At 41.7% G+C, this 144,179-nt stretch overlaps 1 protein-coding gene and 1 long non-coding RNA gene across 2 annotated transcripts; one reads left to right on the top strand and one right to left on the bottom strand.

Annotated features, from left to right (window-relative positions):
• Window positions 1-25,205: 25,205 nt before the first annotated feature.
• Window positions 25,206-30,903, bottom strand: LOC146288704 (uncharacterized). The gene is made up of 3 exons (XR_014755250.1): window positions 30,629-30,903; window positions 30,318-30,406; window positions 25,206-25,743 (listed from the first exon to the last, which is right to left on the bottom strand). It is a non-coding gene; the product is annotated as an uncharacterized LOC146288704 (long non-coding RNA).
• A 20,254-nt stretch (window positions 30,904-51,157) lies between these two features.
• On the top strand, window positions 51,158-128,806 carry tmem132e (transmembrane protein 132E). Its single transcript, XM_084698776.1, has 9 exons — window positions 51,158-51,176; window positions 58,984-59,932; window positions 95,307-95,447; window positions 99,461-99,653; window positions 104,343-104,486; window positions 108,991-109,196; window positions 111,603-111,882; window positions 120,714-120,908; window positions 124,982-128,806. The coding sequence occupies exons 1-9, from the start codon at window positions 51,158-51,160 to the stop codon at window positions 126,029-126,031; spliced, it is 3,177 nt and encodes a 1,058-aa protein (XP_084554902.1). The 3' UTR covers window positions 126,032-128,806.
• Window positions 128,807-144,179: the final 15,373 nt, after the last annotated feature.

Here is a 144,179-nt window from a genome sequence, read left to right as displayed (position 1 = left end):
CTTTATGTATTCATCTATTTATGCACACTCAATCTTTGACAAGGAAACACATATTTTGGGCTGAACGTCATGTCCTATACAAAATGGATGACCCTTTCAACTATGGCTATTTATAGTTTAACCTTAATGCAAGGGAGGTGGGGTTGGGAGGTCATATCAGCCGATGCTATGAGCTAGCACAAGCAAGATTCACGCAATCAGTGAAGGTACGAAAACTGGTTGTTTTTGCAGGAGCAAGTTTAATAACCTAAAATAGATTTTACGGGGGGCTATGAAGAAGACACCCGCTGCTCTCTGCGTAACAGAGGCCATGAGGTCAGGTGTAAAACAGAGCTTGAGGCAGCTGTTTGATACATCATCAGAGCAGAAAAGGGGACAGGGCCATGGTTCATTCAGAGTTTGATCTATCAAACACAGAAATAAAGGGGGAGGGGGGATTCCACCCATCCAGGATGCTGTTATGAATATTGAGTGGTATTGACATACAATGACACATGAATGGTAACAGTCCTGGCTGATGATGATTAAACATGTTTTCTTTACAATGCAGATGGGCTAAAGTTCATGGCACATTTAGGAGTTTTCAAAGTTAATTGAATGATATGAAGGAGAAGGACATCGGAAGATGATGGAAGCTCAGTAGGTGTCCACAGATCCCAGGGTAATCTGGATCCCAGGGTTATCACAGGATTAAAGTTGATTCCTGTTGAAGAGAATTCATGAGACATAATGGCTCTAATCTTCGAATAGGCCTGTTAGGCCAACGGTGTTCAGGCACTGTACAGATGACTGTACAATGATCAAAAGAACCTGCCGCCAAGAGCGTTCCTAGAGAATTTGTGTGTGTCACGCCAGCAGGAATACATCTAGTTTACCACTTTGTTAAGCCTGCAGAACCCAAGCATCAGTCATTTGACGAGGAACTGGCAAATTTGTTTTTAAGGGAATCAAAGAAGATGAGGCCACAAGCAAGCTGAATGTTCCCTCGCCCTTTGCAGTCAGACTCCGGAGCTTTGAAATGGAAAAGTCTGTCTCCAGCTCCCTCTCTTTCTCAATTCAATTTAATATGAATCCTTTCGTGGTATGGTAGGAAATATAGCACATAGCCAAAGCAAACACAGCTTACAAATCAAAACATCTCAACCATCGAAATGGACTTGAAACGCACCGTCTGTGCATCTGTCTGTCCAGCTCTGTCTGTCTTTCTCTGCTCTCTTTCTTCTCCCTCCCCCTTTACCCCTGTCCCTCCTTCCCTCCTCACACTTATCTTTGGTCCAAGAAGTTCCTTTGTTTACCGCTTTTGAATTCCCTTTTGTGCCCACCCGTCTTTCATGCTCATCGTCATAGATCCACATCAATTATTCCAGACAAGTCATTGTTTACAGTGGCCAGACATCAACAAAACATTATTCAGACTCACTGAAGCGTGTCGCAGTGCATTTTATGATTCTCAAATGAACCCCCCCCCCCCAAATAGAAGTGTTCCTCCCCCGGCAATGGTTTATTGCCTTTGTATGAAGAACTGTCCTTCATTCTTCCTCAACTGTCAACCACTTGAAATGCTTCTTCGCCAGTGGTTGTCAAGAGCCTCAGACAAATGCAATGAGAATATTAGCTTGCAGTATATATGCTTGTTGTGTTCAGAGAATTACCCAATGTAGAGGAATGGCTCCTGTAGTTGGAAATTGGTTGGTTTTAGTTACATAAGCGAAATATGTGAAGCTAAATACGTGGATCAAGACTTTTGAATTAGTCCAGTGAATATTCAGTACAGTCGTGGCCATACATTTTGGCAATGACAAATGTTGTGTTTTGCAAAGTTTGCTGGTTCAGTGTTTGAGGAAAATGTTTTCACGTTTCACATGTTTCTATAGAATACAATAAGGCACATTTCTTATTTTTTAAAGCTTTTTTGGGGTGTTAAATATATGTTAAATATGTGCAAATAGTCCACTCTTTTACAGCATCAATCTGCTCTTAAAATCCAATCAGATTGATAGAGTGATTTCACCTGGCTAGAACTAATTCACACTTTCCCCTGTGCTGATCATATGACTTACTGAAATTATGTTCCTTGTCATTTTATGCCAAGGCCCAGCAAGCTTCGCAAACACAAAAGGTATGTTGCTCCCAATACTTTTGGCCACGACTGTACATCTTAAACCCCGGTGGGTAGCAGTGAGCAAATGCCACTGCATTGTAACCAAAATTACACCAAATTACTTGGCACCTGAAAACAATTGCTCAACAATTATGCCCTTATTGTGTCTATTCAAATTTTTTGGGGGAGTTGTCTTCCTAACAAAATTAGGGAAGTTGTACTTGTGGTACCAATTAAGGGCTGAGCCATATGCAATCTAATTGCCAGATGCTCGCTCAGGACCCCACAGGGAACCTCTGGGGGGTGGGGGTGGTTTGGGAAGGGGTGGGGGAGAATATGGGCCATCCAGAGAACACTCTTGCAATTTTAAACAGTACATGCCCAGTCTAGGAATATGAAACAGCGCAAGTAGGTAATTTACTCTATTTAATCCACTTCCATCGCCATATCTCAGATTAGATCAAAGGAAAAAGTTCGGCATGTGTCTCCAGGATTGTAGTTTAAGTACGGTGTTGCAGAAGATGCCAAGCATGGACTTTGTATTGTTGGAGTACGAGTATGAATGCATGAGACACACACAGCGTTGCAGTGGTAATGAACATCAATGTGGATACCAAGGATTTAATGGGTCACCTCATGGCACTGGTCATAATGTATAGTCTGGATGGGTGAGGTGTGCCCAAGCAAAAAATAAGCACCACCAAGTAAATGCCCGTTGGGTTAATGGATTGTGATAATACAGACCTTTAAATTATGTTCAATTGATTAGTAACATATATTTTTGCTCTGTGAAACATTGATCCATCTCTCTCTCTCTCTCTCTCTCTCTCTCTCTCTCTCTCTCTCTCTCTCTCTTTATTATAATTATAACTTTTCTCTCTGGCCAAAAGTTTACACCTTGGCAAGGAAAATATCCAACAATATATTTTATGTTGGAGGTTGTCAAACCGTTTTCCCATCTTTGGTGGAATCTCACAACCTTCAGAACCTCTTAGAATTGTAGCAAGCAGCCCCCAGCCCACTTACTCCATGGTGTCAAAGTGGCAAGGTCTGCCGGAATGAGACGTTTTCAAAGATTGACCTTGATTCTGATTGATTTGGGTTGACAACAACAAGCCCCTTTCGATAATGAAAAGCCTTCCTTCCCACAAGTCAATTTTCACAAGAATATAAGAATTGAAGCTGCTGTAAAATGCAGTTAGCAAAAGTCTTCTGCATAATGACAGTCAACTGAAGTTTGCTTCCAGTGTGTTCCAACAGGAATTTGGGGGTTGCACTGGTGGCTGTGAGCTTTTTTTAAACAATTCCATACTGCTTATTGTCTATACAAATTGAATTTGTTGTTGCGACAATGCAAATGGCTCTTCCTCTGAAGCCTTTAGACAGACTGTGAAGCAGCTGGAGATAAACAAAGAGGGGGTCACCTTCAAGCCACAGACACTTTGAAATCTTTCGTCATACCCTCTGTTGATCTCTCTCATGTGGAAATATGCTAACTAAAGTGAACAAGATTGTAACTAGCCTCTCTTTAGCTCTCTGTAATGATTCAGAGGAAATTTCACTTACCCACCTTTTCATAGGCACAATTTGAATTCAAGCCATGCCTTACAAAAACGTCACCCATAATAGCTTTGTTTTGACAGGTTTCAGTGGATTTATTTTTTCATTTCTTCGTTTCATGTGCATTCCTCAGTGGTTGGTTGGGTGTATGTGATAGGATGAGGAAGAAAGTGGAAAGTTTTCAACAAAAGTTTATTTTGTGTCTTTAGCCTAGCATTGACTCCAGACTGTATAATAGAGTTGGTGCCGTGGGTGAGTGATCTTTACTTTATCTGCTTACAGTAAACAAGTGCAGGACTTTGTAGAAGCACAGATGTCCACTCAGAGACACAGGGAGGGAGTGTCTTCTAAATCAATAAAGTCCTGCCATGATAAAAGGGTAACTCTATCATCAATATTGTATGCAGGCTCTTCCCGACCGTGTCAACACTCACCCCATGGAGAATGAACCAGTCTGATATCTTTCACAAGCCCCCTCATAATATATGTTCCCATAATACTCCCCTTGCCTCTCCTTGGTGCAGATAACGGCTTTCAGGAATTTAATATGCTGGTCTATTCAGTGTCTGAACAGGAAGGATGAAATGTGTGACATTAAAATACACACGGGATAATCCCAGATCAGCATCACTTATTTTTCCCACAGACTTTTTAGGTGCGAGCTCCTCTAACTGACAGCAGGCGTCAGCGTGACACACATCCACAAGCTGAATGGGCTCCACCATTATCCACCATTACTCTGTCTAACCCTAACCCTCTGCTCAGTCTACCCCATGCCCCTTGCTCTCCCAACCTTCACACACGCGCACACAAACTCAGACATATGCACACACAATATGAAGATTGTAAAGGGACATTATAGCCATGCTGAATGTACAGTCGTGGTCATAAATTTTGGCGATGACGAATGTTGTGTTTTACAAAGTTTGCTGGTGTTTGTGTTTTACAAAGCAGTCCCCCCAGGATTTCGCAGGCCTTTTTTGTGATAGTTGCGGGCTTAAATTCCTGATTTTGCGGGAGCTTTTCCAAAAAGTTGCGATAAAAGTTGGGGTGTGTTTTAGGTGTTTGTTGCGATTAAATTGCGGGAGCAAGTAAAAGTTGCGATAAAAAGATGCAAATTTCCCCCTTTGTAATTTTAATTGAGTTATTGGTTGAAAAATAAGTAATTAACAAACATTCATTAAAGAATAAACCATTGAAAAATGGTCCCCTAAATAACCTTACCAACATGCCAATTTTCATCATATTGAAATTTTTAATCCTTATCCAACCAGGATTTACATTCGCATTGAAGGGAGGAATCTCCCTTTTTTTAACAAAAAAGATGGATATCTCTATCTGTCTGCAATACCGCTCTCGGCCTCTACGCAACTTCGGCGCTCTCACGCTTGCCAGGCATAGACAGTAGAATAAAGCACACGCAGCGATTAACTGATTGGGAAACCCTGCATACAGGACTGTTAACGGTGTGTTTTTCGCCGGGAAGTCTCTCAAAATCTGGCACCTTATTGAACGAAATTAAAAAGAGTGAAAGACATCACAGACACCAGAATGAACGCGTTCACAGTATTGTGAATCAGGCAGTATTACAGAATGTCAGTTCACGTTCACCAACATTATGAACGAGTTCATGAACTTTCGTTCAATGAACGCGTTCTGGCGCAACACTGGATTTAACCCCTACTGGAAAGAGTTGTGGGAGATGACGATGATTGGTCAAAGTTGCGGGAAAATTGCGGTGATTGGTAAAAATTGCGACGTCGCACTGAATTCGCTGGGAATCGTTGAAGTGCCTTGCCCAAGGACACAACATAATTTTGCACAGCCAGGAATCGAACGGAACTGCTGCTAACTGCTCAGCCACTTGACTCCAATCATGTTTCACATGATTCTACAGAATACAATAAGGCACATTTCATATTCTTTCAAGCTTTTTGGGGGCGAAATTTTCAATATATGCAAATAGTCCCCTCTTTTACAGCAGTCAATCTGCTCTTAAAATCCAATCAGAATGATAGAGTGATTTCACCTGGCTATAACTAGTTCAGACTTTCCCCTGTGCTGATGATATGACTTACTGAAATGATGTTACTTGTCATTTTATGCCAAGGCCCAGCAAGCTTTGCAACCACAAAATGTATGTCGCTCCCAATACTTTTGGACATGGCTGTAGGCCAGCCATTGTTTGCCGCCCGCCACCCTTTTTACATTTCTAATTAAGTCTAATTACAGTGACGTTGAGGCTAGTGAATGCAGAGCAATTACAAAATCCTTGGTCCTTGATTTCGATGTCATACTTAGAAATCAGTGCATTAGCCTGTGGTGAAACAGTATGTATAATGTCAGTTAGTATAACTTTGTCAGTGAGGGAGTCGGGCTAGTAATTAGAAGGTTGCCGGATCGATTCCCCGCCGTGCCAAAATGACGTTGTGTCCTTGGGCAAGGCACTCCCTACTTGCCTCGGGGGGAATGTCCCTGTACTTACTGTAAGTTGCTTTGGATAAGAGTGTCTGCTAAATGACTAAATGTAAAATGTAAATGTAGCCTAATCATACAGGGGGGGTCACAAACTTTTGAAAACAGGGGTTTTGTATAATCAATATAACCTCGTTACTTTTAAACGGTTACTCACGCTGATAAATGGAGCTGATTTCTCTTATGTATCTCTCTGGCACATGTAGCCTAACCTGATGCATACTGTACGGGCAAACAATTGAACCCTCGTTGTGGATAACTCTCAAAATGGCGCATACCGTTTTTTCGGAAATAAAGCTGCAGCTTGTACCCCGATTTTACATTTTTCTTGTGGTTGTACGGCTTATATTTTGAAGCGGCTTATAGCCCGGTTTTAGAACAAGAAAGTGGCTTTGTCCCAAGATCTCTACAGACTGTGTAGCTAATTTAATGCTCAACACTTTAACGGGGGCTTATTACTTTAAAGAGGAATAATTTCTACTGTGTCAGTTACACTATCAGGGCTTGGAAATACAGTGACTTGCAAATGGCTAGTAGAACATAACATTTCATAATTATTTCAGTAAATCAAACAACTGCAAGACCCAGTGAAATGTTATATACAGCTAACAAACTAACGCTATCATCGCTAACGACATTGGCTAATTCAACTTCGGTAGTGTAACCGAGCTCTTTTTTGATTTGTTTTAGATATAATTGTTGTGTGGTTGTGTGGAATAAGACGCTGACGCGGTCTCTTTTCACAACTTCTATTTTCCTACTGCTCCTCTTGACATCGCCATTCGAACAGTTGCTCTTGAGAAAATGAGCTCGGCTACTTAGCCGGCTGTTCTCAAATCGATCTCAGTACTTTGATTGGATACATCACAGTGACCTAGCCTCAACACTGTCTCAAGTCGGACAAGAGTCTAACCAGAATTCATTGCTTCGAGTCAACTGGCTGCAGCCGGCTGAGGCGCTGCATGAAGTTGAACACACCTCATACTCTTGGTACCCAGAATGCCCCGCGGCAAGCTGAAAAGCTACAAAGTTAAGGACATTAGCTTAGTTAGACAAGCATTGTTTGGAGTTCTATTGTTGTGTTTGTTCTGTTTTGATATGTGTAATGCTATGGTCTGTAGTTTAGATAATTTGAGTGTTCACCCTGATTGGGAATGTTGGCTAGTTAGATCGGTTTCCAATTGGACGTGTCTCGAGGCTGAAACACATGTGAGCATCGTTCCGCACATCACTAGCCGACGCGACGGTATCGTTATTCCCGATTTAAGTAAGGCATATATTCCAGTGTAGTCTGGCTGTCAGACATATTTAGTCCCACCCTCAACAAAAACAATTTTTTGGGAAAGTTGGGTCTGGAAAACCTCGGTTGGGGAAAAACCAGAGAATGTCTAAAATAGGGAGAACTGCCACTCGAGAAACTTCCAGGTTCTGAACTGGTTGCAGTTCCACTTAAGTTCCATATGAGGGCACTAACGGTCGAGTGCAGAATGAATGGAGGTCTATGGAGCTATACCCCTCAAAATCCACTTTTCTCAGGATATAATTTTTTGTCCAGTAATATGAATTCTGAATTTGAAAGGAGAGGCAAAAAAAATACACACCGCTGAGTGTTAGATTTTTTTACAGTAGCCTTTCTGTTCTAAAAAGCCTTTGAAAATGTCATTGACGTCATACACATCGTATGACCCGAGCTACTGCTTTACGGCAAGCTCTGGTTACTTACATTTACATTTACATTTATTCATTTAGCAGACGCTTTTATCCAAAGCGACTTCCAAGAGAGAGCTTTACAAAAGAGCATAGGTCACTGATCATAACAACGAGATAGTCCCAAACATTGCAAGCCAAAACATGAAGCATACATTGTGAAAAAGCTAAACAAGTGCCAAAAGGGAAGACCCATAAGAGCATGTAGTTATACAAGTTACAAATTAAAACAACATGAACCACAAAAGTGCAGGACTGTACCTGTAAAAGAACAATCAACAGTAAAATATTACACAGCAAGTACAAGACTTAACTTCGTTATATCTAACCTACAATAGCAACAAGTCACTCAATAAGAGTCATAGTGATCCTGGAGGAAACTAACAAGTCCAGCCAAGCATTCTTAAGTGCCGTTGTACTTCCACTGTTATCATGAGGCATCGACAACACAGCTGACAGGTTAAGCTCTCCCTGTCAATACACATGCTAGAAAGAGTTTTGGCTTGCTAATGTTGCTAATGCTCTGACATTCTGATTCTGCTTCGGATCATCAAGCAAGAGCTCTGGTCGTATCAGTCCTTCACTAACCAATCAGCATTTGTTAGCAGAATGCTAGCGTGTTATGGGCAACAACGACTTACCCTGTAAGAAATCGAAAGGACACAAGTACTCGTTCATTCAACTTTTGACCTGTAATCCATGTTGAACATGCAAAAACTACAATCAAATCTGAGATTTCTCAACGACAATCAGCAAAAGAGACAAATTTAGCTGTTTAGCTCCATAGACTCCCATTCATTTTGCACTCAACCGCGATCACTCCCAGTGGAACTCTGGTGGAACTGCAACAAAATTCGGTAAAATGGGGCTTAATAGGGAGTGGCAAGGCTCTCCTTAAATAGGCACTGGAAAAACTACATCCGAACAGGAGCTGTCGGATCACTCAAATTGTCAGGGCGGGCTTTATACGACAATGGACAGATGATCAACAGTAATGTAATCAACCACGTCACAAAAGAGCGCTTGAGTTTAATTTGTTTTCAATAAACATGGCTACCGCTGGAGAGCTGAGATGTTATGATTCTGCCATCAGGTCTGTTTTAGAAGACATTTGTCGATCTAAAATATGTTTGTGCCGTCCTTCCTAAGGGACAACGTCAGGCTAATTCCAGTGCGGCCTAATCTCCGATTCACAAACATGAAGCTCCCATTCTGGTGGGGTGCGCTTATAGAACATGCGGCTTGTTTTCCGAAAAATATGGTATATCCATAGATCTATCACAGTTTGGAGAATGTAGTATGTAATAAAACTGAGATGACTATCCTACAAAGAGGGATGGTGGGCTGGGGTCCTGACAGGAGAGATGTGTTGCATCACCATGCTTTGTTCTCTTGCTTCTCCCTACTTTAAGTACAACTAATCTTAAGGCAGCAAATAGGGGCCTGAAGTGGGCACACACAAATGACACTGGCATGGTCATGCGCGCAGGAACACACAGACCCACCGAAACATGCACGCATTCACATCGATGACATATTTGTCTTTGACTCTGTCTCTCTCTTTCTTTTTCACTGTCTCTCTCACTCACACACTCAGGGCTCACAAATGAACAGCTGTCACAATGTACAATCATTAGTCAGCAGTTACAAATTAAGAGCTTTTCACTGAGGTCATTGGCTCCAGCTGTTACTTCTGCTTCTTCTGTGACAGGCTACTTGTGAGGGTGGAATATGGCACCATGTCAAACTTGATTAGAGAGACTAATCACATCTCTCATCGGCCAAACGTTTGATATCACAAACTAAAAACCTTAAGATTGAGTAACATTGTTAGCACTGACTGGCGACCAGTGATGAGGGCTTGGTTAATGCTGGCGTAAACGCATTGACTGATCCCATTCACTTTGTACAGCATGTCGATTTCTATAAGTCCGAATCATTATGACACGTTTGTTTGAAAATGGGGGAGAGGGGTGCATTTTCTCATGCATTGTCAAATTATTACAGTTATTGCAAAGTGTTCATTTTATCAAGATCAAGAAATTGATTGACTCAGATTTTCTTCTTTTGAATTGATTAGTATGATCGTTTTTTATATCAGCTTTTAAAGCTTGGCGAGTGCACATGCCGAAAATCTCGGTGTCAGCAAAGAGCAACAGTCAAGGATCTTCGTGTACTACTTAGTCTTCAGGAATAAGTACAGTAGGGAAACCCAACATGGGAAAACATTAGCTCTCAGGAGCCAGAGTCTTGTCATGTGAGATAAGTGCACAAGCGAAGAGAATATTGCATGTAAATCACTTTAGGCTCATCACAACATTTGTTCCCTTGACTTATTTATTTATATTTCCCATAAAAGTACATGAAAGGTAAGCCCCCCCCATAACATCCCTGCACTATGCCACTACCACATACAGTATACAGATAACCAGTCAGGGGGGAAACAGAAGTTGAAAACAAGGTCTTGGAAGTTGTTACAACTACCAACCATTTTGGGACTGCAACCAGCCTCGCTACAAGGCAACAATACATCTTGTAAAAAAAGCATTGATTTCGACTCTCTTCCCGACGACTGAACCACTAACTTGATAAGAACGTCTCGTGCCAGGTGGCTCTCTTAAACGTAATTTGAATAGAGGCGGGGTGTCTCTCCTCCCCTGTTGTCCTGCAGTCTCGAGTTATCATGTTCCATCGGGTGGCTGCGACTTCATCATTAACGTGACAGCTTTATTGCAGCCATCTCTGCCATTACTCTCTCTGCCAATGTTTCTGCTGAAAGGGAATGATATTAAGGCCCTCAATCCCTGTGATGCCATTACCTGCAGAGTGTTTACTCCTAGGCACCTCACGCTGCCTCAGGGCTTCCACACTGGTGTCCTCGCTGGCACTTCTGAATACTGCATGGGGGCCATTAGAAGGCCAGGGGCTGCATCCCCTCCACCCCTCGACCTTAATATGTCACAGGTCTATTTTAAGGACCTACTATAGTAAATCTGTGTTGGTCTATCTATTCTATTCTTGTTTTTTTTTTTTTTTAAAGGGGCGATTAATTGCAGAACTAAATTTACCATGTCAGAGTTGAATAATGACAGTTCAGTGGGTAAAATTGACATACAGTGAACCTCAATTGGCACCTCTTTCCTATGTAAATGTCACAATTTAAAAATGTAGCTGTGAAACAGTAGTTATTGAAAAATCCCCCCACTGTGACGTCCCTACGGGGCTCCACCTTTATTGGCTCTTGTCTGTACCTTTGTCACGCCCCCAAATTTGCTGTGCCCTGCTCTATGTGCTTCCACTAGTGATGGGAAGTTCAGATCATTTTATTGATTCGGTTCTTTGAATCTCGTTCAGTAAAATGAACAAATCTTTTTTCGAGGGGGGGGGGGGGGGAGGCTATACGTCCACTGCAAACACGTATCATATTCTCATGTAGGTTAGTGCATGATATGTGGACCAGTAGATACTATTTCAAAAGACATTCCTGCATTAAAATAATGTATCATGACAGTTTGTATGATTTGGTCATTTATTATCACACTAGCATTTAATTATCACGGCAAACAATTACACTGCACTAAAGTGTAAATGTAAAGTGAAAATAACAAAACCAGTCAGTATGATGACTTGAGCGAATATCATTCACATCCTACTAAAACAGCGGCCACACAAAAGGGAATTAAGAAACTGTTTCCTCTACAAAAAAATACAATGCGGGTCACGTGAAAGAAGGATTCAAAGACTCGTAGAAAGACCGAGTCGGGAAATGAACGAATCGTTCTTTTTCTTCTAGCTACAGAGCCTGTGCAGGTCATGTGAAAAATGATCCAAAGACTCGTAGAAAAACCGAGTCGGGAAATGAACGAATCGTTCGTTTCCTCTAGCTACAGAGCCTATGCAGGTCACGTGAAAAATGATCCAAAGACTCGTAGAAAGACCGAGTCGGGAAATGAACGAATCGTTCTTTTCCTCCAGCTACCAGTACAGAGCCTATGCAGGTCACGTGAAAAATGATCCAAAGACTCGTAGAAAAACCGAGTCGGGAAATGAACGAATCGTTCGTTTCCTCTAGCTACAGAGCCTATGCAGGTCACGTGAAAAATGATCCAAAGACTCGTAGAAAGACCGAGTCGGGAAATGAACGAATCATTCTTTTCCTCCAGCTACCAGTACAGAGCCTATGCAGGTCACGTGAAAAATGATCCTATAGGTGCGTTCGACATGACTCGACTTCATGCGGCACTGCAGCCAGCTGCAGGCGGCTGACTTGAATCGGTGAATTCTGGTTATTTTTCTGACTTTTTGTCCGACTTAAGATGGCACCGAGGATACATCACTGTGACATCGCCATCAAAGTACCGTGAGAACGATACGAGAACTGCCGGCTGTGTAGCCGTGCGCATTTTCTCAAGAGCAACTGCCTGGGTTCAAGTGACGACACAGGTATTTCATGATTGGCCAGACTCACACACGACAAATTTGACGCGTGTTTTGTAGTATTCGGACACCTTCAGTTTCGCCAACGCTCAAAAAAGTTTAATTGAATTAAAAATGTGTTGAAGAAAGGGTTTTAGTCAGCCTCTTCAGTAACGGAAAGACTAAGTTTAATTATAAATAAAGTAAATTAAGAAAAACAGCGCTTGATAGGCCATGACTGACATCAACGCAGCAAACCACGAGAAGCTGGAATGTCCGACTTCACTGAGCCGTTTTCAACTCTTCCCCAACTGCAAGCGGCTACTCTTGCCGGTCGTTTCATGCTGCCGCAGTCCATGTCGAACGCACCTAAAGACTCGTAGAAAGACCGAGTCAGGAAATGAACGAATCGTTGGTTTCTTCTAGCTACCAGTACAGAGCCTATGCAGGTCACGTGAAAAATGATCCAAAGACTCGTAAATGAACTAATCATTTCTGTTTACTTGGACAAGCCTATGCAACAGTCCCGATGCGCGGCCACGAGAAAATGAACGAATTGTTCTTTGAGAGGACTCGTTCCTCCCGAGTCCTTGTAAGGATTTGTTCAAAATGAACGAATCGTTCACGAACGACACATCACCAGCTTCCACAGAATTACAAAGAAGTACGTTTCTAGCATATTGAAAATGGACTACGGGAATAAATAGTGTTCCAGACTGTACAGTACAATGCTGACACTTTTCGAAGTCTTCCTAAGGAACCAAACACTCAATGGGCTGGGTCATGTTTATCTACATGAGAAGATCTGTGCAGTTCGACCCTCAATTACACATTTGCTTGAACCATTTCATCGAGGACAGTCAGCTAAGCTAACAGCTAAGCCGCTGTTGCTGAGGTGCTGTTCCAACCGTATGCTCATCACAAACGCAAGCTGTAAGTATGATTTTGTCGCTAACAGTTAGCCTATTAGCAATGCTAACGTGTCCTGTATCTAGCATAGGTAGAATGCTAAATACGTGTCTAAACACATCAACAAAGCTACCTTACTTAGCAAATGACTAGCTAGACTAGCTGTACTCGGCATTAGAGGGGAAGCTTCCGAAAAAATGTCCAGAAAACGAATACAGTCCTATTGCTAATGCCTGTCTAGAAGATCTATTTGAAAGAACTGGAGAAAGGCAAGTGCTAGATACAGGATACGTTAGCATTGTTAATAACTGTACCGACAAAATCATCCTACAGCTTTGCGGTTGTGATGAACATAACTAAGGTTGGAACGCCCCTCTTCTCAGCAACAGCTTCAAAGCAAATCCTGCTTTACATTGTCCCAGGTTTTCAAAACCGTCCTTGGTGAAATGGTTAGAATAAATGTGTAATTGAGGGTCGAACTGCACAGGGATCTTCTATGCCACACCAACGGTATAGACCAGCGTCGGAAATACGAGGGCAAAGGGCAAAACTGCCCCCAATAAATATAATTTTGCCCCTGATATCACTAGGAGAGGGGCAAAAAAAATGCCCCTCTAAAAATAAATCCTCTAATAATAACGATAATTTAATTAACTTTGTGACCTGGTCAAGTTGCTATGCTTTTGAAAAATGAAATGAAAAAATGGAGCGCTTCTTAATCAGACCTGTGAGTGACTGCGAGTGTGAGGAGAACTGATGAAGCAGTAAACACAGTCTCCATCACCAGCTCAGGTTCCAAAGATGAAATTCACTTGCAGTGACCATCGAAAAATGGAAGCTAGATTGTTTTGGAGTGGACCCGATTTTTTGCGAAGCCAGTCGAACTTGTGGACAACGAGTTGCCAAAGTTGTTGTCAATCCGGCACAGGCGAGTTTTTCTGCTGAATCAAATTGAGCGAAAACATTAAGTGGCCTTTCGTCACCAGCGACCAAGCAACACGCCATCGGCTACGGTGATAATTAGTAGTAATTATTTGTTAATTATTTAGTTCGCTTTAGCTAATTTAACGTTAGTAAGCTAACGTTAGCCAGCTCTGATAGTGCGTAAGTCACAAAGGCTTGCTTGCAAGTTAAGGCCGATTTATACTTCTGCGTTTTTACGCACACGCACACAAGGAACGCCCCCTCCGTCAAAAAATGGCCTCTGCGTGTCCACGCAGAGCCCTCGCAGAGCTCTGAGTGCGCCTTCTGATTTTCCTGACTGTCCGTCTGTCCGTGCGTCTTTTTACGGATACCCCTTGGCTATGATTGGTCCGTATTAAGAACCGTTTGCGTCAGGGGTGGGGGCGGGGTTGCCGTGACCAACAAGAGAACAGAATCCTTTGACCGCCATTGTTGTAAGTTTTTACAACTCTTATTTCAGCTAAACAGTACATGTAAATCAGCATCTGAATTAAAATGTGACGAGAAATGGGCAGTGTAGTTGCTGAAAATGTGCTTATTTTATTGATGAAATGGTTCATTTGTTCATCTGCTCCGACCTTTCGATAACCTAGCTAGCATCGCAGTGCAGCGTCATCTACTGTTCTGGCGGTGAATTGTTTTCAACACGCAGAGCCAACGGAGTAGTATAAATTCAACCAGTCCGTCCGACTCCGTGCGTGCGTCTGTCCGTTAAGGGAGACGCAGAAGTATAAATCGGCCTTTAGCCTAGCTAACTTGGCTAACGTTAGACAGAGTGCAGTCAGTCAATGATTTTCTCCCCATCCTCATAAGTAACTGTCATCTTGTAGTTGACAACCAATCCTCTATTTGGGGAAAGTTGAGTGTGCAGTTGAAAAAAAGTTAAAAAATGAATGTAATAATAACAATTAATAACCACAGAGAAATAAGATAAAATTGAATATGATGGTCTGATTTATGTTTTCTGTAAAAAGAAATCGAAGAAAACAATTTGAATCTGTAGACTACTGCTTACAGTAATAGTAATATTATTGCCATTTGATTAAAATTGCTCATACTGTAAGCCTAAATAAGCACATTTATAATCTTGAACAAAGGTTAAATGTCTTATTACATTTAGTAGACGCTCTTATCCAGAGCGACTTACAGTAAGTACAGGGACATTCCCCTGAGGCAAGTAGGGTGAAATGCCTTGCCCAAGGACACAACATCATTTTTCACGGCCGGGAATTGAATTGGCAACCTTCTGATTACTAACCCAATTCCTTAAACCGCTCAGCCACCAGACTCCCTCTGGATAAAAGCGTCTGCTAAATGACTAAATGTTGTTTCAAAAAGTGCCCCCAATTAAAAAAAAATGCCCCTGGATTTCAGTCAGTGGGGGCAAAAATTGCCCTCTAAAAAATATGTAAATTTCCTACCCTGGTATAGACAAACATCAGCCATGCCTGTTGAGTCAATGTTAGCTAGACTAACTAATCTGCTTTTTGTTAACGCTGATTTGCAAGGAATGCAAGACCAGCTAGATAGCGAAAACACCTAGACTGTCGGCTTGTAAACTAGTTTAGCTTGCTAACAGGCATAGGTATAATCTGTGATGATTTAGTTTATTGGCAATGCGGCTAACACGTTATTTAATGTTCCTGACTGTTTCATTCGAATAAATAACCCGTGTGACATGTAAATTGACAATTCACGTTGCATGTTTGTCCAGATCTTTGTCAGAATATTTGTTATACACTCTATTCGGAGACCTTAAGGAACATTGTGAAACACCCCAAAAACCCAGTCAATCACCCCTTTAATCTCCATTTTGATTTTTTTTTTGTGGATTTATGGAAGGATCCTATGTACTTATTTGCCACATAGCTTGATTTGATGAGTTTTGAAGTGTATCCCCCTTCATGGTGCAAGAATGCACAGCATGAAAGGACAAAGGAAAATAACAACCAACTACTGAAAATAAATAATGATAGTTACCAGCAGAAGCTGCTGGGATCCCCCCTCCCTTTTTGCGTATTTGTGTACACAGTTGCACAAATGTGTGTGTGCGAGTGGGAACACCCCTTTCATATGAGGTCATTTTTGTTTCGTTTTAGTGTGTATGTGTGCGTATTGCCATATGATAGCAATAGGGTAAAAACCTCCATTAGACCAAGGCAGGAACATGGAGGTCCAATCTTGTATTGATTACCAGGGTATTGATAGCCAGCACCACTACACTCTGAAACTCAATCCACTGACTCCAGCTATTAGGCTTTCTTTCTCTGTATTCAGTCCTCCCCACTCTCTGGTCCCGCTCATTGCTGGCCCTGCTTTCTCTGCATAATTCAGCATGTGGGCCTCCATGCCTTCCAGCTAATTTACTTTTATGTATTTTCAGTCATTTTTTATGATGCATCCGGATGCCGCCTCATGGTCGTGGCCTTAAGATGTCTCCCAGCCTTTGTGTCTCTGCCTTTGTTGACCATTTCTCATGAGAAAGACAACACATAAATGGGAATTAAGGATATTTGATTTGGTCTTGAGGGAATGTGGTGATTTCGGAGTTAGTGTTTGTCTGCAGGAACCTTGTTTGTCTCATAATTGAAGATGAGAGTCTTGTTGGTAAGCCTTTGTAAACTGAAGTGAAGATTTCAGTAAAGCTATAATATAATGCTAACCATTAGTTATTCTGGGTGAGGTAAAGTTATATAATTAGGTGGACAAGCACATGCCTGACTAAAAACGTTCAAGATGCTATGTAAGCCAGACTTGTAGATTCCAACTCTTTTTAGGAAGAGAAAAGGTTTATCTAGTACCAAGTATTATAGCATGTCTGTAACAAGCCCAGAACATTCCTTTGAATTCTTAAACTTATTTACCAAGAAAATGTCTTACTTTCAGACATAAGACACACACACACCAAGGTTATTATAGTTTTGAATTTTTCACTAGTTTTTATTTTTATTTCGTTTTGACTTTTTGTTTTCAATTTCCGTTTAGTTTTAATTAGTTTTTAAATCGGGTTTGCTAGTTTAGTTAAGTTTTTATTTTTTGAAAATGCTTAGTTTTAATTTAGTTTTCATTAGTTTCAGTATTAGTTTTAGTCTTTACCGCAGAACGTAACAGACCATCTTAATGTCTGTGAAGCCATTTAACATCACACAAATGGTTGTGGTCACTTTGAACCCAAGACTGCTTTTTACTGGTGGGCTGATTTTGAGTAATTAAACTTTTAAATTGCAGCTAAAGTTGTGTTTCCTGGTCATTTCCTGCTATGGTTATCGAGTTGCTATGCTAGCTGATTAGCTAGCTATGGACACTTAATAACCTTAATCAATATAAATGGAAGAGTTCAATTTGCATGAAATAATTGCTAGTTTTCTAGCAGATGTTATAGTCTCCTCTATTTAACTCCTAAAATTATAATGGGAAAAGGTAAAAACCCTCAGGGTGCCTGTGCAACTTTGTATGAAAGTGTTCATATTCACAGGTGCATAATCACATATATTAACGCGAGTTCATCACAAGCTAGCAGCTGCAAACTGTATGTAGCTACCTAACCTATGTGTGTGTAAAAAATGCTGATAGGATTAGGAATAACAACCAGTAGTCAATGTGCAAGCTGAATGGTGATTTAAGATACTGTATTGGGTTTACATATTTGTAAATCTGACTCTGAAAGAGTCAGTGCCTAACCAGCCACGAACAGCCTGTTACTGTTCGAAGTAATCTCAAATAGGACTCTGTGGCTTTCTCCCGATTTTTGCCGGCGTGATACCAGGCGAGGGGCGTGTACTAAAAGTGGTACAGCGGAAGGTAGACTGGCTATGTATGAAATAAATTGACACCTATGAAATCCATTGACAAAGACGAAAACTAAAGACATTTTCTCTATAATTTTATTTTAGTTTTAGTTAGTTTTGTAAAGACACAATACAGTTTCAGTTAGTTATCGTTTTTATAAAGGCTTGTTTTTATTCTTATTTCAGTTAACGAAAAAAAAAAAAAAGGTTTCGTTAACCATAATAACCTTGACACACACCTTTACAGAAACATAGGGCCAAGCGGAATATTCTCCACAAACAAATCCCAGAATACCTGACCTCCAGAGAGCTCCCATGTTTGTGTGAGTAATAGCTCAGTAGAACAGAAATACAGCCTGATATTTAAAACTGCTGTCAAGCATATTACTTTTCAGGCAAGAATCTATGTTTTTGTGGGTACTTTCCCTCCCCCAAGCCACTCTGGCAATCAGGTGCAGGTGCTTGGCTGGTTCTCTCATCACGCTTCTTTCCTGTGAGAACCATGTCACAGACGCGGGGCGAAGGCAAAACAGATTGGATTTTCCAAGTAGAATTACATTCCCAATTGAAGAGGCAGATGACACTAATATCACACTTGGCTAGGTACTTCTTAAGCACTTGCAAAGATGGACAAAGAGAGAGATCTTGTGGGAGAGGCAGCCAATCTGTTAGCATCGTTCTCCGTTTACGGCCATCTCCCTGGCCGTAGATGGAGAACTCGCCAACTCACTCACCCGCTCATTTGCTTACTCACCTGCTTACTCACTCACACACTGTCTCTTTCTATCTCTTTCTGGTCCTCCCTTGGTCTCTGGCCCCAATCCTTTTGGCTATTCGACACAGAAGAGAATGATCAGATCAGGGTTAGGTTTACTGCTCGCAATAGGAAGGGACTTAGATCTGTTTGTTTTGTTTGTTTTTTCTTCCTTCCTTAATCCATCACTCCATCTGTCTGTGATGTGCAAATGCAGAGCTCTATGCCTTTGAGGGTTCTAAGGCCCCCCCCTCCTTAGAACCCGGGGGGTGGTAACACTCCTCCCGTTTCTTTTTTAGCCCCCTAATTAATGTATTTATGTATTGATAATTAATAATGTATCAAGGATATTGCAGTATAAGTTTTTGTCTGGGTGTCAAACCCTAGGATACTTTGATCGAAATTTAGCGTGTGCAACTTTGACTGGTGGTTAGGTTACTGAAGCATGTAATCATATTAAGCTGGACCATTATGAACGTGTCAAGTGGGTTCCCAACAACACCTTGGCTTATTAGTTTGTGTCATCTTTACTTGGCTTCATCAAGATAATGAATGACAGAGACTCTTAGTTGGTCGAGGGGTGACGTCTTTCAAGGGCCAGGCTAAAGTATTGAAGCGGGTGGGTTGGGGGGGGGGGGGGTCAGTGTGCATGTAGACTCTCAACTAGCAATATTTATCAAATATACCACCTCTGCTTGACTGATATGCAGAGTACTTGCTGGTGCTCATTGCCAACCTCGATACAAAAAAACGAATATTCAAATAAAGATGTCTTACTCTTAATGTATTTTTACTGTATTCTTTTATTTATAAACCCTATCCCACCTTTCCCATGCATTCCATGCAAATTGGTGAAGTAAACAAACAGGTGGCTACCAAGTCTGGCAGCTAATAGCCTACGACAACTGCAAATGTGGACTTCTTGTTGACCTCGACCTACGGTCTCGGTTAACAAACGTTTTAACAAATCTCTGCTTGGGTGTTTGTAGATCTGTCAAAGTCCATTTTTGTTTTTTTATACAATACAACAACACGTAGGAAAATCCCAAATCAAACACAATGAATCTGGAGCAGCCGCCATGTTGTCAACATCTCCAAGGCAACCGCTTGCTAGGTCCGCAAACGTTTTTGCGGACTTCTTAGAACGTCTCTGGACCAATAAGAACACCGTATTGGTCCAATTATAATACTACTGTATAAGAAACCTTTTTTACCACCTGAAGCATAATCACTCGTTGGAACATGCAGAAAGTGTGAGTTTGCGCCATGGTATTGATAGTTAGGCTATTGATAAAACCAACTATTGATATAACCCAGATCTGGGGTCTATTGTCTTAATTATTGTTATCGAATGTAAATATAAATATCTATATCGATAATTTTTTACCCATATCGCCCAGCCCTACTAGGCACACTGGCTTTTCACTATATACTTTTTTTTTTTTTTCATTTTTAATTTTTCTTGACATTACCCATCAAGATTTCTTTTTTTTGACAGTCACCATAATGCATGTCGTTGATAAGTCAACACATAACCGGCAAACTGCTATGTGCTTGTTGCGATCACCCCGACCGTGACCTGAACACCTGATTCTACAATTTTATGTTATTTCCTTTTATCATTGCAAAAAATTATTGCTGTCTAGATAACAACAAAAAAAAGAAATGGATCGCAGGCCGGATCAAGCTATCTTAAGGGCCGCATAGCCCAGAGGCCGGACACTCCCCTCCCCTGGGCTAGAAAATCAGCCTTGGTCCCATTCAACTGTGACTACCTTACATTCCCAGATTGCTTGGTTTCACACATCAATGATCAAGGATCTTGGAATCAGACAGAAAATGGCTGGAACGCCACCTGCCATTTTGTCAACATTGGGTGAAAACACTTTGGCCCGACCACAGACAATTCACAAAATGCAGGAGTGCAAAATGTTCCATGTGTATCAGTATTCATTGTGACATAACATCAGTGCCTACCACCCAGTCAGAGCTGGAAGGTACAGTACTCCACTAAAAAGCCCTGTGACCTGAATGCCTGAGAAACAACATGCTTTTACAGCGACTCAGCGTATCTTTTTCAGAGTGGAACTGGACCATTGTATGGATTACACAGATTTAACTACCCTGAGAGAGAGGGAGAGACATAAGTATGTCACCAACTCCTCTTACCCAGATAATACCACAATGGCCAGAGGATGGAGTTGTGGGGGGAGGGGGGGGCATGTGCAGATCAACCCCAGTCTTTCAAGGTCACTGTGAACTCTGCAGTTATGATTGGTGCCATCTTCTTCGTCGGGAACACTAGTCGTTCACCTCCACCCTCTACTCCACCCCCCCCCCCCATCCCCCCAACCTTATTATAAATTCACCAGGATTTGATTTCCATACCCCAGAGCATACAGGGTTTCCAAAAGCTCCGGCCAACAAAGCATCTTCTCCACAGGTCCCTGAGTGCCCCAGTCAGCTTGTCTGAAATTGGACTCGCATGAGGGACCCAGGGTATAAATTAAACATGAATTAAACATTTTGGATCCTGCTTTACCAAGAAAAAAAAAAAAATTGAGAGGGAGGGAGGGGCTAGATGGTGTCATAATGGCCAATGTGAAATGTTTTGGTGTAACATTTGTTGGCAGGGGTAGTTTTCTTGGCACTTAAGACATTATCACCTCAGAGATTAGTCGTGAGACTTTGACAGGCTTTCTATGCTGAATTTTTCAAACCAACTGCCAAAAGTTAAGAAAAGAATAAGGAAACTTTTAAAAAGGAACCAGATACCAATGCAGGGACCCCAGATATCCCCCTCACCTATACTTCAGAAGATGGGATTTGAACGGGGTGCGATCAAAAAAAACCCTCTACCTTCACACTTTGTCATCGTTTTGAGACAGCCTGTGGCAGTAGAGTCCCGTTTGTCACCAGAACTCTTCCTTTTTCATTTCCTCTGCCACCACCCCTTTTGACAAGCCCCTTTTGAGTAGTTGTCATAGTTCCTCGTGCAGTGCATCACTGGGATCTCTCCATTGATCCCCATATCAGTGCAGGCAATGAAAAAGAGAACCAGTCAGACAGAGAAACAGGCAGGCAATCAGGAGGCGTAGTGGAGAGCCTTATCCCATGAACAGATTAGCTAGTTCAGGTTGAACTGAGAGAGAGGGAGAGGATGTTGAGCTGGCAACATGGAGTAGGGTGCCTCGTAGGTTGAGTGGTGCAGGTGCCAATTACCACTCTTTGCCCGGCCTGGTTCCGTAGGGCTTGTAAGTGTTGGGAGCTGGAAACGGAGATGAGAGGGAGAGAATTGGAAGGAACACCTCTTCCGAAGCCACCTTCGACCTCCTAACAGAGCTTTGCGGTGCAATCAATGCAGGTACACATTCAAAGCGTGCCACTCAAAGGAATCTTCCTAAATAAATAAATAAAATTCCCTTTTTTCATGGTCTTGCGTTTGATGGAGGTCTCTATCCATCACTTTCATTCATTTTCACCTTCAGCAAAGAACCAGCGGCAAACAACTTTTGTCACCATCTTGAATGCAAGTTTTTTGTATTTAGCCTGATTTCTAGACTTTATTTGACTGATTGTACAAACTGCCACAACATGCAAGGTTTTTGGTTTTGTCGTGTATCAGGCTTATTAATATGGACCTGGAACATAGCTCTTTGTTATAAATGTCTAGACTAGTTTGACAACAGGCTTTGTCATGGAACTAATGGCACAACATGAGTAAGAGAGAGAGAGGAAATAAAAAATGGAGGGCATCAATTCATTATTGAATATAATTAAGGGAGACACAATTTAACAAAGTCATAACCACATATAATCAAGGACTGATTACGCTTTCATTTAAATTTGTATGGAATGCTGCTGTTTCGCAGGGACAGGGCTGTCTTGTGTTTACTACAGTTAACATTGTCTTGTTTTTGACATTCAAAATGTTTGGATACTTGACATTAAAATGATCAAAAGCAGCAGACTCAATATTTTAGGCCCTACAAAGAATTTTCTTCAGGCACTCAAATACAGTGGACACAGGGCATTCATTGGTAAAGGAAGTCAAATTCTTCGGTGATGGAAATTTTACGAGTGCCCAAAGTGGATAAGGATCATCCCACTCGAGTGTGATATGGACTGACTTGCTGTTAACCTCGGTCTCTACCTTGGTGTTGAATGAAGCAGGTGTGTCCATCCATGGCTGACCGGATGGCTGTTAGCATCACTCCAGGGTTCAGGGAGGGGTGCTGTTTCCAGGTCACGATCGTTGCAGAGCACAAAGTTATTTAGTTCGTCGAATGCAAAGATTTAGAAACTGACATTCTGATGATGGTGAGTTGGTGACATGGCTCATGTTATCTGTATCCTATCTAGGCTAGAGGCGTCTGTATGTGAGGTAAGCCGGGGGTTCACCTTCCCATCACGGAGATCGGTTTGTTTGTTTGCCATCATCTCACTGGTGTTTTTGCTCTTTAGAAATACTTGTCATACAACACTGCTTCATGGTTAAGTTACAGTTCTATTTCAACTGTGGTTTGGTGGCCATAAATTAATGAAGGAGTTTAAGGTTTACTTAGTTTTGCACTGGCCCTTGTTGACTCAAACATGTTTTTTTTTGTATCCAGTCCATTTTGAAACAGAAACTAATTTGTAGCACACAGTCCAGCACGAAATCCGGGTGAGGTCAATCCTCATGGGAACCTCTGTTCTGCAGTGAGGCAGTTCCTAATCACATGTTCACCAGCTGTCTGCCGGCCGCTGTCCGACAGAGGGGGCGCGAGGCAGGTGCAGCAGCCTCACACTCATAAGCACCCATAGCTCCCCCCTCCCTCACCCCGGCTAATCTAGTCCTTTTTGTGAGTGATTAGCAATATCCCGGTCACTCCATCCTGGGGGAATGAAGGGGTGTGGCTAGTGGTGGAGGGGCGGAGAGCAAGGACAATGCAGCCTCACTAAGTATGCTGTCTAATTTCATTAGTTTCACATGCTAGCGCCGCAGCATGTGTGTGTGAGAGTGAATCCAGGCATGGTGGGCTACAGATAGGATGGGGGGGGGGGCTGCTAGAGGAGGCGTGTGGTCGATTTATAAGTAGATATAGCTTAGACAGGTGCATCACTGCACCGCTCGATAAAAACATATCAGGGTCGTCTGTTTACGAAAATAACGTGGAGGTTTTTCGAGGGGTTCAAATGAGATTTATTTGACAGCAGGAAGTGACACACATGCTATTTGTGGGTTCATACTGTGTGCTTCTGAGTGTATACTTTTAATTGTGTGTCTTTACAAGGTGTCAAGAGTAAGGCAAACAAAAGAACACCCTAAATCCATCCAACAAACAAAAACAAGAGCAAGAAAGACAGCGTTAAAGAGAATGAGTTTGAAAGAGAGACAAGGGACAGCATATGGGAGTGAGGTTGATAGGACAATGGAGATGGAGAGAGCGCTGCTTGGATGGAGACAGAGAGGGGGTTAAAGAGAGATGAGGTGAGAGCACCAGGATGAAGAGAGGGATTGATGGAGACTTAGTGGGTGTTAAGAGTTTTATTGTTTCAACCGTAGCCCATATCATCCCTTTATCTCATATTTCACCGGTGCAATATGTTGATGCAATAAACAGTTGGGCCCTCTCAACACACGGATCTCCAAAGTAGTTGATGTGGGAGGTAGCTTTTGGCCACTGACACATTGAGATGCTATTTGTCTTTTTGTATAGGTTAGTGGACAAAGAACAATAACATTGGCACTGACTTCAGTACAAGACTCCCTCCTCCTTGAACACTACAAACAAACCACACCCATGCTTGTGACGCCACACCAATTAATAATTCATACATGCCATAGCCTATAGTATGCGCAAATAATTGCTCAATGTATACTGTATGCCCTACCCTTTTTGTTATGAAAAATCAATTGTTGTTTTCTCGTTTTCCTCCCCTGCTCTGCTGGGCTACCGACTGCAGGTAAGCCCATATTCATCAGTGGAGTTATTGATGCTAATCTGTCTCCTAGTAGTCTGCTGTTTGTGGTTCACTCAATGTTGTTCAAACTTTTGCACAAATAACTTTTTTGCAAAACCAAGTATGCTTTGCGGACATTTAGAAGGTTCTTGTGGTTTTCACCTTGTTTTTGTGTGTGCGCTTGTCCTTTCGTAACTCATGCATGCGTGTCTGTGTAACACCTCTGTGTGTGTGTGCCCTTCTGCCCTGTGTCCACAACACGAGTGCCGGTGTGCATCCCCAACGATGGCATGATTCGCTGTAATCCCATGCGACCGGCAAAGCCTAATGCGATTTATAGAACGGTGATTGATCGGTGTGAGGCTGCAGCAGGTGTCAACTGAGGGTTGATTGAAGCATGAATGATTGCTGCTCTGATCACATTTATGACTCTGCCCCCTCCCCTGACCGACATCTCCCCCCCACTACCACCCCTTGCCCTCCCGGTTTTTACCCTAGCAATTAGCACTTTAAATGGTCTGTCAATTAACAGACCACCATTTTCCCCAAAAATCGTCCGAGCACACTTATGATTCCACAGTATGTATTGAAGTGTTCCGGAACAAAATGTAATTCCCAGTGGCCCTGACATAACATCCGCGAAACTTTACCCAAAAGATACGTGATGATGTTCGACTGATGAACGATTTAATGGAGTGAGTAAACCTGTCTAATTCCCGTTCCCTGTCAGGCAATAGGCACAATACCTCAAAAAATGAGCATCTTCCGCCTTTTTCTCTCTTTCCCCTCATCAGCGAGAGCTGGCATTTGTGAGTTTAATGTTGTCTCATCACATTAGCTTTTGCAATTTAGGCATGCAGGCCACAGCTCTCTGTCACCATTGTTTGGAAACATAATGGCTTTACCACTACTGACTGCAGGTCCTTATTTGTATGACAGTCGGTTGAAGATGAGGAGGGGGACTATCCACTCAAGGCTTTAGCCTCCCAACAGCTTCAGTCATCCAGTTGACAGGTGGCTAAAACCGTCATCTAAGCCTGATTTCCTTGCTGATAAGTGGCAGCTGGCGTGCGTCCTCCCGTAGTCTACCTTCTCAGCCTTTGTGCTTCTGGGACTTCTCGGTCCTGCAGGCAGAGGAAATGGCTTAAGCGTGGCGGTCCCTGTGGATAGCCGGCCAAGAAAGAGAGCCTGTTTAAATTCTCCACAGATTTGTATTTTTCGCGGATTTAGTTTTTTCCCCCCCTCACAACCACTTTCATAACATCACACTAATAAGATGTTTGGTAAAGAAAGTCTGCCTTGGTACGAGATGACAGTGGCCGTTTGCTATCTGTTAAATCAAGTTCATTATCTTTATGGATGGATTTGACAGGGCAGTAGGATTTTCAGCATGCACGTCAAAGTATTCCTGTTTTGGTGATACGTACTAAATATAACTTCAGCGATATGTCTGATGATCCTATACTTGAAGATGACAGACAAAAGCCCAGATAACTCCACAGGTCAATGAGAAAGCTGTCACCGGACCACTGATTCAATGTCACTAACTCAAAGAATTCCCTTTAGAAAAATCTAGAGCTGCTAACTCATTTAGGCAGTGATGAAGCGTTGGTACTGGTCTAATATTAGGCAAAATCTTCTCTACATGGAGCTTCCTTTTTGCCCCAGATCAATCATCAGGGACTTCATTACCCTGCTGCCACTCTACAGAGACAGCACCCTGCCTTTGGTACATCCTCCTTTACCACACTGCACACACACGTGTGCATACAGATGCACATACACACCCTCACACACAAGCCTTTTCTGTGTTTCTGTGCCCGTGTCCTTGAGTTTTGGTAGATACTAGCCATTTATCGGTGGAAGGCATCAGACATTTATTATAACCCTTGACAGTAAGGACCAGGGGGTATGGAGGCCGGGTGAACACAGCACGCACTCAATTCAGGCGTCAATGTCTTTGGGTCATGGGAAGGGCTAGGTGGGGCGGTGGGGGGATCACTGGGGTAAAGAGTGAATGGAAGAGAAATAGACTGAAGCTAGAAAAAGTAAGTGATCGAGTAGAGGAGGTAATAGCAAGTGTTTGGGGTCGAGAGAGGGGATGTCACCTCAGGAAATAAATGCAGAGAAAATACATTTGCTGCACACCAAATGTGTCATCCTTTTACACGCCTTGTTAGCATTGATTGAATAGTCAGCATCTCAATGTAAAGTGGGTTTGAGCAGTCTGCGAGTTCAGTGTTTCCGCTGTGTTGATTTTTCCGTGGCGGCCCGCCTTGGCTAAATTTTTGCCGCCACGGTATCAGAAATAGGGCTGTACAACATTTTAGGCCATCTATCAGCAGTGATGTTAGAAAGCGTATCGGAGAATAGCACGGACACGCGCTTCACAGTGCAGTTGAGATTGCTTGTGTGCGTCCTGGAGAACTGTAGAGCTAAGTCGTATAATTTGTTGTCAATTAATTTAAGCCTGTTATTGTATTAGTCTATAGTTCTTGCTAATTTAAATTAAGTTAACTGGTGATTTTCGTTGTTTGTATTTCAGGTGCATTATTATGCTGAAGTAGTTTTAATTAATAAATAATTGTTATAATGTTATTATTAGCTACAGAATGCTTAGCCTATCAAGATCAAATGAAGCAGACAGTGTACTTGCTTCCGAGAGGCCCCTCAATCGATAGGCTAGGCTACTGACCATTTACAATAAGTTGTTACGTCAATTTACGGATGACGGATTGGCAGCATTTATGCCATTAAGAACATACTTTATGACTGTAAGGTGTCATTAAGTAGCCTAACTTTATTTATTTAGAGGAAACAGGACAATGTTTTTAGCTATTAGACTATTACATTAAACTGCTCCGAAATATAGGGTAAGGGTTAGCACTTTGTTGGCACAAACCTGCCTCCACTGCTTAAAAAAAATCCAAGAGGTTACACTGGAAACTAGAGAGGGTAAAATTTCTGGGGAAATTGTAAGGTGTGCTCGCTTGCGTCGGATGCAGGTACGTCCGTCCCCTGAAGTTTTTCCCATCTACTGTAGTGACATTTTCAAGTATTTAGCCTACTCAAGAACCCCCTTTGAACAGGCGAGACGGCAGACATTTTTCATAGGGGTGGCCATATGGGGCAAGGGAAAATCTTGGGGTGGCACACAACAATTCAAACATATAGCCTAAAAATTATTTTGAAAAGCGCCTGCCTCAAAAACGCCTGGACAAAAACGCATGCGTGGCGGTCTGGATGTTGTGGCCGCTCATTGTTGGCTAACCCTAAGCCAAAAAAGATCAAAAATCAATTTTCTGTCAAAATTTAGATTTTTTATGTTTTGTCAAGGCTAACTAACACCCTAAACGTAATTGTAATGTAGCCTACAAAACGTATATGATTACTTATAAAAACCAGTTAATTTCAACGGTTTTTGGACAAGAGTTTCAAGCCATGTCAAATCACATGGTAAGTTTGTCGGCTCTTTTGAGTGCTGCAGCAGCCCCAAACAACTGATCAATGAAGTCAGGCTGTTAAACTTAAAAATAACTTGCTGAGAAGTTATTAATGCAAACAGATTGACTGTTTGAAACAGTCGAGTTGAGTGTTGGTGTCAGGGTTGCCAGGTCTGTGTGACAAAACCAGCCCAAAGGCCAATAAAACCAGCCCAAAAACCAACCCAATATCAGAACTCAAAATATGCCCCTGCCAAACCATATACACTGCTTTTAAAGTCCAACAGCATTGCTATCATTGCCAAGTCTATTGTAATATCCACAAAGTAACACCAACTGTTTAGTATGCCAGCATTAAAACCAGTTTTCAGGATATTTGCTCAGGAGACCGAGAGCATTAGGCACGTGTGCACACGCACAGTGCCTGTGTATGTGGGCGTGCCCCATGTCCATGTGTCTATGTGCTGATCTGGAGTCAGTTTGGTAGGATTTGGGCATAAATAAATTATTTCATTTAAACTATAGATTTTTATTCAAAGATATTGTTGTTATTTGCATGCAAAATAGGTCTACCCGAACCAGCGGACAAAAAATTCAACCCGCGGCAACACTTCAAAAGTAGCCCAATTCCGCGGGAAAATAAAATTAAAAAGTGTATTGAATATTTGTACTTAGCCTACTAACCCTAACCCTTCTATGTACTGTTAGGCCAGGGGTGGGGAACGTCCGACATCATTTGGTCCGGCCCGCCATGGCACTGCAGGAACCATATTATTAGGTGCATTATTTGTTGGCAGCAGCACTATTTTAATATGTGGAAGAGGACCGTGGAGGCGTGCAATGTTGCGTACCTATGTACCAAAAAAATTTGCTTGTGCACTATGCGCGCTCGCATTAAGTGTGGAATTTATTTCTAGCAAATCAAACCCAGAATACGTTGTTGGTTTGGCCTAAGCCCCGAATGTTTACAACGTCTGGCTCCACGCCTGATTAATGGGCCGGACGTTCCCCACCCCTGGGCTATAGACTGCACTCTCATCTGGCCCAGTGCAACTTCTTGTGAGGGGAGGGGTGACACAGGGGTGTCAGGATCCGAGTGTGGAGATACATGACAGGATACGTGGATTTCTATGACGAAATGTTTCAATCATAGACTGTGGTTTCTATAGGCTAAAAGGTGTTTTTAAATTATCTTTGAGGTTGATTTGTCCTACAATGAAGTTGAAATCCCGTTTTCCATTAATGAAAAGAAAAAAAAGAAAATTCTGGATGACGGACAATATGCGACTTGTGATGGGGTGGCCCAGTGGGGGGGCAGCAATCCCCCCCCCCCCTGACGGCGCCATTGCCTTTGAAACAAGTGAACCCCCTTCGAAACAAGCTACTGTAACAACATTGTCACCAGCAGTATTTCAGATGGAATCGCGATTCAAACAGTAACGTCTGCTAACTGAAAATATCCCCCCCAAAACATAAATAGAAATAGTTTGACATAAATTTCGGGGGAAATGAACGGTGGTCGACATGTGCAAACGCGCTGCAAATTAAGAAAACACATGCAAATAGACAAAACACAAGCAAATTAAGAAAACATTAGTGGTGGGCATAGATTTTTTTTTTTTGATTAATGTCACTGTAATCTTGGAATTAATCTAGATTAAAATGGCTCATTTGAATTCCACCGAAGGCATTCATACATCAGTGTTTGGCCCGGCATCTTCCGCATTAGCTCAGGGATGCTTTGCGTTTAGGTGGTATTTGAGACTGGATAAACTCATACAGTAAACTAATCCCACACTAAGGTGCAAACAACCTTACGGTGAGTGTCCACTACAGCGGAGCGGAGCGTCGGCTTCCAATTCATTTTCAATGAAACCGCCCGCTCCTCTGTAGTGGACACGCACCGTTACAGTGCGTTCACTCTGCAGCGTTTTTTAACACTCTGCACCGCTGGCCTTCCCACGGTGCACCACGCTCGGGGGCGTGCTAAAAAGGTTAATACAGAGTTGTATTCAATAAGGTCACTGTTGTAGTTTGTGTAAAACGGTGTCATGGACAAGTGTGCAGACTTGGGTTCATGTATTTACAATAGCGATCATTATTTATATATAGGTGCTTCTGTCTCAATCAAAATACTGATTTTAAACGGCATGATGCAAGGAATCAGATACGCTGACTAGATGTTGCATGATCTTGTCAACTAGGCTATAGGCTACTGTACTGTACAGCACTCTGTGCAATCAGAAATAGACTACCTGCAGTTTCGAAAACGTGTTCCATTTGGTTTCCTGGTGTGTGTGTGTTTGGTTGCCACGGCAATGGAGCAGCTCTCCCCGCTAACGAGCTGGGCAGAGAGAATAGCACATTTAGTTAGCATCCACACCTCAAACAAGTTAACCGAGACGCAAAACTATACTTCCAATCCAAAAATAGGGATATTTTCCGAGACCCAAGACTCTGCCAAAGCCAGAGATGTCCTTTATATGTCTGTGCGGTCAGAAATACGACTCTACCGGCAGTTTTTAAATCGTCTTCCTTTCGAAATTCTCTGATGAATTTTACCCACCTCTCCATTGAAGTTTGTGAGAGAATTTGAAAGGCTGCTCTCGCTTCAAGGCTCATAACTGAAAATATGTAAATGTCAGCTCTTTAGTAGTTACATTGGCTGAAAGAGGACACGTTTTCCTACATTTTAAGATATATATTGTTTCTGTAAGTTAAACTGTATGAACGTCAGAGGAATTTGTTTGACAATTTAGTTGAATATTAGAAAAAGAGCGTGCCACTCTGCTGGCTGCTCAATCATAAAATCAAGAAGGAGCTACATTTTTTACGTATTTAAAACTGTCACGATCAAAATATGCTGAATATTTGAAAAATGCCTAACAGCATTCTCACAATAAATATGTGTGAGAACAATGGTTGTTCTCGCCGAAGGCGTGAGCACACCCAATTAATACTTTCCGTTGAATAGATTTGCTTTTTTCTTTACAGCACACACTTTCCACAACATAATGTACTTTGTGGCTGACACACTGACATTGTAAGAGACAGAGCACGTTTGCGTGAGAGAGACTAAGAATAAAACTAGAGAGGGTACAATTTCTGGGGAAATTGTAGGATGTGCTTGTTTGCATCGGTTGCAGGTGGGTCCGTTTTCCCTTCTAGTGATATTTTCAAGCATTTAGCCTACTCATATTGCATAATTCATTAAGAACACCATTTGAAACAAGTGAACACCCTTTGAAACAAGCTACTGCAACAACGTTGTCACTGGCAGTATTTTAGATTGAATTGCGATTCAAACAGTACCATCTGCTAACTGAAAATAAGCACCCCAAAACGTAAATAAGTTTGATATTAATTTAGGGGGACATGGCTAATTCAAAAGCAGTTTGCTAGAGGCAAGCTAGCTGCTGTTGCTAGCCACACTTCACCGATTGTTTGAAAGCGCCGGAAATGAGTGTTTATTTTACATAATAATAGCTGTGGCATTGAAGACAGTACTGTAGCCTACTACTACACACTGCCAGTGGGCGAGCCGAGTCTGTGACTCTGAGGCTTACGTCAAAACAAGACGCGGTCTCACTCAAATGCCAAGTTTTACACAAATCACAAAAATATGCTGACCCGCTGGCTGTCTTTGCAATCACCATATCTTTAAAACACTGCTCTCCATTTTGATGTAGAATTGACCCTGGTACGAAATCAAGAAAATACTCATCAGATGCAGATCGACAACAGCTGCCGCAATTGTCCATGGAGGCTGACGGGGTTCTCACGTAGCAAACAAATCAAAGTTTTTACAGCAACCTACATTAAAATCTCACCACCTGGCTGTCTTCACAATAGTCATATTGTCATAACATTTCCCTCTTTCTGTTTTTTTTGTGTAAAATTTAACTATAAAATTACGAAAATACTACTATGACGCTTTCTAGCATGGCTGCCGCCTAAAAGACTAGGTGGTCTCACGGGCAACACGCACTCGTTCAATTTACAAAGACTTTCACAACATAAATACAAAATCCGAGATTTCAGTTCCACTCAAACTTGCTTTCTCAACAAAGTCCAATGGTTGGGAATTTTTGGGGGTGGTATTTTTCATTCATTATCCAAGCTCCAACTTGCGTGCTAGAACGTCTCTATCACCTTGTATCCATGCGTCGTTGCTAACGTGTGCTGACGTAGTGACGTAGGTTAGTGAGTAGCCTTCGTTGACAGAATGCACTTTTTTGTAACCTCCTAAACTGTGCAACGGAATGTAAAACCGAATAGAAGCAATGTGACCAAGACGAATATTTTGACACCGACTTAGGGGCGCAAAAATAAACAATAATAAAAATAATAAATATATTTGGGAGATAACAATGGTTTATGCTCACCGAAGGCAAGCACACCCCAAATAGTCCACGTTATGTTTTGCTTTGAAGTCATTAGCATTAGTAGATTTTGGAACAAGTCAGGAGCAGTTTGCTGACGCAAACTATTGACAAGCTCTTTTTCAGGAGACAGCAAATTATTATTATATTTCCAACTTTCAAATGAATTTTATACAATACATAAAGTAAATTGTCTGTCCTTTGAAATCATAGTCCCGTCATCAGTCAAACTGCTCAAATACTCCATTCCTCTCTGTTCCAAATAGTACCATTGACCACCTCACGTTAAGGAACCCTTGCCTTCCCTATCATGATACAGACAAGAAATGAGAGCATAGGTCATGACCCACATTCATACTACCTTTCGTTCACACAAGTATGTTTCACTGGCCCAGGAATGGATTTTTATGAGGGTTACATTTGATGTCATGTCCTCAACTTTATCTTTAGTGGTGTCATAGTAGGCATAGCGTGGCCTCAATGCGCAGTGCAAGCACTAAATGTGTAGCCATCCAGTGAAGCTAACTGCTGGTTGAGCATTGGAGGTGAAGTTGTGATAAATGGCTTTGTTGTCAATGTGTGTTTGTGTGTTCTTGCGTGTGTCTGAACCCATGCACGCATCGGAGTGTGCAACCATGCATGGGTTTGCATGTGCATAGGTTTGCTGGGCACAGGCGTGTTTGACAGGCGTGTTTGAATTGACAGTCTTCCCTATCCTCCATCATGGGTCCTGGGCGTACATATTCCACAGTGTCCCCACAGACCCCTCTTCCATCCCCATCTAGTGTCTTGTCCTTCCCTGTGGAGCTGTGTTTGTGCGTGTATGTGTATGGGTAATAGTGCGGGGTGGGGTGTGGAGGGGTGCTTTTGTGGTGGCCCCAGTGACCTGACAAACAGCAGCTGTGACAGGGCCGGTGACGCGGCTGTCACTAGCTGTGACTGACGACAGACATGCAAGAGCACTTCCTGTCATAGGACATCTGGAAGGGGTTGAGGAGAAGGCCCAGAGAGAGGGAGCATACGTCTGTCTTCCACAGAGAGAGGGAGGGATGGCGGGAGGGAGTAATAGGCGGGTGCATTGATGTCTGGCCTAGTCGCAGCATGTAGCGACGAGTGACTCACCGGCGTGTCTTGGAGGTACAGTAGGCTGGTCTGCATACACACTACCCCCACACACACTGAAACGTCTGTAGCGCATGCATACACTAGCAGGCATCGGTTCAGGTGGGCGTTCAAACTGGCAGACTAGCTTTTTCTGCTGCTGTTGTTGCTTGAGTGTTCTTGTTTTCCAGAAACCACCCAATATGAAAGAATACAATCAATGTATGGATCTCAATCTTGCATGATTGTTCAAGTAAATCCTTGTATATTTTTTGTGGCAATTTTGTCAGATACTAGAGCTCTGATTCCAAGGATTCCGCAAAGGTTAACTGATGGTATTTTGATTGTATCGTAAGATGTCTTTTATATATGTATTTTTCTCTTGCTTTATCGGGATAGAGACAGTGTAGGGTGACAGGAAATGTAGGAAGAGAGAGAGGGGACGACATGCAGGAAATGGCCCAAGTTGGATTTAAACCCGGGCCTCTGCGGTAATGCCTCAGCCTACGTGGTATGCGCTCTTAAACGGTGAGCCACTGTGGCGCCCCCAAAAATGTTGTTCTTTTCATGAACCTGTGAGCTGACAGCACCCACCAAGCACTATACTTATTTCTTGTGGTAACAAATTCTCAGTAGAAGGGAAGATTTAAGCTCTTAAAAAATAATACTGTAATTTAAATCATAGTGTAATTATAGGTTTAGGGCATATTTCTTTGTAATTCTTGTGAGAACCTTAGACATTTTCATGGTCCAATCAGTGGCTCATTATGCAAGCACATGGTCAAAAATAGACAATTATGTATTCTGGACCACTTTTTGGACAAAATGCTGAGTACTTCTTTCCGCTACTTTTAAAATAAATAAAACTTTTGAAGTTAAAGAGTCAAATTTTAAAAATGTGAAAACTCAATTGATTTGAAACACTGTACACCACACTGGCATGGAATTCATCCAGTAGAACATTCAAACAGTATACTCCCATCACTTAACTGAAGGAAGGTTATCATTACGCAAGTCATGCTCTCCTGGGTGCCATCTTTTTTTCTCTCATCCACCTTTCTTTCTTTTCTCTATCCCCTCTATGCACTTTGACTTGCCTCACCACCTGCAGACCCAACTCTCACAGTATCTTTTATTAGCAAAGGAGTAATCAAAAATACAACTCTCCCAGGCACCTTACACAGCTAGAACAACAACACTATAGTCTCGCTCCACACATCCTTTGGGGCAATGATCTCCTCCCCATCATGTCACTAGGCTTAGACTGCCGAAGCACAATAACACCAAAGATGAAATAAAAACTGCAGAATTTCCAGTCCTACTTTCAAGGAGACCCAATGTCTTTCATTTGTACCCAGGAGGGGGAACCTTCATTTAGCATGCTATCGTATCTAAGATACGCTAGATGCTGTATCTGCCTCACGCAATGGGTGTTGTGTAAGACTGTGAGCTTATGCAGCTTACAAGTTCATGTACACGCTCTACTCTTGAGTTTAGATACAGTCAATATAAATTACTTTTGTTCAATTAATGGTGTAGTCATTGCTTGTATTTTATTTAAGCTTGCCGTTGCAGAGCTGTCTCTTCCATTCTTTATCTGCAGTTTATATCTATGACCATAATAACTTCCACTGTAAGGAGTTTGTTTTTTACTGCAACATTGATAAAACACAATTATGCCAGCTCAATTGAAAAAAAAAACTACAGTATTAACATGGTAATGTTTGGATTTTATATTCCCCACTTGTCTCCTTTGTATCAGAATGATACGGCATTTACAGAAAAGCAGACTACAGACTAGCTTTTATGTTCTGAATATGACAGCATTTGATTATTTCTGACTTAAATTATATGCAATGATAGAGTTGAGATGAAAAATAGTAAATTCAAGCATGCAATGGAATATTGGATAACACCCACAATTGGGATTTTTCTTAACCAAAAGTCAGGATTCTCCAGTAATAAAGTGATATTAATGATAGTTGCTCTTGTACTGCAGACAGCAGCTGTCAAAGGATTAGCAGTAACCATTGTAAGACCACTGTAACTCTTAGATGGATATTGCTGACAGTAAAAGTCTATTTGCAACCCAAAACAAACCATGGATAATTCATTTTAAATACAGGGAGTCAGGTGGCTGAGTGGCTAGGGAATTGGGCTAGTAATCTGAAGGTTGCCCGTTCGATTCCCGGCCGTGCAAAATTATGTTGTGTCCTTGGGCAAGGCACTTCACCCTACTTGCTTTGGGGGAATGTCCCTGTACTTACTTTAAGTCGCTCTGGATAAGAGCGTCTGCTAAATGACTACATGTAAATGTAAATGCTTAAAGGGAGTGTTTTCAAGACATAGCTTGACAACTTCCAATTCTTACAAGCCATTTACCCACCACCATACACTGATTTGTTGGTAGTGGTAAAAGAAAAATGACCGCCCCCGTAAAAAAAAAGAAATAATTGTAGAGCTGCACGCAGCACATTGATTCGCTCAGCCTTAAACAGGCTCTGCCCAAGTGGAAAAAGCTGCCGAAAAGCCTCTTCCTCTTCCGCTACGTAGCCAAGATGGCATCCGTTTAGGGCGAGTAGTGTCAGAGCCTGTTTAAGGAGAGCCTTGCCACTCCCTATTAAGCCCCATTGTACCGAATTTGGTTGCAGTTCCACCAGAGTTCCACTGGGAGTGATCGCGAGCGAGTGCATGTTGAATGGGAGTCTATGGAGCTAAACGGCTAAATTTGTCTCTTTTGCCTGATTGTCGTCGAGAAATCACCGATTTGATTGTAGTTTTGCATATTCAACATGGATTATAGGTCGAAAGTTGAATGAACGAGTACTTATGTCCTTTTGATTTCTTACAGGGTGAGTCGTTGTTGCCTATAACACGCTAGCATTCTGCTAATGAATGCTGATTGGTTAGTGAAGGACTGATACGACCAGAGCTCTTGCTTGATGGCATCCGAAGCGGAATCAGAATGTCAGAGCATTAGCAACATTAGCAACAACATTAGCAAGCCAAAACTCTTTCTAGCATGTGTATTGACAGGAAGAGCCTAACCTGTCAGCTGTGTTGTTGATGCCCTGAGAGAAAAAAGTAAGTGACCAGAGCTTGCCGTAAAGCAGTAGCTCTGGTCATACGATGTGTATGACGTCAATTACATTTTCAAAAGCTTTTTAGAACAGAAAGGCGACTTTAAAAAAATCTAACAGCCAGCAGTGTGTATTTTTTTGCCTCCCCTTTCGAATTCAGAATTCAAATTACTAGACAAAAAATTATATCCTGAGAAAAGTGGATTTTGAGGGGTATAGCTCCATACACCTCCATTCATTCTGCACTCGCTCGTTAGCGCCCTCACATGGAACTTCAACCAGTTCAGAACCCGGAAGTTTCCCGAGAGTGGCAGTTCTCTCTATATTAGACATTCTCTGGTAGTGTCCATCGTTGTACACTGTTTTTTTGGACCGTTTGCAGTGTGCCATCCGGGTACTTTCAGTGCACTGAATTCTGCCGGTTTTGTGAGTGAAGCGCCCGAAGCACTGAAAGTCAGTGCTTGAAGTGCGCGGTAGTAGACACAGCTAGTGTCTTCACTTTCTTCGCAACGACTTCCTCCTTCACAATCAAAGTCCCCCTTTTCTAATACAACCTGCCTAACATTAGGTTTAACCCTGTAAGACCCAAATATAAAAACAATGTCTAAAACACAAGTCAGATGATGTTGAAGGAGTCCTCTGATGCAGATAATGAAGGATTAATTAAAAAACTGTGTTTGTACTAGTGCTGTCAAACAATTAAAATATTAAATTGCATTAATGTCATAGTTAACTCGCGATGAATCGCACATTTTTATCTATTCTAAATGTCCCTTGATTTATTTTTGACCAATTATTTTTTCTCATTTTAATGCTCTTATTAACATGGAGAAGTGGATCGGATTGCTTGGTGCAAATACTTACTATGTTGCCAGGCTTGCTGTCAGGCTGTAGCCTACTGCGTCTGGATCCTGTTACAAATATATATTATGAGTGCTATATAACTGACTTTTATTGTGTTAATTGTTGTGTGGTTTGAGTTGTATATTCTCATGTGATGCCTTCTTGCTGCATACAAATTGCCCTTCTGGAGCAAAGAATAAACTGATCTGAAATGACTTCTCATCCATTATGGGCTAAATATAAATTTCCATACGATTTACATGATACCTCAGGCCTTCTGGAGTAGAGTGACACAGTCTCCTCATCATCAGCTGCAGAAGCCCCTTCCCATACTGCAGAAGTTCCTTCCCCTTGTCATATTGAATAGACTTTGTATTGACAGGATGTGCCAAGCCATGTGCTTTTAATGAATAATACCCACTGGATCTTCGTCTGGTGGCAGAAGTGTAACTGTGTCGCTGTTTTAAACCAAGGAAGGCCTGTGATGGAAAGGATTCAGGGTGGGACAGCTACTGACCACCTGCAAAAACTGCCCTCTTCATACAAGGTACTTTCAGGCCTTGTGTGTCCAGCGACAGAGTTACTCTCCTACCACCAGACTGTAGCAGAATATGTAGCAGGCATCTTGTAAGTAATTTCTACATACCATTTACAAACTGTTAAGGCACTGACCAGCCTGCAAAATGTTTTTATATTTCATCTTGACTTGTTGCCAGGATTTTTTTTGTCCAGTCATGTTTGTTCTGTATGAACATTAATTGTAGAAATATATTTAGAATCAGACACCGCTTATAGAGATTTGTGCATATGGTTGTAAAACATATTCTTACATTGTGAATAAGGATTTGAAATCAGGCCTAGTCTTTAGGGTAAATTTCCCAAGGAAAATTAATTCCTTCTGCTCACTTTTAAGGCAAGGATAAATAATAATACATTTGATTTACAAAGTGCTTTACATGGTAGGCTACTCAAATACACTTTACAGTAAACCAGCACATTTAGCACATAAACACAGATACAGCAATACAACCAATACATAAACAAGCATATTAAAAGCAATTACAGTGTACAACTTTCTTAGTAAGTAGATATTTTTCAATCATTACGCTTTCAGTCGGTCCGCGGTTGTCTGCCAGGCTTTTCTCTCTGTTTAGTAACAGCAGCCGTATTTCCTTTTTTACATTTTATATGCTTCACTATGCTTCAATTTCCGTAATTAGTTGCTGTTTAGCGGGTGAAAAATATGCTGGACGCGTCTTCTCCATTTCTGCATCAGTCAATCTGTGATCGATACCATGGTCTATTTAAGAAAGCTGTGAAGGTGCACTTATCCCAACTATGTACATCTGGATTGACATAGCTTCACCTTCTCATCCTGGTTTGGCAAATGTGCAACCAAATATAAGCCGCAATGAACGGATCACACTAACTCCAGCTGGGCTTTTTCAGTTATCCTGGATTTCTTTATTCTACTTTTGTGCAATAGCCCCCTGGTGTGGTGTTGTACTTTTTCTAACGTCAGTAGTTATTGTAACAGCATGTGAAAAAACGACAACGTTTGCTAGGCCAAAAAGAACGTCAATCGCGCGATAATTTTTTTTTTACATAATATTGCAACGTTGGGCCTAGTTGGACCATAATTTCAGCATTTGCTCTCAAACTGTCAGAACAAAACAACTAATGATTAATTTGGAGTGTGGATTTCTTACATAGCACTATAACAGCACATTTCATTAATAATCACCCAACAGTCATTTTGATTAATCAGAATTTATAAAAATAAAATAAGAACTGGATTAATATTATACAAAACAGAAGGAAAACTGCAAGTGTCCATTGTTCACTTGCAATGTTAGTCCCAAAAGCAGTTCCTTTCCTCTGGAAAGCAGAGACGGAGATTTCACTTTCTACAGAGCGTATTAGAATATCCTTTATGCAGTGTTTGCAGCGTCCTCTCGTTGTGTCACTGGGAAATGTGCGACCATGTCCCTGCGCACATCCGTCCCTCTAACTGGGACCCCATTTGGTGGAGCCCCATTAGGAAGGTCTCTGAGCTGTCACTATTATCAACGTCAAAGGGTTCCCACTGGCTGAAGATGGCCTGCTTCTCCTTGGTGTGTTGACAGCTGTGTTTGTCAGGATGAGAGAGGAAGTTAGTTGCGCCTGAAACAGTCTCCTGTTCAACATATTTTTCTTGGGAATATTGAGAGTTTTGCAGTCCCATTTGTAGAGGAGCCAGGCGTTGATCACAGCAATGATAGTGTGCCAGAAGATGTATCTGTACCAGCGGCACAATTTCATAGGGAACTTGTATTTGTCTGCAAATGAGACTGTTGACTATATTTCACTGCTAACATAGAAATAACATTGATTTACAATTATTCAAATTTGGTCTAAACTGAAAATTATAACAAATAGCCCATTTGTAAAGTGTGAATCATCAAGTACATTATATTTCATAAGTATTTATCCTGTATCTGAACATTTGAGAAGTGTTGTGTCTCCATGTAGTGTGCACATGCAATTTTTTTTCACCCAACGTTGTAAAATTACAACAAAGACAAAACAAGCTGGCCAGACCTATATACCCACATTTAGGGCCCTATTTTGACAATCTGAAACGCAAGTATCAAAACGCAAAGCGCAAGTAACTTTGTGGGCGTGACTCCAGCTTGGTTGTTATTTTGCTGGCGGGATAAATGACTGCGCCTGGTGCAAATCTAAAAAGGGTTGGTCTGAAGTAGCTACATTACTAATGGGTGTGGTTTGGGCAGAACGTGCAATAAACCAATCAGAGCGTCATCTCACATTCCCTTTAAGAGCAGTGCTTGTTCCATGGCGAATTGCTATTATAACGGCGGATTTGCCAGGCGCACGTCAGCGGTTCACAGCCGAGGAGACCAACGTTCTCGTCAGGGCTGTGAAAGATAGAGAAGTGACATTGTATGGGAAAGGCAAAGCAGTTTTTCTCATTGCAACAAGTTGCCCACTCATGCTGCTCATTCAAATTATTATTCATATTTTTACATACATTTTATTTTTAAAATGTTTATTCTAAAATGGTTTAGTTCTTAAAATTAGTTTAATTAGTGTACTTTTGTACTTAATTTATACCCGTATATGTTTATTGTTTGCACCTTCCTGCCACAGTAAATTGCGTATTTGTGTAACATTGGCTACATGGCGAATAAACTGAATTCTGGTTCTGATGGGCAAGTGAGATAGCCTGACGTTGTCATACTCATAATTCTAGTCAGAATATGAGTCTGAAAACTCCCTGTTGGGCTATGACTATGGGGCGTGTTTCAACCGAACTCGTAAAACAAATGCCTCTTTGCTCAATTGGATAGACCTACAACCAATCAGACCAACGTAATATGTTGTTTGTTGAAAACGAATTCAACCCAAGGGCTCTTTCGTGACGTTGTTGATTACGTTACTGTTGATTATCTGTCAATCATCGTATAAAGCCGGCCCTGGCAATTTTATTGGTCCGCCCAGATCCTGGTTTTATATAGTTGTTCCCAATACGAGACCCTCCAGACCCAACTTCCCGACCAAATATTTTTTTTGTGGGCGGGGCGAAGTTGGGCTGGCAGCCAGGCTACATGGGAGAAGAAACCTAGCCAAATTAGCTTCGGTTAAACAGTCATGGGAGGAAATTGCCACAGTTGTTACAAATCAAGTTCACATACATAGAAATTTCTCATGAAAATCTTTTTATAATCATTGAAGAAATGTAACACGCTATTAATCAAAACAATGTAACGTAGCTTTGCAGAAAGAAGACCCTGGCCTGGCCAGCAGTGCGCACGGACCAAGCTTGCGCCCTTAAAATAGCATCTGAGTAATGCGCCATTGACTTTAGACTTTTGGTCAATAGTGGAATTGTTTTTCAGAAGCTGCAAGATAGCACCAGGGAAAGTTTGCGCCGGAACACGCCTCCTTTTTCGCTGAACCGCCCACGGGAGTCCAAGGTCATTTCGACGTGCGTCTGTGTAGGGAAAAGTCGGCTTTGCGTCGAGTGCAAACTAGGAATGACACTTGCGTCGTTGACTAAGTCATTTGCTGGGTGCAAGGTAGGGCCCTTAGTAGCCTATCCAATGGCATTTCAAGGCAAGACAATAAGACCCATTGGCTATGTAAATGTGATCTTTCAAAAAAAACAAGTATACATGGATTACAGGGATAAATGAGTAAATGAGCATTTTACAACCTCTTTCATCTGCACACCTGGCAGCGTGAACGTAGCAGTTTTTTTGAGCTGTAAATATCAGAATGGAATGCTTGGAAGGTTGGGTAACTGGATTTGATTAGACAACGTTGAAAGGAACAATTGAGACCAAATGCTTTGATACATTTGGTCTCAACAATCTTTTCTGAAGATTGACTAGTACACGATCAATCTTTAGAAGGGGGGATGGGATATTTCAAACAGCCTGAAAGATGCATTCACAGTTTACCGGAAAAAAATTAAGAAAATAAATCCTGTGCACAATGCAATGCCTGAGTTAGCCTTAGTATTATTTATTTAGTTCATAGATGTAAAGGGAATAAAACATTCCAAATTAAGTGACAGGCTAGTTGTATTAGAGGCAACCTACTTGATTTATCAAATGCAACTTTCGTTTTACACATAATACACTACTGCTCTTGCGTAACCTGCCATCAACACTTGGAACTGGAGTACCAATGTTACAGTAGACTAATAGCCTACATAAAACCACAATAGACATGCTCAAACATATGATATTATCCACTGTAGGCCCAATAAAATGCGTGTCATGTTGTTCTGAAAGTTGTTAAATTGAAAAGGCTAAGCATGTAATATAAAGTAAACATAGAATATCCTAATAGCCTTCTTGGATTGTGTCCTGACAATAAATGTAGAACATTACATGTTTTGCCAGTGTAACTGGATCTAATTACACCATTGAAAGGTTATGATGTTGCTGTGTGTTTATACTTTTGACTGGGGACAACAACACGATCAGTCAGAGTATAAAATCTTGATAATTTCGGGCTACTATAGACCAACTGCAGTCTCACCCGCAATGTGTGTGACATCCTTTAGCCAATAAATTACATTTTGCTGAATGATTGAATGAATAGACATCAAATGTTGTCATGAAATAATCACAGACTAACAACACTGAAATTAATTACAGATTGACGAAGGCAAGTTCATTTTCTGACCTTGCCTTTAGCTCCATGCAAGAAGCGCCATCTATCGATCATTACGTGTCAGTAACAATGTCCCTGTCCGAAGACTCTGTCATTGACCCCTAACGGCGCTAGGGTAGTAGGGAAACTTGCTTGGCGCTTCTAGTGCTAGCTGGTAGCTCATCCAATAACCAAGGGTCTCCTCCCTTAGCTTGACAGAGCACTCTTAACCAACTGGCTGTTTGGAAACCATGAAATCATGGTCAAAGAGGAGTGGTCAAATTCGCTGTAGCTTGTCGGAAGATTGAAAGGTGACACTGCAGATTAATTAGCTGGGATATAACATGCTTTCGGCCAGTGATTTGGTTTATTCACAGCCATATATATTCGGATAATAGCAGTTGCCCCAAAAATTTGCATTATCCGAATAAAACTAGATTCAAGTTGATCCCATCATGTAAATGCAGTAAGTGCCACACCGAACACGAGGTAAAGCCATCACAGAGGGAGAGGATGTGGGCAGCTGTCAGTCAATTTAACAACGAGACAGAAAGAGAGAGACACACACTTGCCCCAAAATGGAACAGTGTTTTTTTATCATGCAAAACTCTAGTAAGACCCAGAGGAGCTGTGTGTGTCTGTGCGACTGAGTAAGCCCGACCCACCGAGCTGAGTGAGGAGCTCAAGGGCCAGTTAAATGTTGTGTGGAGCATTATCCCTTTAGGAGTCAGATCCTGAATCAATTTAATAAAGTTTGTAACACCTGTAAAATAATTTTGGGAATGAGAACACCTGACCATTCTAACATTTGGGGTACAACGTTCAGAAATCAGACATTGATTCCTAAAGGGCGTCCTAATGTATGCAGACTGTACTGTGCGTAATGTTGCTATACATCAAATGGGTTAGCAATGACACGAACACCATGTTTGATTATACACTGCAGGATTAATATTTCATCACATACCTTGGAGGTACACCTTTAGTGAACATCACTGCCCAGAGGTATGGAACGAAGAAAGTCTGTACATACATTACTAGCCCTCTTCAAACACTTTTCTGAAAAGACAGGCCAGATAGAGTTTGAACAAACACAATATACGCCTCTACTATACAAACACTCGACAAACATCCTAACAAAATCACCTCGGAGCCCTTTGATGCTGTTGGCATGAATTATTGACGACGCGCCACCCTCCCTCTTCCTGGCTCTACCCAAGTTGCATATTAGGATCAGTGAAACTTCTCCCTAATTACAACAAGCAGGCTAGCTTTTGTTCCCTGGCTGTTTGCAGAGGCTGGGAATGTGAAGACCTTTACACAGGCATCACATAGAGGCAGGGACAGAGTGGATGAGACACCTACAGATGTTCTGCAACTTCCTGTCTATACCCTCATGAATATAGTTGTATGCTGTGTTAATATCACTTCCAGAAGGACAGAAATATTTGGTGATGCCTGCTTTTTTGCTCCCTAGTTTGAGTGAACAGGCTTTTTTTCCCCATCCCACAGGAACAAAATAGGATGTACAAGTTTCACAGCTTTGTTTGATAGAATTGCAGTCTGTAACTTTCTCTGTCACATAGATGGAGGGTAGCCACTATTCTCATGATTGTACTCATCTTGCTATTTTCATTGTCCATGATTGGACACGATTGTGCAGACCTGATCACTTTAGCCAAATGCTTTATGACAGCTCCAGTGCAACCCAGGTAATATGGTTATGTCCATATACTTAAAATGTACTAAGTATACTTGAAGTTGTTCCACTTTAGCACATAAAAGTACACTTAATACACTTTAAATTGTGCTTTAGTACTGAGATAGGGTGCTTTAGATCTGGTTTTCGTCGGAATTCTGCGCTCTCAAATTACGTTTGGGCCTGCTAATATCCCACTGCAAGTGAATGCAGCACTAGACGACTCCAACCACCCTCCCCACTGCGCCGAGATCGAGGTGAAATCAGTTTTATATTAGAGATTCAACAAACATTCATATTCGTACCTCCGTTCAGGCTCCTTGTCATATTTAGGGACCGGGGTAAAAGAGTAGTGAACCTGAATGCCGAAAAACCTAGCAGACATTTGAATACACAATTTTCAGTGTTTCTTCTATATCTTTGTCAAAATCGACCATACAAACTTCAAACGTGTTGCACATTCTTCTACTATTAGCTGACCAAGTTGTCCAACCTTCGGTTTGGTGATAGTTTATTATTGAGTAACCAATAGACAATAAATCAGTGAAAACACTTTTGAAACAATTTCTCAGTGTTTACTCAATATCTTTGATTTAAGGCTTAATGTGCCATAATAATGTCGCCCTAAGTTTTTGAGTTAAAATGTCTTAATTTGGGGGCATTCCAAATAAACATTGATTAATATGACTGCAATTAAATCAGAAGATACTTCTGCCACGGGGGTGCCACCCCTCAAAATCTCCTGCCACCCTCTTGCCACCCCATGAATATTTTTCTAGATCCGCCCCTGGACAGCTTGGATACCTTTCTAACTAGACAACATTCCCAATCAGGGTGAACACTCAAATGATCTAAACTGTAGACCATAGCATTACACATATCAAAACAAAACAAACACAACAATAAAACTCCTAACAATGCTTATTTAACTAAGCTAATGCCCTTAACTTAGTAGCTTTTCAGTTTGCCACAGGGCATTCAGTGTACCAGGAGCAGCACGAGTATATGCGATCTTACAGCATTGTGTAACACACTTTGGTTGTGGATAGTATCTCCAGAAATTAAGCCAAGTCACTCATTAAGTGGCGGAATCCATTGTTATGTCTACAAAATTATTTTAGTATAAGTTTTGCTAGCTTGCAAATCATGAGGATAGCCTATTGTAGCAGACCTTTCAATGTGACAATGGACAAGGGTCCCTTGGGAGTTGCCGTAGGCTTGATGCTTGATCCATTACGTCAGAGAATGTCTAACATAGAGAGAACTGCCACTCTCGGGAAACTTTTGGGTTCTGAACTGGTTGAAGTTCCATGTGAGGGCGCTAACGAGCGAGTGCAGAATGAATGGAGGTCTATGGAGCTATACCTCTCAAAACCCACTTTTCTCAGGATATAATTTTTTGTCTAGTAATTTGAATTCTGAATTCGAAAGGGGAGGCAAAAAAAATACACACTGCTGGCTGTTCGATTTTTTTTAAGTCGCCTTTCTGTTCTAAAAAGCTTTTGAAAATGTAATTGACGTCATACACATCGTACGACCAGAGCTACTGCTTTACGGCAAGCTCTGGTCAATTACTTTTTTCTCTCAGGGCATCGACAACACAGCTGACAGGTTAGGCTCTTCCTGTCAATACACATGCTAGAAAGAGTTTTGGCTTGCTAATGTTGTTGCTAATGTTGCTAATGCTCTGACATTCTGATTCTGCTTCGGATGCCATCAAGCAAGAGCTCTGGTCGTATCAGTCCTTCACTAACCAATCAGCATTCATTAGTAGAATGCTAGCGTGTTATAGGCAACAACGACTCACCCTGTATGAAATCAAAAGGACATAAGTACTCGTTCATTCAACTTTCGACCTATAATCCATGTTGAACATGCAAAAACTACAATCAAATCGGAGATTTCTCAACGACAATCAGGCAAAAGAGAGACAAATTTAGCCGTTTAGCTCCATAGACTCCCATTCAACATGCACTCGCTCGCGATCACCCCCAGTGGAACTCTGGTGGAACTGCAACCAAATTCGGTACAGTGGGGCTTAATAGGGAGTGGCAAGGCTCTCCTTAAGCAGGCTCTGATTACGTGAAATCAGTAAGGTTTGTTCGAATGGCTATATTAAGAAGAACAGTGGTAAAACACAAGTTTTGAAAAGAACCGCGTCCATGTCCCATTGTCCACGCGATCATATACAACTATATCTAAAACTAACTTCCAAAGAGCTCGGTTACACTTCCAAAGTTGTAATGTTAGCGATGCTAGCGTTAGCTTGCTAGCTAACATTTCACTGGGTCTTGCAGCCTACTTTAGCAAGTCACTGTATTTCCGAGCCCTGATAGTGTAACTGAAACGACACCGAAAATAATTCCTCAAGTAATAAGCCCCTGTTCCAGTGTTGAGCATTAAATAGAGATCTTGAAAGAAGACACTTTTTTGTTCTAAAACAGGACTATAAGCCGCTTCAAAATAGAAGCCGCACAAGCACAAGAAAACTGTAAAAAAATAAGGTACTTTACTACACACTACAGTACAGCAAATGTATACCAGTACACTGAAGCCTGGATTGATGAAGGGACTTCGAAAGTAACTTAAAATATCCTAACATTTCAGCATATTTTAATGTTTATTTTTAAAGTAAGCTTTAAGTGCATTGTTACAATAATATTTTTAGCATGCATTTTAAAATATACAAATAATATGTTTAAATACAAAGTTCCAGTTTTACACTTTAGAAATTACATAAAAGTTTTACTTAAAGTATATTTTTTTATAATATATTTACTAAAAGTGTACTGTATAAAAAAATAAATAAAGCGTGTTCAAGTATTAACGTTAAAATTGATTAAAGCATGATAAAAAGAGCATTTTTCACCTGGGAACAATTATCATAATCGAGATTGAGTTGTATCTCACTTGTTTAGAAGGTTAAATGATTATAACGTTTCCCAAACATGCAGAACAACAAGGCCTTAAATGCAAAGACAGGGTTTTGCAGTTGTCAATTATAAAAAAGAAAAAACAGTCCTTCAACATCACTGAATTACAAAAAATTACTAAATGGCTTTCTGGTTTTAAATAAACAAGCTAAGGCTTTAGGTCCGATGCATAGCATCCTTAAACATAGTGATGGTTGCGTCCTCTTTAGTTGACACTGTAGGAGGATTTCTGAAGCCAGTTGTTGTGATTCCCAAGAGTTCCCCCTTTCCAATTCCTCTGCAAGCTCTCTAAGAAGGCCAAGCGGAGGCAGAGCTAGAGCTGCTAATCTCCCATTCACACCTCTGATCACCACAACAGAGAGGGATATGTGATGGACCACTCTACAAAAGGCTGGGAAATCCTTTTGACAAAACTGCAAGTGCTTGCACGTGATCCAGCATTGGTTTCTGAAGCATGTGCTGCAACATACGTTAGTGAAAGACCAATTTTTCAGTACTGTGAAAATCCTCTAGAGAATGCTTGTGATTACTAGTGGTAACCATCGGGATGTTAAATCATTTTAATTCCTGCTGAAGGTTTATTTCCCCAATTTAGGTTTCACCAAGTGTTGAAAGCAGTGGATGTTGGTGGACTTGGACACAATATACATTTAATTGCATGATTCTTACAACTCATTTTGTACCACTTCAACATAGGATAAATACACCAATACAGTCAAATTGTCTGCTTTACATCGTACTATGGGGAAAAAAATTCTGGTTTTCTGGTCCATCTTTAAATGAAATAGATTGATAGCCATTGAAAATGTGCTGCAATGATCAGAGCTATAATCACAGCACCATCTTTAACCAAAAGTTGTCTACAATCATTAGCTTTTGGTTGTTCCCTTCCATTACCCAACATTTCTAAATCTACATACTGAATTAAATTAATCAATGAAAAAAGCACTAAGCAATATTTAAATGCTAAAGGAACCCTGTCCCTCTAATAGTACAAAGCAACAGCCAGCAGTAACCGTTAGCATCACTGTTGTCTCCTGTGTATATGTTTAGATTGGATTGTTCAAGTGTAATGGAGTGAAAAGTGGGTCCTAACTTCGGCCCTACTGAGATCCATTAAATAACAAAGCTCAATATGACTTCCACTTTACAAGGCATCCATGTTAGGGATATTTAATATCCCCTATTCCCCAGTCTGGGCCATTTGGTTCAAAAACTTCTTCCCTCAGCATTCCTCCCCTTCTTGTCCATTTTTTTAAACCTATGGCTTCAATATCTCCCTTGATGGTCCATTGTAAGTGAATACTAACCTAGATGCACCTATAAGTGGAGAAACATGCGCGCTCCATTAGCCTCCAGTGCAAAATGTTAACCTAAACCTTTGTAGCATAGCAGGCAAATGGCTCTGGAGAGGTCTCCTCAGCTTAAGTATGTCCATGCTCTGCAATAGTTCTGAAGCAGATGAAACTTCTATCCACTTAGAGTGCTCTTAAAAGTTGAAACCTTGGACTCTATTGTTCTTTGCTCTCAATCAATAAAACATATGCTCCTCTTCTTGGATTTCGTGAATATTTAATCAGCCATCTTGTTTCCTTTTATCTCCCTTCTCTCTAAAGAAAGACCAAGATACCTTGCATAGCCATTGACTTTAAATTGCTTTCTTTTATCCACTTCATTTGAAGTAAAGGAAATGTAAACATGCAAGGACAGAGCCACATTATTGGCATTTACTGTCCCATTTGCTGATGTAACTGTCCCAGTTAAATCTTTTTAACCCCCCCCCCCCCCATCCATTTCAATAGTTTTCAGCTCATATCAGTGCAGTTAAGTGGAGTCAGATGGCTGAGCGGTAAGGGATTTGAGCTATTAATCAGAAGGTCGCCGGTTCGATTCCTGGCCGTGTCAAATGACGTTGAGTCCTTGGGAAAGGCACTTCACCCTACTTGCCTCGGGGGGAATGTCCCTGTACTTACTGTAAGTCGTTCTGGATAAGAGCGTCTGCTAAATTTAAATGTAAGTGTGCATGGCAACAGGGAGTTATGTAATTATGATTTCATTGCGAACAGCAGTCTAGTTGGTAATGTAACATAGCAAGATGGAAGTTATAATTCATATTCACAGAAAGGTAGATTATAAAATAAATGTATCACAAGTAATAACATAATTCAGGTTCAACCATCTCTAAGAGTATGTGGTTGTTGATAAGATGGAACCTTTGAAAATTAACTGACTTTTGAGTTGCCCTGAATTTGATCAGTCTACAATTCTAATCATGGAAAACTGTATTAGCATGTTTGTTAAACATTGTAATAAAAATTGTAACATGGGTATGCATAAATCCTCTGAAGACATGCTCTACCGGCAAATGCTTTTATTTAGAAACTGAGCACCAAGTTAAAATCTCATTTCAGATAATGGTAATGCGTATCAAGACAATACCGGTGACATTCAGCTGACTTTTTTCCAATTAAGCACTACACTTCCACTCAGCTACGCTTTACACACTGTCATGCTACCTTCCCAGTAACCATCTTAATTCTTCAAAATGTTTTACTGTGTCAAGCACACACCTTATTTGCATGCTGTCACTAAACAAAAGTAACTGATTAGAATATGATTGGATTACTGCAATTGAGCAATCCAAGGTATTACAGTTCTGAGTAATAAATAGTAAAAAAAAACATTTTAAAATGTTAAGGGGGAAGCGACACAGTGAGGACTAACCTAAACTGCCTTACTTTACATCTCACACCCAGTCAACTGTTGTAGGGTGGTCTAAATGTATATATGGGGGTCAGATGGCTGAGTGGTTAGGGAATCGGGCTACCAATCAGAAGGTTGCCGTTTCGATTCTCGGCCGTCGATTCCTCACCCTACTTGCCTCGGGGAATGTCCCTGTACTTATTGTAAGTCGCCCTGGATAAGAGCATCTGCTAAATGACTAAATGTAAATATGTATGTTACCATGAAGGATTACAAAATCCTAGTGTAAATAGCTGTCATTTTCAAATACAGTGGACAGTATTAACCATATTGTCTCTGTTCTCTCAGGCTAAACCACCCTTCTTAGAGCTTAAATCCCATTGCCATTATGACATCCAATTAATTTAGCTCCTCTTGTGGGGAACTCAATCACAGCCTTTTGGGCATACTCAATCTGGGCCAAACCAAACCGTTTTTTTTCTTCTGTTTCTTCTTGTTCTGTACCTCACTGTTTGGACCACTTAGCCATTTGTCTCTCCCTGCCAGATTGACAAATAATTCACCAGCCAAACTTTTGGGGGCATTGGCAAATCGTTTGGTAAGATCTTTAATTAGCCATCAGAGAGGAGTCCAAGGAAGCCTCCTTGGTGTCTATGTCGGCCTTGATCCACTCTCTTTGGATTATTCCTTGCACACTCCAATCCAGGGTATTTGATCGTGTCTGAGATGAACAGATGTCTGGTCTGACCCAACTGTTTCGTTTTTGCAACACATGGCCAAGATATTTCTTGGGGCAAAGCGGTGCCATGTCTCAGAGAAATCTTGGCTCTCCACTTGTATCCAAACCAGTGCTTTCAAAAAAATGTGGTGTTGAATAAAACTAGATTTATTTTTTTGTTTCATGATGCACCAAAAGCCTTTTCTTTTTTTCTGAACAGTACAAAGACAAAAAATTATGAAAACCCAGATCAACTCAACTGGTAAATCCATGAGCAGTAAAGTTTCTGCAGTATACTCTTGCAGTTAATGAGACTTTAAATGAAAGAATATAATTAGAATTCCATTTTATACTCCACTCAATCACATATTTTGACCGGCAAGCAAACATGTAAACTTAATCTAAGATAATTTGGGTTTTAAGTCACCCCATATGGGGATCTAGGCGAATCCCATTGTCTCTAATCCGTGGCTATGGAAACTGAGAGTGAAGGTATGCAGGAGTTGGGGTTCTTCTCTTTAGCCCCCACTTGTCAGTAATGACTTCCTGGTTCCTTTCTTTTGAGGTGGTTGTTATGGTAGTTTGGCAGGCAGATGCAGTGTCCATCACCATGGGAACAAGAGAACTAAGCGCTGCATTTGTGTGAAACAAAGATATTTATTTTCTCCCACCCAAGAGCTCTGAGGCATTTTGGTGAGAATCTTCCACTCAAATTTGACTTGAAACCAGGCTTGACACTGGAAATTGGTCCAATGCAATAGACAGATATTCACATAAAATGAATAACCTTAGCAGAAATGCAGACTAATGAAATAAATATATTCCAGTGTGAATATTGGTTTTACTAACCTGGGGCCAGTTACATAAAAATACTTTAAATCCGACTTGCCATAGACACTTAAATATACCTGTTGCATAAAACTTCCTAATAAGTGACTAATGAAATGCTGTGTTCACACTGAATGTGAAGCAACATTTTTGAGTGGCGAGATTACATGAACATCATGCAAATTTGCGCTATTCGCGTCTTTGCTTGAGTTGAAAAATGTGTGTGATGCTGTGTCGTAATTTTTTTTAACAATGTTGAGGTATCACTGACATTTTAGAAGAAATGGAGGGCAAGAGTATTGTAGCTGACTGTGGGCATCCTGCTATACGACACAACTTATTATTTGTTTATATATTTATTTCGGACATGGTTGACGACGGGAAAAAACGGTTCGTAATTTAAAAAAAATCAGATTTCTTACATTTGACCAAAGAATTTGTAGTTCAACGGGTAGAAATAATCCATAATTCACAGTTTTAGATATATCAACCACATTTTCTTATCGGACCAATAACAATAACACATTTACCGATATGTCTGCCGATATATTGTGCATCCCTAGTTTCATGTAATGTTTGCGGAAAAGCAGACCCCAGTAGAAATTCTGATATTTAAGATAATGATAGACTAACAAATCGTTGGCAAAGCAACAAAGCTCTTACCTCAGGCTTAGCCAGGGTTTGCAACCGTAAATTAAGTCAGTCTTACTATTTATGCAAAACACAGGCTTCATTCGAATAGTCTAACCTGACAAATAAAGGCCAAATATTAAGCTAAGTTTAGCAGAAAGGTTCTTAGCTAAAAGTTTCCTCCTAAAACCTATTCCCAAAGCTACTGAGACAAACTTATTAAGAGATTGGGCATAAATCTGAGGATAAGAGAAAGGGCAGGTTTGACCTTGTTGCTATGGATGGTGTCAACAAGCTTACTAATTATGCCAACAGTAATTGGCTGATAGGGGATGGGCCTCTGTCAGTGATTTCATCATAGAAACACTGTAGATCGAGATATCATGTTGGTATCATGTTGCCATATTTAAATAAAGATTTAAAAACTGTAGTTAAAGATTTTAACTTGTAGGCTAAGTGTCACAAATAAAACAAGTACATGTTCATACATTTCGTAAACAAATAGCGGCAATGTATAAAGACAGCCATATGAATTGGCGATGTGGGGTTTGGAGAGGGTATTTATTGTTTGATGCAATGTTCTACTGACGGATGGCTGAGATCTAGTTCGTCTGCGCTGCATAGCTGCATTTTCCCTGTGGCCAAGTACCGTATAGTTATTAAAACCTTGATGTCCAGTATAATTGGGTTGTTTCTTTAAGTGTTTACATCCCCAATTACATCTACTACAATCATAATACCCTTTGATTAAGGCAATACCTTTTTATAATGTTTTTTTTTAAATTATCGTGAATTTTTTCAAATTGCCTACAGACATTTTTGGATTGTTTGTGATTTGGTCTTAGTGACTTGGGAGTCCTCTTGACCACCCCTAACTTTTCACAGATTTAGAACCTTAAACGCTGCTTAAACGCTTTGTGCAATACTCTTAGAGCTAGGATTGATACTATCATTATTTTAAAGTTTCTCCTAATTCAGCAAGTTAGGAGCTACTTTCAGCCGTAAGATGTTTTCTGAATACGGCCCCTGGTCTTAAACGTGATAAGCTGTATGGTACAGATTATATATATTATTTTGCACCGCATTTGTTTTTCACCAAATTCATAGCTTTCTATGGAATGAATGGCTCAGGATGGCTCAAAAATGGCTGCTTTGTACGTCCTTTCCAGTCTTTTATGTGAGATGAATACATGTGTGTTGATATGTGTGTGTGTTCCCCATAAAGTTGAAACTTGCATTTCTTGTTGCTTGTGAAATCATTCATCAACTTTATGGAGACAAGCTTCGGTCAATGGACTCATTAGTGTTCCCAGTGGACTGGGTCTATCCATTGCATTCTCTTTCCTTGCTCATTAAGCAGTCTTCAAAGTGAAATCAATCCTATTTTGCCTGTGTGGGGGTGTGTGTTCTCCTTTGTTTTGGAGTTGTGGTGAGGCAGTAGACATGCACCTCTAAAGCCAATAAAGTTAAGAAACTGAGTGCAAATCACGCTGATTCCACAGTTGATTGTTTTAAATTACAATATGTTTGTGGCTCATTCGTCCAAATTATGGCTGCAGACGTCTAGTAGACGCCAATGAATCGACTCAATCACTACAAATCTTTCAAACGTATCACAGAGACGGAAAACTAGCATTTGGCCTCTCCAACATTTCCGTAAGTTAAACTAACAACCACAACTTTACCTTCTTTAATAGCTTATATCAGGGTTTCATGTATTTACCTGCTGGTAGGAGTGTTCTTTACTCCCACCTGTAATTATAAATCTTTCCATTAAACAGAGCAGGTGTAAGGAAAGTCATATTTCTCCATGCTACAGTATGCTCTCTGTGCCTGATTGTGATGTTAATATACCCTCTATTCAGTAGCACTTAATCAGAAAACAGCACTTAGCAATATGTTATTTCTTGTCATACCTGCAAATGTGTCCATGCTCTGAATGTTGTATTTCAGAACCTGTTGTATAACTGTCCGCTTAGGGACTGCACCCAGGAAATTGTTTCATGTTGCACTTAAATTAATTTTGCTACACTGTAATATGCTCTATTGTAGTTTAGATGTTTTTGTTCACTGTGCCTGGTAGCTCAGATATGGTTACTTAGTACTTGGTTAACTAGTGAATACAGGCACAGGCAATATTGCTCATGGTATAATATTTGGTAGCTAAGAGAAAAGGCAGTTAAGTATTATTGACCTAGATTTAGCTTGATTGTCTTTCACACGATGGTTGTGGTATAATGTCTGGTTGTTGTGATGACGTTGTTGTGATATTATAATTCTCTACAGTGCGTACCCCTGAATACTGTATTTTATATAAAATTGTGTGCATATTTTAAGCCTGAATGCAAATAGTAATTAGTGTCAGTGGTGGGATTATTAATCTTTTTTTGTTGGCTCCCAGTAATTTTTTTTGGCATCTCATGCAGAGTTCTGCTTTCTTGCCATGGCGCCTTTTGTTTCTGATGGGTTTTTGTCAGCACACTCAAGTATGAAATGGCTGCCTGATCAGAAAGTAAATGTGCATCACATCCTCAACATTTCAGCAAAGACATTTTTTTCGCTGTTGATCTCTGTGTCAAAGACAGGCTTTGCTTTGATTGTAGTCTGCCTACCAGACTTCTTAAAAACACGAACACCTTCGTTGAGTCTTTAAACCATGTACGACTACATTACATATCTCCCAAATTGACTGGCTATGCTAATGTTTTGCCTACTGTTTGTAATGATCCATGAACATTTAAAAAAGCATGTGCCGTTTAAGAAGAGGGGCAAAAATATGTCTGTCCGTCAGTGCTACATTAATATTTGTATTTATTGGGTGGGCTCACGCCTTTGGGGAGCACAACCATTGTTCTCTCACATATATATTATTTGTTATTTTTGCCCCCCTAAGGATCCGTCAATATTTGGACTACATAGACAACGTTGGTGTCAAAATGTTCGTCTTGGTCACGATTGCGTTGCTTCTATTGGGATTTATGTTCCGTTGCACGGTTTAGGAGGTTACAACATTTTTGTGGCAAAAAGTGCCTTTAGTCAACGAAGGGTACTCAGTGCTAGCTACGCCACCACGTCAGAACACGTTAGCAACAACGCATGGATAAAACGTGCATAGATGTCCTGTTGCATAGCAAGTATCGTGCCGTGGAGTACTCGCAGCACATGTACATTTAAGCAAATCAAGACTTGTATGTACAGTAAGTAATGTCATGTTAAATTATGTATTTCAACTCAAGCGTGTGTGGTTTGTCGCTGTCTTCAATGCCATAGCCTAAACTTTGTCAAACTAAAGTTTCAAACAATGGCGCTTTCAAACAATCCCCCAGCAACAGCAGCTTGCTCGTAGCAAACTTCTTCTGAATTAGCCATTTCCCCCTAAATTAATGTCAAATGTATTTACGTTTTTGGGGGTATATTTTCAGTTAGCAGAGGTACTGTTTGAATTGCGATTCCATCCTGAAATACTGCCGGTGACAACGTTGTTACAGTAGTTTGTTTCATAGGGGGTTTGCTTGTTTCAAAGGGAGTTCTTAATGAATTATGAGTAGACTAAATGCTTGAAAATATCACTAGAAGGGAAAAACTTAAGGGGACGGACCCATTTGCAAGTGAGGACACCCTACAATTTCCCCAGAAATTGAACCCTCTCTAGTTACATTAGTGCTTTCATTCAACTTTAACACATTTCGTTTTTTTCACTTAATATAGCACACTTTGCGTGGCAGTCTGTGTTAATTGGATAATCAACTGTATTTGAAGATTGCTTATTTGTATACTGTATCCACTGTGTCTGTTCTGGTCTTAGCAGAAATCAAATAAGGAAAGCTGAAAATTGTCATTTAGTAATGGGCCTCACAACATGAAGGTGCTTTCACGTTTTCCTTGATGGTCCTAAATATTTAACTAGGCCTCAAATAGTGTTTTTGGTGTTTTTGATTTAGAGAATGTTTGGGACAGAATGGCTTTCCTCAATACACGTTATACACTTCCCTAAGTGAATGAGGGAAGTCAATAAAATGTTCAGACTTATTTCAAAATTAATACTTCAAAATCGATATTTTTTGCAATGTTAAAATGGGAAATGCTCTTAGACATAGAATCGATAAGAATACACAGAGGACTGAGACATTTAGTGGTGCGGTGAAGAGGCTGCCATCGGCTCATGCTTGACTAACAATTTCCACCTGTCCTTGAAGCGGCATTTACTCACTTCCCTGACTTGCCCTCCAACCCATTTCTCTGCATATTTTAACCTAGCGGCTGCTTGGATCATAACTCCTAGTGTCTATATTTTCCCTGACTTTGGCAGGCTGTTTTATATCTGAGTGTATGTCCTTTCTAATGGCTACATCAAGAAACTAAATGTGTTACTTAGCACTATGGAATTATGTCTGTTAACACTAATGGAATTAAATGACTTTCAGTGTTAAAAATTATATGCTCTCTGTAGTTTGTACAATGATATGTTATTTTTCCTTATTTATTTTCAGTATCTAAAAGGTGATCCGAATTTTTCATTAATCCCCATCAGAGAAGAACGCTCTGATAGATGGAAAGAGCCCTGAGGAGATGCTTATACAGTAGACACACACACACACACATCAGATGTGTATCATGTTACAAGGCACAACTGAGGAGGAACTCACTCAATTTAGCCCTGAGGTTTTAATAGGAAGGCCAATGGAAGAAAGATGGAGGCTATAGAGTTTCACACTGGCAACCCCATCTGCTCCCCTCCTCAACCGACACCATCACACACACTCACACACACTCGCACACCCACTCACACACTGTGTTAGTGAACAGTAAAGAGAGCAGCAAACAGAGCACCCCGATGCTTCAGGGGCCATATATTAAGCCTCCAGTCAGACAAGCATGCCTCGAGCATTGGTGCATTGTCGGTTGTGCAATCTATATGAGGTCAACCGGATGTGTGCATTACAGCTCTTTATAAAGCCATAATTTCAAGCTGGTCTTCCTTCAATGGGAAAATTTGCTTAATGGTGCTGTGGAATGCCACAAGGATCCACTGAATCTAGCCATCCTCTTGCTGAGTGGTGTTCATTGTAGGAACCCCTTCACACACCCATCCAATGGTTTCTCCTCCACTGGTTTTTTGTCGAGAAAAATGTGCAAATTGTGACGGGAGGGGAGAGACAGATCACAATACACCCGCTCCCCTCCCCCATGGGCCCCTATTCTCATGGATTTCTCAAGGGCCTGTGGCCGAACTAAGAGAAGAGCAGGAGGAGGAGGAGAGAGGGAGGGCTAATTCGTCAATGATCTTTACCTAACCCCCCCCCCCCTCCTCCTCTTCGCTCTTTCTCTCTCTCTCCCGCTCACTTTCTCACTCACTTGCCTGAAGGCATTCAAGTAACACATCCCTCCCCCAACCTTACACCCACCCCCCATCGCACATTCACTCACACACACACACCCCCACTGACTGGCTCCGTCTCACGCATGCACACACACACACACACACACACACAGAGAGTCTGTCTCAACACGTCCAGAGGGAGAGGATGAATCGAGCTGTAGTGTTATTTTGTTCAGAGAGTGTGTGTGGTGTTAGGAGAGTACTTTGAGTTATGTTGTGGGCCTGAGTTCTCACTGAGTGATAAAGCGGTGATTATAGACTGAGGCGTTCAGACTAGGTTTTGCAAGACGGGGCGGTGTCAGGGCTTTGTCTATCCTACAACAGAGCCATACCACTCGACAAGCCAGGAAGATCGGTGTCTACCACTGACTGCTGAGGAGTTGAGCTAGCCAGCCACTGAGTGGATTGAAAGAGCCACTGTTGGGTCTGCACTCTGGACCAGTATCTGCACCAGAAGGAGTTTAACATCAGCAGTTAAAGTGGATTGCTTGTTGCCATGTGCCCTACAGTTTGAGCAAGTAAACTTCTAGAGATTCCTTTTTTCTACAGCTCATACTGGGGATTTTGTTTTCTCTTTTTTGCATTAGGATTTGTAAACTAAACAGGCTGTCATCTTGTGACTTCTTACTGGAATAGATAGGCTATATCTTTTTTTGTGTGTGAAGTTTTTAAAAGGATATGATCAATGTGAAGCCGTTTGGAATATGGGAGTTTTAACGTTGGATTTATGCTGTGTGGGAACACAAAGGCACTTTTGTGCTCAGTTTTTGGTAATTTTGATAAGTATGTAACACCAATGCTGTTTTTTGTTTGACTGTGCCCTATGCTGAACATATTGTATGTAATGCTTTGGGGGTGTTTAGTTAAATTTATTATGTTTCACAGAGCTTGTTCTTACATATATTTTTTGGGGAGGGACAGAGTTCCTGTTCCCAAGATGTCTGGAATAATAATGTGCCTATCCAATCAAATTTTAGATACTCACTTTTTTGGGGGCTCAATCAGAATGTCTGTGTGTATACCATTCATTAGCCTTGCTGGTCATTCCTAGTAAGATAATTGGTGTGGTATCAAACTTGTGTAACAATCGATCATTTTCATTTTGTGTGCTTGCATGATAAAGATTCGTGGCTAGCCATCCTGATAACGTGTACTACACAATTCATTGGACAACCTTCTTGCAAGTCACTTGACATATATTGCCCCATTATCGGATGATTAGTGTGTATTGACCTTTTCAGCTCACACCCTTCCCTTGCTGAGTGAACATAGGCAACCTTTGTGACCTCGCTCCATATGTCGCTTTCCCTGTCTCGCTCTGTCTCTCTTTCTGCCTGTCCTTACACATATTCAAACTCACTCTGTCTGACTATTTCCGGTTCATGAAGCAACAGCATTAAGAGACTGTCTCTGAGGCATTTTTTTAACTCTTCTCTTTCATCTTCTCTCTCTTCTTTGCAGTATTTGCAGGTAAACTTTCACCGACCATCTCCGATGCCCTGCTAAGTGTTCCGGTAGTCACAGCCTCTCCCACCCCACCAGACGTCTACCTGCCTGCCAACTTCAAGCTTTCCAACGCCCAGCTGGCCTTCTTTCTTCGCGAGGCCAAGTCTTTGGGGCAGCCCGGTGGCAGCAGTGGTGGCGGCCCTGGTGTCGGACACCCCCTGCAGCGCTCTGAGAGTTTTGTAGTTTTCCAAACCAAGGAGCTTCCGGCAGTCAACATCACATTCGGGCCTTTTACTCAGGACCAGACCCTGTCCAAGGAGCTCCTCCAGCCAGCCAGTTCTCTGGACATTCCCGGGCGGCTGACGGTCAACTGGAAGGTACGGGCGTTCATCGTCCAGTCCCGGGTGTTTTCCAGCAACCCCACTGTCCAGGTGCTGTTCTACATTGCCGGACGTGACTGGGACGACTTCAAGGTTCAAGACAAGCTGCCTTGCGTTAGACTCCATGCCTTCAGGGATGTCCGGGAGATTAAAACCTCCTGCCGGCTGAAGTCGAACCTGGCCCAGTGTCTAGCCCAGCTGGAGCTTCCCCCCACCTGGTTCAACACCAATGTGGCGCCCCTGGGCCGGAGAAAAGGATCGAGTGACGGGCTGGATACCCTTACTAGCGAGACCCTGCAGGCGGAGCTGTACTACACCCTCCACGAACCGGATGGAACGGGGGAGTGCGGGGAGAGCTCCGGGCGGCGGGGTGGCTCAAGGGCTGAGCCCCTCACCCAGCATCCTCTCCTCCGCATCGGGAGCATCAGCCTGTACCAGTCGAACCAGGAGCAGCAAGTGGTGGACAAGCAGCTGGACAAGAACATGTTCCTCAGGCTGCCAGAGAAACCCCTCAAACCTGGGGAGACACTCAGCATCCTCCTCTTTCTGGTGCCCAACTCCACCGTGGAGCTGTTCACCCTCAAGTAAGTCGGCTTCTTCCACCTAGCATTTCCATGTGCCATACGTCTCTCTTATGTAAGCCTTAATTGCGCATCATTGACACATGAGGTACATACGGTTGAGTTTGTAAACGTCTGATCTTCACATATTTCATCCTCCTCGTTTGTTTCTGTTCATACACTGGAAATGTGTAATTATGCCATAGGTATGTGGAGAGGAGGGGAAGTTGAGTGGAAGTTACATCTTAACGTATTAAACAATAAATGTTTTTCTTACATGAGCATGGGAGCTTAGAGCAATGAATCGTGAAGAGAAACAGTAATGCTGCACCATGGGTGACTGGGAAGTCTGTTTTTGTTGTGTTCTGTATAAAACACAGTATACGACCATCTTTTACGAACACATATACCACAAACACATATTCCAAGAAAACCTTGCAATTTATGCATAACACTGTGGGGGCCTTATTTGATGTCCTAGCTGTATTGATTCCTGCATAGTCCAGATGAAATGAGGAACTACATCATGTCAATCTTTTCAAATCTCATTTAAACTAGGCCTTTGAGGAGATGAGACTAGAACTAAGTCTCTCGACAGAACCGGCATAATGGGTATTAATTGACATCTGTTCAAATTAAATTCTTTACAAGCTGACCCACTTTTTGTCGAATTAGAGCTTAGAGGATAGAAGACTACATGTCTTCCCTAGCCTCTTAATTTCTCACTTGTATTCTGCTTTTGTCAACTTAATGGGAAGGGTTTGAGATCCCCAGAACGGCAAATTATTCTTTAAATTTAGACAAGGCATTTTTCCTGCCATCCCGGAGATAATAAAAAGAGAGGGAGGAGGTGCTGATATCCACTGGTTTCCGAGGCATGACGGTGAAACGGTTCGTAAACACGGCACCTCCTAAATCATAATGGAAAGTCTCAGACTTCAATTTAAGGATTCACTGTGAATTAATTAGGCTCCAATAACTCATTAAGCCCCAACTGGAAAGACACTGCTACGATTTATGGAGGCAAGGATAGTTCATTAGTGTTATCTCTCAGTTCAACGTAAAAGACTGCAGCCTCATGATGGAGGGCAAAAGTGTGTACAAACTGTATGGATGTGTGTCTGTGTTTGTCCGTTTGCTCATGTGTGTGGTAGTAAAGTACTGTTAGGAGTGTTAGGAATGGATAATAAATTTTTTATGATTGTTGCAAAACAAATCACATGGTCAAGGCCGCAGTAAACTTATATGTGGCTTGGGACCTGCCCATTTTTAATAAAGTTGATGAAAAGGAGCATAACTATCCCATACAATAGTTTTCACACCATCCAAGCAATGTCTTCACCTAGGGAGACAATCTCTCAGAAATCTAATGGCCAATCTCACTTTCTCCCTGTTCAGTCTTTCTCTAACCAGCACTGTCAAATCACCCAGTTCTCAGTGGTACCGGCTTAAACTCATTAGAAATTGCTGTTACGGAACAATTTCAGTCAGAATTAATTAAATGACAACCGTTAATTTGAAGATGGCTTCCAGAAATACTTACTTCAGGAACATAGTGTGTTAATTGTTACCTAGCCTAGGATACAGTATCTGTGATTTCAAATCTAGTCCAGTGTCCACCGCTGTGGCCCATCACAGTTGCTGGTCTCTTGAAGACAGCAGGAAGTGCAGGTTAAAAAGAAAATTGAGGGTGAAGGAGGAAATCTGAGGGCTTTCGGCCAGTTGTCAGCAATGGGATGAAATGAACCTCACTAGGAACCAACTGTTGAGGTGTCCCCCCATATAGAGAAGATGATTAAAGATGTAATAAAGAAAGTCTTTTAAATATGAATCAAACCCCAAGCGACACAGGCACCTCCCCTCCTCCAGTTGTCTTCTTCCATCTCCTTTTTATTTCTCTTGCCTTTGAAGGTCTCGTCTGTCACTGCAGAGTATCTCATATAAGAGAGTGGAAGGGAGGGAGTTGTGGAAACTTCTGGAAATTCTCTTTGTTTTCCTTGTGCTGTTGTAGCAAACACTTGTGTATATGTTTTTCTTTTTTTGCAGATTGGAGTTTCATGTTCTGTTGCCATGGTAATGTGAAGCTCCACACTGCAGTTTTAATCCATCTTGTCTGTGATGCTTGTCATCGTACAAGGGAGATATGTCTAATGACTCATATATACGGAATATACTTCTGCGGAAGTGTCACATTTATAAGGTTTTAAATATACGGCATATTGGAGTTACTACAATCAATCATTTGAACCCTATTCCTATATATGTATCACCCCTACTAACAATTCAGAGACTTTCTGAGTTGGAGGTGAAGAGTTAGCTAAAGAAATATGACTCAAAAGAAAAATGTGGTTAAGGCACTTTCTAGTAACATGGCAACTTCCTGATCCCAGCCTCTCTTTCTTGCTGTCCACCTCACATACGCCCCGTGTCAGCCTCAGTGTCTCGGACAAGAAACATCCTTATGACTTACCCCTGACTGAGCACAATCAGATCAAGTGACTCACGAGAAGCTGTCCACCCATGGGGCAGTATTGGACAACACAGAGAAAGACAGTGGTCAAAGTGGACAGCCTTGTCACACCCCTTGCATCTTCCCTTTTCTAGAAAACAGTTCTATTGACCTGGCTCGCCGACTGAGTTTCTCACGATGTGATCCCACCTTTGCAGGTAGCATTGTTAGAAAATACGTGAAGTGATGGGGCTGTCTCTATCTCTTTCAAGCACAAGATGAATGAGTTATTTACAGCCAGGAAAAGCATTGTCAAGAAAGCTATTTGCCGTTGCACAGTGGAAGCACAGATCCAATTCCTTGGGGCCTTGAAGACATAAACCTTATAAGCGAGATGTATGTGGCAGATGTTAAATAGAATAGCCACATCTTTGAACTTGGGTTTATATTATAGGAACATCAGTGTGTACTGCAGCTCTTTATGCAGGTCAAACCCAAACCAGGCTTTTAGCCCTGAGGTAAGTTTTTGTCTTAAAACGGCACTCCAGGATTTAGAGCTTTTAGCTTCTTTTGAAGAATTATTTAGAGTGTCGCAATAGGATACAGATGATTCAGATTTTATTTAGGTCACTTTGAAGAATCTGCATGTGCCAGTGGCAAGTATGGGACCCAGTCACTTTGAATAATTTGCATAGCCATTGGCAAGTATGGGAGATGGGTGAACGTAAGTTAAACGTTGACAGCTCATGGACATTGTAGGGTCAGAAGGACTTCCTTCCAATCACAGAGCTTCATTCAGCCAAATGAATGTGGTGATGGAGCCAAGGTCACATTTGTACTTAACTGACCTTTTTATTTTTACTTTAACCTTGCTCTTTCAATTTCTACCTTAATGGGGTAATCACCATATAGGTTATTGTCATGCTCTGGTAATTGAGAGAATAAGATTACATGATTTTAGATTGACCGTGTGGGCGTGCAACCACACGTGGGTTGTGGGTCTCACAAATATTCATGTTCAGAAAAGGTGATGGTTATTCTTGATTTTCAAGTAATCTTCAACAGAGCAAAACCACTGTAACTCCACGAAGGATGAGATCATGTGTAACTCCAGCATGGAGACGAACACCACGATCCACTTATCTGGGCCTGTCTGCTCGGAAAAGGCAGACGTCTATCCCTCGGAGGGGTTTAGCATTACCGAAATTAGTCGTACAGTATTACTCAGTCAACGTCAATTTCTGTCTTTCTTTATTAGATCTCTTCTATTAGATCTCCACAAAGGAGCCCCACCTTCCTCCCTTTACTCGGCCGTCCCTCCTCCTACCTTTGTGTATCCCTCTATTTCTGGTTACCCCCAGCTCTGGAGAAGTTTAAGCAAGGCTTAGATAAGAGCTGTGTTTTCCTCCCCGGGCTCCATCCCTTAAACTGTATTCCCCTCTCTCATCTTGTCATAGACCTAAATTGGTCAGGCTTTTTTCTTTCTATCTTTTTCTGTCTTTCTCTCTTTTCTTTTTTTTTTTTTTACACCACACTTTTCAGAGAAACTTCAGAAAGCTGTCTTTTTCAGTAATAATGTAAACAGTCATGCCCCGCAGGAGCATTTGCACTACCTGATACAATTTCAAAGAGGAACTGGGAAGTTGTTATTTTTCTTTCGATTGTAATGATGCGTAAAAGCCACATGCTAAGTCTGTACAGCTACAGGTGAAGCATGAGGTTCTGGGAAAATGTATCTAACCCCAGTTACCTATTGAAACTATATCTAGAATTGTCAGTTTACAGAATGTCATTAATGTTGTACATTGCACATGCTGCTTGTATGTGGCGGGTCTTCAAACCTAATGTATTAAAACATTAAAATCTGAATGTTTCTCCTATTCTTGAATCAAACCAACAAGGTAATTACACATACCAGAACACTTTAAATTGACTCCTCCTTCGGTCAGCAATGTGAGGTGATTTGAGTTCATTGTCTAACAGTGGGATTATCAGTGTACTGTGAGTTTACCAGAAGTCTTCTCCAAATTCCAGAAAGTGGGTATAGTGAAATGAGATGCAGTTTGTACAACTCCTTTACTGGTACCTGGGAATACATGAGATGACATTAAATTCCACAGTTCCACATGCAGAATTCACCTGCCATTAAAGGTCACATGAAATGCTGTTTTTGGATGCTTTTATATAGGCCTTAGTGGTCCCCTAATACTGTATCTGAAGTCTCTTCCCCGAAATTCAACCTTGGTGCAGAATTATAGCCCCTACGAGTAGTCCCACAATGGGCTTTCCTCAGAACGCATTGTTTCTGTGTCTGTAGCTTGAAATGCTAATGAGGAGGAAAGAGGTGGCACCATGCCCTAATGTTTACAGTGGATGTATTGCAATGGCTCGTAGACCCGTTGCTGCAAGATGCCTCAAATTTGCCCATTCTCATCTGATAACCCTGGTTTGCAGAGGTGCACACTCAGTCATTTCAATGTGGGGAAAGGCAGATATCGCGCGAGCGTTTTTTTGTTTAGACGTTGTTGAGTGTTTATTTACCTAGGTTACCTAAAAGTCGGAGCAAATGTACAAATTAGCCGTTTCATCAATAAAATACGCACATCTTCAGCAACTACACTGCCCATTTCTCGTCACATTTTAATTCAGATGCTGATTTACATGTACCGTTTAGCTGAAATATGAATTGTAAAAACTTTACAAGCAATGGCGGTCAAAGGATTCTGTTCGTCCTGCTATCACGGCAACCCCGCCCCCACCCCTGACGCAAGCGGTACTTAATATTGACCAATCACACCCAAGGGGTCTCCGTAGCTAGTTAGAAAATTCAGGAGGTGCACGTCAAGCTCTCCGAGGGCTGTCGGTACAAATTAGCCGTTTCATGAATAAAATAAGCACATTTTCAGCAACTGCACTGCCAATTTCTCGTCACATTTTAATTCAGATGCTGATTGATGTACTGTTTAGCTGAAATATGAATTGTAAAAACTTACAACAATGGCGGTCAAAGGATTCTGTTCTCTTGTTGGTCACGGCAACCCCGCCCCTGACGCAAGCGGTTCTTTATACGAACCCATCACAGGGGTATCCGTAAAATGACGGACCGACGGACGGATAGTCAGGAAAATTAGGAGGTGCATGTAGATGTCTCCGAGGGGCTCGGAGAGGGCACGGAGATGGCGTTTCTCGTCTGAGAGGGCGTTCCCTGTGTGCGTGTCCGTAGAAACGCAGAAGTATAAATTGGCCTTTAGTTGACTTACTTGTCCGAGGTTTGTAGCTGAACTAAGGAGTACTGATCCAGAATTTAATTTCAGATGGTCAGCAAGGCCAACTTTGTATTGGCTCAAGGAAACAGTGATGGCTGAAATGTTTGGCGCAGACATGCAAAACTTTAAGAGGTTGTGACGGCGCATTTCAGGCGTACAATACTTTATGGCTCAATAAAGCACACCCCGTGACACTCTCAACCAATCAGAATGCTTGATTTCATCCACCCGTATTATAACAGCTGATATGAATTAGTTAATTCAACTCGGGCCCCGTCTACACTACACCGCGTGAATTTCGAAACGCATACATGTCTGCGTTTGCACCTCCCGTCCACACTAAAAAGGCGTATTTGGACAATGAAAACTGAGCTTTTTGAATACGCTCCCCTAGTTAGCTAACCCTAACCCAACATCGGCATCCTTGCGCCATGCATCGTTTTTTTATTATTAACATCTATGTACGAATACAGCTTTGTATTGTACAGGACTGGGTAAGCAGCCACACAAACGATTAGCTTCTCCTCCACCTTGAAACCTAGAAAGCTAGAAATGTTCACCATGGTTGCTACGTTACGAGAAACAAGAAAACACTCCGATAGGCCATCGCTAGCGAAAATCGCTCCTCATTTGCATAAAGTTGAGAAAATCTCAACTCCGTCACGTCGCTTCCCACAATGCACCACGCAAGCGATTCGCCTGGCTCCATAGAAAATGAATGGAAAACGTGTTGTCGCTCGCATCGCGTCGCTGCTGTGGACACGCACTGTTACAGTGCGTTCACACTGCAGCGTACACCCGTGTAGTGTGGACGGCAAACATTTTGAAAACGATATGAAAACGCAAGTGTGGACAGAGATCGTTTTCAATTTGAATACGCATATTTGTATTTACCTGGGCTAGTGTGGACGGGGCCTCGGAGTACGGCAACTGAGTTTAGCGTGCATCAAAACTACCAAAAGCCAACATCTATGAAGCTCCAATACTAGGATTCACCATGGCACCCGATGGCAAAAAACGTTGTCCCACTTCACCACACTTTAGATATAAGTTTTATTTAGTGTTTATGGTCAATCTGAGCACATATTCCGGAAAAAAGCAACACGGCTGTAGCAGCGTAGCCTATACAATTGGCGTGGGAGACAATTTCTGCCGAGTCAATCCATATATTTGCAATAGCCATACATTTAACATTTAACCCCACTGTCCGTTAATATTACAGGAGAAAAAGTGGTGGACTTAATGAAATAGCATGTTCAATGTTATATTACATATAAAAACATACTAAAATAACTATAAAAATATGGAGTTACTGGATGGAGTCTCAACTTGATGGCTCTTACACATCATTGTGTAACTTACTGTAGCATTGCTAGTCATGTTGATAAGTAAGGGTCAAGATCGTGCTGTGATTGTAGTTGTTCTTGGGTATAAAAGGAATTGTGAAGCATTGTTCTGTGGAATCTTGATCTCCTGAGACCTTCTCCGCAGCTCTGGCTTGTCCTACTCCTTCTTCCTCAACTCTTGCTTTCTATCTCTGGTTTACAATAATCATGGTAGAGTAGGTAAGAGTTAACCTTCATTAATTTCATTCATTTGCAATATGATTAAATGACTATATTATTTAGCCTTAATTTGACCATTCTTGCTCTGATTTAACCCATAGTCAAATAACTTTAATTCCATTGGTATTGGCATTGGCATTATTTGGTTAATGTTAATACACTGTTCAGTTTCCCATATTCCTTCAAACCATAGGGGAATTAGTTTCGGTTGTTTGGCCAATATTGACCCCCTACAATCTTGAAATAGATTTGCTGAAACAGGACGGTACATAGTGAATCATGTAACTTGTAGGAACAATAGCCAATAAAAATACTCATTAGATTTCTATTTGTAGGCAATGAAGAAGACCAAATGCAATTTAAATTATTTGTCTTTATTTCAGTGCGAAAAATCATTTGGTCAGTTCTGACTTCTGAGTGTAACACTAGCAATGAAGGACCAAGGGCTTAGAATGTTGCTAAAATAAATTACAGATTGTGACGGGAAACAGTAACGTTAACTTAGGTATTCATCAGGGAATTAAATCACATCAAATTGCTGTCTTGCTATCAGGCACAAAATAATGCACAGGCTTTCCAAGGCTGCAGCCTTGGGGCCCCACGTGTGTAGGGGGCCCCTGATTGGCCGGATTGTTTTTTAATATTTTAAATGTACTTCAGCGGGAACAAAATAAAGACCCTAATTGGCCCATCAGAAACATTTTCTTTTTTAATAAGCAAGTGATTGGGTAGATGTGACTTGGGTCACATCTGTCCAATCAGCTGGTGCTGGTCAAATCATGTCAATCATATTCATTACTCACAGCTATTGCCAGTTGGTATAGTGGCAGAATGACCGAAAGAAAGTATTAGAGTGGAGCACAAAAACGCAAAATACAAAGGTTAAAAGAACAACGTGACCAAGATATCCTGAAACAAATCCCAAAATTGAATGGATACTTCAAGGCTGCTGAATCTTCATCCAGTCGAAAACAAGATCCACAGTAGGAGGACTGCCAGCTAGCATCGGCCATCGGTAATATTTCAGTGAATTTGGGAGAATTAGTGGTATTGGTACTCGTGTGTGGTATTAGTACTTTTAAGGATCTGAATAATTCTTCCACCACTGATGTTGTGATTTTGCCTCAGTAAAACATGGTGTTCTGCACTGATCCAGATGCTGTAGCCTACCTTTTGGTTAATAAAGCTAAAAGCGATTACCAGCTTGCAGTTGAACTGTGAATGCAGGGTATTCTGTTGCTTTGCTGTTCATAGTTACAGTTGAAACCAGAAGTTTACATACACTGTACAAAAAGACACATTACGCTTTTTTTCCTCACTGTCTGAAGTTAAATCAGACTAAACCTCTACTGTTTCAGGTCCGTTAGGATTATACAAATTATTTAACTTGCTAAATGTCACAATAATGAGAGAATTTTGTATTACTTTCTTCAAGGTCAAAAGTTTACATACAGTTCCTTAGTATTTAGTAGCATTGCCTTTGAACTGCATGACTTGGGTCAAGCGTTTTGGGTATCCTTCCACAAGCTTCTTACAGTACTCTTCTGGAATTCTGGCCCATTCCTCCTGACAAAACTGGTGTAACTGAGTCAGGTTTGTTGGCCGCCTCGCTCGCACACGCCTTTTCAGATCTGCCCACAAATCTTTGATGGGATTCAAGTCAGGGCTTTGTGATGGCCACTCCAAGACATTGGCTGTCGTCCTCAAACCACTTTTTAACTATTTTGGCAGTATGCTTAGGGTCATTGTCCATTTGGAAGACCCATTTGCGCCCAAGTTTTAGCTTCGTGGCTGATGTCCTGAGATGTTGCCTTAATATTTCCAGTTAATGTTCTTTCTTCATGATGCCGTCTATTTTATGAAGAGCTCTAGTTCCTGCTGCAGCAAAACAGCCCCACAACATGATGCTGCAACCTCCATGCCTCACAGTTGGGATGGTGTTTTCAGGTCTACAAGCTTCCCCCTTTTTCCTCCAAATGTAACAGTAGTCATTATGGCCAAACAGCTCCACTTTAGTTTCATCAGACCACAGGACATGTCTCCAGAAGTTAAGGTTTTTGTCTTGGTGTCTTTTGCAAACTGTAATCTGGCTTTTTATATGTTTCTTCAGGAGTAATGGCTTCCTTCTTGCTGAGTAGCCTTTCAGCCCATGTCAGTGCAGTACTCGTTTTACTGTGGATAATGACAATTTCTTACCAGCTTCAGCCATCATCTTCACAAGGTCTTTAGCTTTTGTTCAGGGGTGGATTTGCACATGTCGGACCAAAACACGTTCATCTCTGGGACACAGAGCCCGTCTCCTCCCTGAGCGGTGTGATGGCTGGAAATTCCCATGTTTATACTTGCGTCGAATTAAACGTGGCACCTTCAAGCATCTGGAAATTGCACCCAAGGATGAACCAGACTTGTGGAGCTCCACGATTCTCTCCCTGATTTCTTGGCTGATTTCTTTTGACTTTCCCATGATTTCAAACAAGAAGGCAGAGTGTTTGAGGTGTGGCCTTAAAATACATCCCCAGGTGTGCCTTCAATTAACTCACATGTTGTCAGTTAAACTATCAAGAGCTTCAAAAGCCATGACATCATCATCTGGGCTTGCCCACGTTGTTTCAAGACATAGTACTTTTGGTGTATGGTAACTTTTGACATTGAAGATCTTTCTCATTATTGTGACTTTTAGCACGTTAAATAATTTGGGTAATCCTAATGGACTTGAAACAGGAGAGGTTTAGTCTGATTTCACTTCAGACAGTGAGAAAAAAAGTGTACTGTGTCTTTTTGTACAGTGTATGTAAACTTCTGGTTTCAACTGTACATTCCGTTCATAGTTATTGTTTTGAGGCTGTGGAGGCAAAGGGTTATATCTTGTATTCTTTCCACTTACATCTCTTATATACGTATATTGAATTTATACGTTCTTTGCTAAAGCTAGCTAGCTTCCGTTTTGCAAAAAGAACTCACTCTAGCACTGTATGAATGTAAAGAAAACACTGTAGAGTTGGCTTTCTCAATGTGTGGGTCAGTTCACCTTATTTGCATGTGGACCATTTCTAGTAAAGCACAATATTTAAGAGGGGTGTGGGGGGGCCTAGGGGCCCCTGACCACCTTAATCCGCCCCTGCCTACTATCGTCTCCCCGCCGTATAACTAAGCGAATTAAATTTTGTTCGAGATCGCTCGGCTGAACCAGCAAAGGATATCCCATGTTTGCCAAGTGTTAACGCTAGCAGAATTAGTAAGTGGGAGGGGATAGGTAGAAATGCAGAGTTTGGCATGGAAAACCTGCTAGCAGGTTAGTTTCACGTAGTAAGTTACCATGGAAACTTACCAAAAGGTTTTGTTACCTCTCTTTCTGGAACGGAATCCTTGAAGTAAGCCTCTTTTCAAGGTTAAACAACTCAAAGTTTTTACTAAACCTGCTACCTGGAATACCCCCCGGGAAATAGTGATTTCTCTTTCGTGAACAATTCGTTCATTTTGAACAAATCCTTACAAGGACCTCGGGAGTAACGAGTCCTCTCAAAGAATGATTTGTTCATTTTCTCGTGGCCGCGCATCGGGACTGTTGCATAGGCTCGTCCAAGTAAACAGAAATGATTTGTTCATTTCCTCACTCGGTCTTTGGGTATGAGTCTTTCGATCATTGTTCACGTGACTTGCATAGGCTCTGTACTGGTAGCTAGAGGAAACAAACGATTAGTTAATTTCCCGACTCGGTCTTTCTACGAGTCTTTGGATCATTTTTTCACGTGACCCGCATTTTTTGTAGAGGAAACAGTTTCCTCATTCCCTTTTGCGTGGCCGCTGTTTTAATAAGACGTGAATGATATTCGCTCAAGTCATGCTGACTGGTTTTGTTATTTACTCTTTACACTTAGACTTACAGTTTATTGCATGGTAATTCTTTGCCGCAAAAATTAAATGCTAGTGTGATAATAAATGACCAAATCATACCAACTGTCATGATATATTATTTTAATGCAGGAATTTATTTTAAAATAGTATCTGCTGATGCACATGCACTAACCTACATGAGAATATCATACGTGTTTGCAGTGGAAGTATAGCTCCCCCGTTGAAATGAACAAATGAAAAAAGATGTGTTCATTTTACTGAACGAGATTCAAAGAACCAAATCAGTAAAATGAACCGAACTTCCCATCACTACCAGGAATACATCGCAGATCGTTGTGATGTAAACATTGACGTTAAATTATATAGGCAGAAGTAAACTAACCCCGGTCTAAAGACTGCTAGGCTACTCGTAATATTCTGTGCTGCTGAAGAGTGGAACAGTTCTGCTCCATGCCTGGCTGATTAGCACTTTAGCAGTTTACTCACAATCATGCACAAACAAGCATGAAAGGAAACAAATACATTTTTTTTTTTTTACAAAAAATACACACAAACACACTGGAAGGGCTGTGGGCAATGGAGAAAGTAAGCTCATCAAAGATGAAAAAATATGGTAAAGGGTATCATTGTGTTAGTGGGTAGCAATAACAGATGGTGCAGGGGGATGCTTTTGCACTAAACCTAATGATTATAATATATTAATTTGTTTTTTCACTTCATATAGGGGGTGGGAGGGGAGGTGGAGGGGTCATAATTGATCAAATATTTCCCAACAGCCGTATTGGCTCAACTCCACCTGCCTCATGTTGATTTGGCAGTTGATAGACCAAGTGCTTTTGGGTCACTGGTCTGTCCCTGTCCTTGGCCGGTGTGAAAATGCTGACATTGAATCAGCGGTCCATATTGTGCACAAAGCCTATTCATGCCTCAATACAGCCCTTGTAATACATCAAGTGTCATAGGATATAAAACTATGACATTGACAAAGTGCCCATTGACTGAATGAAAAAAAAATTACGGTCAGAGCACTCAACCCTTTCAAAATGTTTTGCCTCCATGACCCCCCCAAAAATAGGAGAAACGCTTGTCTTGGCAGGCCTACAAAAAAAGAAAATTATTTTACCTTTGTGGCTTTACAAAAGGGCTTTGTCTTCGGGGGAGTGTTTTGCACATTGATTTGGACCCCCTGCAGGTGGAGAGGCAGTTAGAGACAGTGAGGTGTTGAAATAAGAACTGTAAATGAGGACCGAGAGGGAGTGTGTGTGAGAGTGGGGGTGGGAAGGGGGGGGGGGCAGGCAGGAAGGTGGTGAGGTAAATGGAGCACATTACAGTAATTACCTTGACTTTGACACACTGTCCTGCAGTCCGACTGGGTTCCTCTGCTCAGTCAATGCTCTTCTGGTCTCTGCCCACCGCTCCGCATACTTCCCGGGGGGCCATGCCTGGGGTGCTGAGATAAGGAGGCCCATTTACATGAGCACTTGCCTAAGTAAGTCTCTGAAGGAGACAGGCATGCTCTGTACTGCAGGGGGGGTTGACTGCGGTTTGCTGACGCAACAGCCCACATACCACGAATGTATGACGACAATACCCACACACACAGATATCCAGTGTATATAAGCAGCAGCAGACTCGCTTGCAACACACAAGACAGGATGTAAACATAAAACACAAATTCCAGAAAGCGGCTCACTTGCACGCCTATGACAGGCATTGACTACAGAGAAGCACACGCAACTCAGCAGGGTTCAGAGTGGCAGGGGGGAAAGAGATGAGAGAGTGCCCCCCTCGTGCCCGCTCTGTTTTGGGAGGCAGTCTCATAGGAGTCAGGGTGGCAAACGGATGTTGGATCAGAAGGGGCTGCAGAGTGAAGCCAGCCTCCCTGCAGCTACAGGCCTAGCCCTGGCCACGTGTCTCTCTAGCACTGAGGGACTTGGCATCTCCCACTGATTTACAGTTTGGATTTAAGTTGTTTTTTCCCCCACCCCTACCTACCTCTATCTACCTCTCGCTTGAGGCTCTGTGTTGCACAGAGGCACTAAGCCAAAGTAATGTCTCAGATGCAGACCAGTAATTAAAAGGAGATGGGGGAACAAAGATGGTAAATATAACTTATTACTTTAGCTAAGGTAGATGTGGACTGGCAGTGTTGTGAATTTCTAAGGAGAGTGTGGGAGGGAAAAAAGAAAAACAACATTCTGGACAATGTCCATTACAGAAACTGATTTTAGTGAAAACCCTGAGTTGGGTAACCCGGAAATTAGGCAAACTCTGGGTTTTTGGATTACTTTGAAATGGGAATCTCAGAAAACTCGGTTCCAGAACAGCTGATAATTCAGCTGATAAAAAGTTAATTCAACTCGGAGTATGGCAACTCTGAGTTTAGCGCGTGCATGAATACTACCAAAAGCCAACATCTATGGAGCTCCAATACTAGGATTCACCATGGAACCCGACGACAAAAAGCATTTTCCTACTTCACCACACTTTACACATGAGATTTATTTTGTGTTTATGGTCAATCTGAGCACATATTCTGGAAAAAAGCAGAACGGCTGTAGCAGCATAGCCTATACAATTGGCGTGGGAGACAATTGCTGCCGAGTCAATGCATATATTTGAATGCAATAGCCAGTCCATACATTGAACATTTAACCCCACTGTCCGTTAATGTTACTGGAGAAAAAGTGGTGGACTAAATAAAATGGCAAAAACATACTACTAACAGGTAATGCGTATTTTGCTTATACGCTTGTGATTGTAGCCTAGACTGACAACAGGGTATGGATGCTGTATACAGTGAGATGTTCATTTAATGGCAGGTGAATTCTACATGTGGAACTGTGAAATGTAATGTAATCTCATGTATTACCAGTTACAAGTAAATGAGTTGTACAAACTGCATCTCATGAAAAGTGTCAAAAACTGACCAAGAGGTCAGTGTAGGCCTATTTAGGGTAGAAGAATAAAGGCTAATCTTGAAAAAGATTTACTGGACCATCAGTTACAGGAGGATGCATGGTCACATGTGATTTTAATAGTCGGAACAATAACCTGTATGAATATTACTTGTTAAATTTTCTGAATTTCTATTTTGACCAAGAGATGGTGTACTTGAAGAAAGGCTGATCTTGTAAGGCCTGCCCCCACCAGCCCCCACCTCTCATATGGTAAAATATGGAGTTACTGAATGGAGTCTCAACTTGATGGCTCTCACACATCATTGTGAAACTTACTGTAGCATTGCTAGTCATGTTGATAAGGGTCAAGATTGTGCTGGGATTGAAGTTGGGTATAAAAGGAATTGGGAAGCATTGTTCTGTGGATTCTTGATCCTGAGACCTTCTCCTCAGCTCTGGCTTGTCCTACTCCTTCTTCCTCACCTCTTGCTTTCTATCTCTGGTGTACAATAATCATGGTAGAGTAGGTAAGCGTTAACCTTCATTGATTTCATTCATTTGCAATATTATTAAATGATTATATTATTTAACCTTAATTTGACCATTCTTGCTCTGATTTAACCCATTGTCAAATAACTGTAATTCCATTGGTATTGGCATTATTAGGTTAATGTTAATACACTGTTCAGTTTCCCATCTTCCTGAGTCTCGGTGTAATCCTGGCGAGTCTCGGTGTAATCCTGGACTCAGATTTGAATTTCAACTCTCACATAAATAAAGTGACCAAAACAGCTTTCTTTCACCTGAGGAATATAGCAAAGGTACGGCCATTCATAAACCAAAATGATGCAGAGAAGTTAATTCATGTTTTTATATCCAGCCGGCTGGACTACTGTAACGCACTTTTCGATGCTCTTCCCAAGAAAACCACTGAAAGACTCATTCAAAATTCTGCAGCTAGATTATTAACCAAAACTAAAAGGAGAGAACACATTAGTCCTGTCATAGCTACTTTACACTGGCTCCCTGTCACTTTCAGAATTGACTTTAAGGTCCTTTTCCTCTACATTGCTAACTCCCCGCTACATTGCTAACTCCCTTATAAACTACACACCAGCTCAAACACTGCGATCATAAAATGCAGGCCTATTAGAGGTCACCAGAAGCAGTCATAAGAAGATTGGTCATTTGGCCTTTGCTAATTACGCCCCAAAACTATGGAACAAATTACCCATAAATATTAGGGAAGCAAACATGCTAGACATTTTTAAAAGACAGCTTAAAACCTACCCTTTTACCAAAGCATTTAAGTAATTTTATCTCAGAAGGGTTTTACTACTTTTATTAGTTATGCTATTGTTGCTATTTTAATTATTACTTTTATCACTTGTATTATTGTTTTTATTTATTTTATGTAAAGCACTTTGAGCTACAATTCTTGTATGAAATGTGCTATATAAATAAAGTCTTACTTACTTACTTGTTACTTTTGTCCTGCCGCTAATGCAATAGTATGTGGTGAATTTCTGTCTGTCGAAAGCATTTATTAAAACATGTTTATTTCATATTATATCATCAGAATATGCCAAGAGTAAGGGTCAGAAAGCGCCAAGAGTGAAGCTCGCCAAGAGGGCCAAATGTGCTAGGACCGGCCCTGGGCAGACATGGGGTGTCCTTTCCAGGTTCAGCTGACCGATCTCCATGTAATTCGCTTAGTTTTACGTTGAGAGAAGATTGTAAGACAGAATTTCATTGAGATGATCACTTGTTGTGTCGACATACAAGACATGTTCCAGTTCCAAAAGTCCAAGCCTTGTCAAAAAAGGATGGAAAGCGCTAATGTGAGATATGAGCATTACTTCTCTATAAAAAGCAATCTATCCCTCTACTCTAAATAGATCCAGTAATTTAATACATCCACCGTGTCTGAGCATCATATGAGCAGTTGTCATCTCCCATGGCTGACGGTGAGAAGAAGACTGTCCTCAAACAAATGTAGTCACTCAAATGGCAACCATGAAAAGGTCATATAGAAAAGAAACAAACCAGTACCCCTATGTCTTCTCCCTTTTTCTTCGTCTTTCTAAATCTCTCAAATTTTCACTCTCTGGAAGTGAGAGAAATTTTATTTTCATAATTTGCCACCATCCCTTCATTCAAGGCACATTCCCATCTCTTCTCCAACAACAATTTGTAAATAATTCAAATTCATGAATCTGGTATTTTTTGGGGTCGTCGCCCTGTTTGCCTCATTTTCATAATTTGAGACATGCTTTGAATAAGTTTGATGATTTTCTTAGGTCATAATTCTAGTCAGAATATGAGTCTGATACTGCATTGGGCTGTGATTATGGGGCTTGTTTCAACCAAACCCAGAAAAAAATGCCTCTTCGCTCAATTGGATAGACCTACAACCAAATTGGCAGTCATGTTTGTTGAAAACGAATTCAACCCAAGTGCTCTTTGGTGACGCGGTTGATTACATTACTGTTGATCATCTGTCCATCATTGTATAAAGCCCGCCCTGACAATTTGATTGGTACGAACAGCTCTTGTTCGGGCATAGTTCATCCCCAACGGAGCAATGCCAGACCGAACTTCCCAACCTAAAATGTTGTGGGTGGGCCAAGTTTGCTGGCACCCAGGCTAACACATTAGGCAATAAAGCATGATACGACAAGCAGACTGCCCATCACCCTTGGTGACTGCCTCCCCCTTTCTATGTTTTGGGCATGTGCATTTCAACCAGACATGGCCTTTTTCGTCCCAAAGTGATATCACCATGGATACGTTACCTCCCTTCAGTACCCTGATAGCCGGAGTGAGCTCAGCCAGAGCCTCCATGACTGTCCTGACCATCAAGTCTGAAATGTCCTGTTTTTTTTTTCTCGCTACTATTTTAGGATAGGCCCCTCCCGAACTGGAGGGCTTGTTACGTGACACTGATATAAACGAGAATACATTTGACGACCCCCCCCCCACACACACACACACAATCACCACACCCCCAACCTTATTATTGATGCCTCCCAGCTAACTGGGGCAGATTTGTTATAGCTATTTCCTATGCCCTCCCATGCTCTCGAATGGCTACTTAGTGCCGCTGCCTCTCAGGGAGAGAGGGAGAGAGAGAGAGACCCCTCTTTCATTTGATTGAAGTTATTAAAGCCCAATGGACAAACAGGAGACCAAGGGCAAAAAACGGCCTGAAATCACTGATTGGTCTCTCTCTCTTTTCCCTGTTTCTCTTTCTTGTCTGACTTGAATATAAATGTGGTTCAGAGTGGTAAAATGTATTTCTTAAGAAGAGGAAAACTCTTGTATTTGGGTAAATTGAGTGAAATGTTAAATTGTGGTAGGATTGCTGTAGGCTATTTCAGCCAGATAAGACAAACTCAAAATATAAAACAAAATAGTTCCATTGTGTTTTCCACTTCAAGGCAACACACAACACTGACATTCCCACCGATCATTTTAGCACAATGTCCTCCTTATCCTCACACAAACACCCAGACGCACAGTCAGTTAACCGGTCTGCCAGCCAGCCAGCCATAGGACTTGGCACGGCGTCTCCCACACAGACCCAGTCTGGCTTGTACCGTCTGCCCTTGGTTCAACCCTTGTTGGGATACAGTAAAACTGGCCGTGTAGTCAGGGTCGGAACCCAGTGTTGGGGAGCCAGCCAATCGGAACAGAGAGCCTCGTCTCGGCAACTCCTGTCTCTGCAGTTATTGTGATTGTGTATCTGTGTGGGTTTGTGGTAATGTGTGTGAGGGTGTGTGTCAACTCCGGACTCCCCCCAGGGTGCTTGGGATTATTTGGTGTTGAGCAGTAGGACAAGGGGACCAGGCGCTCTGGGACGTGGAGCGGGCTAAAGGAGGAAGGTGATTATGATGGATCCACTATGGAGGGTCAATTTTTCTGCTGCTAATTCGGTGTTCCTATACTACTGTACTGTAAGTGCCGAAATGAAGTGTAGCCTTCATTTCAAGATTAGTTGAGCAAGTGACACTGGTAAGAACTGACAATTTATCCTGTCTCTCTTGTGTATAAGTGTACTGCACACTGGGACATTACTAGTGCAGAAGGATATTCGTTTTCTAATTTGTAGCACTGACCAGTAAACAGCAACATTTGTAAAATACATGTAGATTGATGTGATGTACCACATCAAGCAAATACTTTGGTGTAGCTTTTTTTGGCCTTTGCAAAACATTATTTTCCCACAAAATAAAACAGAGTCCTTCAAATAACTAGTTATTAACATTTAATCTGGTATTTAGAGGAATCCGCTTTGGCAATTATAGTTAATACCCAGAACTTAGTTACTTAAATTTTAATACTCAATGGAAAGTAATCCTTTTAGCCAGACACAGGAGCATTGAGGAAACGCAGCTGTGTTCCCGGATACGAGACAATTTGAGGACAGTAAATATTATTCTACAAGTCAGCTTAAAATGTGCTTGGACACAATGTATCTGGGAAGACAGTTTGAGGGTTTTTATAAACAGGACTTGGCTATAAGTCTCAGGACCAAAACAACTTATATAGATTTTGACTCATGCAGCTGTAAAACTGGAAAAGATGTCAACAGCTTTTTAACATGCAAAACGTTTGAGACCGAGCCGTAGATTAGTTTACTACTGCTTCTTAATCTCTGACTTTGAGAGATTCCAGTGGTTCGAGTAATTCCATCACCCAGGTATGTGTTAGCATAATCACAGTTTTTCAAATCTTTGCTAAAAAACACGCGGAAGTTTGTGACTAGACTAATTTTCCAACATATCGGTACACATTATTGGGTAATTTGCCTTGGTGTGCGGCATAAAGTGTTCACACAGCAACCGATTGGTGGCCCAATTTACACAGATGAAATCCAATGATTTGACACTCATTTGTTCTAATAGAATTTTGATGGAAGCCAGAGTAGGGTTGATTCATTTTTTTAACTTTGCCATCCTCAATATGGATATGTACAATTGGTTCCAGATCATAATTGCGCACTTGAAAATAAAACATAATTCCATCAGAAATACTCACGCCCTCGGTTACTAATCAACCAACCCTGTCTAGTGTCTACAGGTAACGTTGCTGAGATGGTTGTCATGTAGAAAATCCAGCTTTGACGCACTTGACGTCACAGCTTTCATATTCTTTAGATATGTAAATGCATGGTGTCACGTCGCGCCTCTGTCACCCTCCAGACAATAGCGGCTACAAGATAATGGTCCAGGTGAGTTCAGGAAGAGAACTGAAGTCAAGCGGTGCTAAGGATAACTCCCTGGCACAGAACCAGAACACAGAGATATGTCCTCGACTGCTGTCCTTTCCTACATGGGCAGGAGAGAAAGATTGAAAGAGCGAGGGCATAGATGGAGGGAGGTAGAGGTAATTTGACGCTGCGTTTTCTAAAAGCTATGTCGCACAAAATATTTTGGGGGGTTTCCATTTGAGCAAGCTCTCTGGAAAAGCCACACGGCTCCAGGAGCATGTGAAAGTAAATGTTGCCTCATCAAGCTCAATGACTCGTAATCTGGTCTGAGCCCTTGATGGGACAAACATTGCAAATTGGCACTGCCTTGAAAACGACAAACAGTGATGGTCTTTCAGCTCACTGGTTTTGTACTTTCACACCTCTTTCTTTCTGGGGGGGGGAAAAAGTGAAGAGGTGCAGATGTCACAGTCAAAGTTGTTTTTGGCAGAATCTGTGAATAGACACATACAGTCAAGAGTCATAAAGCACAATATGGTATTGTGTGTGTGTGCCTGCATACGTACGCGGTTGCACACACATTTAAAAATGATTACCGTGTGGTGTGTGTGAGACCATTCTGTATTATCTGTGTGTGTGTTGGAAGTGGAGATTCTGGTCCCTGTTGAAATGCAAACCTTGCCATTCTCCGACCTTTATCCGCTGCGTAATGTTTTAGGCCTTGGCTGTTTTGCTGAGTTTTGCTGTGGCCGTGTCTGTTTAATAGCTTGCACACAAGGTTGAAATTTTACAGTTTGATGGACAGAGATCGTTATCATCATCAGGGTCAGCTACAATTACAATTTGCCGCTCTGCCTCTTCTGTTCAGCTTCGTTTGGCATCTCTTATTCAGAACATTAGAGAGGATTGCACTTGGTACGTGCCTGGCACTGGAGGTGCAGCATGTAGTCCTCTAGGTTTGAGTTTCAGCATTTGGAAAGTTATCTTTGAGACCCCCCACCGTCACACACACTCACACACACATTGCAAAATAGGAAGTGGCTGTCACAATACACACCCTCTGCACTCTTGAGGGTCTGAGGACCTTAAGTCCACACATCCTTCCTTCCCCAAGCCCAGAGCGTCCCCCTCGACTCCCAGAGTGCACTGAGCTGAACACGACCAGAGCCTCATCAGCGGTACACTCTGGGCACGGTCGTTTGGATCGTTCGGCGAGCGAGGCAATTAGTGTTGCGTGGCTTCGAAGAGACAGAGAAGAAGAGTGAGTGGAGGAGGATAAAGGCAAAGAAGGGGAGGAAAGGACAGGGAGAGGGAGGAATAGTGGCCAGATGAAGCCGAGCGATTTAACCGGAGCCTGGGGAAGTAGATTAAGGCGAGGTTGCCATGAGGACAGGTCAGGGGGTATATTAACCAGAGGCACGTCGGGACATGGAGGTCAGTCTGAGGCCACAGGGAGTAATGCTCCTGCTCTCCTGGTGACTTAGGCTAATACACTTTGCATCCCTGCTGTTCACTGGCACAGTATAAATAGCCCTGCTCTACATTTATCTATCTATGTCCCTCTTTTGAGTCACAGGAAATGATTTATTCTGCAACTCACATAAGACCAGACTGAGCAAGTTAATTGAAGTTTGGTTTCATAACCGCTTTTTAGAAACGTTTAATATCCAGAAAATGTATACATTCTCTATGCAGTGCAGCTCTGAATCGAGAAAGCCTGTTTGGCCTCTGTGAGCACCGTGTGAAGTCTGGTGTACAGACTTTAGTACCCTCTGTGCTCTAGTGTTTTACTGTCCGCGAGTACGCATGGGTCCACAAGGGTTCACGTGATGTGAATGTTCATCAAAGGTGGACACGTAGGGTCTGTTTGGGCATCCGCGGACCTCTAAAAATCCTCCAAAAAAGGCCACTACCCTACCAGGGCACCAACTGCACATGTCAGTGGCGCAACTAGAGTTTTATACATGGGGTGGCCAAGGGGTGGCCAAGGCTACTTCAGGGGGTCCATAGTCCAGAGTGTTGGGTCACTGTTTTCATTAATATATACAGTATAATCTGTCTCTAAAAGTGCTGGAACATCCAAAGTTTTTTTAGGAAAAAAAGCTCAAGCAGGGATTTATAAGCATTTTAGCATTATAGCATTTATGTGTTACAGAAATAACACAGTGCATAGTTTATTTACAAAACAAAGTGAATTTACACACCCTAAAAATCACTGTAATCTGACTAGACAGGTAGCAGAAATCAAGCAGATATGGACAGCCCAGCAACATTACAAATTTACAGTGTCATATTTATGTTCATATATATTATGTTAACTAATAGCAAAGAAAAGTTTTGGAATTGGCCTAAACAAGACAAAATCAAATCTGTGTGATAAGAAACCCTTATGTCCAGAAATCAAGCCAAGTCACTCATTTAGTGGCAGAATCCATTGTTATGTCTACACATTATTTTAGATACAGTAGTTTAGCTAGCTTGCAAATCCTGAGGATAGCCTACTGTACCTATGTGATAACGGACAAGGGTGTTTTGTCCCTCGGGAGTTGCCGTAGGCTAGTGATGGGGGGAACGAAGCTTTTCAAAGCAACGAGCTATTTGACACAATTGTCTAAAAAAAGTATCGCTTTTTCGAAGCGTTCGATACATCTTCTCCATAGGGACATCTGCTGGTCAGTTTATGGTATGGCGACTGTATTGAGCGATGGAAGGAATCAAGTGACGTCAAGTCCTCAAGACGTCAGTCTCCAAATTGTCATTGACAACTTGATAAATAAAGGTTATGTGACAAATGATTCGATTTGCAAGTGTCAAAAATATGTTATCATATATCTTGTTGTATTATAAATAACGTAACGTCTTTGCTACTTTACGTTTATGATAATTATTTTTAGGTTCTTATAACATTAATTACACATATACTTCAACTGAGTATGGCCTCTTGGTAAGAGCGCAACCCCTCACTCAAACGTAATGAGATCACATTCCCTCACCCCGTTTTAGTAGAAGTATATGCTAAAAGAATATATTACTATATGATAATGTAAGCTAGCGGTGAAGGTTTTGGAACATGCTTTTGCAACCGGGAAAGGGATGGCCACATTTGAAGGCTGGTAAAACTAGAGAAAGATGTAGGCTATGTGCTTGTGTACACCTACTATCTCATATCTGTATCTATCTCTGTCTATCTAGCTCTGGCAATCTATCTGTATCTCTGGTTCTGTCAATGAATGTAGTGTCCTTAAATAGGCCTATGTCTACTCTTTATGTCTGGGTTGTTATATGTTTGGAAACTGCACGAGGCAGCTCGGATCCGAGACGGATTCAAGAGACCGCAGATAGAGTGCGGCATGTCTGAGTTGTTTTATGTGTGGAAACTGCAAGTGGCAGCTCGGATCCAAGACGGATTCGAGAGACCGCAGATAGAGTGCGGCTTGTCTGGTTTGTTATAGGCGATGCTTCGGACGTCACTTCGATACTTCGACTCTGATCACGTGGTTTTTGCCCATTTGAAGCCACGCTCAACACGTTTTTATCGGTACAAATTGTTTCGAAAGGTCTATACCGCTTCGTGAGCACGGTATCAAGCGTAACATCACTACCATAGGCTTGATGCTGAAAGCATATGTGAAATCAGTGAGGGCTGTTCGAAGAGCGATGTCAAGAAGAGCAGTGGTAAAATACAAGTTATTAAAAGAGACCGCGTTTGTGTCTTATTGTCCACAAGATCATATACAATTATATCTAAAACGAACTTACAAAGAGCTCGGTTACACTACCAAAGTTGAATTAGTAATGTTGTAAGCAATGTTAGCGTAATTTTGCTAGAGCTAGCTAGCCTATAACATTTCACTGGTTCTACTAGCCATTCGTGGATGGGTGAGGGAGACGCAGTACCAAGTTATCAACGACCGTTGTGTTGTAAGTAATGCAATAATGTCTTTAACCAACCTAACTTTAACTGTATGATATCATTGAGATACTCGAGGTGTAGCCAAGTGACTCTCAATCCTGTTTTTCCCTGGTAGATCTTGGTTGAGCATGCGCCTCCTTTACATTGATAAATTCTGACATTCCTCTCCCTGGTTTTTAATAACTTTTGGAAGTCGATAATATTGCAAATGTTTTTCTCGATCTGTCCTATTGGTACAACCTGAAATACGTCAATAATTAACCATTTTCGACGTTGGGTATAGTTATACTTCAGTGTCTGTGCTTTGTTGTGATGCGGAGTGCCTCCAATATGGCGACTTCGGGTCTGATGACGCGCCGTGAAAACCCTCTATGTGTGGAATGTGTCCACTGAACAAACTCCATAAAATAGTATAATCACATCTACACATCCACATCTGTCAGTATCAGCGTCCTCTTTGTAGTGGATATCTAGGTTTTCATTCCTACAGTACCCTTATCTTTACCCCCCCATATCTCCTAATCCTGAGTGAAGTGCCCTCCCAGAATGCAGACGGCCACCTGGTGGCCACCTGACAACATTACTGTCCAACCACACTCAGGCAAGCCCCTTCGGTTCAGGCTCACATGCACAATAAACGAGCTGGGTCGCTCCGGAAGCTGTTGAGTCCACTCACCATTTGTCAGGGGATGGCCCTTCATTTCACTGTGTAGGAGAAGGCGATTTTGGAGGGGTGTATGAATATGCCATTATCTTTATAGGGCCATGGTCAATACAGACTGAACACGACATGAGGTTATCAGGGTGTTAACAATTCAGGTTAGCGATCTGAATCACCAGTTTTTTTTCTTCCCTACCGAGCACTGATTAGACTGACAAGCCCCCAGCCATATCTAGTAAAGGTTTAATTGAACAGCTGTGTGTTGGAAGTGATTTATTTAAAAGGATAGGGGGAGGACGGAGTGGAGAGAGTGTGAAAGCCGGAAGAGGAGAGAGACGGTTGTTGAGGAAAGCGGGCTGGCCGACAGAGAGGAGTGTGGACATAATGAGTGTCGGTGCATGAGGAGAGGATGAAACGGAGGCTCCTTGGGAGAGCGGGGGCCTACTTGCTGCAGCCTAGCAGCAACACGCTGTTGTTCCAGAGAACCTGTGGCTTTGTGCTGAGAAGCCATGGGCCTGCCAATTCCCAGTGTACACTTCCATTGTCTTGCATAATCATGTAATCAATTGAAAGGAATCTTCTTTTCCTGTTTTCATTTTCTCTTGGATGTGTAGGATGTGTGTGTGGTCTACCACAAAACACCTAACCCAAATTGTGAGATTCCAACCCTCAACTCCCCTCCGTTGTGTATTTCACATCAATCCTCCTTCATATTCCATGGCGTTCAGTCAGTGGCAGATATAATCGAAATGTTTCCTTGGTCTTCGGAAATGCTTGTTTAGCCTCCATCTTATGAATGTATGTCGTCAGTGTTTTTGATCGCCAGGGAAGTGAGGGAACAGGAAAAAGGAAATGGGGCATTAGACGGAAAGAAGAAGCTCTCTGAGTGAGCAGCATATCAATGATAGAATTCTCTCTCCAACGCTTAATCTCGCAACTGCTTTCTCGTAATCGCCAAGGCTCCTGCAAAATCATTTTACCTTGTCAAGTGTATAAATATGCAAATACCTCACAGAGCCCCGGTATCCAATCACAATGTGACAACTAGCTTTTATCCCAATAGTATTCATTTATGCACAGAATGCCTCTCTATTCAATGCTTTCTGCTTTGTGGTCCTTGTAGTCTTGCCACAGAGAGCTCTGTCTATCTTCCCCTCTGTGGAGACTGTTTAAATGTCTTTCAATGAAAAGTAGAACATATTGCCTTTGTTTGGCTTTTACTGTATCTATTGGCAGATTTGTTTGCTGGTACACAGCTCGCTAACAGCAATTCCATTGGACTCTTGGAACTATTTTTTATTTTCGATTTTGTCCACCCCACCCCCACATTCTTACAGGAGCCTGGGCCAAAATATCATTATATGTATGGATAGTGATGTGAACTCTGAAAATGTCAGCAACTGGATTTCAGAGAGGCCCTGATTTTCTTGTTCTGCGCTTCTCTTGGCAGGCCTGAGTTCCACTCGCCTTATCAAATAAATTGGAGAGCGGCTTTTTTCTCGATTGGCTCTACAGAAAGGTTCTGGCTCACCCGAGGGTCTTCCGCTCATGGCTGTGGCTGATGGGAAAACTACTTAGAATAATTGTGTTCCAGGGGGCCACCGTTGTCGCCTCCAACAGCCCTGTGTGTGTGTGTGTGTGTGCATGACTGTGTTTGTTGCTGCAGTTGTTTATGGGGGTCACATATCTGCAAGTGTGTGTGTGTGGGTCATGTGTGTGTGTGTGACTTTTTGAACTACTCAGCACCACTTGCATTAATATTGGCTTCTGCATCCCAACAAACAGTGATCATAAAGGGGAATTTCTACTTGGGGCTGAATACGTCATCCTTCCCCAACATATGTCAGGATGTGTGCTCTTTTTCTCCAGCCCTGGCCCACAGCGTTGTAGCCTGCCTCTGTTTGCAGTCTCATAATTGCATTTTGCTCTAGGTAGTCAAGAGCCATTTTAAACTGACATTGAAACTCATGTCATAATTGTAACAAAGTAGCCTTGGTTGTCTGTTGGCGTCTTAGTTTGCTTTTCCTTCTCCAGGGGCTGTTTTGTCTAGGAGCAACTTGATAAACCCAGCCCAAAATGATTAGCATCAACAGACAGGATGTTTTGGTCAGTTGCTGTGTAGTTTTGTTGTGTGATATAATTGGGATTTGATCTTTTGGGGTGGGAGAACAGAACATCCTGGAATTCTTACTTTCTAATATATCTTCAGTCAAAGGTTTTTGATGAAAACACAATGGTAAGCAGAGTTATGTCACATCAACAATAAAATCTGTATTCTCAGTCCTGCATCTTTGAAAAGCCTCTCATTAGGACAACAAAAAAGGATTCCTCTCCTCTTTGTCCCTTGTCTCTGTGGATGACTCATCACATTAGCGTAAATCCAAAAATCTAAACTGTAGAGTCGCACAGTGCCATTTGCCTCTCTTTATCATCTTACTTTTTAGCGAGAGATTATAGAAGATGCTCATAATACACTCCCATTGGCTGGCGACCCCCCTTTCAATGTGTCCTCGAGTCTTGTTGGACACACTTACACACTCACACACAAAAACACGAGTCTGGCTGGGATGATGAGCATGAGATCTCATTGTGGCACTGCGTGTCTCCATGCAAAGTGAACATCTGTCTCGATGACTGCTCCGGTGCCAATTATGTTAGAATGTCCACATGGCTACCTAGTGAGGCTGACGGGCCTGAAAAAGCCCCATACTGACGTCTCTATCATATTCCTACAATAATGAGAGGACAGCATGTGCTTTCTCCCTACAGCAATTCACAACCAAGCTCAGTCCCTCCTTTGCAGCTCGAGTTCTTGTCCCATGTCATTTCTGTCTTGTGAGATTTTGTGTCATGCACCAGTTTTCAAAGAACATAATTAGGTGTCAGTATATAGTAGGTGGTACATTTTGACCAAAGCTGGATACATAAATCCTTTAAAATGCCTTGGAAAGTCTTATATGTTAGCATTATATCTGACATTTGAGTGAAAAGGTGTCCTTGTGTTGGGTTGCAAAGTGTATGTGGGTCCCCTTCACTAGATTACACTATTGTTGCAAGCAGTGCACACTGTAAAGCTAATCCAAAGTTTTCATGACAGCCGTGAAATAATAGCTTTGTTGACTGCCATTCAAGGCTTACAGAGTGGCACCTGAATGAAAGTCATGTTTTTGATACACATTACATCAAGATGCTTGCTGAGAGCAAATTCTTCAAAACCTACAACAATACCTCTTCTCGCTATCTAAATGTATCTACAGGTGCATCTCAATAAAAAATATCATCAAAAAGTTGATTTATTTCAGTAATTTAATTTAAAAAGTGAAACTCCTATATTATATAGATTCATTACACACAGACTGATATATTTCATGTTTATTTCTTTAAATTTTGATGATTATAACTGACAGCTAATGAAAACCCCAAATTCAGTATCTCAGAAAATTTAAATATTACTTAAGACCAATAAAAAAAGGATTTTTAACACAGAAATGTTGAAAAGTATGAACATGTAAAACACTCAATACTTGGTCGGGGCTCCTTTTGCATGAATTATTGCAGCAATGCGGTGTGGCATGGAGGCGATCAATCTGTGGCACTGCTGAGGTGTTATGGAAGCCCAGTTTGATAGCGGCCTTCAGCTCTTCTGCGTTGTTGGGTCTGGTGTCTTGCCTCTTCCTCTTCACAATACCCCATAGATTCTCTTATTTAGGTCAGGTGAGTTTGCTGGCCAATCAAGCACAGGGATACCATGGTCCTGAATTCAGGGAATGGTACCTTTGGCAGTGTGTCCTGCTGGAAAATGCAATCCGCATCTCCATAAAGCTGGTCAGCAGAGGGAAGCATGAAGTGCTCTAAAACTTGGTAGACTGCTGCGCTGACCTTGGACCTGAGAAACACAGTGGACCAACACCAGCAAATGACATGGCACCCCAAATCATCACTGACTGTGGAAACTTTACACTGGACCTCAAGCAACTTGGATTCTGTGTCTCTCCTCTTTTCCATCAGACTCTGGGACCTTCATTTCCAAATGAAATGCAAAATGTCTGAGAAGTGAACTTTGGACCACTGAGCAACAGTCCAGGTAAAACGCCTCTGACGTTGTCTGTAGTTCAAGAGTGGCTTGACACAAGGAATGCGACAGTTGAAGCCCATGTCCTGGATACGTCTGTGTGTGGTGGCTCTTGGAGCACGGACTCCAGCTGCAGTCCAATATTGAACTTTTTCACAATATTCAAATTTTCTGAGAATTTTGGTTTTTCATTAGCTGTCAGTTATAATCATCAAAATTAAAAGAAATAAACACTTGAACAATACATTATTGCATTACTTACTTTGGCCTTCACAACACAACGGTTGTTGATAACTTGGTACTGCGTCTCCCTCACCCATCCACACACCATCTGGTTATAGGCCTCCAAACCTTTGTAGGATTTAAGGTCTTCCGCTGTGTATGGGCTCGGCGAGAAAACCAGGTAGTTGACTAGATCGGGATATGCAACTGAAGGAAGAATCACCGGGTTGTCACGGATCCAAGAAGAGGGAGCTAAATTGTAGGGATCTGCCCCGCCAATAAATCGTAATTTCTCGAAATATTGCGCCTTTTCATATAGGGATGGTCCAAGTCCTTCCCTATATGCCTTTGCATCTTGAACGCGTTTTGATGAGCCTTTCGGTTGTTTAGACATGGCTACGTTCACTTAAAGTGTCCAAAGCGCTCAATACTCCATTGAACTCCCTTCAGTTTTTTACACAGTGCCTCCACAATGGCCGCTCATCCGGGTTACCGCTCAGAACGTGAAGTCGGTGAAAACCCTTTATAAATCAAAACAATGTAACGTAGCTTCACAGGAAGCTGTTCTGTTCATCAATCCACATTTTTTTCAATACAATGGTATGACACATACAGGGCCCTATTTTAACGATCTGAAAAGCAAGTATCAAACGGGAAATGCAAGTAACTTTGTGGGCGGGACTCCGGCGTTGTTGCTATTATACTGGCAGGATAAATGACTCTTGCGACCGACGCAAATCAAAAATTGGTTGGTTTGAATTAGCTATATTACTCATTGGTGTGGTTTGGGCGGAACGTGAAACCCACCCAAATTAGCTTCAGTTGAACAGGCTTGGGAGGAAATTGCCAGAATTGTTACAAATCTAGTTCACATACTTACAGATTTCTCATGAAAATCTTTTAAATCATTGACTCAGGGCTCTCAAGTTTTGAAGACAGGCAAGAGTGACATATCCCCCCCCCATATATATTTATAAAATATGACATAATTTTAAAAGTGACCTATAACATCGACTTTTCCCCTTAGTATTAGCTAGACCCTTCTTAGTATTAGCTAGACTTTGCTCCTTTTGTATAGTTAGTGTCACTGTTGTGTGTAAGCGGCACTAAGGGCTGCATACTTCACTTGGAATTTTCCACCGGAGCTTTAGCTAGCTGGCTAACGTTGCGTTCTCTCGTCCTGTCCATTACAAAAAATAAGTATATTAAAGTATACTATAAGTATACTAAATTATGGATAGTACACTTTTTTTCACTTTTGATATACTTTTAAGAAGTATGCTTAGAAAATAGTTCACTTTTAATATACTTTTAAGAAGTATACTTAGAAAATAGTTTACTTTTAATATACTTTTAAGTATGCTTTGAAAATAGTTCACTTTTGATATACTTTTAAGAAGTATGCTTTGAAACAGAAAATGGTATACATTTTTTCTGGAGTAGTATGTTTTCTATTATAATACAGCAAAAACAGTCAAAATAATTTTAAAGAACATTACAGGTTACATTTTGTAGATCCATCTCATTCTAATTATTCAGTCTAGGAAAATCTAATGCATTGCACATTGAATCTTGTTTTGTTACTGAAGCTATAACCTTAATTACTGCTAAAACATTCTGAAACCCTCTACTTCTATACTAATAATTATCAATTGGAGTATTAATGGAAAAAAACGAAAAAGCTACTTGAGAATTTGAAGGTTATACTGTCAAATTGACTGAAGAACGAAATAACGACGTGAAATAATGAAGATAGTGTGGCTCATTGGCTAGTCAATTCCCATGATGCAAGGCGGTAAATAGTGTTAAAATTTGCAGATAAGTTTGCAGTTTGTTCGAAATACAAATGTAGCTTCATTTCGTTTTTTAAATGTGTCTGCTAAGAATGTAGAGTTTTGTTGCATGGTAAATGTCATTGTTGTGCTGGTTTACCATTGTAACCATGAGTGAAATTACTGTTACATTTGATAAGAACAGCTGGATTCAATTTAGTATCAAGTGAAGAGCTACGAATCCGTAGTAAACTTTTATGAGGGCCCTGTTCTCGCAAAGTGACTCAAGATCTGAAGCGTTTGAGGGGCCCATAAACAATTCAATACATTAGTAAATAATAGTAAAATTACATTTAGAAGTTTACTTGTTGACATACTTTCATAAATGAAATCATAAATGAAAGTGCAGTTGAAAGTATTGCAAAGTATACTTTGAGGTTCTTTAGGAAGTATACTTCATGAACTCAAAGTGCACTACACAGGATACTTTAGAGTATTCCAAAGTATACTTTGAAGTACTTTAGGAAGTGTACTTGATGAACTGAAAGTGCACTATACAGGCTACTTTGCAGTATTTAAAAGTAAACCATGAAATACACTACAAGTGTACTTTAAAGTGTACTAAAGGACCTAAAAAGTGGGCCAATTCAGTTTACTTAGTACAAAATAGTATATAAATAAGTACACTGCTTGTATACTTTAAGTAACATGATAATAGTATACTTTTTTACTATTAGTATACTTACAAAATAAACTTGAAGTATACTTCTTTTTTGTAAGGGGTGTTCAATGACTCAATTTATCAAGCTGTAGCTAACGTTAGCTAAGTCTGTCAACAGAGCTCCTGGGTTACTTAACTTAGAGAAGTGCAAAAGACCCCCCCTAATATGAGTACATCCCCCAAATGAAAACACTCCCCCGAAAACGAGTCAACTCCCCCCAAATCGGATGACTTGTTCACCTCCCCCCAATACAAAAACACGCTCCCCCAAATGGAAAACGACATTACATTAACTCTGAACGGAAAGGGTAGGTACTACACTTCAGCGCTGATTGGATGCAGTGGGCTAACTAACAAGATAAGAAATTGATCGACAGAAGTACCAAATGCAATAGCCTGACAGAGTTACGTGCACCGGGACATTTGTTTGTCCATCGAAGAATGTAGCAAATAGTACGATACTTATGCAAAAGTATTGCGCGTTAAATGTAAAAATCCATAGCCAAACAACTATATCCTGGTCCACGTTACTCTGTCATTGTGGCATTTTGTTCTAGTAGTTGACTATTAGTTCTTTCTTCTGACAAGTCCTGCTTCCTTCAACTGCGTTTTTAGCATGCGCATTGTACTTATTTTAATATGGTGAAACGTTAACAGCATATCTAAGATTGTTTCATAGGAATGACCCTGATTATAAGAGTAGTGTCATGACTCGTTGAATTGTTAACACAAATGCTTCCTCTTTCCTTCCAACCAAAACGATTAAGTTCATGATAATGACAGAGTTACGTGGACTAGTTGTTTGGCTATCGATGTTTACGTTTAACACGCAATTTATGCTGTTGCATTAGTAGCCTATGCTATATGCTTCAATACCCAAATAAATGGCCTGGTGCACGTAACTCTGTCAGGCTATGGCATTTATACTTCTGTCAATCAATTTCTTATCTTGTTAGTTAGCCTACTGCATCCAATCAGCGCTGAAGTGTAGTACCTACCCTTTCCGTTCAGAGTCATCGGATTTGGGGGCACTTGACTCGTTTTCGAGGGGGGTGTTTTCATTTGGGGGATGTACTCATATTAGGGGGGGTCTTTTGCACTTCAGGGCCACCGTAAAAATAGCACCAGGGAACGTTCGCGCCGGAACACGCCTCCTATTTTCGCTGAACCCCTTAATAGGCTATATAAGTCTATGGCTGAACCGCCCCGGGAGCGCAAGTTAATTCCCTGATTTACCGACGTGCTTCTGTGGAGGGAAAGTCCGCTGTGCGCCGGGTGCAAAATAGGAATGATACATGCGTCGGTGTACAAAGTCAATTGCGCTGAGTGCAAGATAAGGCCAAATATGTATCTGCTGCATGATTGTGTAACTCAGATTATGTAGTTCTTAAAATATATATATTTTTAGAAAGGCCTGACCAGGGACTGGGGTTGCAAATTTGCCTATTGGCTAAATACCTTTTATGCAACACATCTACACATATTATTATGGCTTTGACTGTGATAATTATGTATGTAATAATGCGCGCTGCATTGTCCCTGACAAATAAATAAATAAACAGCCAATACTTCTCTAACAGGAAACGTAGCTAGCTATACCCACAACGTAAGACAGACCATGCTGCGCCCTTAAAAGTGCAGTGTCCCCTTGAACCTGTCCAGTGAATTACGTAGGCTACAAGTAGTCTGCTACACACATATAAGCCTATTTCCAGGTGATAGATAACATTTCGGGAGTTTTTTTTTTGTTTTAATGAGAAAAATCAAATATGAGTAGCAAGTCCTTTTTATTTGTTGAAATTGGCCTCCATGTGGTCATTTTATATAAACTATTTATTCAATGAATTTAAAGAAAATGTGCAATATCGTGATATGCACCTATTGCTATCAAGATATGAAAGGATTTGGATATGAGATTTTGGTCATAAAAAAATTGCGTAGAAGTTAGATTTAAGGTGTGTGCCCCAAATGTTCTGCCTGTACCCCCAACATTTTTTGTCAAGGGCTACAGTGCACCTAGCAAAAAAATAGTCTGGAGCCATGGTACAACACGTTAAAGAACAAGCTGAAAAACAAGCACAGGGTAAGAACAAGCATATATCGATACTTAAATAATATATTGTCATGAAATGGGGGATTTGTTGTGACCTCAAAACCACAAGTAGTCAAGCTGTCTGTAAAGTGCCCCTTCGAAGAAACTAATGGAGCTTCTGTCCACAGATGAGTGGAAAAGGCTTGGCTGGCCAAATTTAGCTATTGGGAGAGACTTGTTTTTTTGCAATAATGCAGAAGGGAGTGCAGCAAATGCCTCTGAGACATTCCAGTGCTGACATTTGAGTTCCTTATTATTATTTATTTTATTTTATGCATGCATTTGCGCATTTGAGGTCTGCCGAGGGGACAGTCGTGAAGGCTACATCTGGGTCTTAGTCCAGTGGCGGTGGCTGTATGAGTCTTCCATGGGCTGTTGCCACTAAAACGGTTACATGTTTGTTTTTGGTATCCCTTGCCACAGCTTGTTGTTCTGAAAGTTGCTGCCAAAAACTGAAGTGCAATCTGTGTGGCAGGCAGGACACAGAGTATTTGTCGCAAAATACTTAATTTGGCATTGGATTGTTAATCGGCTCTCGTGGCATTGACACCTGAGCTTCCTATGAAGAAGGAAATTGAGAAAAGTGAAGGAAATGGCGTATGGTGAAGGAAATAGTGATGTTAGGTTACTAAAACCCAATGCTGCGTTGATGTTTAAAATGTTCTTAGTTTAATCCCGATTGTAAGTTAATGGTCGGACATCCAAAATTTGCAGCATAAGGACTTCAGCTAACCAAACACAGTAGCTATTAACATTAGCTTGACCCAGAATGACAGGAAAGCAACTCTTTGTCATTCATGAATTAGGTCATATATTAACTCCAAACATTCAGCAGTGAGTCTCTCGTCTCTCCTCAGTCTACCCCAACACAGTGCTGTAGTGAAGGTGTCACATGGTACTATGCTGGAACAGTGTCATGATGACTATATTGATTTATCACTCATCCCAGACCAAACAAACTCAAGCTGTGTTTGCAAATTCACAGTTTTCTAACCATCACGAACTGTGGCACACTTTGACACATAAGAGATCTCCTTTTTTTGTGGAACAAAGGAGGTTGCAATAACTCAGAGAAAAGAATGTACCATAATCATCAATACAGGCGTTTCTTCATGTGGCGAGCATCGAGTCACAGATAACACTAAACCAAAACTGTGTTTAAAAGGGAACTGCCACTCCTCACCCCCCATCCAACCCCAATCGTCATGGTCCAGTCCTCAATGTAGCACTGAAGCTTTATCAGGTGAGTGCAGCGGGCAACAGTTCAAAGGCAAAGAGAGGGAGCATTTGAAAACCAGTTGGGGGTTAATCCACCGTAAGATTTGTCCCTCAATGAATGTCTTTCTCCCATTTTTTACATTTCTGGCCAGCTTTTGAATATGGTTAATATTTATTTATTTTTTGGTGGACGCTTTACTAGTATGATCGTCCTCCATGTGTTGGATCTTTCTTGTAACACTTGATGTTTCACAAGGTAAACTTGCTTGAACTGTAGGTGTTCATATATCACTGTATTGTCAGATCATTCAAATCCAAAAATCTTGGATTTAGTTTTGTATTTGTCACTGCCAGACACCAATTATCTTCCTGGCAGGTTCCCCACTTTTCTTTTTCCAATTAGGACACAGAAGTTATCATTTCAGTGCATAAGACCCATCACACACAGAGGTGTTATAAAGTGTTATCGGAAGCTTCTGTGAAGTGTCCCCCTCCACCATACACACACACACACCTTAGTTGAGTGCATGAGAGCGAGGTGATTGCTAAAATATCTGAGAATGTTTCTAACAGCAAAATAACTATTAGAGCATTAAGGATGGACGCCAGTGGTTAAACCAAACACGTTCATGAAATAATGTGAGTTTAGAGGAATACGCTGATATTTTCAACTGATAATATTGAGGGTTCTTTTCAGAAATGCAGCCTTGGAGGATTGGAGGCATTTTAGACCAAATAGGTTATGTTCAGCATTCAGCCACTTTAGTGCAACACCCTAATTTAAGCTGCAAAGGCAGAAGGCATCTGTGCGGAATTTAATAGGTAATAGTCATGTCTCGGCCCAAGTTGTTCATGGTGCACAGCATTCGCCTCGATCAGAGGGGTGAAGCTGGCTTTGAGTCTTAGAGAAACGGTGATTATTGCCAGTCACAGCTGTACCTATCTGATTCGTTATGCTTACTCATTAATCGGCTTTGTGGGGCGGCAATGTTGAGCTTAATTCACGTTTTGCACCCGAGGGTAATAGCTCATCCCCTCTCATTTGTATGGAGGAAATTAATCATAGTCAGAGGAATGGATCATAGTGTTGAAAAAACACTGGTACAGTATTCAAGCTCACTTAAAAAGAGGGACAGAGGACTATTGAATGGGGTTTTATTTTGCATTGGTCAAGTGTGCAATTGACTGAGTGGGGGTTACCCTTGATTGTTACTGAAGCATTTCTCCATATGCTTTAGCTGTGGTTCCAGAATTACAAAGAATTGAAACCTCTGTCTTCAGGTTCAGTGTGTCAAGACACTGGTTTCTACATTCACTGTCAATGACTTGTCTTTAAAATAGCTTTTGCTACTGAGTTATTACTATGGCAGAGAAACCACAATATGTAAAAGATGACTACCTCTGTCCAATCACTACAAAGATCTACATACTGTTGATAGAAAACAGATTCAGTTCTTTTTTTATTTCTCTGTTTGTTCAGGGTGAAGGCAAAGAAAGGGGTGAATCTCCTACAGACCAAATCCAAGAATGCCCAGTGGAAGGTGGACTGGGAAGTGCAGTCCGGGGCCAAGCACTCCATCACCACCATCGACGTGAACAAGAACAAAGGGGTGCAACCAGGGTGAGTCAACAGCCCCAGGCCTAAACACACTAAACCTTCTACTGCAGCCAGACTGGAGTCAGGGTGAGGCTCCTGAGAGCCCACTCTTCTGGTAAAAGGGGATATTTCCATTCTATCAACCAGAGGATACTTGCCCTTTCTATTGTATGGTTCTGCTTTCTGACCTGTTTTAGACAAAAGGTCAGTTTTGAAAGATATGGTTCATAGTTTGGGTGGGAGTAATCACAACCAAACTGACAATTAAGGCACCATGTCAGTGAGTAGACCCATGTGATCTTTTTCCTGAAACATTCATCCCCTTAATCTCGGCTTGGCAGTAGCGTGGAGATGAGGTAAGAGAGCTTCAATCAGTACCTCTGAGCTTGAGGAACTCCAGAATTAACCAACATATCACCAATACATTCTACTCATTAACAAAGGTGGCATTAAGAGTTTTGACTGCTTATCCTAAACCTCCAAGCTATTAAGCCATTGCACGTCCTGGTAATGCTACCCCCAACGGTTTTCAAGAACTGTGGGAAAAAGAGAGTGGCCAAGTAGGCCTCGTAGGGAGAATTGGCTAACACTGTCCTTTTAGCCTGTCTTTCCAGTTAGACTCATCAGACCATGTTGAGTGATCTTTGCCATCATGTCACCATGAATACAACATAGTCCCGCAGGGGTAAAGCATGGATAAAGTCACAGAGTGGAATCACTAGCCTAAAGTTATCACTCTCATTTGGTTGTTGAAGGAAGGGGGAAACTTACTGAAGACTGCTATTTTAGAATCAGCAGTGAATGGCATGCTGTTGGCACATGCTACTGAAAAATTATGGCTTGTCTTACTGATGAGATTACACATTAGACTACATACTAGTGAAGAAGCAAAGTTTATTTAGTTAATAATGAGTTCCCCTTAACATTTCAGGTAAAAATGTTCAGAAAAAAAAATTGCCAGCCATTTCCTTTCCCCCTTTGATTTAATAGCGTTAGCCTTCTAGCTGTTAAAAAGCAATAAAGATGACTGAATCCTCAAGCTATTTCAAGCTCACTTCATCCAGCTAAGTGCAATAACATTAATGGGAAAACCTTTGTGGAGGCACATTTAACTGTGATGTAGTTCTCCCTCTTTGTGCCGACTTTGGTATATATTTGAGATAATGGACCAAGCTACACTGCTTTATAATTTTGCTGGTAACAAGTATGAATACAACCGTGCCAGAAATGGCCCCAATGGTCTTATAGTACAACATCATTCCGAACAGGCTTGAATTTCTTATGTGACATGGTTTAGCATAAAATCAAAGATTATAATCATTATGTACGATATAATCAATTTTTTATTGGCACATGAGGGTAGAGAACACAATGTGATGTGATAAACTAGGACTTTTTGCATACAAAAAGCATTGGACATGTGCATGTGTTTTACAAGTTTTATACCTTTTTTGCATCATCTTGAAATTCTCCATAATATTCTTCAGAGCATTGACTCTGTGTAAACAGATGGTTGGTTGTTGACCTGAAATCCATGCAAAAATGGCACATCCTTTAAAGAAATGTGCCATTCTTTTCAAAGCAGCAAATCTTTTGTTGTAATTAACATTATTGCTGGCCTTTGTTTCATTAAGTATCTCTTTTGATTCTTTATTATCCTAAAAATTATTCTAAATGCAATTACATTTTCAACTGCCAACATATATCGTTGACAAGATTCTTCCTTACCCCATCAATTAATTGTGCTGCTACATTATTGATTTTTGCCAATGGGGTCTCTAATCATGGCAATGCTCATTTTGTAAATGCAGTGTCCTACTTCGTGGTGGGAATTGCCGTAAAGTCAGATTTCTTAGTTAACAAATAATTTCATTTTGAATAAAGGTTAAAACAATCATGAAGGCCAGGTTGGCATTCTAACAAGGATGTAGGTGCCTACTTATAATTGTCAGCAATTGATCCTTCGGAAAAAAGCAGATAGACCTTTAAGGTTATTGCTGAATAAATATTTCAACCAAATCAGCATTCACACTGTAATATAGAGGTCTATCTAAATATCCACCCCTGTAATGTTCCTTTAGAACCATGTACAGCAGAAATTATATATTGTAACAGTGATAAATTAAACTCTATGTCCACAAGAAATGGCTAATCATCTTATATTCTCAAGTCTGACAAATTTAAGTAAGTGAGAAATAAAAAATTGACACAGCATCCATGTTTATTAGTTTTAGCAACGGTCACATTCATTGATGAATTAGGTTTTGACCTCATAAGTGTCCACAGGCAAGAGGCACGTCTAATTTTGCACACCATTCTATTGTCTGCTGGGTACATTTCTTTAGCAATAGGCATCCCTTAAGATGAGACAGGCATGACTGTTGTGTTAAAGATCTGACCCCTTGAGATCTCCCACTTACCAGTTAATCAAGACCACAATCAGAGGAACATCATACCCGTAGAAATCAGCTGATATTGCTAAATAGCAGCTAGCATCGAGGGCTTCATTAACCCACTAAAAGCCCTATCTGAATTGGCAACGTCATCAGCAATGTTTCCTTACTGCACCCTATGCTTCCTATCCTCTTTGTCTAGTGCACATCACACACACACAACCTAGATGTCTGATTGCTTCAGCTTGGGTGTCAACCTTGTCTCGCAAAACTACCTGCGCAAGCAGAAGAGTGTCACATACAAGTGGGGGTGGGTGTTCCACAAGTGATGTTGAGACAAACAGGCAAAACTCTATTAGTCTGTCAGATCTCATCTCGCCGCTTCCTGTAAGGACTGTTGTTAGCAAAACGCTATTGTGCTGACATGTACCTCCGCCCTTGGTTCTGGTCTTTATTACCTGGTGCTTGCATTCCCCATCAGCTGAATGATGCATACCTCGTCTCTGAGGAGAATGGGCCACCCCGGTTCATTTCAGAACTGGGTTGAGGTTCAACAGGGAAGGTCTGGTAAACCCAAAGTGCACTTAAGCTATAAAGCATACATGGTATATATGAGAGGATGGGATGCAATCTGCCCTCCAGAATGTAAATCTTAAATCATATTTATGTGAATTTAGACTTGTCTTAAAGGTTTTCAAGCGTACATGAAACCATATTTTTTCTTAAATGTTACAGAGTTTTAGCAAGGATTTATTGGTTTTACACCATTGCATTCAAATATAAATAATTTACAGGCTGATTGGTTGGATATTTAAGTACCCATGTATTTGGAGTTTTTAAGTGAAACGCAGAGGGAGAAGTTAAATCAACCAAATGTGTTCAGTCGAAATGAATGCTCATGTAAAACTGATGTCTATACACGGTGTGCCTTCCTAATTCACATTTTATTATTCTGCTGCATGAGAGAAAGCAAGCACACGCTTGGTCCCGTGCATATGTGGGGATTCGACGATTAAGATGAAAATGAAATGGTGTCCTTACACTCCAGTGTAGAATCATTCAGGCTAACAAATCAAACCTTGTATACATATTACTTACCACTTAAAACAAACAAAATAATGTGACATGAAAATACATTTTACTGTCAGAACTCTCTTGGTGGCCAAACATAAATAACTGTTGACCAAGATGCTGTCAAAAATGACATGGAGGGCACACTGAATAAAGTGCATCGTGTTTTGTCCTCCGACATGTCAACAACTTCAAGTGACTATATATACCTCTTTCAGAATGTTCAGACTGTACATGGCTTGCGTGGGTATGTGTGTAGTTTCTACAAGTTTTGCTTTCATAAATGCCAACTTCTTCTGTTTGTGCTATATAAATGAGGCTCCAGATGGAGCCCAAGCCATGGTATTGGTGTTTTATTGTCTGATCAACACCTAATGCCTACATGACACAACAGCTGTTTATGTCCTTGTCTCACTCATCTAATGATCAAATGCCCACCTGACACACATTGAGTACTAAGAACAGACTAGAATGTCATTCCACGGTCCAGATTTGTGGCTGCATTTGATGTCTCATGCCTTTTTATCTGCTCAAAACCTACTCAGTAATGTGGTTTTATTCTCATCCTGGCAGGAATTCATTGGCCAATATCGAGGTGATGCAGCTGGATTTTGAGATGGAGAACTTCACCAGCCAATCTGTGACAAGGAGGATTAACTGGAACATTGATTACCGGGGTCAGAACCCGCCTCCGGATTCAGACAAGGTGGTGACGGAGCTGACAGTGGTCCAAAAGGACATTCAGGCTGTTGTCCCACTCTCAATGGTATGTGACTTGCATACGCCACAAGACTGTAAAATAAATTATCCAGGTAGTAACATCTTTATGGGTATAGTAGTCCATTGTTACAGTAATACTCAATAATTTTTTGAAAATACTTCACATGCACATCAGTCCCTTTTTTGTTGTTATAAATAAGTTAATCAAAATGTATTTTATCCGACTGATTCCCTGATTGACCTTCTAAGAAAGTACACTTAAAGTTTCTTAAAGCTTAAAGTGTCCCCATCGAAAACACGTGAAGGTCTAATGCTCATTTAATTGTGCCTCTTCTCCAATCGCATGAAAATGGCCAATTAGTCTGCTGTAAACAGATTGTTGGATGTTAATCATGTAATTAGGAGACAGCCGTGGTGCATCCAAAAGGACAGTTTCTGTCTCGTTCGGTTGTCTTGAGTGTCTCCCTATTAACAACATTTGGAGGACTGTCAAGCATATACTAAAGCTAAGCATATATCTTTAAGCCCTTCTTATAATACTATAACACCTGTTCTGCACTTTTATATCACACATGGTGCAAGTGCTGAGTTATTTTTATCACTTTCAACTTTGAAGGTTGTTAGCTGAAAGAACAGAACCTCTGAAGATTTCATGAAACATGGTGGTGTTTCAAGAGCTCAGATTAGGCTAACCCAGAGCTGGATATAAGAGTTCATCAGAGGAGTAAGGAGTCACAGAAAGGCCAACAATGATGATACCCTGGGGTCTCCAGATGTGTTGAATAATTGTTGTGCTAAAGACACTTTACAGTCTGAATCTACAAAGCACTTTCTAGGCTGACTCTTCCATTGACTGCTGTTCATCTATAGGGCTCATATCAGTGTTTTTTAGCATCCACAGACGAGTAGAGACAAGTGGGAGGCCATCTAAAAGAACACATGGACACAAAACATTATAAATACACTGTCAAGGGCCAGGACACGGCACACTAAGTGCACAAAAATGAACCCCTCTTATTCAGCTCTAGTCGCAACATGCGCACAGGGAAGAGATAGAAGAAGGACGACGACGACAGAAGAAGGGGGAAAAAAACAAATCCCAGGACGTGAAAGCTTTGCTAAGCAGATTCACCGCCAGACTGAGCTGAGTGGCTACAACTCAGAGAGAGATAGAGAGAGAGAGAGAGAGAGAGAGAGAGAGAGAGAGAGAGAGAGAGAGAGAGAGACAGAGAGAGAAGGAGAGGGAGAGGGGGGAGACAGAGAGAGAGAGATAGAGACACAGGGGGGGGAGAGAGGGGGAAAGAGAGGGGCAAGAGTAGGCTGTGAATTTACAGTGCAGAGCTGGGGGGTCTTCCAGGAGGATGTGGCTATGTCAGACCAGCTGCCCATCACTTTAACCCATCAGACCCTTCCCAGGTTCATTGGCCACCACAATCTGACCACAATTAACACCGTGCAGCTAAAACCCTCTCTCCTTATTAACAAGGAGGCGGAGAGTGAGGTTGAAGGAAGAAGAGAGTGTGGAGGGATTGGGGGGGGGGGGGGGGGGGGGTTCTGGATAGCAGATTTAACAGCTACAGTGCTGCTGTCGTGGCAGCAAACAGAATATGAATAAAACATGTTGTTTTACTCCTGTTGGCATAGCCCTGTGGCATGAATTCACACGACACATACACACATACATCCAAAAACACATACACAAGCAAAAATACAACACGCAGTTGCCGACACATTTGATTTCTGGCAAGCCACAGAAAACTGTTACGGCTTTGATACTGTAGACTTGCCAATCTACCGTTTCGCAGGACTTGTCGTAACCAAAAGAAATAACGGAAGTCTTGTTAGTTTTTTGTTTTTACATCAAATATTTCTTGTGGAAACTACAAATGGCCTCCCATAAACCGAGGAAAAAGAAAACACTTATTCCTCACTGGTTACTTCCAGTGTGTCTTAATGCATAGGAGATATAAAGTGTTCACCCTGGTGTCTCACAGGCCATAAAGCCTTTCACGACTTTGTAATCCACCCCTGTGTTATTCATAGCACTCGTCCCTCGTGATAAGCTTTCATTCATTACGACGGAAAAGGCGGCAAGCACTTACCGCCATCGTAAATTGTCTGATCCACCATTGCCATTTTGTGTATTTGCATTAGACTGAATGACAACGATTTGTGGATGAAGGAACACTGGAGGGTAGCCTACTTTTTAGTGGGTGGCAGTCTGGTATGTTGCTATGAAGCCATTGAGGGCCTATTTTGTTCGGGGCCCATGATTTGTTGGTATTGGATGCCCCTGTCATGACTGTAGGGTCGTAAAACTTGGGAGGAATGCACATTCTCTTGAAGCTATGATTGCCTAAACATTTTATCTAATTTGATCTGTCAACAACCAGTGGCCATTTATGGTAGTATTGGTTAACTGGATCTCAAGGTTTTCCAAACATGCTTTGGTTTTTATTTTTGAGACTGAGCAATATAAACTGCTTGTGGCGTCATATTCATATTTTCGATAGCTTTTTGGGTCAAACTTCTGTCATGTTAAACATCTGTCTGTCTATGTTTGGGCCTTGAATACTCACTTTCATGAACCACAGGAGATCAATATGAGAGTTCTAAAGTCTTTCATGCTGCATTTTTTTTTGTAACATGTAATATTGTGTCTCATTAAGACTTAAAATACAGCCTCTGACAAGTATTAAAATATGCTGTTTTCATTTAAAGCACATTTGCATGGTTTTGGTTTTCTCTTGGGGGCCACAAGGGACACAAATTAGAGTCAAACTTGTTACCCCCACACAGCTTAAGTTCCATCCAAAATAATGAATTGATTCAAACTTCGCCAACGGAAAGGCCCTACGTGCATTTTAATTGGCTGTTTCTATCTCAGCGGAGTCATAATAAAAGTGTAAATCTGCTGACAGTCTTAGACTTGTTTATAATCAGTTTTCAACCATGTTTCAGTTTTCTGGCATTGGGAGAAGGGCAGCCAATGTTTTGGCTTTGGTATGGACAGAGTACAACAATGTTTGTCCCCAACACTGTCATTGGATCATTCCTGCATTATGCAAATGAGAAAACAATGACCTATTACTGGTGAGAGCATTATGTGACTGATGAAGGCAAATTTAGTTATTTAATTTCCAGTTCTGTTTGGTTGAGAGATGATTTTTTTTGTTATATTGAAGTTTATGCAAATGTATCAAGTGTCATGAACAAAAGCCTGTTTCTCTGAACAGCTTCCATTGCTTGTTATACAGTCCTAGCCTGGTCCTAACCAGACCCGCGTACATTTCATTTGTACAGAGGGTCTGGAATTGCTCCATTGACATACGTTAACTTCCTTAAGGGCGGGTACTACCTAGAGCCACTCTGATCTCTGATCGCTAGCGTTCGCCTTAGCCAATTCCTTCACCACTACTGTAACAGAGCTAGCTGCCGTAGCTGGAAAATCAAACTTTTCCCAAACCCTGTGGGGAGGAGGGCCACAACATCATGGCCACCAACATAACTCAGCAAGGATTGTTCTTGCTCCGGTTTATGGATAATTTATGGATATTCGGCAGCTTTGCCACAACGGACAGAATAGCTTAGCTCGCATCTTTCTCCACCGCCATGACTGAACTACAACTCAAACTAGCATACAACATCAACGTCATCGTTCTCAGCCACTCCCTCTGTTCGCTGATTGGACCTACAAAAATGTTTTCTCTGAAAACCGACTGATGCATGTGATGAAGAAAGTTTTTTGTCCGTCTCTTCATAAACGGAGTGACTAAGTTCAGTTGAGTTCTGGATTTTAATAAGTTTTTATCAATCTGCAGATTGGGAGAGAAAACCAGACCTCTGACAATAAATGACAACACAACACCAGGCTTAGGTCTCAATCAAGTCTCTCTCCGCTCTGAAGGACAGAGGACCATCTTTTATAGGGCACAAGAATGTAAACATAGATAGTGACAGTCAGGCAGAAATGACGTTACAACAGTCTCAGAGAAAGAGATTCACAGCTCCCAACACATAGTTGGAGCTCTCCTTGTAGTCATGACAAGGACCATTTAGCCAGTACTTTCTCCTGATCTCAAACATCTATTAACCCTGACACATAGACACAATCTACTGTTATTAATAGCAAGCTTACATGAGAACATACTTACATGAGAACAAACTAGTATCCAATGACTAGTTCTCTTGATTAGTGAATAATGTAAGCACACAGGAAATCTCAATTTCTTCCACACATGGAAATCCCAGACATAGTACAGAAGCAAAATCCAAATTGAGCGGAAGTATGTAGGAGGGCAGAGCCAGGCTAATACGGTCACCCTCTCAATGCAAACATCTTGCCTTTTGTCTCTGACAATTCCAGCTTGATTTAAGACAAATGCAGCTGGAAGGGTGGAAAGACATAAATGTTCTGTTTTGTGTGGTAAACTGATGTTTATTATGTGCTTTTGTGCATTGCTCAGTTTTTTCCTTTGTTTTTTCTTTTCAGTGTTCATGGAGTGGTTTAAGGACAGCTCAATATCTATAGACTTGAACATGAATAGTGAATGTGATAAAACCCATAAGGGCAGCATCAAAATCTAACCGGATCTACCACTGAGAATGGCTTCCGGCATAGTCTGTGGACTTCCTTTTTGTAATGCTGTGAAATGTTCTCGTTCCAAGCAGCAAGTTATACTGTACTAATGGGGAAATGGGTAACCGGATATATTTGTCTTCCTGCTCTCCCCAGGACACCGAGATCATTAACACCGCTATACTGACTGGAAGAACCGTGGCCATCCCAGTCAAGGTGGTCTCCATAGAGATGAATGGGGTTGTCACAGATGTGTCGTCATTCGTTGAGTGCAAGTCCTCCAATGAAGACATTGTGAAGGTACGGTAAAAGCAATTTCCAATCAGAGATGCCATTTTGTCTTAATGAGTCTGAACAGGCATCCCTATAGGCTAATTTAAACCCTGATGGACACACCACTATGCTTCAAGATACCATCAAGCAAGCATCAAAATCTCATTATACGTCTGTCCATATGTGCCCTTGATTCAATTGCCTCTAAACTCCGGGGGATAAATCAATGAATGTTCGAACTCTCACGGTACATCCAAATCAATAAAGGGATGGAAAAAAATAAAACATAATAGCTCCATAACATGTATTTTTTTAACTACCCCAGTGCTGTCTGGGCTAGTCCAGTCACAGCATCCCCAGACAGGGGGAAGGGGGGGGTGTCTGCTTATCTGGTGCAAGTCCCGCCATCCACGCTCATTCACTTAGCCAAGCCAGCTGGCTGCAGGCAAGGAGACAGCACTAGTGTCCTAGGATGAATCACAAACACAACTCCCCAGCCCACAGGGAACCTCAGGCTGGAGAATAAAGTATCAACTCCCATTTGTGGATTAAATAAAGACTGAAATTTAGATAGCTGGCCCCCATGAGCAGCAAGAACTAAATCCTATTTCATAGCTGAAGGCTGGATAAAGGAGGCTGTAACCTCCAAAATTGAATACAAGTTAGTTGCCCATTCTCTCCACCATGTATTTAGAAGATTGTATTAAAGTACCTGTGGGGAACTGTGAAACGTGATACAAACATCACTTTTTAGTCATATCTGGGTTGCATGTAAGTACTTTGCAGATATTGAAAATTATCTTGGTGTGAACTGGGATCATTCAAGAGGTTCAGACTATTCAGATCATAGAGTGGTGTTAGGCAGCTTGATGTACTGCTGCACCAGACCGGACTCCAGTCTGCTGACTGAGAAAATCCACTTCAATCAAGATATACGCAAACCCGATTCCATTATTCTCATATTCTGACATTGACATGTCTTTGCGCCTGGCGGAAAACCACATGTCCGAGGGCAAATAAAAAGTTTGACATTTTATCATTACTTTCTTTGGCGTGAGAAGGTTTTAAAATGGTCACTGCTCACTTCTGTTAAGGCAAGACATTAGGGGTGGGGGGGGGAAGTGGGTTTGCTTCGATGCCCCCGCCATTGAACTTCAGAGGCTAATTCAAGATGAGCCCCTCAAGGGGAGATGTACATGAGTTCTGACAGTTCAATAAAAAACCCTGCACAGAATATAAAGAATGAAGCAACAAAGGTTGTGCTCTCTTCCTCACATTTTAACAGGCCCCTCATTATTCATATGGCAGTTGTAGCAGTCATGCAGATCAGACAGTATTTTCCAAGAAGCTATCCAAACTCTTATTGGGTTATGTTTGTGGAACATTCAGGACTGAGCGCTATACTCTTAGTAGGTTGAAATACCTTAGAATGCCTTTCCATGTCATTTATACTGTAATATCCATAGTAGGAATTAAGTAATGGCCATTAAGTAATTCAGTTTATGTTTTACATGGCAAACAACATTTTTAATGTTTTTGTTTTTTGTTCAAACTTTGGTTGCTGCTTTCAATTTTCTTTGCTGCTATCATTTGTTTGTTGTGTGTTTGTTTTTCCTATTTTTTAAGCAAATAGGCCATGGTATATGTCAGCGCTGGCGGAAAACCCAATCCCATTTGACTATGATGTGGAGGCTGTACTGTATGTGTGTGACAGTCGGTGCATGCGTCAGTAGCTCTGTTTGTGTAGCTATTTCTTGCTTGTGTGTGTGGAACCGCAAAGGGATAGTTATTAAAGAATGCATCTGGGTTCTACCCTGACAAGGTTTTTATTTGGAGGGGGATGGGGGGACATGGTAGTGACAGTGTGTGTGCAGCGAGGGACTGGGGCGTGAGGCGACGGCTGGAACCCTGTGGGGCCTCGTCAGTGAGCAGAAGACATGACTCTTCACCCAGCTGATCCTTACTCCCTGGGCTGCGTGTGAGTCACAGCTCCCATCTGAGGACACAGATAAGGAGGGAGCCTGCATCGGAGAGCCCTCTTCCATGCAAGTGGTCATCTTGCCTGGCCAAAGAAAACTGCTGCTCCCCCCCCCCCCCCATCCTCAGCGTCGCAGACACACACCGATCTGACACCTCCACCATTAGGCACAGAGAGAGGCGCGCCAAGAAGAGAAGCGCTATAGTGTGGAAGGGAGATCAACACACGACAAAGAGAGAGGGTGAGGTACATTTAAAATGACACGGATTAAGCGGTCGCCTTGTCGTTGTCGATAACGGATCAGTGGCGACTCGGTCATGAGGGCCTCGAAGCGTCCCACCATCTTGTCACACCTCACTCAACACGAACACAGCGAACACAGAGACAGCATTCTTTACTTAGTGTTGGACTACAATCTGCTTCAACTCCGGAAGAAACAGGTGATACCACCAGGCCCACAGCAGACCCGAGGATGATGATGACAGTTGGATAATGCACCCAAGTGACTCCTATTCTCCTTTACAAGTCCACATGAAAAATTCCTGCTTTTCAAACGCTTATTCGGCATGATGGTTATAAGACATCTGGCTCCAAATCCAGTGTACTAATCATTGTACAACAAACTAATTGTTCTTGTTCGATTTTTATGAATGAGACAGTCCAGTGAACATTATGCAGACATACAGGAGCCTACTAGCCTTCTGTTTCCACATGCCTGCTGTCTAAGAGGGAATTTACAGTGTGTTGCATTAAACCCAAGCGGCCCATTAACTTGGCAATGGCACCACTATGACAAACCAATGACGCCACCTGTTGGAAGACAATGTCAACAAAGTAGTACCATCCTGATTTCCCCCCGGCCTCTGGAGGGTTAACTGTGTACAATGACTTTCACATGCTTTCCATCAGCTTTGAGGGAAAACTAAGCTCCAACCCCAACTCCACCATACCGAACATGCTCCATAGGGTTGATCCTCGCTGTCTCTTTGCCCCTGACCTACCCGAGCAATTTACTAGCTTCATGGAGGATGACAGTGCAAATTAACGGTGGCATTAGCACTCAGGCCGGCAGCGTCTTGCATCTCTGTGCGTGAGAACTCTTTCCCTGGGCCCCTTGGGCATTGACGCCAGTAGTCGTTAACAGCTTTTGACTCCCAATTAGACAGCCAAGTTAATTAGCTGCAGCCACGGGAGGTGAGGCTGGAGCCAGAGTTAGCGCATTTAGCCACACAACCAGCTAGGCTAACAAGAACGGCTGTAAAATACAGGCAGTTGTTGGCATAGGGAGCATAGAGTGTGGCTACCATACTGGGGACACAGGTGCGGATTGGTATGTTGTGTCATGATGCAGAAGTGGGTGTGTTAGTGGGTGTGGGTGTGTGTACATGAGAAGGACAGGTACATTCAGGTAGCCTACCAGGTCACAGATTCAATAGGACCCCTCAGAACTTTTCGGATGACATGACTCAACTACCTTCCTCCACTTTATTTTGGATACACATGATTAAAATACAGTATACCAAAAACTTTCACTTGGTTTACTTACCAAACTACAATCAAACAAAGGTTTCTGGTTTAATCAAATCAAGACCTTTCAAAAACTGCTGTATTGTGTGTGGGGTCTATAGTATTTGATCCAAGTATGCACCCTCCTTTTTCCAAGAGCCTTTCAGCACAGTTTGTGTATTGCTCCCTTTTCGGAATAGGCCTGTCTGGGTTCTTGTGCGGACGGGATATTTTATTACCCATATCTTCTTTGAGGCTATGATGAATCCCCAGCCCTGAGAGAACTGGCGAGCCCGACCTCCATTTGCAGGAGATTAGCTTCTCTGATTACAGTGTCAGCTGCCTCCCATTGCTACATAAATCATCGATGGTATCCTAAAAAGCAACCCCCCTCCTCCCCGCACACACACACATCAATTACAGTAAATAATTTAGTATAAAATGGGATATGTGGTATTTTTGTGAACTGTGGCTGTTGTTACTTAAGGGGAGGGGGTGAGGGAGGTAAACAAGAATAGCTTGTGTGCGCCTTGGTTTATTAAGCATTCACATTGTATGAATTATCTGTCGCTGGAAAGCTTCTGTTAGCATACTGCATGTGTCTAAATAATTGCGGACATTCCTAATAGTGAAAACAGTGATGGCTGGGGGAGGGGGGAGACACAGTTTATAGGCTTAGAATAGGCTTTGCCTTCACTCAAGGCCAGTTCTTCCACTCTAGGAGAGATGCAAATTAGAGTTGTGTTGTTTACAGTATGTTTCCAGATCTCTTCCTAATTGCAAAAATACAGCCCCTCGTGGCATAATATTGGAACATCAACCAAAAAAAAAAATTAATGCAACCTAAAAATACACAGCACATTTAAAATACTCTTAAAGCTAAAGAAGCAAATCACTGCTCCAGTCATCTTCAACTGTGAGGGACAGAAAATACAACAAGATAAACAGGTGACACTGTACAGTATCTACCCCAAAACCCCAAATCCCTGTCACCCACTCCACCATCATCATATGACTGCTGACGTTTCAATACCTTTTTTGTCACAGGTGTCCATGAATTGCGACTACGTTTTTGTCAACGGCAAGGAGACACGGGGCTCAATGAATGCCAGAGTCATCTTTAGCTACGAGCACCTGAGCTCTCCACTGGAGCTGACTGTGTGGGTGCCCAAGCTGCCCCTCCACCTGGAACTGTCCGACAACAACCTGAGCTTCATCAAGGGCTGGAGGGTACCCATTCTGCCCGACCGCAGGTAGGACTCTATATGGTACAGTTGTAGTACCTGGTGGTAAACTAGTAGTGCTAGTTGGTACAGTAGTAGTGCTAGGTGGTAAACTAGTAGCGCTAGATGGTACAGCAGGACTAGGTGATACATTTGTAGTGGTAGGTGGTTCAACATGAGTGCAAGGTGATAAACTAGTTGTTTAGTTTGTACTGTATTAGTGATTGGTAGTACAATAGTGATAAACCAGTAGTGACATTTGGTATTGTAGCAATACTAGGTGATACACTTAGGTCTGGGTATATTAGTAAGGAGAACCTATGGTAGTTAGGTGCAGAAAGGGTCGCCATCTTTCACGTTCTACAGTTCCAAGTGTTTGTTGTACTTACTACTGATGCTGCCAAGTAAACATTTGTTAGGAGAATCCATCTTTGGTTTTAACTTTTGATCAACACAAAAGGCCTGCAAAAAACAACCCCCTTTTCACAATATAATGATAAAAAATGGAGGTGGTATGTTTGTGTGCTCTGCTGGGTCTTGTAATTTCCAGCCAATACATGGTTTTAAGTTATGAAATAAAAATGTCCTTAATTTTACAGAACTTCAGTATAAAGATCATGTGTTAATCCACAAGCTGACAGGTAGTAAACAAATGTTGAGCTTTTAGTCATTAAAACGTCTAGACCGTGAGAATGTGAACTGCATGATGAACTGTGCGTTTCTTCAGATGTGTTTGTTTTGAATGGAAGGAACTGTCTGCAACATCAGACCACCTTTTTTAGCAAACAAGAAGCACTTAGCTAGATGCCTGAATGTCAGAACAGTGTCAAAAAACATTAGGCCTACATACCGCATGAGATACTTTCTGCCTCTTCGTTGAACAACAGGCAGAGTCAAAGCCACGCTTTTAATTTTGAAGCAATTTTATGTCTGTTTCATTACATAACTCCATTATCTATCTTGTCCATTTCTCTCTGTCTCTCTATTCTTCTCTGTTCCCATTTCCCTTTTCTCTTTTTCTTTTTATCTCCATCCCTTCCTTGTTTGCCATCCCTTGTCCAAAATATTTAGAGCCAGAAGCTCATCCAGTGGCTGGCTCTATTGAACCACATTGTACTTCTGCTACATTGCCGCAGCATTGCTTACTGAATGTGTAATCCAATTGTGTTCTTAAACAGGAACAAAGCGAAATCAGGTAGGCCTGGAGAATCAAAGATCCTAATAGGAACAGACAAGCCAGTGCGAAAAAAGAAAAAGGGGAAAAAACATGAAACCACGCATAATGTTTCCAGGTACATGGAGGCAAACTCTCCCTGACTTGTGTCTATGACAGCATGTCATAAAACTCTTTGAGAGGGAAAGTAGCGCCCTCACCTTCCGTGACTCCTAACCCAAGAGACTCACCTCCACACAGCCACAGAGGCCAAGGAGCTTATAAACACAAGAACCAGAAAAACACCTCTTAACCTTACATGCATTAGCATTACCTCAGAATAAGACTGGATGGGGTACGTGTCCACAGGGTTGAGAAGGTGTGTGTGTGGGGGGAGGGGGGGGGCTTTTAGGGGAACAAACCCAGGGACAGAACTGCTTAATATTCTGTTCATCTCCAGGAATCAATGGGTGGGATATGCTTTGTCAGTTACTGACAGCCCCTACCGACGGCCCTGAATCTCAAGTTCTCCGATGGATAAGTCAAAGCAAATATTAATTAGCCAAGGAAGGAAGGAAGGAGGGCTTTATAGCATTTAAGAAAAAGCCAGCAGCTTGTCAGAAACACTGGCAGGGAAGGAGGATGGGGCTGGGGTAAGATGGGCTGGAGGTTTGGCAGTGCATATCTTCTGGTGCAACAGATTGAGCTTGGTCAGATTTCAGTACACACGTTAGTCACCTGGGGGATGGAGGACGTCCAGGTTTCTTTGCTTGTTCAAAGCTTTTCAGATTACCTGAACACCGGTTTCGGAGTAGTCCCTAGCAAAGGGCATGTCACAACAGAAACTATCAACAGATGTCTAACATTTGGAACGTCTTGCACACCTACCCTAACCCTGTTATGAAGTGCTTTGATGTGTGATATCAAAGTGATAATGGATAATGTAATTATAAGAGGCAGTGAAGAAAAAAGGAGGCGCTCAGAATAACTTTTTTGAGAAATATAAGTATTTATGTTATATCTACAGTATACAGTGCATCTAAATTCTAACAGTAGACAACAACTTGTGCATGTCTGTGCATACAAACAGCTATGCCTTCAAACTTTTGGGAGTTTTAGCAGTCACTTTAATTACTTGACAGGTTTCTCTACACTACAGCCTGAGGCTGAACAAATTAAACATGTGTATGGAAACACTTATTACATAATTAATACAGCTTACTTTATCGGCTCTGTATATCACGTTGACAACTACTTTTCTACTTCTCTTCTTTTCCCCTCAGGAGCACCCGGGACAGCGAAACGGAAGACGACGACGATGACAAGCGTGTGAGTCGCGGCTGTACCCTGCAGTTCCAGCGGGCCGAGGTCAAGGTGCTGACCCAGTTCCACACCACCTCCACTGAGGGGACTGACCAGGTCATAACCATGCTGGGGCCCGACTGGCAAGTAGATGTAACGGACCTGGTACAGGACTCCCTGAAGGTGGCCGACCCTCGGATAGCGGAGTTAGTGGACCGCACCGTCCTGGTGGGCCTAGAGCTGGGCTCCACCACGCTAAAGGTAAAACACCCGGGAGTTGCCTTTCTGTTTAAAATTTAAAATAAGTAAACATTTGAAAATGGACACCCTTGACTGCTAACCTTTTTACTCACAGTTCCATAATGGAGGATAGCCTCTCAGATGAGAACAAGGTAGCTAGCTGTCATACTTTTCCCCAACGGTTTACACTTGCAAAAGAGGAGGAGGAATGAAAGCTACGTTTACACTTGAGATGAAATGATAAATGAGATCTGACTGTTGCTTCTGTCCTTGAAGCCACTCACCATGGCTTCATCTGTATAGACATAGGCTATACATGCTCTGTGGCAGCTTAATGTACCACTGTGCAGCCTCCTGCCTCTAACTTGCATGATTGATGGTCTAGAAAACTCAAATTATTGAGGACTGAAAGCAATTAAAAGATCTCTAGCTCGCGGAATGTTGTACTGGGCAGAGAGACTGCCGGACTTGCCTGGTCCTAGAAAATGTCTTGCACTTCTGTGCAACCTATTGAGATATTCAGCCCCTTACACGATTTGAATCATCGATCCTCTCAAACTAAATTATTTTATTAATTTGCTCATTCATGAAAATGAATGAGTTGTAGGGACCTTTTTTTTAATTAAATGAATGTCCTGTGGAAGACAATCAGTTAATAGGAGCAGAGTGCTTTAGGAAATTTGATAATTGGCCACCATTTAATCTGATAGTCTTGACTTTTGTAGGTGCTCGTTTTTGTATGGGCTGCCAAAAAAGTACTTTATTTCAATACACACATGCAAAAAGGAAAGGTTTACCAATTAAATGGAAACCAGCAAGGCCATTAACAATTAAAGGAATAGACTAAAGGTACTTTTTCAGAAAAAAAACGTCTCCCACCCTATCCTCCTTGAAAGCAAATGATTGCCTGTGCCTGAAAATATGGCACTATAAAAGGTTTGAGTACATCCATATACTTTTTGGTGTTTCTTTTACATGACACACTACTTTTTGCCCCTCAATTAGTTCACACTCTTATTGTTTCCACTTCTCTCTTTCTGTCTTTATCTTTTTGTCTTCTATCTTAAATATAGAAGCTCCTTGTTTTCTACTAATGGCCTTAAAGAGGATGAAATAATCTAGAAACATAGCATTCAGGTCCACTAATAGTACTCATCTTTTGACCAAACTGTTATAGGGGACAAGGACCAAACTGGAAAATTAACACTATTCAATAACGGAGAAATGCTTTGTACTACTCTCTACATTTAAGGGTATTTACATCCATTAATCATGAACCAGGACTAATGGAATTACATCCAATTTAATCATGGTCCACCCGTTTTAGGGGATCAAATTTATTTGACCAGTCCCTGAATAAAGTAACTTTGGCTTTTCTTAAAAATGTATTTGTCCCTCTCACTTTTTATATCCCCATTGCTGTTTTTGATACAGGAGTAAAAAGCCCCCAAGAAAAACAGAGTAAACAGCTCTACTGGTGATCTATCATTCAGCTTTGATAAACTTTAGAGGTCATGCAGTTCCATACTTTTGTCCACCCCAGGGTTAAATTTCTTTTACTATAAAGAAGTTGAGTTCAATTAGCTGGAACACTTAAAGATGCTGTAAAGCAGATTCCATGATTTGCCTCTCAGTACATTATATACATATACAAATGCGTTCCTGAAAGCATGTGCAAAGCGCGAATACTTTGTCGCACTGCAATGTGGAGTTAGACCGTTGAACAGTTTCTCTCCCGTTTTCAGCTCAGGTTTTGTATAGGCGGAGCAAAAACCCAACCTATCTACGTCACAGCGACCAATCTACGTCAGATCACAGACAGTTGCATTCTGTTACTCAGCTGGTATGATGCAAAGACAAAGTAATTAACACATCAAACACTCAGGGCCTCATGTACTAACGCGGTTGCACCCATTTCAGCCGTATTTGAATCGCAACGTGCAGGTAAAAGCATGGCGAGGTATGTACAAACATGCCGCACTGAGGTAAAAGCGCAAACTGCCTGTTGCGGGAACTGAAAATGGCAAATTGTGTTTTTCCGTGTCATGCATTTGCATTCATGGGAGGGTCAAGGGAAAAGTGAGAGTTTCCCATAAAGAGATGGGAGGGGATGCATAAAGTGAAGTTAAATGTGTTTTATAGGTTTTGCTTTTAATTATTTATTGACCTGGATCTTTTTTTTATTTTTTATCATTAAACTTATTTTTCAAAAAACTTTATATTAAAAATCTAAATGTGTTAATTTCTCTCCCAAAAACCCACTACAGGACACTATTTAAAAGAATATTTTCAAAAAATTCTTCTGGGGGGAACATGCCCCCAGACCCCCTAGTTTTGCTGGGTCACAGGAAAAATAATAGTTTTCATCAAGGGGCTTAGCCCCCCCAAAAGTGGGAACCTAGATTCGCCCCTGGCCTTGGTATAATATTTAAATTCGCTGTTACCTCATGAACAAGCACATTAATTTCGTTATCACTAAATCTTTGTCTTTGCTGGTTGGACTTCGATCCATGATAGAAAGAGAGCAGGAGGCCCATTCAATTCCGCGTTTAAATGCTTGCAATTTACGGTATAGTCGGATGAACTGCAGGTTAGGTAAATACAACGTAAACTGAAGTATCACAGCGTGCGCTATCTGCGGGTTGGCCATGGCGCTGATAACGCTACATTTGCAAATGTACATATGAGGGCCTCAGACTCAGAGACTGCAGGTAGGTCTGATCTGATATCTGCAATTGATTTGTTTCATTCGAGTTTGGATGGGTAGTTAACAACACATGCTTCTGTGGTGTGATGAACTTAAAACTCATTTTCAATTCCACTTTATAGCATCTTTAAGCACATAAGTTCATTTGATCAAACAGTATGCATCTGGGAATCTTGACTACAGAGCATTTATAATCAGCATTTATAATCATACGATTTCACTGTATGCTAGTCCAAGCACTTGTCCTCTCCATGTTTGAGAACTGCAACTCGCTGCTCGCCGGTCTCCCAGAATGCGCAACCCGCCTTTTTCAGAGGATTCAGAACACAGTGGCCCACCTGGTCTACAATCTACCCAGACGCTCCTATGTTACTTCGCTCTCCCTCCACTGGCTACCCATCATGGCCGCATCAGATTCAAGACCATGGTACTGACCGTCCGAGCAGTGAACGGGACTGCACCCGACTACATCAACTCTCTCCTGCATCCTTACACCCCCACCCGCCACCTACGATTTTCTTCAGACAAACGCCTGGTGGTCCCACCGCTCCAGACCGCCCGGTCCCAACACAAGCTCTTCTCCTGTCTGGCCCCCCAGTGGTACATGCTCTTATGGTTCTTCCCTTTGCACTTATTTTTGTTGTTCACAATATGTGTTTCATGTTTTGGCTACCCGCAATGTTTTTGGGGCTTTTTTGGGTGTGCTTTGCCTTTGGCAAGGGCACAACCATTGTTATCTCACATATTATTATTTGTATTTATTTATTTTCCCACCCCTAAAACTTTGTCAATATTTGGACTACATAGGCAACCTAAGTGTCAAAAGTTTCGTCTTGGTAGCGATTGAGTTGCTTGTATTGGGATTTACGTTCCGTTGCACGGTTTAGTAGAAATTATGTTTTTGTGGCGAAAAGTGAAGCTAACGGTGGCTAACTTGCTACCCACAGTCACTGACGCCACTAACGTCAAGAAAACTCGCGTGACTATCTCTAGCAGAACATTTAGTTTAACAGCTGTTAACGATCGTTAACTTCTGGGAGATGGCTAGGCTAACTTCTTTACAGCAAGGCAGCTGCAGAAACGCCACAAGCAAAGAGGCCTGGGTGATAACTATTTGCTCATTTTACTTTGTGATATGACACACAATTGTGATGTGTAATGTACAATATAAGGTAATATTATTAAGGAAGTACATCTACTTTCGGAAACGGTAGGCTAGTCTACAATTTCACTGTAGCATTAGCATCATGACATTAGCCTCTGTTGCCCGGGCAACACATACTACTGCGGTCAATGATGCATCTGTTTTCGATCGTTAAAATAAACATTCCTCACACATTTTTGTTGTAGGATTTATTACGACATTAGATTGCAACTAAACTATTTGTTGGTGAAATTATCATTACCTGTGGTTTCAAACCAGTGTAGCTCACTGCAACGCTGTACTGTAGCCTAGTCTAGAAGACTAGCTAAAAAAAACATCTCCACAGCTGTTAACAGTTCGTAGGATGTCAAACGGCGGCACATGTTCGACACTATCCCTTACTTCAATCAAAAGTCTTTCAATAGGTGAACCTATCTGACTGGTGACTACTAACCTGAACTCCATTGCCACAGCCTAAACTTTGTCAATCTGTTCATGAAAATAATTCATTTCAGCCTAGACCGTACAACGGAAGTATAGTTAAATCAAATTCAACCAACGCAATCGCTACCAAGACAGTCTAGTAGTAGTAGTAGTAGCAGAGAATGTCTAATATAGAGAGAACTGCCACTCTCGGGAAACTTCCGGGTTCTGAACTGGTTGAAGTTCCATGTGAGGGCGGCGCTAACGAGCGAGTGCAGAATGAATGGAGGTCTATGGAGCTATACCCCTCAAAGTCCACTTTTCTCAGGATATAATTTTTTGTCTAGTAATTTGAATTCTGAATTCGAAAGGGGAGGCAAAAAAAATACACACTGCTGGCTGTTCGATTTTTTTTAAAGTCGCCTTTCTGTTCTAAAAAGCTTTTGAAAATGTAATTGACGTCATACACATCGTACGACCAGAGCTACTGCTTTACGGCAAGCTCTGGTCACTTACTTTTTTCTCTCAGGGCATCGACAACACAGCTGACAGGTTAGGCTCTTCTTGTCAATACACATGCTAGAAAGAGTTTTGGCTTGCTAATGTTGCTAATGCTCTGACATTCTGATTCCGCATCGGATGCCATCAAGCAAGAGCTCTGGTCGTATCAGTCCTTCACTAACCAATCAGCATTCATTAGCAGAATGCTAGCGTGTTATAGGCAACAACGACTCACCCTGTAAGAAATCAAAAGGACATAAGTACTCGTTCATTCAACTTTCGACCTATAATCCATGTTGAACATGCAAAAACTACAATCAAATCGGAGATTTCTCAACGACAATCAGGCAAAAGAGACAAATTTAGCCGTTTAGCTCCATAGACTCCCATTTAACATGCACTCGCTCGCGATCACCCCCAGTGGAACTCTGGTGGAACTGCAACCAAATTCGGTACAATGGGGCTTAATAGGGAGTGGCAAGGCTCTCCTTAAACAGGCTCTGGTAGTAGCCTACAATTTACCGGGGCAGCTTCTGCACACAGCAGGGCTATATCGCATTTTGCCTTGTTACTGACAATGATCGCTACCACTGACATTTTTATGAATGAGTGATCTTCCCCTAAATAAATGTCAAGCTTATTTACGTTTTTGGGGGCATATTTTCAGTTAGCAGATGGTAGGCCTACTATTGAATCGCGATTCCATATGAGATAATTACTGCTGGTAACGTTGTTGTTAAAATAAGCTTCAAAGGGGGTTCTTTATTAATGAATGAATGCAATATGAGTCGGCTAAATGCCTGAAAATATCACGAGAAGGGAAAAACTTACATTGACATTTGAGTCATACAGATTAGGTCAATTTTTACACCGGTCTGCCAAACGTTTTCGTTTTAATTCAACTATGAGGTTGCTGATCACCATACTACGGTGGCCCTGAAGTACAAATCACACCCCCTAATATGAGTGCATCCCCCAAATGAAAACACTCCCCCCCGAATACGAGTCAACTCCCCCCAAATCGGATGACTTGTTCAACTCTCCCCAATACAAAAACACGCTCCCCCAAATGGAAAACAACATTACATTAACTCAAAAACACATTACATTAACTCTGAACGGAAAGGGTAGGTATTAAACTTCAGCGCTGATTGGATGCAGTAGGCTAACCAACAAGAAATAAGAAATTGATCGACAGAAGTACAAAATGCAATAGCCTGACAGAGTTACGTGCACCATGCCATTTGTTTGGCTATCGAAGAATGTAGCAAATCGTAGGATAGCCTACTTATGCAAAAGTATTGCGTGTTAAATGTAAAAATCGATAGCCAAACAATCCTGGTCCACGTTACTCTGTCATTGTGGCATTTCGTTAGCCTGACGTTGTCATACTCATAATTCTAGTCAGAATATGAGTCTGAGAACTCTCCTTTGGGCTTTGACTACGGGGCGTGTTTCAAACGAGCCTGGAAAACAAATGCCTCTTCGCTCAATTGGATAGACCTACAACCAATCAGAGCAAAGTAATATGTTGTTTGTTCAAAACAAATTCAACTTAAGCGCTCTTTTGTGACGTGGGTGATTACGTTACTGTTGATCATCTGTCCATTATCGTATAAAGCCTGCCCTGGCAATTTCATTGGTACGCCCAGATTCTGGTTTTTTGTAGTTGTTCCCCAATACGAGACCCTCCAGACCCAACTTCCCGACCAAATTTTTTTTGTGGGCAGGGAGAAGTTGGGCTGGCAGCCAGGCTAGCATTTCGTTCTAGTTGTGGACAAAATTAGTTTTTTCTTCTGAAAAGTCCTGCTTCCTTCAATTGCGTTTTTAGCGTGTGCATAGTATTTATTTTAATATTGTGAAACGTTAACAGCATATCTAAGATTATTTCATAGGAATTACCCTGATTAAAATAAAGAGTATAGTGTCATGACTCTGAATTGTCATTCAGAGTCACTCTGATTGTCACTCTGAAAGTTCATGATATTGACAGAGTAGCCTACTTGGACTAGTTGTTTGGCTATCGATGTTTACATTTAACACGCAATTTATGCTTTTGCAAAAGTAGCCTATGCTACATGCTTCGATAACCAAACAAATGTCCTAATGCACGTAACTCTGTCATTTTGTACTTCTGTTGATCAATTTCTTATTTCTTGTTTGTTAGCCTCCTGCATCCAATCAGCGCTGAAGTGTGTATGTGAAGCGTTGAATGTGTTTTTGAGTTAATGTAATGTCGTTTTCCATTTGGGGGAGCGTGTTTTTAAGCAGCCACACAAACGATTAGTTTCTCCTCCACCTTGAAACCTTTAAAGCTTGAAATGTTTACCATGGTTGCTACGTTACGAGAAACAAGAAAACACTCCGATTGGCCATTGCTAGCGAAAATCACACCTCATTTGCATAAAGTTGAGAAAATCTCAACTCTGTCGCGTTGCGTTGCTACCCACAATGCACCACACAAGCGATTCGCCTGGCTCCATAGAAAATGAATGGAAAACATGTTGTTGCTCGCATCGCGTCGCTGCGGTGTGAACGCACTGTTAGTATTTTGAGTTGAAGGGGCGAATCTAGGTTCCCACTTTTGGGGGTGCTAAGCCCCTAGATAAAACCTATTATTTGTGCTGTGACCCAGCAAAATTAGGGCCCCCAGAAGACATTTTTGAAAATATCCTTTTAAATAGTGTCCTCTAGTGGGTTTTAGGGAGAGAAATTAACACATTAAAATTTAAAATATGAAAGAAAAAAAATGTAAAAAGTATTTTTCATTTAAAACATTTGGGGGGGCTAATGAAAGCTTTGGCTATCTATGAAATCTTTATAAATAATAAGTAGGCTATGCATTTTTAGATAAAGTATACAGAAATATCAGTTGTAAAATGTAATTTAAATACGGACCCCTGCAACCAACGCAAGCAAGCACACCCTACAATTTCCCCAGAAATTGTACCCTCTCTAGTTGTAGTTATTATCAGTGACCTATGCACTTTGTAAAGCTCTCTCTTGGAAGTCGCTTTGGATAAAAGCGTCTGCTAAATGAATAAATATAAATGTATTTACCCTCTCCTTCGCTCTCATCCTGTCCTTCTATGTATCTTGCTCATGATGTCAAGCAAAACCATCGTAGAAAACTTTCTGCTAGGCTGGGTATCATTTTTTGTTGGATATGTCCCTCCTTTTCCTCATAGCGTCCTCAAGTCATGTCATTTATATGTATGATTTCCTGATGAGGAAAAATAAAGGAAGAGAGAGAGAAATAGAGAAAGGGTGAGTGCAAAAGAGAGAGAGGGTGAATAGAGTGAAGTTGTCTGATTCTAAATGGTCTGAGGAAAAGAGGAGAAAGGGAGGTAGAAAATGAACAGGGAGCCATAGAGCAAACATTTCGAGAAATATAGCAGTTGTGTGTGTGTGTGTGGGGGGGGGGTGGTTGGGGCTGAGATTTTAATTACCACAAAATATTGAAAAAGTGTGAGGATGCCGATGCCCACTATGATCAGTTGATTTAGTATTACTGTAGCTCTTCTCCAACAGCAATGACAAAGCCAAATTCGGATAAGGACAAGGGCAATATTTAGATAACTAATGATGTCTGTGGGTGAACAAGCAATTGCGGTAATGAGGAAAAAGTCCCCACAAAAAAACACCTTCCTTTGATGCCAAACCTGTCAGCTAATCTGAAAGAGAGCTTCTTGCATATCTTGACACGTTCCAGACTGTCAGACTTTATAGATGTGAGGAATGGGAGAACACAGCCCGACTTAAAGTGTGAGTACATAGGGTAGTAGTGAAGGGCGAGTCAGCATTCAGTGCCATGATTCCAAGGTATAAAAGTGCACCTTTGAAAATAGGGTGTACAGATCATAACAGGTGCAAAGCTGTGGATGTCTATAATTACCAAAGAGCTTCTTGTGGGGCAGGGTGGGGAGTGGAATCACATTTTCACATCTCTAACACACTCACATTCTGTATAGTCCCTCAAGTAAGCAAGTTTACTGGGTGACAGATGGACACAGATACATGCATAAACAAACACGCATAAACGCATAGGGTCTGAATGCTCCCCCCTCCCCCTCACAGGTGGAGTCTCCACTGGCCGTGGAGGTAGTGCTGGGCGAGACTAGCTTCTCCGTCACTGACGAGAAGGTGTCCATCCAGGAGCTGCGCGTCCATGCCATCTCCAGCCTGGCGCTGGTGCTTCAGCCCAGCCCTGGGAACAGTCACACAATGGTCGCTAAGGCAACTGGCCTGCAGACACTCACCGCACCAAAGCAGGTAAGGGTACACCCAGGGACACTTATCAGGATGAATGGATGTAATAAATGCCTTGCTGGTGTGACTCTGGATGACCAGTATTGGCCTGTAGTTCTACCCTGTTGAGGTGGTTGCTACTGTCACAGCATACATGCGCAGACCCTCCTATACGCTAACATACGAACACTATTTTATAATAAGTATTAACACATAATATGTGTTTGTATGTTAGCGTAATTAAATTCTGTACTGATATGGAAAATTATCTACAAGGAACGAAATACAAAGGGCTATTATCAATTTTTTTCCTTTTCATTTATTGCACTGGTAAACTGTTGGTTTGCACTGAGTGAACACAGTTGTTTAGCAAGGGCAATCATTTACGAAGTTCCTGGGTGGGCACTTGTAGAGTGAGAATAGTACTGGATGTTTTGTGTACTTTTCCCTGCAGTCAAAAATTACTTTAAGCACTGAGAACAACCACAAATTCAGAACATTTGAAAAACGTATTTTTTCAGAGCACATGACCAGAAATACTCATGTTCAATGAGGAATAAAATGTGGTGTGCTCTCAGTTGGGAGTACAAATGTATTTTTTGAAATTGGTGCCCTTTTGAGAACTTACTTGACTAGTAAGTTGACAAACGTGACCTAACAAATGTATTTTCCAATAGGAGTGTGCTTCTGTAGAGAACCTCTGTGAGAAGTCTGGGAAACTGCATGCCTTCCCTATATGAGACCTTGTATCAATCTTAAAATGTTACAAGAGAAAAAATCTGTTAGGGAGAAGCAGCTTATGAATTTTTATGTCATCACACACAAACAAGACAAACTGTTGACGCTTGAAGTGCTCATTAGTCCATTTGCCTCATTACCGCAGCACACCCAAACAGCTCTTCACCAATGCAGGACTGGACCAACATTGTCTGATTTATGAAACCCAGCTCCCAGGGAACATCACACACAAACCAGCTAAGAGACATCTTGTTTAATAAGCGTCAGAGAAGCACAGGGTCTCTCTCAGTGGCCGTACTTCGGCGGCGGCAACAAGGGAATTTGGCTTTTGTAATCCACCCGAAACAATTAATTGGCTGCAGTGTTCCACTTTCATAGGGAGGCGTGATCACATTGTGTGACTGGAGAATGTTGGTGTGGCTGTGGAAGTGTCTGCCCTATGTTCATTCCCCACCAGCAAGCTTGACAGTCACTGCCCAATACCCCATTGGGGAGCTCGCTTTGTTCCAGCTCTCTGCACCTCAATCCAAAATCCAAAACGGCAACCGGAACCGAGGTTCAGTCAGAATAAGCTGGCATTAAATTCCAATTTATCTAGCCTTCCTGTGCCTGACCACCTTAAAATTTAATTTAGGTAATGTATTGTCTTTAGTGCACTTTGAGGCCTGGGCCGTAAAAGGCGGCCAATCCACCGGTCGGGCAGGACTCTCTGAGGGGTGATCAGGCTATTTCACAGCATTTGATTCTGTTTCACAGTAAAAACCTCCACCTCCGTCTGCAGAACGTTCCCCTCACTCTATAAACAAATGAAAGCCATAAACCATGAACGGAGGACAATGGACAAGCAAGGTCTCTTTGTATCAGGCAGTCCGTCCATATCGGTTTTTATAGGGTGTTCGCATTTGATTAATTGATGTTGCTTTCGGTCATGCCTGATCATCCAGCCGGCTGTGTGGTTGAGCAGAAATGCGTAGAACAAAAACTTTTCACACAATGGTTGCCTGAATCCTTACTTCCATGAGTCAGCAATTCTCGAACTTAAGAGTGATTTCCGTAAATCTGTTCCTCGGACAGAGAAGTTAGCCCAGTTATCCCCCAGCTACTCCCTTTCTAATGTCCTGACACACCTTGTGGGTGTGGTGGCGGGGTTAGATGTGAGCACCAGTGTACTAATTTGGTTCCAAAGAGATAGGGGACTAGATTCACTGCATTATTAAAAGCATCTATATCAAAGATTTCCTTCCACTGAGAAGTGGAGATGATTGAGGCCCGGCCTTCAACATGAATGTCATAGCAACCTTGAAGTTTACTTCCCTCCCAGCCATCCATTTGTTTAAGGGAGCCGTTCTGGACAGAATTGAGTCCATTACTGTACTGTACCTTTCCCCCAGAATGTAAAACCACATTTTTGTTTAAGGGTTAGTGAGTAAGTATTTCATAACTATCTATATTGTATTTCATACAGTATATTTGTTGTACCCCCCCCCCCCTCTTTCCAATCATTTTAACAGGCTCAAGCTGTTGTTTCAGCAGGTAGTCTAAAGGAGGGACATTGTCAAAAAGCAGGCTTCTTACAGTATGGCCGTTACACAGTCACAAGCATTGCCATTACTGTGAAGGCCAGACAAAGTTGTCAGCAAGCTGTCATATTGGTCATGCAGCTCAGCTTGTTTGTTTGTTGTTGCCTGGAGGATAACCGCCTACCCCCTTCCCTCTGTCTTTCTCCTCTTTCCGGAAGGAACTGTATCACACTTTGTGTGTTCGTGTGCGCAAAAGCCAAGGCATGTGTTATGTCGATGTTAAAAAAATTGGATTGGAGAGAGCTGGAGAGGATGAATTTGGCACAGATACTTGCATCATACAGAGGATCATGAAAAACTTGTTAGCGCCGTTAAAATATCAAATAAAATGTATTTGTATAGCCCTTTTTACACGCAAGCATGTCACAGAGGGCTTCACATACGCCCATAGAACTGCCCCTCAACCAACCTAAACCCTCAAGGAAGACAAGGAAAAACTCCCAACGGGAGAAAAAATGGTAGAAACCTTGGGAGGAGCAATTCAGAGAGGGATCCCCTCCTCCAGAGACGGTTGGTAAGAGAGAGGAGCAGAACACAAGCTAAACATAGTCATACAATGTCAATGGGTTTTGAAACACCAAAAATCCATTGTTCGGCTTTATAGACGTTGGATGGGACCTGGAAACTCGCTGTTGGCCGTCATGGAGGCTGGTTTCCGGTTGACGACCTGGTCCAGCGTTGGTAGACCGACGACCAGGCAGGTCCTGACAGCTCAGACCCCCCATACCTCAAGGGATGTGGGGGGGGGGGACAGAGAGGAGAACAGGGATTAGAGAATGCCAGGAGCAGCTAACAGTTACAGTCGTAATAGAATGAGATCCCCACCGGTCAAGTGTGGACTAGTGCAGCAATTTAACAAAGCTAAGAGGGTATTTGATGCAGCCCCACACACCAAGACAGCGACAGCCCCCCTTGGTTGGAACATGAAATCTGTTCCGGGGGAAACAACTCTAAAATAGGTTATATTTATACGAATAAGGATGAAAACAACCAGCCCCCCGTTGTCTCCAACTAGTAAACTATAACAATAAAAATATACAGCAACGGAACTATTACAGTAACAATATACAATCCCTACAATACAAATATCCTTTACATTTACATGTATTCATTTAGCTTTTATCCAAAGTGACTTCCAAGAGAGAGCTTTACAAAGTGCATAGGTCACTGATAATAACAACAAGATAGCCCCAAAGCATTGCGGGGAGCCAAAACAAGAAGCACACATTGTGAACAACCAAAACATGTCAAAAAGTGCCAAAGGGAAAAACCATAAGAGCATGTAGCAAGTTACAATTAAACAACATGAATCTCTTAGTGCAAGTGTACCTGTAGAAAAGCAAGCAACAGTAAAATAAAATAAAAATAAGATAACTAAAATAGAATATTTCGCAGCAAATACAACAGTTTAAATCAGCTACCACTAACCAACAAGAGCGACAAGTCTCTAAGCAAGAGTCATTGTGATCCTTGAGGAAACTAGCATTGGGTTCAGCAAACCATTCCTAAGTAGCGTTGTACTCCCAGAACAAGTGCGTCTTGAGCCTTCTGTCGAAGGGGGAGAGACAGTCTGTGTCTCTGATGGAGGTGGGGAGTTGATTTCACCACTGGAAATCATACAAATTAGGATAAATCATACAAATGTAGTCATTTTTGGAAAATGCGACGTAGGTTCTAGCTCTTACTGTCTATATGTGCACCCTTATCCATCAAACTGATATACTGATACCTCAGTAACCCTATCTTTTCTAATTATGTACTTGTTTTCCTTGTTTTCAGGAGTCCAGCTTGTCCATCTGGCTGTACTACAGTGACAGCACTGCCTCCCCTCTGACCTTCTTCGACCCCAAGGACTACAACCTGAACGCTTCCACACAGGACGACAAGGTGGTCAGTGTTTCCCAGGAGTCCCAACAGCGCTGGCCTGTGGTGGTGGCCGAGGGCGAGGGGTCCGGGGAGATGGTGCGTGTGGAGATGACCATCTGCGAGATGTGCCAAAAGACCAAGCGCAAGAGCGTCATCGCTGCCGCCCCAGTGTACGTCAAAGTCCGCTTTGGCCCTGAGGAAGACTCAGAGGAAGAGACTGAGACGGAACCGGCTCCTGTCACCAGGCGGCCGCTGGTTGTTGATTCCAACGTCGGTGGTGGAGGCTTTGAGCAGCCGGCAAGCGTACCCATAGATTACACCAACTTCCCCACCATCAGCAACCAGGAAAGGCCCACGGAGGGGGAGGAGGAGGAGGATGATGACTTTATCCACTCGCCTCGCAGTATGACGGACTTGGAGATCGGCATGTACGCCCTTCTTGGGGTGTTTTGCTTAGCCATTCTGGTGTTCCTCATCAACTGTATTGTGTTCGTCTTGAAATACCGCCACAAGAGGATCCCCCCCGAGGGCCAGGCCAACATGGATCACTCACACCACTGGGTGTTTCTGGGTAACGGACAGCCACTGAGAGCCCAGAGTGACCTTTCACCCCAGCAGGTGGAGAGCCCCAGTAATGCTCTTGAGGGAGTACAGACTTGTTGTCACGGTGATCACCACAGCAGTGGCAGCTCCCAGACCAGTGTTCAGAGCCAGGTGCATGGCCGGGGCGACGGCAGCTCTGGGGGCTCCACGAAGGAGCACGGAGAAGAGGCAAACTCGCCCACCTCCAAGCGCAAGAGGGTTAAGTTCACCACATTTACCACCCTCCCCACAGAGGACATGCCCTACAACTCGATCCCCATAACAGATGAAGAGAACATTCAGTGGGTGTGCCAGGACATGGGTTTCCAAGACCCAGAGGAACTGCACGATTACATGCGCAGAATAAAAGAAATAGCCTGAAGGGGGCGCCCTGGGGTATCCCTCAGCGCTTTCTAAAAAGACTTATCCTTTATATTTTTCACTTTAGAGGAAGATAACTTTTCACAAACAAACCAAGGCCAACTTTTGGGTTCATTTTTCTTTCATTCTTTGCACAGTGCTGTTTCCTGTAAACCTTTTGAAATAAACTTGTGGAAAGCCAAAGACTGGACTAGAGGATTTAAATCGCTAGCAAAAATGGCTTTGTATGCATGTCCCTTCCATGCCGGGAGGGGAGTGAACCCTCAATGGGAAGAACAAATAAGCAAGCACTACTACTGCAGATGGATTTGAAAAGTGTTCCAGCTTTCCCATTAGGGGGCTTAGTTGCAAGCCTGATATAGAAAGGAGTGTTTTCAGTGCGGTGGGTTGGGTATTGGCTATGTGTTTGTTGGTTATCAAATCTTCAAGTACCTTCCCCAGCAAAGAGGCCTTTGATATGCAGATTACCATTTCAAAGAAACATTGGTGAGAACCATGGTTTTATCATAGACAACATGATGGACACACAAATGTCAAAGACTCTCATTAAGAACCATGTCATGTTTGGGATTCATTTTGTATTTTCTTTTTGGCCAGGCTAGGGAATCATTCTTTGATGGCAAAATCTTCATCGTGGTTCTTCTTGGTGCACTACATTCTATCATTTTAATTCAAGGTCAACAGAAAATGTTACTACATTTCTCAAAGTCAGTACCCTACAACTGGTTCAGACTTGCCCTGATCAAGTCTAATGCCTTATCGATTGGATTTTACTGGTTAATACTAAATACCATGCAAACACTTTGATTAATGGCAGTGCAGAGGGCAACAATTAAAAAATGATCAAACTGGTCAAAGGTCAAGTTACATCAAAAGAAGACAAGAGTTTGTATATTGTGAAGTTTGAAGATCTCTAACATTGTTGCATGAAAGGAGATACCGCGGCACAATCAGCTATTTTATTTCCAAATTTGTAAGTGTTTGTATTGTAATTCTTATCTAATCAAACATAGACAATACTAAAGGACATATGTTACCATGCATTCCATGCATGCAGTGTCAGACCTGCCCTAACACCCTTCCTATTATGTACATACCGTGTCAAACTGACGCTCACTTAAAACGCCAGTTATTCACACTGCTACGGTGGAGGAAAAGCTGTTGAGTATTGGGATGTTGCCAACTGTATTTATAGAGTTCCTTTGCAGTTTTTACTGATACTGTCCCATTGTATACCAAGACCTGATGAATAAAACATAAAAAGAAAAGGAACTCTTCCCACCAATAAGACTACCCCTCCATTCATTTGTTTCATGGTCACCTCAATGTCGTCATGATTTTGATCCCGCACCATTTATTTTATATGAAGTCACTTTTAAATGTGTTTTCCCCCCCAGTTAAGTCAAATAAACATTATATTTTAATTCAACATAGCCATAGCTGTTGGCCTGATAGATACGTGGTTGATAAGACCAGAGGCTGCATTGTACAGTAACTGGTTTAAACCATTACAGATAGACGTACAAATGTGAATGCCATTGCAATGGAGGTGTGACCATGCAAACGTTTTATGTTTCTCAGGACTAGTTTGTAAAAAAAAAAAAGAAAGGAGAAATGATACAAGTTTTGGTTAGTGAAGCTGCACAAATTAAAAGTATTACAAAGAGGCTTAAAGCAAACTGATGCCATTTGTAGTTGAGGGTGTGTAGAAAGGTTTATTAGTGTGTTGTGTTTATAAAGCACTGAACAAAGACCATTATTCTAAGGTTTTGCTCTACTATTTTCAGGAGTGAATAATAACATCCAGGATGAAAATTACAATTCCCTTTTGTTTTTATACTACATGGGCTTGGATTTAATTGTTTTGGTAACAAAGATTATGTCCAAATACACAGTGACAGATATTTCACCCCTACCCCTACAGTATCTTACATACCTGGCATTTAGTTCCTTTCATCTCATTATGAAATTGATTTACTGCACACCATGTATGCATTTTTATTTTATACAGTAACTATACCCCATTACACTGTTGTCAAATATTTATGGACACAATCTTGAAAATCATAAATGGGACAATCCAAGCCCTCACCTCAATCTTTATATTACAATAGGATTGAGGTTATTAACAGTTCTGACAAATATTTTCTTTAAGACCCAAAGTTTAAACTCACATTTCAACTGATGGTGTCTCAGGATGAATGTATGATTCTCAACTGTACTTTGATCACCAAATTGGTATTTCTTCTCTTGTACAACAGGTACTACCGTGGTCCACTTAAATTGGTGCCACTGCTTAACAGTAGTGGGTGGAGTTTCTAATAGCAGCTTTTTATGATATTTGGGTGATATATGGACTATCCAAGTTGATTTTGTCTTCAAAATATCACTCATAACCATGTCTTCAAAACATTTTATGGTTCGCATAATTTTATACTTTTCTTCCCTCATGTAAATATATGTAAATGCATTTTTTTTTGTAATGTGACTTTGGTGAAGGTGTGCATACTGGACATTCTGTGTTTTCTTCAAGCTGCTACTAGAGACTTGACCTCCTCATAACATGTTGTTGAATACTTAAAAGTGTACCCCTGTGAAGGCCAATAGAAAAGCTGGACTGTTGGCTGTGCAAGGCTGCCACTACACTGATGACAATATGTTAATGTACAGAGCACTGTTCAATTTCCTGTATTCTCCTGAAAAAAGCAAAACGCTTGTATTTCCCTATCCCTTACATGTAAAGTACTAAAGATAAAATACAATACATCAACTATTTGTCTTTTCCACTCATAATTTTTCTCTAAAATGCACTGTTGGGATTGACAGGAATGCTTCATGTCGCAAACTCAACAAATAAATAATTATTTGAAATGGTTGTGCAATTAAACATAAAATGTTGTCAGAAGATCAAAATGGTAGTTTTTCAATCAATTCTGTGACCCAACACCTGGGTAGCAATAGCAATTTTTGGATGCTCCTACTGTAAATAATTGATTTAAAACAACATTTACCATTTGTCATATAGAGAAGCAGCAGTACAAGCAATTGTGTAATTTATCAATAAATGTGAATATCTGGTATAGTACTGGCAATGTAAAGTGTTGTCAGTTGAAAAACAACTACAGTTGAAGCTTTGAGTGGGGAACACACACTTCTTCTCTGTACTTAAGTCGATACATGAGCTTAGCAAGGACCAGGGAACAACTTTTCTTTGAGGTTGAATGTTCTGTCCACTTCTGGATTCCAGAATCAGCTATAAAGCCTGCTGTAATTATTCTTGAGGTGGTGTACAAGTCCTGCAACTGTTTCTGTGGGCTCATTGACCTTAAAACCTTCAAGGTACTTTTGAGATTTATTGGTACCAGTGAAGCCAAAAACTGAGTACAAATTTATTCAAATGGATCATGAAGTGAATTGAGCTGATAGTGGCTCAATGTAGTGAATTTGCTAAGTTAACATTGACATGTATGGTGATGGTGATGTAGTGTCTGAACTAGATGTTTCAAAACCAGACTTTTGGAGAGAATGGATGTCACTACTGTTAATGCAATCATTCAATACTGTCCTGTGAAATGGCCAAATAAATGGTAGGCAGATGTATGTCTTTTGAAGGAAATAGTTCATAAAATAATCACGAGAGAGACTGCCAAAAATATTGACCATTCCAAATAATGCATTTACATGTGCACACAGACTGTATAAATAATAAAATTGATCTGCTTATCCATTTGAATGTTATGCTGGATATACAAGAACAACCACAAAATAATGGAAATATCAGACAAAGAGTCTGGAGCAGTTCGGGAAAGGTTATTTCTGCTAACATGGTTGAATACCTTTACCTTGCTGATGTGATGGGTAGAAAAGGGCTCTCAGTCCCACCTATGGGAAATCACACCTATGCCAGAATGTAGTTTGATTTGCAGGGAAGGTTAAATTGCCACTGCATTGCAGTAGGATTATGTAATGAGCATTACTGTAGATACAGAATTATGATAAAAACTGCTGGAACTGCTGGCTCATACCATGGCATACAGCCAAGTGTACATAATCAGTCAGAATAATAAAGCAAATTGATAAATGCAGCAATATATGTTTGAACTGTTGCTTATAAACAGATTGCAACAGTTTTTTGGGGGGGTTATTTGTGTTATGTAGTAGAGCTGAAAGCATTGTTACGTTTTTCATGTTATTTTGTGAGAAGAAAATTGAACCGTTCAATCAAGTCAGGACATTTACCTAAGTAGTATCTACCATTAAATTAAGTTATTACGGGTAAATGGGGTAAACTCAAACTGTGGTATATACGGTGCAGACGGTGATGAAGAGCTTTTGATGTAGATGTGGAGATGTGTGGATATCTTCTTATAATTGAAGCACAAAGACCAGATTTTTATATATAAGGCTTTGTCTCCACCCGAGGTGGGAGTGGAGCATCGCTAGGAAATGTTTGAGGGTCATCTTTAAATAGACTTTTCAAATGTACTATGTACTGTTCCTCTCCTTCATAACTGCTATATATATATATATACACATACATATATATAGTATATACTATGTTATATATTATTTATATAAAACATTCTTACATTCTGTGCATTGAGCAGACACTTATCCAAAACGAATCAAATAGTGAGTATTGAAAAAGTAGAGCAAAAGATCAAGGATAAGACATGCATAGTTCTACAGTAAGCCTATAGTTTTGGACCAGAGTCAAGGAACAAAGTCTGTATTTACTAGCCACATCGCAATATCATGACCTTTTGCAAGTCTACCACTTAGAGTGACAAACAATCACAGACAGGTGTTTGTACATTTATTTCAGAAACTATTGTATGTGTCAGACCCCCTGAAGCAGCAAATGTAACTGATCCCCTGATTATGTTTTAACATTTCTTGCCTCTAGTGCCAAACATATTTCACATATCGTTCATCAAAATACTTTGTTTCCTGTTGGAGACTGTTCTTGCTAAGTATCGTGCTACCTCTAAAACTGAATTTATCAACAATTTACCTCAATTGAGTCAGCATGTGTGCCTTGGGGGATAGGTTGAAAAAACACCAATTGACAAGCCATTAGTGAATAAAAATAGAATGGCTGTCACATCAAGCACCTAGCATCATCTTTCAACACTGTTATCCTAATTCTAATTTACGTTGTGAGTTATGTGTTCATCTGTAATTTTGACACCCTGAGTCATATTTGTTGAAAGACCACAATATGAAATACCATATGCTGTCTTGATTCCAGCAAGTTTTGGTGTCCATCTGGAATGTGCCAACTTTCTAAACGGCTCTTGCCATATGTTCTGAGGATGAGCACTGTTAGAATTCAGAGTCAAACAACCTTCTGTCATGGCTTCTGTGGTGAAAATTGTGTCCAGCCAAGCATTGTCACCGCTGAAGAAACCTTTAACAATATACTGAGTCTTGCAAAATCCTAGCCTTTGATTTAAAGTTTGTAGTTTAGAAACATTCAGTAAGAGGCTACATGAGATACTGGAGCCTAAAACAGCATTTTTCTTTAACATCAAATGATCCTTGTCCATCTACTTAATTAGATTTTTTCCCCACAAGTTAAGGGCGTTAACATGAGTAATGTTCCTTAGCATTAGTCACTAACACTACATTAAACTTACATTAACTGCCATTACACAGCGCTACCTACAGTAAAAACATTGTAGGCACATATAATGGCCAAGGAATTAAACGGTAATAAGTGTTAAGTGGCATATGTTATTACAAATGTGTAACGAGACAAGGTATGGGTGAGGGGTATAAGGGCTAAGTTGATGTTGTAAAGGGGCAGTTGAAGGTTGTGTAACCAAAACAAGATTAATGTTGGCAACCACTTACCCCCAAATTCCCCATTCGAAGTTTCACTTGTGTAATAAGTTGGACCACTAAACCGTAAATGTAACTACATTGCAGTTTCCATGTACTACAAAGTTGTTTCTCCAGTTATTGCAATGTAGTCACAGGGTAGTTAATGCAATCTGACCGTAAACAGTTTTTAAGCCACCCCATTCATCCAGCCAAGCAAAGAAATTACTCTTTGAGTGGGGTGGTTGAGAGACTCACTAACGCATTCCAGAGTGGTGCCCTGACATGGTCTTGCTCTTTTCAGTGATTAGTAAATACAAAAAATCCTCCCCTATGCAGTATTCATTTATAAGGTTTTGTTGACACATAATCAGTTCTTGCTATTCTTTCTCATTTCTAAAGGCTGTTAGCAGCTAAGGAATACTCATCAAATCTTTTTGGTAGTAGTAATGTGTGAGCACTGTGACTGATATACAATTTAAGCTCTATATCTGCTGGCACACAGTATTCATCCCACATGCACCAACACAGTTTTTGGTAACAGTGATGGTGAAAGTAAAACTTGGTCTTACATGCCATGGGACTGGTATACCTCAACATTCTCCACAATTGCCTACACATTTCCTAGGTATGCTTTAAAAATGTAATGAATTGACTGCTTAAACACTCCATTCATATATATTCATATATTCACTCAACTATTAACTTTCCGTTTTAGTGTGTTACTGTTACATGTATCAAAACACATCTTTGACTACATTGATAACAACTCCTCTCAGCACTATCCTGCCATAACTTTACACATATCACTGCTTTGTCAGCAAGCGCTGCATCTGTACTAGTTGTAATGCAGCCAACACGTGATACAGTAGCATGGATATTTGTGTGTCAAAGACTGTTCTCTGAGTGGGACACTAATGGGCAGGGGTCATGGATGACTTGGTCCATTCGATGTTGACTCCTTGCCCATTTTCCACTCCATCCCCATCAATAAAGTGAACTAAGCTGACAGTTTCTTGCACATTGCACTGTCTCTTAGCTTGAGGGATGTGAGATGGGTTAGTAGCAGATTATACAGTTATTTAAGACAATGACAGCTGTCATTTTGCCTTATGAAAGAGAGAAACTGAAATTTCTAGGCACAGAATGTGGACATGACGCCCAAGACAAGAACTGTAATAATGTGTCCTTATCTGTTTTTATGTAAAAAGGTGCTGGTATATGAAAAGCCAAAATAGCCTTTTATAATGAGGAGGTCCCAAAGGTTTGTACTGTATTTTAATGCTTTACAAAGGAGGAGGTTGTGGAGTTTTTTTTACATTTGTAAGTGTTGCAAAGGAGACAAACCAGAATTGATCCTAATATCCTCCAGATCCTTCCTCAGAGTTAGGCAATGGGCATATAATAGGCTCATTAATACTCATTGGCATGGTTTTCCATCAAATTGTTGACTAAAAGAAACGTTTGAATGGAAATCGTTTTTTATTATTCAATGGATTGAGTGTGAATTTTAAATTTAGAAAGATTATGAATGCACTGCCAACAGGGGTCTTTTTCTTCATTTTTTACAATTACCAGGTGGCCTCTCAGGAGCTATTAAGGGAAATCATCATAGGGGGAAATACAAGCTCCATCATTTAGATTAACCAGCTCCTAATAATTAATTAAATCAGGGATGTAAGCCAAGTTTGCTGCTGGTGGAAGTGGGGTATTTTATTTCATTGCAGTGTGGTGCTTTGTAAAAGCTATCAATCTCCCCTGGGTATCTCCTCTTATTTATCCTACTGCAAAAAAGTGTGATGTGTCATCCATAAAACATAGATCCAGATGCATCATTTTTTAATATACCGAGTTTGATGGACACATACTGATTGAATACATAATTGCAATATTTTGGGTTCACTAATCCTTGACTTCACATTGTAGTTGTATTATCATTAGTTACACTGGGCATAAGTTGGAGGCACTCATGCTCTATTATTGAAAGACTAACAAGGCCGAGCAGCCAACAATGATGGTCATCATCAATTCTATATATAAACTTACGTTTCCCGTTCAGCGTACAGACTCGTTTGCATTACCAGAGCCTTGGGCCATGAAGCCTTTGCCAGCAAAGGTTTCTAAAAAGGAAAAGGCACAAAACAGCTGCCAGACGTTGTGATGAGAAGAAGGAAGGTAATTGGTGGATAGAGAGGTCAGGAAGTGTCATACATTCAAAGTGAGGTAGAAGTTATTTGTAGTAGTTGGGTTGCAACATCCTCAATCAAAAGGAAACCGTCAGCTGACATACATTTTCACATGAAGATGAGATTACTGTATCTGAGAGATACGAGTGATCTCCCGCTACTTTAACATTTGATTATGTTCAGTCAGGCTGGCTTAATTTCAGTTTTCTTTATACTGTGACGTTATAGAATGTGTGGTACACATTGACACAATGAGGAAACGTTTTCTCAGGTCAACATTATATACCAAAACTTTAAATTTATTTAAAGTTGTTTATCTTTTCTATTAGTACAGAGGTTTGAAAACCAGCCTTTTGATGTATGGAGAATTTGTCATCCAACAATGTGTTTTCAGATTGTTATGTAAAGATAAAAAGTATTTGAATGATAACAAATATTTCATACGCATTATTTGACGTTTTGGGTCAAGAAGAATGGCATGACAAAGTATACATTTAAATATAACTGCAAGCAACAATGGCGGATTCCTCCTTCAAAATGGCAAAATGTTGTAAAATTGACATAATAGATAGTTACACTGGGATTAACCAGAAGACTTTAAACTGTAATTTCTGTCAGAATAAAAAAAAAAGTTTATACCTCTGACTGGATTCAAACCCACCACACTTCATTCATCATCACTGCATCTCATCCTACTAAGCCATTCACAGACTTAGACATTTGATCAATCAGTTTTTGTATCAGAAAATAAAACATTTTTCCAATGGCACCCATTGTCAGATTTGGTTAAAGTTCAAGTAATTTCGTCCTATTTATATATGGGCCATAAAAACGGGACAACAGGATGACTGGGTTGCTACTGTAAAGAATAACTTACTTATAGTTTTTTAAAAGGTTGTTTGGAGTGCCATAACTTGTCATGGAAGGGAATTTCAAATCATGCCAAGCATCAGTGGCGATTTGTCCTGGCTTAGGTTACTGAAATGAATTTGTGCAACAGACAAGGGATCCACCTGAACAATCAATTTACTTCATTAGAGATAAACATTAGCGTTATCTCTACCATGCGTAGACTACAAGTAGCTACCTACTGTGGTGAACCTGGCTTGTTTTGCAGTGGTTTACACAGTCTCGCTAAACAGATGATTGGAGTGTTGTGATGGCTCAAATAAACACGCATTGCTATGTTTTACAACCGGAGGATTTATCGGAAGACCGTTTTGTCAGAATAAAAAATAATACCTCTGACTGGTTTTGAACCTGTAACCCTTTGGTTACCAGCTCAACAACTCAGCCAATTCAGCCATACACAGGCATGAAGTACCCAAAATTCAATAACTGGATAATAAAAAATGGCAAGCATTGTCAGATTTGGTCCAAGTTCAAACAGCTGTAATTCAGTCATATTTTGACATATCAAGGTGAAATTGTTTATGGTACTTCAGGGGCGTGTCACCTTAAAGCCTATTAGGTTTGAAAACCCATCATTCAAAATGACATTTGATTAAGGCATGACATTTGACACAAACATATTGAGGCAATGTGGACATTTACATAAACACTAGTGCTGTCAAACGATTAACATATTGAATCACGATTAATCGCATTAATGTCATAGTTAACTCGCGATTAATCACAATTAATCGCACATTTTTATCTATTCTAAATGTCCTACAAAGTTACCTTTGTAAACATTGCTTTCGCTCGTGTGACGTGAAACTTGTCTGCAAAGCTAACAATCACTGCCACCACTACGTCTTCCTAGGTGGTATGTTGGCTATCACCGGTCTCGAAGTCACCAACTGTAGGCCAAGTGGCTGGCTAGCCGGCTAGCTACCTGGCGAAATAATAAAAGGACATCAGTGTGGCCATTTCAGTTGTAGTGTTGTGCTGTATTGGCACATACCTGAACAGCCAAACCCGTTTTGTCACTGAAAGGTCATTAAAACGAGTCAAGTGGTAGTGGTTTGATTTAATATTGAATAATTCCATAAATTATAATATCTGGGTTTGGGTATTGTGTACCGTGTTGAATGGGTCTTGGTCTGGACACGTCTTGGTTAGTTGCAACTTTAAATTGCCAATATTAACAAAGCGTTAAGAAACTTGACTTCAATTTGAAGCAGTATTGTAAATCCAAATGTATGGGTAATGTCTGGAATGGTCTGGTTTCACTTCAGGTCTCGTCTCACTAAATGGTAATACCGGTATGGCATAATAGTGAGGCTAGATAGTTATAGTTGGGTGCCCTATCGACCTAGCTATCCACATAATAGCAGAGCAATGTAGCGGTGGCAGTGATTGTCTTCTTTGTTAGGTGTAGCGACGGTTGCTAGCTGTGTTAGCTAACATTACCTGGCACTTATCACCCCCCACTACCTGTACATCTTGCACACGAACAGTGCTCGATAAGTCTCAAACTATTTAAGACTTAAATATCTATGTTCTGTAGAGCACTTATGCCAAGTTCCTCTACAAAATCTACTATGTGTGCCAAAATCATATATCCTGACAAGCCATGCTGATCAATTTGATCTATAAGGCCAGCATGCGATCTCTGACACGGCCAATGTCTTCCCTTATCTTCCGAATCTAGGGCTCTGTTCGAAAACTCTTAAAATGCGTCTTTCCTTCCTTCCTTTTAAGACAACGAGGTCTGTTTGAAATGTCTTAAATCTTCTCTTCCTGTCTAATAAGATACCTTGAAATACGTCACATAACCCTTTCCTGCCGGACCATTCAAATATGGGAAATAAAATTCCCATGGTTCCCGCCTTAATATCTTTGCCGTCCAATCACCGATTTTATTTCTGAAAACTGCCAGATACTCATGACAAGTTAAGCTCAAAGCACATACCATTGGTTAAGGGGTTACTGGGAGGGGGAAATAAATACATCGTCAGCAACGGCAGCCATTGTTTTCCGAGGCGGAGCCAGAGCGGAGACAACGGGAGATTGCCTACAGTGTTAGATTTACAGGTTCGAATTGAAATCGGAGACGATATTATGAGTAAAGACAAGTTTCTTAATATGTGTTGTCAATATTGTCAATTAAAAGTCTAAACTTTTTCCTTACGAAGAATTTGTTTGTGGCAGTGACGCGAGGTTTTTCAGGAAAGAATGACTGTCCGGCTTGGCTGTTTGTGACAGGCAGCTATGACGGTAGTAGCATTGTTTAGCTTCGATTTGAGCAGATTTCTAAAAAAGCTTGGAAAAACAACATTAACTAGCTAGATTATGTACATTGTAAGCTAAATGTACATGCCTTGCTTGGCCAATTCGGTCTACTGTGGAAGAATCTCCAACGTTTTTTAGTTATCGAGAGGAGTATCCAGCCATAGCGCTAGCTACTTTTGGGGGAGGATAATTCCGGTTTCCCCTATGTCTCCACTAGTCGCTAGAATGGTCATAACTTTTAATCAAAATATGATATTTCTAATCTGTTTTCTGTTCTACATTGCCCACAGATTTGTGGATATTCCACCTGCTCAAAGTTTTTCTCTATCTCGTAATTAAAGTGGTTAAAAATTAAGTTGTCTGATGAGGTATGGTGGATGGAAACGTTTTTTGTAAAAAATGGCTGCCTAAAACCACCTTGATAAAATATGATTTTCCATAAGTAATCATATAATTATTTACATCATAAAAATCCCCTAGTTCTCCTCTTCAATATGGTATGAACAGTTAAGGTGTATGATTTAATATGAAAATTCATAAAATATGAAAATTAATATGAACATCATATTTCAACAGCATATGGAATGTTCAGAATTTTGTCCCAGGAAGTAAAGGGTTAACGGTCATTTTTTAAGAGAGCAAGATGGTCCATTGCATGTCAGTGAGATAACTCGAACATCTATGGCACAGAGCCTACACAGGCACTCACTGATTGTGTTGGCTCTTTCTTCTCCAGTCATGCCACTGATGAGAAAATATGCCTCAGGTATTTTCCACCCCTCATTGACGCAAACTACCATGAGAACCATTGGAGCTCAAATAGCTTTGGCGATTTTTTATAGTACTAAATGGCTGTCAATCAAAAGGATATGCAGTGTTTCGACAGACCCTCCAATCATCAAGCAGAAGCCCAGCGTCCAGGCTAGCCCACTCGTCCATTCACCCCCAGAGATGCTGAGCGTCCGTGGGCGGGACATAATCGCAGCATTTATCCAATGAATGAGTTTCGAAGCACTGCAAAAAACTGTTCAAAGCAGCCCATTGAAGCTGGGCTTCAACAGGGAAATGCACTGTGACGCTACTGGACTGTATGAGAAGGAAATCAGTCAGTCGACCTGCTACGTAGCTGATACTGAACAAACTCGTCTTTGAGATGAACGTGTTCTTAACGCATTTAAAATGTTAACTAAATAGTAAATTTGACTCACAAGTCCGCAAGGACTTCTGGGAAATCAGAACTTCAAATTCAACAGGGAAATGCACTGTGACGCTACTGGACTGTATGAGAAGGAAATCAGGCAGTCGACCTGTTACGTAGCTGATACTGAACAAACTTGTCTTTGAGATGAACGTGTTCTTAACGCATTTAAAATGTTAACTAAATAGTAAATTTGACTCACAAGTCCGCAAGGACTTCTGGGAAATCAGAAGGCTGGCTGGCCAAGTCACCATCCGATGCATCCTCGATAAAAGGGGTGGATCAGGAACATTTCCGGGTATTTTTGGCGTTCTTGGTGACATCCAATGAGTTCGCAAGAACGGAAAAAAAAACGTGGATTGATAAACGGCCTATGGCTCATTCAACTCCATGTATGTCTGCAAGCACATTTACTGGCAACTTTTATTGACGTAAGCAAATAAATTAGGTGCTAGTTTACCCATTTCGGATTGGTTTCAAACTTAGCTAAAATCTGGAAAAAGGTCTGCTTTATCATGTGGCCAAATATCTTAAATTAACTTGTCTGTTTTTCAGAGAAAATAGGTTGTTGTCTTCACCGTAACTTCCAAAAGCCTGCTTTGGCTTTAGAAACCCAATTCAGAATGCCGTAACATCAGTTACGGTTCTTGACCTTTGTTTTGCAGCACTCAAAAACGTTCAAATGGAGTTGCGGGCTCTGTTCGAAATGTCTTAAAATGCGTCCTTCCTTCCAAGACAGCGAGGTCTGTTCGAAATGTCTTAAATCTTCTCTTCCTGTCTAATAAGATACCTTGAATTACGTCACATAAAAGTCATTTTTTAAGAGAGCATATGAGCTGCCTTGCTGTCTTAATGGCGGCACGTCGTCGTCGTCGTCATCTGCCGCTTGTCCGGGGATCGGGTCGCGGGGGCAACGACCTAAGCAGGGAGGCCGAGGCTTCCCTCTCCCCGGCCACTTCCACCACCTCTTCCTGAGGGACCCCGAGGCCGGCCGAGTGACATGGTCCCTCCAGCGTGTCCTGGGTCTTCCCCGGGGCCTCTTCCCAGTGGGACGTGCCCGGAACACCTCACCAGGGAGGCGTCCAGGAGGCATCCTAATCAGATGCCCGAGCCACCTCAGCTGGCTCCTCTCGACGTGGAGGGGTTCTACTCTGAGCGTCTCCCGGATGACCGAGCTTCTCACCCTATCTCTAAGGGAGAGCCCGGACACCCTGCGGAGAAAGCTCATTTCGGCCACTTGTATTTGCGATCTCGTTCTTTCGGTCACTACCAATATTTCGTGACCATAGGTGAGGGTAGGAACGTAGATCGACTGGTAAATAGAGAGCTTCGCCTTTCGACTCCGCTCCCTCTTCACCACGACGGACCGATGCAGAGTCCGCATCACTGTGGATGCCGCACCGATCCGTCTGTCAACCTCGCGCTCCATTCTTCCCTCACTCGTGAACAAGACCCCGAGATACTTGAACTCCTCCACTTGGTTCAGGATCTCCTCCCCGACCCGGAGATGGCACTCCACCCTTTTCCGGTCGATAACCATGGCCTCAGATTTGGAGGTGCTGATTCGCATCCCAGCCGCTTCACATTCGGTTGCGAACCGCTCCAGTGAGAGCTGAAGGTCACGGCCCGATGAAGCCAACAGGACCACATCATCTGCAAAAAGCAGCGACCCGATCCTGCGGTTACCAAACCGGACCCCCTCAACACCCTGGCTGCGCCTAGAAATCCTGTCCATATAGATAATGATCAGAATCGGTGACATAGGGCAGCCCTGGCGGAGTCCAACCCTCACCGGAAACAAGTTCGACTTACTACCGGCAATGCGGACCAAACTCTGGCACCGGTCGTACAGGGACCGGACAGCCCCGATCAGGGAATCCGGTACCCCGTACTCTCGGAGCACCCCCCACATGAGCCCCCGAGGGACACGGTCGAACGCCTTTTCCAAATCCACAAAACATGTGTAGACTGGTTGGGCGAACTCCCATGTACCCTCCAGGACTCCGCGGAGGGTATAGAGCTGGTCCACTGTTCCACGGCCAGGACGAAAACCACATTGCTCCTCCTGAATCCGAGGTTCGACAATCCGGCGGACCCTCCTCTCCAGGACCCCTGAATAAACTTTCCCAGGGAGGCTGAGGAGTGTGATCCCCCTAAAGTTGGAGCACACCCTCCGGTCCCCCTTTTTAAAGAGGGGAACCACCACCCCGGTCTGCCAGTCCAGAGGCACTGTCCCTGATGTCCACGCAATGTTGCAGAGTCGTGTCAACCAAGACAGCCCTACAACATTCAGAGCCTTAAGGAACTCCGGGCGGACCTCGTCCACCCCAGGGGCCCTGCCACCGCGGAGCTTTTCAACCACCTCGGCGACCTCGGCCCCAGAGATTGAAAGCCCCCCCCCGATGTCCCTAGACTCTGCCTCCACGTCGGAAAGCGTGTTGGTGGAATTAAGGAGGTCTTCAAGGTATTCCTTCCACCGATCCAGGACGTCCCCCGTCGAAGTCAGCAGCGCACCATCCCCACCGTATACAGTGTTGACAGAGCACTGCTTCCCCCTCCTGAGTCGCCGGATGGTGGTCCAGAACCTTTTTGAAGCCGTTCGGAAGTCATTCTCCATGGCCTCGCCGAACTCCTCCCATGCCCGGGTTTTTGCCTCCGCGACCGCCAAAGCCGCGTTCCGCTTGGCCTGCCGGTACACATCAGCTGCCTCAGGAGTCCTACCAGCCAATAAAGCCCGATAGGCCTCCTTCTTCAGCTTGACGGCATCCCTCACCTCCGGAGTCCACCACCGGGTCCGAGGGTTACCGCCGCGACATGCACCGACCGCCTTGCGGCCGCAGCTCCGGTCAGCCGCTTCAACAATGGAGGCCCGTAACATGGCCCATTCGGACTCAATGTCCCCGGGACATTGATCGAAGCTCTCCCGGAGGTGGGAGTTGAAGCTCCTTCTGACAGAGGGTTCCGCCAGCCGTTCCCAGCAGACCGTCACATTACGTTTGGGCCTGCCAGGCCTGACCGGCGTCCTCCCCCACCATCGGAGCCAACTCACCACCAGGTGTTGATCAGTTGACAGCTCCGCCCCTCTCCTCACCCGAGTGTCCAAGACATGCGGCCTCAAGTCCGACGACACGACTACGAAGTCGATCGTCGAACTGAGACCTCGGGTGTCCTGGTACCAGGTGCACATATGGACACCCTTATGCTTGAACATGGTGTTTGTTATGGACAAGCCGTGTTTAGCACAGAAGTCCAACAACAGAACACCACTCGGGTTCAGATCGGGGGGGCCGTTCCTCCCAATCACGCCCCTCCAGGTCTCACTGTCATTGCCCACATGAGCATTGAAGTCCCCCAGGAGGACGAGGGAATCCCCGGGAGGAGCGCTTCCCAGCACCCCCTCCAGAGACTCCAAAAAGGGTGGGTACTCTGAGCTGCCGCTTGGTGCATAAGCACAAATGACAGTGAGGACCCGTTCCCCCACCCGAAGGCGGAGGGAGGTTACCCTCTCATCCACCGGGGTGAACCCCAATGTACAGGCGCCGAACCGAGGGGAAACAAGTATTCCCACCCCAGCTCGACGCCTCTCACCAAGGGCAACTCCAGAGTGGAAGAGAGTCCAGCCCCTCTCAAGGAGACTGGTTCCGGAGCCTGTGCTGTGCGTCGAGGCGAGGCCAACTATATCTAGCCGGAATCTCTCTATCTCGCGCACCAGCTCAGGCTCCGCCAGCGAGGTGACATTCCACGTCCCTAAAGCTAGCTTCTGCAGCCGAGGATCGGACCGCCAAGGCCCCCGCCTTCGGCCGCCGCCCGTCTCACACTGCACCCGACCCCCATGACCCCTCCTGCGGATGGTGAGCCCACTGGAAGAGGGTCCCACGTTGTCTCTTCGGGCTGTGCCCGACCGGGCCCCATGGGAAAAGGCCCGGCCACCAGGTGCTCGCCATCGAGCCCCACCCCCGGGCCGGGCTCCAGGGGGGGGCCCCGGTGACCCGCTTCCAGGCAGGGGCAACTGAGAACCATTGCTGTATTTCTTCATGGTTGGTTTTTTGAGCCACGCTTTGTCTGGTCTTTCACCTGGAACCTGTTTGCCTTGGGAGACCCTACCAGGGGCATAAAGCCCCCGACAACATAGCTTCCAGGATCACTAGGACACGCAAACCCCTCCACCGCGGTAAGGTGGTGACTCAAGGAGGGGCGGCACGTATTACCCATAACTCTCTGCGCAGGGTTACCGTGAGCAACAAGTTAAACAGAATCCTTTGACCGTCATTGCTCTAAGTTTTTACAATTCATATTTCAGCTAAACGGTACTTGTAAATCAACATCTGAATAAAAATGTATAGAGAAGTGGGCAGCTGAAAATGTACTTATTTTATTGATGACACTCCTAATTTGTAAATTTGCTCCTACTTTTCGATGACGTACAGTAGCTAGCATCGCAGTGCAGTGCAGACACTAGCTAGTTGCTGCGTTTTATCATAATCCTATCAAATGAGTGAAATACAAACACAAATGTTATGAGCTATTGAGCCTATATCTAACACAAGTTTAAATACAGCTTAACTTGACTTGGTGTGACAATAAACTCAATGCAATTGAAGGCCGTCTGACAAAGCGCGCTTGTGCGAGCACATAAGTACATGCAGCGCGATGACGTACATCCTGTCTTAATAGGCTGTTCGAAAACAACGGTTTTTAAGATACCTTACCCCAAAGAGAGCTGTCTCGTTAGACACCTGTCTAGTAAGACATCAAGGATCAAGACAGCTGTCTAAGTTTTCGAACAGAGCATAGGTGTCCATATCTGCCTTCGATCTTGTGTGCAGCTGCGTTGTTCTGAAGATAACCACGCCCCTCTCGTTTGCATGTGAGATCAGAAATAAATACAGCACAGAAATAAATGTGGTGTGGAAATAAAGGTGGTGTGGGAATATATGTGAAAATAAGTGTGGTGTGTAAAAGTAAAAAAATAAATAAATGTGGCATTAGGAAATAAAAGTCCCATGAAATAAATAAATGTTGTCTCTACAAAAACATAATTTGGAAATAAATAAATGTATTTATTCATTGATGTTGGTAAATGGATTCAACTATATAATTCTATAATTCTATATTTATTGCGATCTTTTTTTTATTTCAGAGTTTATTTCATAGCTATGTTTATTTCATAGCTATATTTATTTATGTATGTATCTATTAATTTACCCATTTATTTATTTAATTGTGACTAACTTGGCGTTCCATAGGTAAATGGATTCAGCTATATAATTATATAATGCTATATTTATATATTTATTGCCATCTTTGTTTTATTTCAAAGTTTATTTCATAGCTATATTTATTTATGTATGTATTTATCTATTTATTTAGCTATTTATTTAATTAATTTTGACCAACTCGGCATTCCATACAGACCATCACATTACACAGAACGAACACAACAACAAAACTCCAAACAATGCTTATCTAACTAAGTTAACTAACCTTATCTAACCTTTAACCCTGTAATTTTTCAGCTTGCTGCAGGGCATTCTGGGTAACATGAGCGTTGCCGCTACACAACCATCTAATCAACTTTTCTTCGTCCTACTCTGGCGTCTTTACATTTATTCATTTAGCAGACGCTTTTATCAAAAGAGACTTGCAAGAGAGAGCTTTACTATAAGTGCATTGGTCAATGATCATAAACAACAAGATAGCCCCAAAAATGCTTTGGCAGGCTTTTGTAGTCTTTGATATTGACTGGTGCATGCTGAGATTGCAT

Source organism: Hypomesus nipponensis, chromosome 5 (assembly GCF_054491055.1).
Source record: "Hypomesus nipponensis isolate SF chromosome 5, ASM5449105v1, whole genome shotgun sequence".
In the NCBI taxonomy this organism is placed as follows: domain Eukaryota; kingdom Metazoa; phylum Chordata; class Actinopteri; order Osmeriformes; family Osmeridae; genus Hypomesus; species Hypomesus nipponensis.
This window is presented reverse-complemented; position numbering and strand designations above follow the sequence as displayed.

Excerpts from the sequence above, each read along its gene's own strand:
- tmem132e (XM_084698776.1), top strand. Across the intron at positions 109,197-111,602 it reads CCCATTCTGCCCGACCGCAG|GAGCACCCGGGACAGCGAAA; the intron begins GTAGGACTCTAT and ends TTTTCCCCTCAG. Across the intron at positions 120,909-124,981 it reads CACTCACCGCACCAAAGCAG|GAGTCCAGCTTGTCCATCTG; the intron begins GTAAGGGTACAC and ends CCTTGTTTTCAG.